Raw genomic sequence first — 115,107 nt, 5'->3', positions numbered from 1 at the left:
ACGGAGAACAAATTCGTTAAGTTAAGATAACAATCCTAATAGTTACTTTCACATGGAAAAATATTGTTGTTTGAAAGAAACCTATAGTTATTCCAACATTAATTTGACCGTCAACTCAATCATATCTACCTAATAGATTCAACTGTTCATCTTATACCTCAATTCAACTTTAGCTTTGATCAATGATAACAACCGTCAAATGTAATTTATTTATATTATTTGGTTTCAAGTGATCATCATAAATCCACATACTTTTAACTTGTGATGCGTAGAGCAGGCGATAAGATAGCTGGCTCTCACGCAGATGAACACGGTTCAAACCTAAGTCTCGATCTAAGTTGAATGTCCTTGTTCACTTTTTTTTATGATTTTGCAGTTGTGTTTTTGGGATCGATAAAGAAGCAAACCAAACTTCCTTAATATGTCGATAATGAAGAGCAGTTCGTTTAATAAACATTGTAAAATTTTGTTTTCTAACAATAGTTTTCTTGAATCAACTGAAGCATAGTTGTATTTTGAAGTTTGACGTTTGTTCATCTATTAAAAAATATAGTTGAGCCAACCGATGAGCCAACTATGGACTATAGTTGTTGCCCTTTTGTATACTCAAATCAACTCTAGTTTCGGGTTATCTCTAAAACAATTGAACAATATAGTTATTTTGACCGGAAAAATAATTGCGTCTGCTATAATTTGTTCTCCGTGTGGTTAGCTGCGCACACGCTGAGTAGATAGAAAGAAGATTGATGACGATTCTGAAGATTTCCTGCAAAAAGATGCTGCACGATGCAAGTAGATGCGAGAAATCAAAAAATAATGTGTGAGATTTTTCGAGTATCTACAATTGAGATTAAGATGTGTCGCCCCCCTCGGACTTTGCTCTCTCTACGTTGATACAAGGCAGCCCTACCCATAACGAATAATAGGCCTTTTTAATGCACCACCTACGTAGAGTGCGCCATACGAGTTCAAGAGGAAATGTCAACCAAACATCAAAATAAGGTTTTTCACAACGCAAATTAATGCATTTTACGAGGAATTTTTCATTAAACATCTTGCCAGTTTCCATCAGTAATTGTCTTATTTTACGATTTTCCACAGATCTGAATTGATTTGTACCACAGAGAACAGACGTTGAGGCTCGCACAAAATTTCTCTAAAAACTTGTGTAAAGATTCGAGATAATAAATAAAGATAAAAACCCTCTTTGACAACATGATAGCGCTGGCGTTGCAAAACTTACACTAGACACTAAGTGCTGGTAGCGCCCAGTGGCAATTTTCAACAGATAATTTATCGATACTAGCGCCAAATTGGTCGAAAGTGATAAATTTATAGAGGAAATCAGGAGATGCTAGCGCTACGTAACGGCGACGTTTCCACTTAACTTTACACAAGTTTCTAACCGAACTTGGACGTCTGTTCTCTGTGTTTGTACCTCAACTATTCACGCACAAGAAATCCGGAAGATCATAACCACTAAGGCATTATTCTAATTTTCCATTTTTCTCAACAAAAATATTCCTGAAAACCAGCAGCATCCTTGCAAAAACGATACAGAATTAAATTTTTCAACTGTAGATCAAGTTTTGGCGAGAGTTTTGGAGCATCAGATGAATCAATTTATCAGGAATAGTGAAAAAGTGTTCCGCTTCCAATATCTCACATCTCACGGCAGAAATTTATGCCCACAACCTCGCTCACAACACTCTTTTTGAAGTTCTCTTATTCACCACCAGAGGTTGAATCGATCACTTAGTTTTTAATAAAAAGGCGTATAATACAAAGTTTCGTGGAATTGGGATCTTTAATTTTTTTTAAATGTATCGGTTTTTATACACTCAAAATAATCGACACGTTATAGTCAGCCCAGTGGCAGGCGCGTAGGCAACATGTCATACCGTGACAGCAGGCCCAGCAGAGCAAAATAAATGATTTGATGTCCGGGACATGCTGCCTACTGTCAAACGCTGCTGTTGGTATAGACCTTGTCACTGGCCTGGTTATAGTTACGTAAAAAATCACGTAGAGTATCTCTTTTTGGTTTGCCGTCAATTTTACATGACCCAAGTACCCAAGAATCTACATGACACCACTTATATATTAGGGGAAATTCCATTTGAAATCGTTACATTTTTTAATGAAGTTTACGTGATTTGCCCATACACAGATTCTATGTGCATTTCACGTAAACCCTAAGTGAATTTCACGTCTGAAAAAAATAAATGAGTGACACTCAATATGTCGCTAGTTCAGTGGGCACATTTTAGACGTTACTTTTTTGTGGGTAAATTTAATGTGGTAAGTTTAATTAATTAACCATTTACATAGAGAATAATTAAGCCTGTTTCTTTTTTAGTGTCGGTGTAAGATCAAGTGCAGGATAGGCATTTGTATGATGTAGATGTATGTTTTCCCGTTTCCGATCCTTGGCCCGATCGAATCTAATTTCAAAATGTTTTTGTTGCCGATGTATATATTTTATGACAAAATAAAGGCATATGCATAAAATAATACTAGATATTTGCCTAATGCGAAATCAAGAATAGATTTTATTCAAATCGTAGCAGAATTAACATCATTAGAAACCACCATGAGCTGTACTGAAAGAATCACGTAACTTCTATGTGATAATTCAGTGACGTTGAAGCTTACTGAAATGAGTGCTTCCATATGAGAATCACGTAACGTCTACGTGAAAAGTGATATGGAAAAAATCTATGTATGTTTTCACGTAGCATTATTGTGAAGATTATTTTAAGTGTACGTCATCTGAAAGAGCTTCGTTTTCTGAGCACAGCGATATTTTTTTTCGAAAACATACACTTTCATCTCGATTTTTAAATCAATAGGGGAAATGGATGTAATGTAGGCCTGAATGCCCCTAATTTGGGCTCATACATAAATTCAGCAATCAACAAAATTTTCAATAGTGACCAAAAATAGCCATTAATATCGTCTCAATGACGCGTTCATGTAGATAAAATGGATAAATAGCAGATTGTTAGCGATGGGCCCAATCTTAGATCCATAGGCCAACATTAGAGCCATTTCCCCTATTTAAAGCAAAATAATAACTTAACTTTTTGACACTAAACTAACAAACTGATAGCTCGCTCCCTTGCAAAGTGCCACCGAGAGGCCTAAGGTGGTGATTTTTGCAAATGTAATCGTTTAAATTAGTTCCAGTGTACCAAAGTTGATGAAATTTTGGATTTGGGTTCTATTTTTAAGGCAGATTACGAATATGCATTTTACCTCACGCAGAAAAATGGATTTTTGTTTCAGGGCCTAATGTATTTTGTTATTGATTCAAACATATTGTATCACTATTTCAACCAAACATATTCTTGAATCAACAAAATGGTTTTTAGAATCAACAAACAGATTATTTACTCTACAATAATGCGGTGCCCGCATAAGCGCGAACCATAAATTGACCTTACCTAAAATGGTTAAAATTGTTTATAATCCCTGCTAAACTTCAACTGAAATGGTTATGGAACTTTACATGAACGTTTAATGATAAAGTTTTAACCTTAAGTATTATAGTGTTTTGGAAGTGGACCTTACAAATAATGGGTTGTTAAGAACCATTACCATTCAAAATTCTTGTTTTCTCCATACATTTTCGGAAAGAAAACTATACTAAAACCTTTTAACTTATGGTTTGAGAACATTAATGGTAATGGTTATGGTAACCAGTAAGGTCCATGAATGGTTTTGTAACATCGATCAACTTTATGTGGAATATATCGCGAATTGGTTGCCTGTAAATTACTGATTACCAATTCACGATATATTTCACGTAAAGTTGAGCGATAATACAAAACCATAAATGGACCTTACTGACTACCATAACCATAACCATTAATGTTCTCAAACCATAAGTTAAAAGGTTTTAGTATAGTTTTCTTTCCGAAAATGTATGGAGAAACCAAGAATTTGGAATGGTAATGGTTCTTAACAACCCATTATTTGTAAGGTCCGCTTCCAAAAAACCATAATACATAAGGTTAAAACTTTATCACACAAACGTTCATGTAAACTTCCATAACCATTTCAGTTGAAGTTTAGCAGGGATTATAAACAATTTATAACCATTATCGGTAAGGTCATGTGATGGTTCGCGTTTATGCGGGTGTGTTGATTCAAAAATATTTTTCTTCGAATTAACCGAATAATATATTTGAATATATTAAAGCCCTGAGCCAAAAATATATCCATTTGAATTTAAACATCATTTCTCTGTGTGCTCAATACCCTTAAAGAACACAATTCTGTGAGGTAAAATCTAAAATATCAGTGCTAACATTTGAAAACGGCGCAAAAGCCATTTGTAAACAAATGGTTTGTGGGCCCTTTACTCGCTACCCGAAGAACGCCCACGCAAACCAACAGCATCGTCAGGAAGGGGAAAATTTCCCCTACCCGATGTTGCTGTTGTGTCGCGTGGGTGTACTTCAAGTAGTGAGTAAAGGGCCCACAAACCATTTGTTTACAAATGGCTTTTGTGCCGTTTTCAAATGTTAGCACTGATATGTTTATTTTTTCGCTCTTTGATTTGGAACTGCTCTGTTGCAAAGTTAATGTAATATACATCAGGCATAACATTTGATAACGGCACAAAAGCATTTGTAAACAAACTTTCCAAGGCCCTTTACACGAGAACCAAAGTACGTCCACGCAAACCAACAAGTGGGTTCTTTAGGGGTTTTAAGGTAATTGGATATTCGTAATCTACATCGCAAATGGAACCGAAATCCAAAATTTCATCAATTCTGGAGCACTGGAACTGTTTTAAATAAGTGTGATTACATAAGCAAAAATCACCATCTTAGCGCCCCTCGGTGGTACCAACAATCAATACGAAGCTAACGATTTTAAATTGGCTCACTACTTGACTAGCCCACAGACAAACAGACGTAACTCTTCATTGTGTATCTTCGTTCATGCATTTAACGGTTGATTTGAATATTATCAGTTCCGCGAACTACTCGCCGCAGCGCTGGCATCGGATCACTTTGACGTTTCTATATATTCTATAGAACTTTTATGCAATATTGTTTACGAGCTAGCGAGCAAGTTTGTTTTCCGCGAGAAGCCAGAGAGATGTCGCTACTGAGGTTATATGTTTTGAGATACTATGTTTTCAAGAACAAGTTTTTCAAAGAGTTACGTCTGTTTGTCTGTGACTAGCCTATTGGTCCCAAGCAAATAGATTAACGCATCCCATTCTAGTCAAAACTCTAGTACTACACAATGTTTGTTTTGATTCGCTATGAAGATTTGACAGATAAAATGAGGGGTTCGTAGATTTTCCTATGTTGAGAGGGGTGCATCGATTAGCTTGGGACCGAAGATAGTACCAGAGCTGAGCCAAAAAGTTGAGCTTGTTTCTTCGGGACCTTCTGGTCTTAGAGTTTCCTCTATGGTGGTACTTTGTATGGGAGTGAGCTGTCAAAATGTTAGTTTTGTGTCAAACAGTGAAGTGATTAGTTTGATTTAAATCTTGATTTAAAAATCAAGATAGAAGTAAATGGGATCGAAAAAAATATCGTTGTGCTCAGAAAACGAAGCCCTTTCAGATGATATATAGAAACCGATATATTTTTCAAAATTAAAGAACCCAATTGTTAACAATAATTGTTGACATTGTCGGATAGGGGCAACTGTCACCTTTTCGAATGTGGTATTGGTTTGCGTGGGCGTTCTTTTGTTCGCGTGTAAAGGGCCTTAGAAAGTTTGTTTACAAATGCTTTTGTGCCGTTATCAAATGTTATCCCAATAAACAAATACCATAAACGAACTGTATCCCGGATGCGTAAACTATCCCACCAAATGGTTTGGATGATACTCCGAACACGTCGTTAAGCTCTCTTTTATGGTTATTTTTATTTGGGATGCCTGATATTATATTTTAATAAAAAAAAAATAATGTCCGGATTAACGCACCATCCAATATTCGGTGCATTACTGTATACTTTTTCGATTTACATTACCGAGCCCACTGCTGACTTGCATGCAAATTGAATGTTTATGATGCGGCTGTCAAAAACAGCTGTTTACCACCTACCTCTGATGTGCGGTTGCGGTACGCAATTTATTCGTCTCGCAATTTCTAGAAAAGTTTCTGTTAACAGTTCAGTGACGAAAATTAAACCATTGCAAAGACCGGTGATTCTGAATCATTCAATAGTTGTGCAACAGCTTCAGGGAAGTATTTAGGTGCGCGATATGCTGTGAAAGGTAACTTTCTTTGGAAATCGATTCGGGACAAAGATCTAATCTACTCGTTGTTTACCAGATGGCCGACAATCACGTATGCTCTTCGCTGGTAGATCAAGACGAGGACTCGCCATCCGAGACCGAGGAGAAGGATCACGTCAAATCTAAGGCCATCGTGCGATTCCTGAACGTTCAGAGCACGGCTCCGTTCGCTCGGTTAAAATGTAACACAGACTTGAACTTGCCCCCCTCGAACTGGCTGAGCAACTCGGCCAATTCCTATGGACTGGGAAAGTTTTTGTCCCATCAGGGAGGGTTCAGTAGCTTCCGAATGGCTAACATGTTTCCGGACTGCGTCGGAGGGGTGGATGTCGTATCGGACGCTGAGAACATCAAGCGGCTATTGAAGTTGCCGTATTCGAGAAAGAGCGTCATTTCGATGATTGTGCACCGGATCGAAAATACCCTGCTGATAGACGAGTTCGATGTGGCCAAGTATTTGCTACGGCAGGACGAAACCGATTGGAGATGGTTGAGGTCGTTCATTTACGAAAACATTTTGAACAGTCTGAACGATAACGATAGGAAATTGTTGATCCACACCAAGTCCAGAGAAGCTTTAGCGCAAAAGTACTTGACCTCCAAGTTTTTGTACTATAGTTTGAAAGCGGAGGAAGAGGAAGGGGATGGCGAGGGGGAAGGATCTGCCCAGGGTGACGATGTAGGCTACCTAAAGTATAAACCTTTGCCGCTGGCTGGACCGGTGCTTCCGGAGCCGGATGAAGATGAAAATTGCCCAGATCCTCGTCAAAAGAAGCATGTGTTTAACAGGAACGTGGTGTGGACATTTGAGGATATTCGAATGCTTATCGGCACGGATATGCCGATCTTTGGGGGAGCAAATCGTCCGTGTATCAGCCTTCGGCTGAGGGATGAATCCAAGCCGATCAATGTGTTGACCGGAATCGACTACTGGTTGGACAACTTGATGTGCAACGTACCGGAAGTGGTGATGTGTTATCATCTGGATGGTATTGTGCAGAGGTATGTATTTTTTTAAGTTAAAAGATTGCGGGATTTAAAGAAGCTTCTTCGTAGGTACGAATTAATCAAGACGGAGGATCTGCCTCACCTGGAGGATTCCAAGTTTTCTCCGAAGATGATCCGTAACGTAGCGCAGAATATTTTGGCCTTCCTGAAGGCAAACGCGACCAAAGCTGGTCATACGTATTGGTTGTTCAAAGCGAAGAACGATGACGTTGTGAAGCTGTACGACTTAACTACACTATGCCAAAATAATGCTGCTTGTGAGCCGGAACCCGAGGAGGAAGAATCGGAAGACCCCGACCAAAACAACCAGAACCCGTTCACGATACCGGTAGCAATGTTGCTATATAATGTAGCTCGAAATATGAAAAACTCACCAGAAGGAATCTCCGCTACTAAAGCAGGTGCAATCAAAACCCTACTGGACAATTGCATAACGCTACTGCCAAAGGAAAAGTATCCCCAGATAGTAACGTCCTCGCATTACATTTTGTCCGATTTGTACATCCCAGCGGAGACGGACCCAGGATCACCCAAATTCAACACTGCCGTCGACGATGAGGACGACGAATGCTGTTCGCCGTTTGGAGATCAAACGGCCAGTGCTACTCCTCGGCAAGACGAATACGCGGATGATGATAGAACCAGAGATCACCTTGAAGCTGCTATCAAAAGCATTGAAGAGACGCTACAGGAATACAATGGAGGCGATGGTTGGAGGTACAACTCTAGGCCTCCCCCATTGGTGGTAGGAATCGAGGAACGATGCGAAATTGCCTTGCAGCACATAGCCGATGGCCTGAGTTGCCTGCAGTACTTCGATAGTAGCGAAGAGCAAAAGAACAGAGAGAAGGAGAAAGCAGAAGAGAAGCGCAAAATCTATCACGAAGAAACCCATCCAAATATGGTCAAATCGGAGGACCCAATCCCGTTGCCCTACAGCCCACTGAACGCGCAACCGAAATTGGCAAATCCAAACGAGTCGATTCCGATGGGTTGGAAAGGCGATGGGGAAAACGGTGAAGCAGAACCAGAATCATCCAAGAAGGGTGCCAAGAAGAAGATCAAACGGAAGGTCGAGAAAAAACGGGTTGTGATCGATGGAACGACCTCCGAAGTCGATGCTAGATCACTACTGTTGAAAGGCGAGATAGGTGTGATAAAATCGTGGAACGTTCATTTGAAAATCCTACTGTTTGAGAAGGCATGTCTTACCTATGCAACGCTTGCCGAACGGTATTATGCAGAAGAACGCTACGGAACCTCTCTTCGATTCATCTACGCAGCCGTCCGGTGTCAGCAAGTCGTTACCAAGTATATTTCCTGTGTGTCGTCCCAGCGAAGCCTCCTGTTGGGTCGAATAGGCGATTGCTTTTTCCAGCTGGCCAAGAAGTGGGACGATATCGATCAGTATCTAAAAGAGTTTGAGGAGGAAAACCATGTAGATCAACTAATCATGGGCGAATTGGTGAAGGATATCGGAAGCGATGTGGAACAATCGCTACCTCTACCGACGGCCAACGTCGAACAGCTGATGATCACGAGCTGTGGATGTTACGAAACGGCTGTTGCATGTGCTTCGAAGGATGCCAAGGAGGAGCTCAATCGAAGGTTGGGCAGTGTGCGGAACGAACTGGGTGTGAAATATATGCACTGGGCTCAGGAGGAGTATCAGAAGTTTTGGGAATTGCCTGCTGAGGAAATCGAGGTGTATGAAAAGGCGACCAAAGAGAAGGACTGCAAGGTTGAACCACTGTATCAGGTGCTAGCGAAAAAGTCGTACGATTCGTTGCAGAAGGGAGTAATCCTGTTCGAAGCGGTGAATGATCCCACCAATTTGGCGTTCTTGCTATGCAATATGGGACGGTTTATGCGGTTTAGGGCACACATTCATCTGGTTGGTGAGAGGTATGTGCTGGGGTAATTATATTGAATTTACAACGACACCTAAAATTATTTCTCTCTCCAGTCGTGACAACGTTCATCTGCAGAAGAAGTTCTATCACGAGGCATTCGCATGCTATCAGCGTGCTCTGGGGGTGCTAGGATCGAAAAAGAAAAATCCCGATCTCTGGTCCCTGGTGACTTGGGAACTCTCGACGGCCACGTTCAACCTAGCGAAGCAGCTTCAGGACTACAGCGGAGCAGACGGCAACGATTCCCAAAGCCTCGAAGAGGTCGCGCAGGAAGTGGTGGACATGCTGCAGAAAGCCCTGAAGATCTGCGACCAGGAAGCCAATGGTCCACGGCAAGTACTGTACTCCTTCCGGGCGGCGCTAATTCATCACAGGTATTTTCGGTTGAAACAATACTTTTTTTAATACACTTCCTAATTTTATCTTTTGTTCGGAACAGAATCGCCTCCTACTACCACTTCTCCTTCCGATCGTCCGTGGAGGAACACCGTCGTAAAACCGTGCTACAGCTTTGCAAACTTCACTACGAGAAAGCGGTGAAAATATTCGAAAACCTTAACGAACCGCAGGAATATTTACAAATTCAAATGGAACGAATTGCGCTGCAAGAATATCAATGCGAACTGGCACAGGCTATCCCAATCAAGCTGCGACATCTGCAGCAAGCGCTGGACCTGTGCAAACAGTGTCGACCCACAATCGAGTATTTTTCAACGACGACGCACGCCATCAGTGCCACCACGAACAACAACTTCAACGGCGACGAAATTCAGAAACTGTTGGATCTGCTCGAGATACGACTTCAGGTTATACTGAAAACCTTGGCCAAACTGTGCATGCTTTTGAGCGGAGCGGGTGGCATCAAGAAAGTGGATAGCGATCGGATGGCTAATCACTATAAGGACCTGTTTCGAGTTACCCTTCAGAAGCGCCCGGACCTTACGGCCAAGGATGCGGCCAATGGTTCCAACAATGTGATTAAGGAGTATGCCTTACACCTAGCGAATCAGCTGCAGAAAATTTGTGATCTAGATACGACTGAAAGTTAGTCGTTTCTTCGTTGACACAGAGTCGCATTTGATTCGATTTAATCCATACGTATATTATAATAACTGATGTAAGTTAAAGAACACACGGCATTTGAAATAAACCTATCTTTAGATTTGTTTCCATCGTTTATGAACTATATGAGATTTATGTTCTTGTTTTCCTTAACCATGACTCGCGCATTGCCAGAAAACAACCTCGCAAGGCTAGAAATGAAAACAAAAGTCAAGGCAGAGCAAAACAACGGTAAAAAAATTTGTCTATCTACCGCTGGGATGTGTTTATGAACGATCAGCGAACACAACATGCTGATGCTGAAAAGCCAATGACCCGCATTTTCTCATAAGAAACCGCCTATTTCCTTTCTTTCTATTAAGGGTCATCCATAAATGATGTAGCATATATTTGACCAATTTTAGACCCCCCTCGTAGCGTGTTTTGCTATACCTAATATATCGCCGGTCACAACTTCGGAAACCCCCCTCCCCCTCAAATGCTACGTCATGTATGCATGTTCCCTAACGTACTCTTATGTCGTTGTTTTTGTTGTTGTTGCTGCTGCGTTGCGTCGTGACGCCGACCAAAATTAGAACGCGCCTCGCGTCGCGGTGGTTTATGAATGGTCAAGGTCGCGTGTCGCGATGTGATGCTTAGTGTTTATCACCTTGCACAGACCACTGGCTGTGAGGACTGATAGAAGTGCCTTGCTAACGGCTAATGTAAGCACATTAGTAATGCGAATGGATTATAATAGCTGTTTACAAAACTAGTTAGAGTTTTGATGAAAACGTCATCTTCTTGCCTATGTTTGCCCAATGGTAATGACACATTCTATCCACGTTTTCGCCTGATTGTTTTTTTTTTTTCAGTTTTTAACTGAAAAAAAGGAAAAAGAAAAGTGACCCTCAAATATTTAACCAGTTTTTCCAGGCCAGGAAAAAATAAAAAAATTGACTCGATCTTCTCCGATTTACATGAAACTTTGCGTGTTATGGGCATTCATTCACATTTTCACGATCTTGTAATATTTTTCAAAATGGCGTCAATAAATTGTAGCACGGAAACGTCACTTCTGATCGAAATGACGTTTAAGACAAGGTATTCACAAAAGAAGTGTTGAAACCGAAATATCTCAAAAAGTATATCTTGAATACTTATAAAGAGTAAGGGGTTGTACTCGGGGTACAACAGCACTACCGTATATTTGAAGTAGGATTACGTGCTTGGTACTTGGCTTGGTATCAATATTCGATGACTGTGTTAGGGAAACCACTTTTTTCCATCACGGAAACGCTTCGTGCACAAAACGCACGGAATGTTTGGTCTATTCAATAGATATTAAAAAAGCGAAAATTGTTTGGAGGAATTTCTCGCAAAAATTTTCCAATTGCGTCATATTCGCGATCAATCTTATAAATTCGAGAGTTTTTTTTTTGCTTTCTTCAAGCGTCCTTAACTTTATTCGACCTGCTTCTGGTTAATTGACAAGGTCATGTGGTATTCGGTCATTCCGGGAATTTGTATGTACCACTTCAATACCGTCACGAATTAGACCACAAACGCAGCGTTCAATTAAAATAAACTCTTAAGCAACAATAATTTATGGTGGTCCTGAAAAGAACCGTTTTGTCGTGATCGTTGAGTATTGTTGAGCTATTAGGGTGTTCAACACGTATGAGGCTGGCGAGCTGTATGTTGTTTGGAACGAGGGTGTCGCGCTTGGCATAGATGGCCCACAGCGGCTCACGAAGAGATACTGAATCCGATCAGTAGCGGTGCGGCTTCTTCCTCCTGCTTCGGTGAATGGATGTTCATGTGGGCTGCAGCTCGCTGCTTGCGGGTAGCCTTTCGTTGCGTACTGGAGAACAATGTTCAACACCACGCGCCGAAAGCACTGCTGCTGCTGCTGCTGATGATGACGATGATGACGACCGCCCGGACACCAGCTTACACGGTGACTGAATAAGCACCATTCGGCGAGACCGGATGGAATTAGATTTTGAAATCTGTGTTAGGGAAAGCGCTTTTTGCAGGCAATCGGTGATAATTTTGATCACCATTGCAACAGTTGGACATTTGTGTAATTTTCAATAGTGACCTATTGAAAATTGATAAAGTGTTCATGTTAGCAGATTCGTAGACTTGTTCAGAATTAAAATCCAAATTGACAGAGTTATAAGTGGTCAAAACCTGACCACTTTTTGTAACGCTGTCGATTTTGGTTTTTTGAAATTGCACCCCCAATATGTTGCCGAAAAACGTAATCCTACGTCAAAAAAATAAAGCTCATGAAACATTCAAACTTTTGGAATATTTCAAACTATGGACACTTGAAAATTGACAAAAAACGTAGAAAATCAACTTTTGGTCATATTTTTAAACTTATTTATGTAATTTTTGCATAGATAACGATTTAAAATAAATTACATATTGTTTCCTGTTACAGTAAAAAGGACAGTTCCTTCCGGGGTTTTTCAGTGCAGCGAAAGAGTAAGAAACAGTCCGCCATTTTTCACGAACAGAATGACAGTTGTTTATGGCATTTTCCATAGGAGTAAAGAGCTACAGTAACGCCATAGAGGTAACTCTAAGACTAGTAGGTCCCGAAGAAACGTGCTCAACTTTTTGGCTCAGCTCTGGTACTATCTTCGATCCCAAGCGAATCGATTGACCCCTCGAAACATACGAAAATCCACTAACCCCTCATTTTATCTGTCAAACTTTCATAGCGAATCAAAACAAACATTGTGTAGTACTAGAATTTTGACTAGAATGTTGACTAGAATGGGGTACGTTAATCGTTTGCTTGTCAAGTAGTGAGCCAATTAAAAATCGTTAGTTTCGTATTGATTGTTGGTAACGCCGTCAATACCAATAACTTTAGAATGTGATAGCTTTCAATGATTTGAGATGAAACAGTCAATTGCAAACTGTCTGTAAGGTTCTTGCAATTCGCGTTTCGGCAAAAAATTGCAAGAAATTGACAGATGAATATATGCAAGACAAATACGCCAATGTCATCACAACTACATCAGGCTTGTTTTGTTGATCATTGTCATGACAACTACATAATAATTTTGTTTCATCGTTTGGACAACTACAACCAAAGTAACGTCGTTTTCGTTTTTGCGGTGTAGCACCGGTGTAGTGTAAGTAGTGTTACCATATGGTATCCTAAAGGAGGACATGTCCTCCTTTTTCAATAATTTTTCTACATCCTCCTTTTTCCCGAAAATGTCCTCCTTTTTAATCCTTGCATTTTTGTGTTAAAATTGTTTTCAAGAGCGTTGTTTGTTTAGCCTCATCTTATCTAGCAAATGCCATTCGATGGTGGGACTAGGAGTATACTACAGCTGTCAACCCCCCTACATTTAGGCTGCGATCCTTTTGGTGAATTTTCAATTAAATTTGACAGATGGAAAATTTTCAAATAAACTTGCTTATTTCAGACAGACCAGGAATCAATTTTGACAAATAATTTCTCGAAAGTCGGACGATTAGCATCAGAGTGATCTTCAAACATTATAATTTATTTTTGAAGTATCAGTGAAAATTTATCAAATGTAACACAGAATCAGGCTGCGTTCAATTTTTCTGAATTTTTACTTAAATTTGACACTTCGAAATTAAATTACTATGTTCGGATATCTCTCTGTTGTTGATCGTGTGATTTTCAAGAAAGTGTTTGTCAAAATTAATTCCTGGTCTGCCAGAAATCAGTTTGGTACAATAGCATGTTTATCTGAAAGTTTTCTATCAGTCAAATTTAACTTAAAATTCACCAAATGGAACACAACTACATAGATTGAATCCTTGGATTTTAAGTATTTCAAGCATAACTATTCAAATCGACGTATCTGATTTTGCAAACAATCACTTCAATCGACGATTTGTGGCTAACAACACCAGCTAGTAGGGGAAAGATTCCCCTACCTGATGATGGTGTTTGTTTGCGTGGGTGAGTTAGTAGTTAAGACAAATCGCCGCTTGAAGAGATTGCTTACAAAAGCAGATACGTTGCTTGATTTGTTTAGGCCGCTGCCATACTGAGAGCTAAGAGGCACGCGTAGCGTGAAATCGAATGTAAGAAATAATATCATTAATAAGAATTCTTTTGTTTTTTTTTTTTATTATAGTCACTTTAACGCTCTTGGGTCATTCGTGACTTGTCCGGGGGTGAGATTTGAACTCGTGACTTTGGCGTGAGAGGTATGGATGCTAACCACTACGCCAGGGTCACCCCCAGAATTCTTTTGTATAAAACGCTTAGCGCGCCTCTTCGCTTCCACGGCCTTAGAGTCCTATGCTGAATCAATGGTAAAATTAACAGGTTGCTTAGATGTTCCATGTTGGTTTCAATCAGTGATGACATGATTGTTGTACATGATAAAAGTTGGGATTGGTTTAAAGAAATTGGTGCAAATCAGCTAGACTAGATCATTTCCTAGTATCACAAATTAATTATGAAGGCTAGTTTGATGCATTTTTCAGAAGTATAACGAGAAGATGAATTGAATTGGTAACGACTACAAATTATGAGCAATCTCAATTGATCCTATGCAAATCATCTGAATTTTGTGATAGCGCACATATTATTAAACGGTTGATAAAAAAAACTCACTGTCCTCCTCTAATGTTATGAAAGGGAATCATTGTCCTCCTTAATCAACAAACCTTAAATGAAATGTCCTCCTTTTCAAGTTTTTGATATGGTAACCCTAAGTGTAAGCAGCTCGGTAAAGGCCTGTATAGAGATTGAAACGAAGCGAAAACCTCATACAAAATAATAAATTTTTCACCTGCGTGAAAAACGCTAGTGGCAAATTTTTCACTTCGCTTTGAACTGTAAAGGCCTGTATAGAGATCGAAGCGAAGCGAAAATCTCATACAAAATACTGCATTTTTCACCTGCGTGAAAAACGCAATTGGCAAATATTTCGCTTCGCTTTGAACTGTAAACAGATACGATCCAGCGAAATCTAATGTTGTGGATCGCATCTTTTTCGCTTACGTTTATTTTTTTTCGCGCATGCAGCGCTCGCGAAAAGAACAGCAGCCAAGCGAAAAGTTGACGTTTCGGGAGAGCGTATCTGTCAGATTTTCACTTCACCGGAGGTGTAAACTGATCGATTTCGTTTCACATGAACTGTAAACTGCGAAAAAAGGAAACTGGAAAATGTTCCACAAACATTTTTTCACAACCTTTTTCGCTAGCGAAATTTATGATTTTTCGCGTGCTTCAATTTTCGTTTCGCTTCGATCTGTATACTAGGCTTAAACTGATACGATTCAGCGAAATCTAATTTTGTGGATCGTATATTTTTCGCTTTAGTTTATTTTTTTCTCGCATGCAGCGCTAACGAAAAGAGCAGCAGCTAAGCGAATAGTTGACGTTTCGAGAAAGAGCGTATCTGTCAGATTTTCACTTCACCGGAGGTGTAAACTGATCGATTTCGTTTCACATGAACTGTAAACTGCGAAAAAAGGAAACTGGAAAATGTTCCACAAACATTTTTTCACAACCTTTTTCGCTAGCGAAATTTCATGATTTTTCGCGTGCTTCAAATTTCGTTTCGCCTCGATCTGTATACTAGGCTTATAGTACGTTCATACTGCAGAGTTATAACATATTGTTATAGCGCTATCTTGATGGTGGTTTCTGTGTTGCAATTAAACGCTGTCCAGACTGGAGAGTTATAACATGTTATAACGGTTGTCAAATAATTGCAACACAGAAACCACCATCAAGATAGCGCTAAAACATGTTATAACTCTGTAGTCTGAACGTACTATTAGTTGACAACCGTTATAACATGTTATAACTCTCCAGTCTGGACAGCGTTTGCCTTGTTCAGACTACAGAGCTATAACATGTTATAGCGCTATCTTGATGGTGGTTTCTGTGTTACAATTATTTGACAACCCTTATAACATGTTATAACTCCTCAGTCTGGCCAGCGTTTTAAGCAGGAATAAGCGCGAGTCTTTGACAGCTCAACATCATTTGTTTGTAAACAAAGGTGCATCCTTTATCTACACCCTTAATTATTTCGGTGTACGGCAGTGTAGCACTGGTGTACCTACGCCAGTGCTACACTGCCGTACACCGCAAAAACGAAAACGACATAAAACGCTGTCCAGACTGGAGAGTTATAACATGTTATAACGGTTGTCAAATAATTGCAACACAGACACCACCAGCAAGATAGCGCTATAACATGTTATAACTCTGTAGTCTGAACGTACTATAAGTGAAAATTAATAATGTACCATACTAATTCACCGAAATCTCGATACAAATTACAAATCATTTGCGTGACCTCTAAACCTTCATACGTCTTTACCATTTTTTGCACAGGCACATATTTTGGGGTTATGAATTGAGCTGAAGGGTGACCTATCAGAAATTCATCACTTTTTTCGAAATGAAGCACTCTGAAGATTTTCCCTGACTGTGGAATTCTGTAAAGTTTCCAAAACATGTTTGAAGTTTTCTAAATTCCTCAGTAGCTCTCTGGACTTTCCTGAAATTCCAAGAACTTCTTAAAGTCTATCTAAATTGGGCTTGAATTCATAGAGCTGTCCTGAATTTATCGAAACTAACATTTTCAGAACCTTTAAACTTTCCCAATAGTCTGAAGTTTCCTGCAGTTATGTTGACTGCTCATAAGATCTCTGAGCTTGTCTGAAGATATCTAGACCTAGCATGTCTGAGGCTCTTGGGATTTCTATAAACTATCCACAGTTTTTCTCAAGAACTTTGGACTTATCTGAAGTTTTCTTGAATTCCCTGTTCTTAGTTCTTAGAATTTCTTAAAAGTTCCTGCACTTTCATTGAAGCAGATGGAACCGCCTTGAAGTTCTGGAAGTTTCCATAATGTGGCCGAAGTTTTAAAAAAGATCTCAGATCTTACCTTATTATTCCGCAGTCTGTTCATGAAACTTCCCCGAAATCCTTTCATTCTTTGAAGTTCCTAAAACAAATGTGTGAACCACCCTGATGTTCTTTTATCTGTTCTAAAGTTCGTTGAACTTCCCTGATGTTCTCGTTATTCTTCTGAGAATGTTTCTAATGGGATTCCGGGATATTATCAAGAGAAAACGCGATAATTATTCGAATTGAAAAACACGTTGTAATATATATGTATATGTATTCCTCTGCTTTACACGGTTAGAATTGGAATGAAAAAGGTTGACACGAGGGTTGACATAAGCGCTACCGCCCACGGATTAGAGATACGCAGGATGGCACTGAGGGTTATTGCAAAGTACACACTGATAGAAAATTGTTCTGGTCGGTGGAGATTGAGTTTCTCCCGTAGACGATGAAACTGTCCAGCTGACAACGCCTTCGTCATTATATCAGCTGCCTGTAACTTCACACAAATACGCCGCTACTGAACCAGGTCTCTAACGGATTGCAGCTTCACATCGACGTGCTACAGTCGACCACGATCCTTTGGCTCTTCCCCCACCCTGCACTGGACTTGTTGACTGGTAACCCACTCGGGAACCCACGTATTCTAGTAACCTAACTAACCAAACTCCTTCGCAAACCGCTGTACAGAGAGCCACCAGTTCCGCTTCGGTTGATGACAACGATACCGTTTGTTGCTTCCTTGTCAGCCAAGTCGTTGTACACCCAAAAATCTTGAAAACGTATCCTGTTATTGAGCGCCTATCGACCACGTCGTTCGCCCAATCCGCATCGCAAAATGCACAAGATGAAAGTGTGTGAAGCTCTTTATATATATATATATATATATATACATAGAAACCGATACATTTTTTAAAATTAAAGAATTATTATTATTATTTAGCTTTATTAAGGAGGCTTTCAGCCTTGGGCTGGTTCGCCGAAAAAAAAAAAAAAAAAAAAAAAAAAATTTAAGAACCAAATTGTCCATATACACTTTTTAAAATTTTTATGGGCCGTGGATAATTTGATAATTCAAGCATAACTTTTCAAAAGGACGTATGTAACATAGGATAGGAAATTAGAAACATTGGATAGCACTGTCTATATGAGATTATTTAATGCTATTTAAAAGTTAATGCTATTTTTGTAAATCTGTTTGTGCTATTAGTTGGATAAAGGGATAGCGTTTAAGAGAATTGTGAAAAATGTCGAGTTTCGCAAACACGGACAATACTGTTGATAAAACAAAATCATACACCTTTTACTTGTGTACTACTCACATACACCCTGATTGATTCGTCGGTATCACACCTTGATTGTTACATACACCCTGCATAATTCGTCTATTTGACAGAAGGGTTTTCACATACGTCAAATCAGATACACCGGTTTTTGTTTTGCAGTGAAGATACGTCGGCAGCTCGAAAAGCATTGAGGAATTGTCGGTTGGTTGGTTTATTTACATAACTACCCAGAGTTGTGAAATAATCGATGTTAAAAGCGGAGATGAGAGGGTCACCGCATTATCTGCTGTCAGATGTTATACGTTTTGTGTTTTTCGTATTAAGAAAGCGCTGGTCAGATTGGTATGTGAAGTTCAATATATTCAAAGTCAAGATTAAAGTGCAATTTTATTAGAATACTTTTGAAATAATAAACATGTTGCTCCGGGAAATACAAAAACAAACATACAAACTTGACGCATTTGCTGATTGATAGTGGTTGCTTTGTTTTTTCCCATACGACGCTTCACTGTGAGCGTCTCTGCAGTTTTTGTGTTATCATCAAATTTTAACAGTTAAGTCATGTTGACAATATAATGTTGATATAAGGGTGTATCAACACCATTTTAAAAACAATGAAAGAAGGTCACATAGGGCGTCCATTAAATATATTTTCCATTATGCATTACAATTTCAAACCTTGTTTTTCATTAACTCGTAGGAAAAGCATGTATTTTATATTCGGTTAGATGCAAAATATCAAATTGTTTATTTTTGCGACTTACGTCCTTTTGAAAAGTTATGCTTGAATTGACAGATAATTGGATCACCTATGTGATGGACTTCTACCACCGGAGCAGGCGGTCTGGAGTGCTATTCATAGTAGGTCTTAACAACCACTACCAACACTACACGACTTCTCTACACGGTAAGCAAAGAGTACCCAACGGAAAGTTCGCATTTACCTACTTTTGACTAGTTTGTCTCCTAATGTTCTAATGTTGTCAAAAACGGAGGAGCAAAACCACCCAACAGGGGTAGTAAAGTGTGGGAACCCAATGTTGAGTATAATGATATTTACCTATTTTTGGGTACAACTAACTTACTTTTGGGTAGAAGGCTTGTGGAAAATTCCATACGAAATGCACACAAGTAAATGACAACTACTTTGACCAACAGTACACAACCAGTAATTAGTTGTGTAGTATATCCCGTGTCTTTAGTTTAGTGCATGTTGTATTACTCCATCACTATTGAGAAATGATGAAGTATTCGGTTTTGATACAGTTGTCATTCTTGCCTTCATCGCAAAGAATCGATTCTAATTGAAAGGTCCCGCTATTTATACCCTTCGGAGTTGGAACACCCTCCAAAGGCGCCCCCCTTTGTCAGTCAATTGGGTTCCTTAACAACAAAAACAAGCTATGACACCGATAATGAACTTGCATCAGAACCCTAGTCTTAACCACTTCAAACTAGGGAACAACAATTAGAAGATTAGGAATCACATAGGTGAAGACTAACTAACTCATTTTTTCCTTTTTTCAAGATCATCCTCGGTCCAGGCAACCCGAGGACTTATCACTATCAACAATGCATAAAAAGTAACAAGGACTAAGATGTGTTCCTTTGATTACTGAAAAATCCTGTTCCCCTAGTTTGAAGAAGTCAGAAATAGGAATCGGTGGTAGATCTTACATCCCGTTACGTACCACGAAAAGGTGATCTACCCACGTTACGGGGGAAACTTTTGGCTTCCTGCACTATAGTGCCGAGATGAGTGCAAATAACTTACTTTTGGGTACTTTTTTATTACCGTGTAGGCTTTTCGGTTATAAAAAATCTGACCATTCAGCCGATAAAAAAGAGTCTAATTTTACAATTTAGGAGACACTCCATGAAAGCCTCCTTAGGCGATTACTTCACGACATGGAGGAGCACAGTTTTCCATGAATATGTATTGCGCATTGAGTCGGAGGCAAAGCGGGATCCATCGTCTTTTTGGACCTACGTGAAGAAACTTAGGCGGAATGGCGGTATACCACTCGATGTGTCCTATAAAGAAGCTCGTGCTGACTCCGCGGAAGAAGCTTCTGATCTCTTCGCAAAATTCTTCAAGGATGTTTTTTCGACACCCCTCCCGCTCATTCTCCGGATGATCCTCGTGACTGGATGAGCAGCATAGCTCATTACAACTTGCATTTGCCGCAGTTGGATGTATCTGTTGAAGAGGTGATGAAAGTTCTTTCATCTGTAGATCCTTCTAAAGGCCCTGGTCTAGACTGTTTGCCGCCATCGTTCATTAAGAAATTTTCTGCATGCCTCGCTTCACCTGTGTCGATTATCTACAATCGTTCGCTAGTTAGTGGTGTTTTCCCCACAATGTGGAAGGTTGCGTCCATCACACCTATTCACAAAGCTGGAAACATCCACAACGTTGAAAATTATCGCGGAATTTCGATTCTAAGCTGCCTCCCAAAAGCTCTGGAGAAGATCGTATATGAGGTCGTATATCAAGCGGTTAGGCCAATAATTACCGAACATCAGCACGGCTTCGTGAGGAAACGCTCTACAACAACCAACTTAATGGCTGTTTGTCAACTCGCTGATCAACTCCATTGAAAAACGACGACAAGTTGATGCGATCTACGTGGACTTCAGTAAGGCGTTCGATAGGGTTCCACATGTGCTTGCAGTGGACAAAATGAGGTGTATGGGATTACCTAATTGGGCCACGAAGTGGCTACAGTCTTACTTAACTGACCACTCAGCCTATGTGAGCATTAACGTTGTTAATTCGCCTAGTTTCGAGATACCCTCTGGTGTTCCCCAAGGTAGCCATTTGGGGCCTTTAATTTTCATCCAGTTCGTGAACGATCTGTGTAGTCGAATGTGTTCTTCGAAACCTATGTTCGCCGCTGACTTAAAGATCTTTCGTACAATTAAGTCAAGACTTGACTGTTGCGCACTCCAGAAAGATATTGATTCCCTTTTGCGCTGGTGTACATTGAACGGTATGCAGGTTAATGTCACAAAATGCTGCGCAATATCTTTTAGCCGTTCACGCGAGCCCTTACGACATGACTATAGGATAGGACTCAGCAGTTTGCTCTTCGTTTCTTCAGTTAAGGGTTTGGGTGTTATCATCGACTCTAAAGTCAGATTCAATGAGCACATCTCCATGATAACTGCTAAAGCATTCGCCACATTAGGTTTCTTGAAACGAAACACAAACGCATTCCAGGACATCTACGCGCTGAAATCACTATACTGTGTTCTCGTCCGCAGCCTTCTAGAGTATGCTGTTGTTGTGTGGGCACCCTTTCACGCTACTCAAGCTAACAGAATCGAAGCCATTCAGCGAAACTTCGTAAGATACGCTTTACGTGTTCTGCCCTGGAACGATTCGGTAAATTTACCGCCTTACGAAGAACGAGGCTGATTGACCTGGACACGTTGGCAGCAAGGAGGAAACTACTTCAGCGACTCTTCGTGTTTGGATTGCTTGACGGTGACGTGGATTGCAACTCTCTTGTGAACCAAATCTACGTCAATGCTCTTCAAAGAGTTCTACGTAGTTACACGCTTCTGTGGCAACCTACCCATCGGACCAACTATGGATTCAACGAACCGTGGACTTTGTGCTGTCGTGTGTTTAATGAAACGTTTGATGTATATGATTTTAACATTAGTAAGTCTACTTACAGACATAGAATTCGACACCTAACCTAGAAAATATCTGTACAACATTATGTTGAAGATTTAATTAAATAAATAAAGACATAGGGTAGGTCTACCAGTTATAGTTATACGTTCCTATTATGGTGTGTTTCAATTATGGCCTATGGAATTCCCATAGGTCATAATTAGAACACACCATAATAGGAACGTATAGCCATAACTGATTCATCTACCCTACATACATAAGATCTACAATTTCGAAAAATGTGGCACAACGACTCTCGCATGATTTCTATGGCGACTTTAAGCGATTGGCTCAGGATTCTGCTGCCCAACATTAGTAACAAGTAAGTAACAGTATACATTCGTTATTCTAAACGGAAAGAAGGAGGTTCAGGATTTGTGGCAATTTACTTAGGGTAAATGGGCAAGACGAGTCATATGATTGATTTAGTTTAATGTCAGCATCAACAGCCTCAATGCTGGTTTGAAAAAGTAAACCATCGTTGAGTTTAGGTTGCGGTGAACCTGTTGATTTTGACAAACAAATAAATAAATAAATAAATGGACTAGCTTGCTACATGACCCATGCTGCTCCACCTTACTCTATAAATGTATGAGAAATTCAAAAATGCATTACGACACATTCTTAGATAACATAGTATATGTTTGCCTAATTGCGGACCCCTCCTTCCTCCTTGTAGAGTATTTACCTTTTAAACGCCCAAGAACTTCTACGAACTTTATTATGTGGTTGTCCTTAGGCGGAACCTTAGGCAACCATTCCTCCTAAGAGCTTTTCAAAATCAGTTTTATATTAATGAATAGTAGCTTTGTTTAAATAACCTGAATTACAATGCAAAATTTTCATCCTACGTTAAAAACAAATATCAGGAAGTATCGTGCACTTTCTAGCACTTGCAACCGAGGACATGCAGCATATTCCGTCGTTCTAGCATTCATTTGCGTTTTTGGCACCCACCCTAGACGTTTGTTCATTCTTGGCGCGCCCGGGACAAACCGTTCAAGTTCAAGGACACGCAGTTGAAAAGCGAGATGCCAAGCATTTTCTCGTCAATCAATGCAGCAAGCACGTGACGATCAATGGATGGATGGATGGATCCGACAGTTCTACAAATTTGTGGAAATTTCGAGTTGTACTCAATGTGCACTTTGCAGCAGGTTAAACACCGCGTTGTCATATCACTCACCACGAGCGCCGTCTTGCGACGATGGACAGCATCGACGAACGGATAATGACTGGTAGTTATCCGTACTCTTTTGTAGGTAAGTACACAACGTTTATATTTAAATCTGTATCAACCGGTACGCGCGCGCGCCATCAGCGGTAAATAACACCATTGTAGTGGGTCGGCAATAATTTGTTGAAAGCATACGATTATGGTAAATTGTCTGATGACTTCTTGATTTGTACAAGACCTATTGGCTATTTTTAAATGTCACTTTGCTCTTGCTTTGGTGTTCAATTTTTTTTTAAATACCTACATGCTTCTTTGTATAAGTAGATTAGCGGTTTTATTGTTTGCTTTCCAATTTGAATATTTCTACTACCATTACTACACATATATCTAGGTACATGCCAACTTATCTGGGACGATGAGGTCGTGTGGTGAAATAGTTTCGGATATATGGTTTTGGTCACTAAAGAAAAATGCGCAGTTCAGTCCAAGATCTCAGTTCGAACGGACAGCGGAGAAATTCTTAAGAGTTTAGAAGAATAAATTTTATTTAAGTGACCAATATGGGCAAAGGCAAAGGCGGTGGCGGAGGCGGTGCTGGTGGCAACCCAGGAGGCAATGTAATTATCATAGTTGTATGAAAGGAATCAAACGCCCACCCGCTGAGAGGGAAGGGGTTTGGTTCCACCCGTCGGATTTCGGAATATACTTTATTTGGACTTGGTTTCAGCAAAAAGGTGGAGGAGGCAAATCGAAAGGTGGAAATGAAAATAAAAGTGCTGCTGGAGGTAAGGGACCAGAAAAAGGAGGAAAAAAGGGTGGCAATAAAAAATAGCAGCGGAGATCTGGTGAGCTTCAACCCCTTTCCCGGAGAGCATCCTCAACAGATGGCCTTTCGGAAGAGATAAATTGGACTGTGAAATTTTTTGGCTACGGTTTTGAGTCGGACCAAATTCTTACTTTATAAGTATTCCTTTTTCTGTGTTTAAATATTGTGTGTATTATTTTTAAGACGCATTAAAATTAGGCGAAGTTGAAGAAAGTTGAAGACGAAAAAGTATTAAACGCAACAATTGATGAATAACACAAGTGCCTTATTGCTATTTTAGTAGGTATGTCTATCTGAACCAATCCTTATCGAGCCCGAAGAAAGCTGCTGCACCTTTGGCGTAGTTTTGCGCCGTTACCGTTGAAGAGGAAACCGTCTCTCGCGTTCTGCTAGCGGAAGGTTCTTTGGATGGTGGCTTTGAAGGCTGCAAATGGATGATGAAAAAGGGTAAGAATCTGAACTGTTTCACTTATAAATAGACTCGAATTAGTCAATGCTGCACACAGCACCACTTATAATGGGATTTGTTGAATGATCTCATCGAAATGATGTTTTAAAGTATCGTGCAATAATATTGGCTCATTCACTTGTTTATACACATTAAAAATTAGAACAATTTAAAAAATTTTAGTAGTTGAGACTCTCTTCAGTGTGTTAAATACTACATTTAACAGAGATTTACCGTATAATTGCTGAAACTCCATTAATAGCACATTTTTTTTAATTGCAACCACCAAGAACCAAGAACTTACTACCACTTGTTTACATCCATGTGAGCGGTAAATGAAGGCCCAATCTCGATTTAGGGTTTCATTCTCCGTTTAGTCTACAAATAATCTTAAAATAGGCATTACGACCACTGTTGCCAGTATTCCTGATTTATCTGGATTTTCCAGATTTTCAGTCGTCTAGCCAGATCACGTTTATATCCAGATTTTTAAATATGTTCCAGATTTTCCCAGATTTTTAAAATGTGTTGCTTTATAAATATCACTGCAATTAACGGACCCTCTAAACAAAAAATATAAAGTCAAACTTACTACTTTAATTACTAAAGGCCATCAACGTTGGACATTATTGGAATTGTTACAACATGTTTGCAATGGGTTGCAGAATCATGAAAATTGAGACATTTTCTAAACATTATTGGCTGTAAAATATCTTTAATTTTTTAAAAATATCGAGTCAGGTTTTTTTTTTTTAGATTTTGGCTAAATTTTTTTTTCAATCCTGGATTTCCTAATTTTGGAATTTAGAGAAATCGAAAACTGTTCAGGATTGAAAACAATAAATTGAGCTTTGGAAAATAAGCAAGGCTTTTGAATCTAGACAACCCTCGAGCCAACCACCAGGACTTTGAAGTATGTCGTGATATTTTTTAGGATAATTAATTAGATTTTTAAATAGAGTTCTAAAGTACCTGTGAATATTGAGTTACCTTAGCAGGCTGCAATACTTTAGAATTCCGAATTGCTCTAGATTTTAGAATTGTAAGGTAATTCTGAAAATAGTTTACAGTGAAGTGTAAGTATGCAGTCTGTGCAACCTTTGATTGAAGTGAAGACGGTATAAATTGTCTTTTGCAAACTCTGATGACAATTGAATGGAGATTTTGTGAAAAAAGGAAATAGTTAGAATTCGGAAGAGACATCATAGAAAATTCTTAAGATTAAACTTAAAAGGAGAATGCTGATACGAATCGTGACAATAATTTCAATGGAATTCTGTCCAATGTTTCTATGGAGATTAATTTTTATCAAATTTTAAGAAATCTGGCAATTAATGGGAGACTTTCAAGGCCTTTTTGGCAAAGTACTTGAGTACTTAGGAAATACTGAAGAGGATTTCAAAACAATTCTGATCTTACCTACAAAGCAGTTCAAAGGATAAGTCTGAGAAGAATGTGACAGTCATTCTGAAGAGCGTACCAAGGAAATTATTAAGAATATTCTAAGGGAATTTCATAGAGAAATATTGAGACAAAATTATGCCAATTCTTGGACATTATTACCAGTTTGAGGGAATTGTGGAATCCAGAGAGCGATTTATAAGAGATTACAAGAAATGATGCTAAGCACTCTTAGAATGTTATAAGTTTGGATATTATCAAGATTAGATAAGGGGAATCCAGAATAGAAGTATGATGAAATTCTAGTATGATTAAAATTGAACTCTGTAAATGAAGTAAATTCAGATTAACAAAAAATTTCATGATGGGGACCAGGACCCAGGAAAAATATAAATTCCATAATTTAGAATCATTTCATGATCCTGAGACTTCAAAAATGACGCTTTCAGACTTTCATTTTAGTTATATAATAATATTATTCTTTGGCATAACATTATTTGCAATGGTCATGTGGAGTTATCCGTAGTTTAGGTAAACTGTGTGTGAGTACCACGATGTTAGGCTTTGATTCTCACTTCAGCCAGAAAAATTTTAGTTTAAAATAAAATTGCCTACTGGTCTACCGAGTGTTGTGAGTTGTATGATGTCAAGAATGAAATATATAAAAATATTTTTTGCAGTATTTTACCAAAAATTTAAATCAATTTTGAAATGCTGCGTAATGAAAAATTAAATTTTTGGGAACACTGTGTCAATACTTTTCTTAAATTTTGGATGATTTTAGCAATGTTAACAAGTTGGCTTTATATGTTTTTTTAAACACGGATTTCATAAACATTCTGGTAGACTTTGAATAAATTCCAGATGATCATACTGACCGATTTTTACCTGGGACGTGACTTGACAATCGGGTAGCGATTTCGAGCCAATTTCTGATTGGTCGATTTGACAGTAGCAATCGTGGAATAAAAAGGACAGAGGGATCGCATCAACCTGGATGGCAGTGATGCCGGAATCAATGTTGACGTCAATGGCGTTGTTAATTAGTTATATTTGCGAAAGGAAAGTTGAAAAATCGAGTGCACTGCGTGTTTTAATCGATGGATATTGTGGTTTGTTTATAATTGATTTTATTGTGTTGAGCAAAAATTATGTACAAGCGCTAGACTACGGTAGAAACTACGAATAAAATCCAAATTAAAATAGAAAAAAAAATTACATTCCTGGCATCATTGGTCAACTCTGTTAAACACCACGCACAACTTTCTGAAGGGCATTCTTCAAGAAGAGTGAGAAGCTCGATTGTCAAGTCCCGTCCCAGATTTTTACGGGAGATTGACACATCACTTTGATTTCAATAGCATTATGTTAAGATCCAGATTTTTCCAGATTTTATATTTTGACTGGTCCAGATTTTTTTGAAAATGACCTGGCAACGCTGATTACGACCAATATGTCATAGGAAAGGCGAGTGTGAATTTAAAATCTTATTTCTCAACAACTTGCCGTCCATTGCATGTTAGATAACTGAAAAAAGTAGAAATTTTCAAAATTCAACTACGACATGAGCAAAGTCCATCCCGAGATCCATCCCGAACAAAATTCAGGATCAAAATGACAGCAAGTCGGAATCAAATTTTGATATCAACATCAAACTGAAATCAAAATGTGATAACAAATTTTGTTTTAATTTTGCTATACATTTTCTTTTCAAAAATATGTTGTTGTAGTTTTGTTTTCATTGCCTTAGCAGAGCATCAAATTGAATACTCGTTTTGTCGGTAACAGGAAAAATGTACATCAAATTGAGTATTCAATCTGCTCTCACTGATAGCAGAATTAGTTTTCAATGCGATGTCACAGGATGATTTTTTGCTCTCAATTTTTTTTTTTTTCCTTTATTAGAGAGATTTTTAGCCTAAGGCTAGTTCATCTCTTTTAAAAATAACTGTCTCAATTTTTATATTTAATCGTTAAAACAACCAACAAGACACCAACCTGACTATGCATATTATCAGCTACATCAACTTCAAATTTAGTTTTCTATTTGATCTCAGACTTTGCTCGGGATATCAGTCACATGTGCGTTTCCGTCAGTTTTGAGTTAACCAATTGAGGTTTACTGTCACATTGTATGATATTATCATTAGTTATTAGTGACAAAAATAAAACATGTTAGAGTGTCCCATCATGCAAAATAACAGTAATACTATCAGAGATTAATTCACAATACTACCCATAAAAGCACAACTGTCCCATGCCATATGAATAGGAAAACACACCGAGATGGGACAGCTATGCCTTTATGGACAGTATTAGGGGTGTTGCGGATAAAATGGACGGACGGAGTAAAACGGGCAGGTACTTGTTTATCACTGTTCTGAAAAATAAACAAAACATGTGACGCTTTCATTAAAATGCGTTCTGAGCAGTGATGCAACATATTATGACACTCACGCGAGAGTCGTCAACACATCCCATCTTATTCTGCGCCGCGAGTGAGGTGAGGTGACTCGCTGTCACTAGTGAGGTGACAATAGATTTTTTTTTTTTTCTCCCTTTTTATGGCACAGACCTGTTGGTCCATATTAGCCAGGCGTATCAAGTGATAGTTGGTTGTCAATTGACGTATACGGTATTTATGTTATGTTTTGGTTAACTTCTGCCAGAAATTTTCAAGCAAAGATGAACAGTATGTCTTGGAAAGGAGTGCAAAATAAAAGATTTAAATTTAAGGAAATGTTAAAGTCAAAACAATTAAAAATTCGCGATCGGTTTACTCAAACATTGGTTCCAACCTCTTTTATAAAATCGGCTATTTGAAGGTATTCATCGATATTTTTATTTTTTAGGATGCTGATGAATTTGGATTTGTCTGCTAATACAGGATAGTTATTTCTGATCAAGTTTCGATTTGGACATTCATAAGGGATATGCAGCAAATTTTCCTGGACTGCACAGATTTCACAATTTTCAGTTCTTATTAAATTCCACTTATATAGCCTGTCTTTAGTTGCTGTGTGAAATGTTCTTATTCTTCCCATTGTAATTGTTTGTGTCGTAGTCATTTCCATTTTATGGTACCATGGTTTCATTGTTATGTTATCCATTATTTGATAATGTTCTTTTCCCTTTTCATTTGATAGTTCTTTGTATTCCTCGTTCCATTCTGACAGTAATTCATTTTTAAAACTGATTAGTGAGTCCCCTATACTTAGAGGATAGTCTTCAATTCTAGCTTTGGTAATTCCTAGTTTCGCTGCTTTATCAGCTCTGTCATTTCCTGTTATATTTGTATGACCCGGAATCCATTGGATAACCACCTTTTGAAAGTTATTGTAGTGAACGAGAGTATAAAATTTCTGTACTAGGTAATTTTCAAAACTATTATTTATTAGGGCTATACAGCCGCTTTGTGAGTCAGTTAGAATAACTACTTTAAATTGTTCAATAGTGATAGCATATTCTAGTCCTTCAATAATACCTACTAGTTCTGCATTCATTATTGTAAAATTAGAATTTAGTTTATTACTGAAGGATATTTTATTTTCATGATCATAAATTCCATAGCCCACACCGACATTTGTTTTTGAGCCATCAGTAAAAATTTTAAAATATGAATTGTAATCTTCTTGGATTAATTTTTGAATGGTTAACTTCTGTAACGCTAATGGTGTATTTTTCTTATGTAAAGATGCTATTATAGGTACTATTTCAATAACATTAGTATTAATTGATTGATGTATTTGTATCTGTTGGGTTTTACATTGTAGTGTATGGAAGTTGTTAACTGATGCAATCTTTTCTAGAAAGCTATGGTGTTTAGGTAGTTCATCTGAATTAATTAAATCTTTTAAGTGATCATTGGACTTGTTTCATAGTAGAGTGTTTTTAGCAATTTTTTTATAAGTAAGATATTGAGATCTGTATTTTAATGGAAGTTCTCCCAATTCTGCATAAAGTATGTGATTTGGTGTAGATTGTAAATAACGACAAGAAGTTCGAATTGAAGCATTTTGCACTCTTTCGATCCTAGATAAATCTGTCTTACTTGCTTTTGAATATACCGATAATCCATAATCTAATTGAGATCTAACGATGGAGTTATTTACTTTTTGAAGGACATTCGGGTGACACCCGCCTTTTTTCCTGCTTAACATTTTTAAAATATTAATTTTTTTCTTAGCTTTATTAACCGTTTCTGTAATGTGTACCTTAAAGTTTAATTTGTAATCAATCCAAATTCCTAAATATTTATGTGCATGTTTTATTTCTACTGTTGTTTGTTGTTGATTTTGATAACTATATCATCTGGAATATTGTTGTTCATGAAAACTAATGTTGCCGACTTATCTGGGTTGATTTGCATTCCTAAATCTTCTAAATTTGAACAAATTGTGTTGAGCGTTCTGTTCATTTTGTTATTAGTATCTATTGCATCTATACCTTCTATGACAACAGCAAAATCATCTGCGAATTGAATGAGTGTTCCTTCTTCTATTGTTTCATGTAATTTAGTTGTGTAGATATTAAACAAAATAGGTGATATCGGGCAGCCTTGAGGTAGTCCCTTATTTGTAATCCTTTCTATTGTAGTGCCATTATTTAATGTTAATACTGCTATTCTTTTTTTTAAATAGAAATATATCCAATCTATTAAATGTTCCGGAAATTTCTTTTCTTTTAAAATTCCCAGTAATATAGAAATATCGACGTTATCAAACGCCTTCGATAGGTCCAAAAAAGTGACCATGATACATTGTTTCCTGTTTTTAGCGCCCTCTATTTTAGAAACTAAGTAATTAACACAATTTATTGAGGATGTTTTGCTTTTAAAACCAAAGGAGTATTTCGGTATAGTATTATTGGTTTGTATGAAATGGACTATTTCTGATTTAATTTTAATATTGATTATTTTTAAGAATGTAGGTATTAAGCAAATAGGTCTATATGATGTGTGGCAAATTTCATTTTTCCCTGGTTTAAGAATTGCAACTACTTTTACGGTTAACCAGCTGACTGGGATGTTACGGCTATTTAAAACTTCATTACACATGTTGACTATTACATTAAGAAGATGAATGTTTGTATTTTTTAAAATATGATATGAAATGTTATCAGGACCTGGAGCAGAACTGTCTTTTTTAGTTTTTAGAGTGTTGATAATGTCATTTATAGATAGTTTAAGTTGATTTGAATTATTATTTACATTGTATTCTATATCATTAGTTATTGTGGGAAAGTTTAGATTCATGAATTTGTTAGCTAGGACAATAGATTTGCACGGAGAGTCACCTCACCCGCGGTGACTTTTGTCTCCTTACTAGTGACAGCGAGACACCGCACCTCACTTGCGGCGCAGAATAGGCCTCATTAGCTATGTAGCTATCGCTGTCTGAACGTTTTTGGCAAACAGTGATATGTAGAGTCATGGAAAGTCTTTTCTCACAGGCACAACGTAACCCTCGCTGTTGATTATAAACAGCACAACGAAAAGAGTGAAGATTTTCACAGTACGACGATGAGAAAAAGCGGAACGACAATATAAACAATAGGGGAGAGAACTACTTCGGCCTAAGCGCCCATTATGGGCCTATCAAGCAGAAAATCTTCTATATTCTATCTTCTATATATATAAAAATGAATTTCTGTCTGTCTGTCTGCCTGTCTGACCCTTATAGACTCGGAAACTACTGAACCGATTGGCGTGAAAATTTGTATACAGGGGTTTTTGGGGCCGTGGAAGGTTCTTATGATGGTTCGAGACCCCTCCCCTTTCTGTAAGGGGGGGGCTCCCATACAAATGAAACAGAAATTTCTGCATAACTCGAGAACTAATCAAGCAAATGGAACCAAATTAGGCATGTGGGGGCGAGTGTGGGGGTATAAGGAGATAATCATAGGGGGTAGCCCCTTAGATAATAGGGGGGGGGGGTCTACGTACAATATAGCATGCTTTTTTTTTAAATCGGCGCATAAACTCAAGCTAATATTGAATCCCGAGCAAGACCGGGCGCACTCAGCTAGTATCAAATAAATCCATGATTTCGGCGTTAACAGGTAAATTATGCGTTTGGTAAATGCTCCCGAACGAAGTCAATAAGCACGCGTGATATGAATGTTTGCACCCAATATTCTCAAAAACAAATGAAGCGCTCCGACCGAATCAATCTTTATCTTCATCCGATAGGCCGAAGTTAATTCATTGGCGCTTCAATGGCCTTTCAATGCGTTAGGCCGAGCTTAGAATCCGTAGGCCGAGTTTGACGTCAAGAAACAGTGTTAGACTTTTAACGCCCGGCGCAAGGCACGTGTAAAGTGGCTCCCCATCGGACACCACGACAGAGAGGAGGCCCTTTGTCACTACCGTGAACTACACAACCAATGCCGAGAAGAAATCTGTGATGCCAAGCGATCCAGCTGGATGGAGTTCCTGGAAGGGATGAACGCATCGCAATCCTCGGCCGATCTCTGGCAGCGAATCAACGCCCTTAGAGGGAAAGGACGCACGACACCACTTCACGTCCAGGTTTTTGGTTTTTTTATCCTCTGTTCGGGATCTAACACCACTGCGACCAGTAATTTTATCTATTGTAATATATCCCGTGTCCTTAGTTTAGTGCATGTCGTATTACCCCATCACTATTGAGAAATGAAGAAGTATTCGATTTTTTTTACAGAGTCATTCTCGCATTTATCGAAAGGATCCGACTCTAATTGAAAGGTTCCGCTATTTATACACTTCGGAGTGTTGAAACACCCTCCAAAGGCGCGCCCCTTTGTCAGTCAAAACTGGATTCCTTAGCAACAAAATTATGGAATGACACCGATAATGACCATGCATCAGAACCCTAGTCTTAACCACTTCAAACTAGGGAATAATGAATAGAAGATTAGGAGTTACATAGATGAAGACTAACTAACTCATTTTTCCTTGTTTCAAGATCATCCTCGGTGGACAAAGCCGAGTCTTGTCACTATCAACAAGGCATAAAAAGTAATAAGGACTAAGATGTGTTCCTTGATTTACTGAAAAATCCTGTTCCCCTAGTTTGAAGTAGTCAGGACTATGAATCGGTGGTAGATCTTACATTCCGTAACGTACCACGAAAAGGTGATCTACCCACGTTACGGGGCCACACCCAGATTAATGGTTCCACGGTTTCCGATCCGGAAACGGTAGCTGATGAACTCGGTACCTACTTCACCGAGCTCGCAACTATTGACAAGAATGACAACAAGTTCGAGCAGAAAACCAAGCCATCGACCGAATCCATCGCAGACTTCATAGTACCCCTCGACACCGCCAATACCGGTATAAACCAAGCTTTCTCTTGGCAGGAACTGCAGCATGCCTTTCGCTGCAGCAACGGGAAGTCGGCGGGACCCGACGTAATCGGATATCCTCTACTCAAGAGGCTACGGTTGCTAGACCTCTTCAACAAGCTCTGGCTCACTAACGGGTACCCAGCAGTATGGAAGGAAAGCTTATTAGTTCCCATTCCGAAAGCCGGGGTAGCCACCTGTGAAGTCAGCAAGTTCCGTCCAATAGCGCTAACATGTTGTATGGCCAAAGTCCTAGAGCGTATGGTTAATCGAAGACTGAAGCAACACCTCGAAGCTGGAAATTTCCTTAATCACCGACAGCACGCTTTCCGACAAGGTTTCGGAACGTCCACCTATTTCGCAACCCTAGGGGAAGTTCTCAAGAACGCCTACGACAGTGGTCTGCTCACCGAGATAGTAGCGCTCGACATATCGAAGGCCTTCAACAGAATGTTGACGCCCCTCGTGCTTAAGCAACTAATCGAGTGGGGTCTTAACGGACCCATCGTTCACTTCATTGAGAACTTCTTGTCCAACCGCTCATTCCGAGTCGCAGTCGACAACACGAAATCCCGGCTTTTCCCCGAGGAAACGGGTGTCCACAAGGATCGGTTATCGCCGTTACCCTGTTCCTCGTGGCGATGAACGGAGTCTTCCGTCAACTACCGAAAAACATATATGTGTTCGTTTACGCCGACGACATCCTCATCGTCACCACCGGACCCACGCCAGTACATACAAGGATGATAGCCCAAGACCACCGATCAAAATCGATGACCAGTCCATACCGCTGAAGAAGATCGTCAGAGCTCTGGGAGTTCTCGTTGACCGATTCCTCAACTTTGAACAGCATTTCAGTGCAGTCGAGAAAAATTGCCGCAGCCGGACCATTTCCCGACAGAATAGAACGAACAACCGCCGCATCCGTTTTCACGTGGCGGCAATTATCGACAGTCGCCTTCTATACGGGTTGGAGATGACCTGCTTCGTAACGGATAAGCTTTTAGCTACGTTAGCACCAGTCTACAACACCTACGTCCGGATTGTCTCTGGCCTGCTGCCATCCACGCCCACTGACGCTGCATGCTTCGACGCAGGTATCCTGCCTTTCCGCTTTCGTATAACCGCAGCTATCGCAACCAAAGCCGCTGCTTTCATCTCGAAGACATCCGGAAATCAAGGGATCTTCTTCCTCGACGAGGCGAACAGACTCCTCCGCACGGCTGCCAACGAAGATCTCCCCCTAGTGGCAAGGGTCCACTGGCATGAAGACAAATGCTGGCAAACACCATTACCGAAAATCGAAAGCCAGATTAAGGATAGGTTAAAAGCCGGAGACAATTCCGTGGCCATGAAAAGGACTGTAGCTGAAATGTTAGGAGAAAAATACCTCACGCACACTCACCGATACACGGACGGATCTCGCTCTCGGGCCGGGGTCAGTATCAGTCTAGCCGGAAACATCACACCAACCAGCTGCAGCTTACCGCCGCAATGTTCTGTTTTCTCTGCTAAAGCTGCTACCATCTTCATCGCTGCTACAACGCTCTTCGACCGACCGATCCTGGTCCTCACGGATTCGCACAGCGTCATACACGCCCTGACATCCGAGGCCTCGACTCATCCCTGGGTACAGGCGACGATGAAGTCCGCGCCACCAAACACGGTATTCTGCTGAAGCTGACTTTCTGGCTGGGGCAGGACCATCTGCCCCTCGCTTTACCAACGACGTACCGTTACACGATGTCAAGCGCTGGATCGTGAGCAAAGTACGGGAAGCTTGGGATGCAGAGTGGGCCCAAAACCGCTCCCTCTTCATAATGGGGCCGAGATAATTAACAGAACAGTTGAACCAGCGGGATCAGAAGATAGCGTCGCGTCGCGGTCGCGTTTGAGGACCGGTCACACCAAGATCTCGCACAATTTCGGTGGAACGCCGTTCCACAGGACTTGCGTCAGTTGTAGAACTCCAGCCTCAATCGAGCACATTCTATGCGTATGCCCTCAGTATCAGAACCTGCGGGAATTCCACGGGAAATCTCGAACAGAGACGGTTTTCTTATTGACGAAAGCTTGGTGATCTTCTGGTCCAGCTTGCGGACCACCGGTCCCGGTTTACGGCCACATTTCGATGTGTCCTGCTGGACTGCTCCGATACTTACTTCTTCCATTTTCGCCAAATTCTTTACTGATAGGTTGGGAATAATGCACCGACGCGCGATCTGTTTGCGCTTTTCCGGGGAAATGCCTCGCATTTTGATGATTTTGTAAAAAAAATGCACGTTGCGTTTACAAACTTGTTGAGCAATAAGTAAACAACAACACACATCGATGATCAGGTGACAAACTTCATCGGGATAGAAATGGCGGCGAGTTGAAAGTGTACTTATACTTTCGGGGACACCCTATATGCGACTAGACGTGACTAGACTACCATGCGTTTCCATTGATTTTTTAGCGACTGTAACATGGTCACGAGCCCGACGCATGATAGTAGGAATGGGCGATCTTCAGGGAAATATCGATCTTGACGGATCGATTTTATTTACGGCACTAGAATCGATCCATGATTGCATGATCCATAATTTTTGGAGCCTTCCATAGCTCTGTCGGTAAAGGCGTAGCTACAAAGCAAGACCATGCTGGAGGTGACTGGGCTCGATTCCCGGTCCGGTCTAGGAATTTTTCGGTTTTGAAAATTTCTCGACTTCCCTGGGCATAGGGTATGATTTTACTTGCCACACAATAATAACAACCGGTGGAAACTAACGATTTTAAATTGGATCACTACTTGACTAGCCTATTGGTCCCAATCAAATCGATTAACGTATTCCATTCTAGTCGAAATTCTAGTACTACGCAATGTTTTTTTTGATTCGCTATGAAAGTTTGGCAGATAAAATGAGGGGTTCGTGGATTTTCCCATGTTTCGAGGGGTGCATCGATTAGCTTGGGACCGAAGAGAGTACTAGAGCTGAGCTAAAAAGTTGAGCACCTTTCTTCAGGACCTTCTGGTCTTAGAGTTAACTGTATGATAATACTAATGCAAAAATGGTACAGGCATCGAAAGCTCTCAATTAATAACTGTGCAAGTGCATATAGAACACCAAGTTGAGAGCACGCAATAGGCCAATATTCGACAAGCAATAAGCTTGAAATGCGAAAAAGAAGAAGATGAACAAAAATAAGAAGAAAAAGAAGTGGTGGCTCACCATCCCTCTCCAACGGGGGAGTTTGGTAAAGAGAGATGATCAAACCGATTTGTACCTTCCTTAAAAGTTGTCCTTGCTCGCTTTCTACTCTCTATATACAATTTTCACACTGCCGTACTCTAAACGGAACTATCAATTCTATACTTTCATCTCCTCATCTATCGTATACAAATTACCACTTTAGTCTGTTATTTGAAATTATCATCTTCAACTATGAGAAATCGATTTCAGAATCTTTAAAAATGTCAAAATCGGACAACCCAAATATTTTTATGAATTCAATGGGTATAGAAAATCCTCAAAATTCTAGAAAATTGATAATATTTCCCAGAAATTTATAAGATCTCAAAAATTCATCAAAGTACCAGAATACAGAACTTCTAAAATCCTGAATCTCAAATATTTCTCCCAGTTCCAGAATCGTGAAAACTTGTTGGTATTGTTATGTGTATAAAACAACAGTATTTTGAAGTAAACTATTTAGCATACACACTTAGAATGTTTTACAGATTTCTGTAAAATTTTACCGAAATCTCAACAGCTGAACGTTCGGTTAACAATTTTACAGTTTTCCTGTAATTTTTCACAAATATCTGTGAATTTTTCACAGATATATGTAAATAATTACAGGAAAACTGTAAAATTGATTACCGAACGTTCAGCTGTTGAGATTTCGGTAAAATTTTACAGAAATCTGTAAAATAATCTTAGTGTGTAGGTATGGGGTTAGAAGCAGCAAAGCAACATAACAATAATTCTCAATCAAACACGTTAAGAATATCATAAAATATCGAGAGGTGACCGCAAAAACCGTACATTAGCAAGATATTTGCGACAGGAATGAAAACCACAATTAGTTACCAAACAAATACACACTACACACACACGCGCAATTCCCAAGTCTTACTATTACGATATTCGAAACTTATCCTGTGAAATGCAAATCAAATTCAAATCAAAGGTTGATTTCCTCATAAAAGCAGAAATGTAATCATCAACTCACCTTCATCTCTTCAGCAGGCTTCGTCGCTTTGACTGGCTCCAGTGGCGCAGCTCCAGCACTGGCGGTCAGTGAATCCTTGGTAACGATGGGCAACAGCGGGAACCACGTTTCGCTGGCACTGTTCGAACTAAGTGCCAGTATGTTGGGATTCTTATCCTGTCCTGCTAGTTTGATCGGAACGGCTGCTCCACTGCCAGCGGTTCCGAGGATTGAATTCAGCTGATCACCATTCGCCACCAGAATACCGAAGAAATGATGCATCCGCTGGACGGCACGCTTCACATTGGTGTTAACGTGCGGGTAGAACACATCGAAATCGAACGGATCGATGTAGGTTTTGAATTCGTTAATCAGATCATTGTAGGGATCCGCCAGTTGCTTGCGTTCGCGTCCGGAGAAGAGCAGTTGGACAAATTTAAGATCGAAATAATACTGCAAGGCACTGTTTTGGTTTTTCCGAACGAATTCATTCTGCGATAGGAACTGATAATGGTCGTGCAAGTAGGAAATAATTCGTTCGACCACCTGAACTATGATGGTTTTTGGGATCGTTTGTGGAACTAACGCGTTTAGAAGAGTGGCAATGACATGCAGAAGCTTTTGCAGGGGGAAACTCGGTAGGGCAGGTACGTGTATGGTCGATTGCACCGGTTGGTTTTGCTCGTCGTTTTCCTCGATGGTGACTGTGTCCCAGAGCTGTGTGATAGAAATTTGCAATAGATAAACGAGAAAAAAATACCGCAGGTAAATGTCACATACCGGAAATTCCGTCAGCAGTGTCTGGTAACTGATTTGCCTTTCCAGCTGGGGCCATTTTGTAACGAATTGCTCCAACCACAGCTTCCAGAATCTCAAACTTTCCTCTTCCAGCAAACCGGAAACGTTGCTCCACCGTTCGCCATCGGTAAGTTTGTCCTCGCTTTGCCAGGGAACCGTGACTTCGGCTTGAGTCATCAAGGACGGCGTGAGGCATTGCTTCAGCGAAGGGCATAGTTCTCTGTAAGCAATTAGAAGACGAGCCAACAGAATGAATTTTTCCGGCGATTGCTTATAGTCCCTGGTCTTGATGGCTGTTAGCAGCTCATTTATGTTTTCCACGCTGCAATCGCTGTAAAACTCGATGAGTTGACTCGTTTCATTCGTCGCTGATGTTTCCAGGAAAGACGCTACGTCCTTCGTTAGCGACTGGATTCGTTCATCGAGTGATGATGCAAGATTTACCAAAACTGGTGGAAAGGCTTTCGATTTCATCAACAGATAGTGAGTCGCCAGATTTGAACGATCTAATGCAGCTTTCAAGTTCAGGGGAATATCCTCCGAGGATTCGGACCAAACGAAAGATTTCACATCTCTCAATGATTTGTCGACGGCCACAGAAGAAAGCAAGTTGAGAATGTCGCAACTGCTGCTTGTAACCATTTCGGACCAGCACTTTTTGATGATTGCCTTGATGCGAGAGTTAATCAATGGTTGGTAGAATAGAACGTAGAAATCTAAAGACTCAGGAAATGACAACTTTTTACAAATTATCGACCACTCGCCAGGTTTGCAAGCTGCTTCCAGCGAAAGTTTCTTTATGTCATGAAGAACTTTTATCGTCGTTACTAGGTCCATCAAATTGCTCAGCTGGCTGATTGCAATCTTCTCGACATTTTTCAGCCAAAGTTGAGAACTTTTTCGTACCAATTCAGGACTCAACGACTGCAAGACGATTCGTGGCCTGAATTTGCAGATTATATCAGGTAATGTTTGAATAATTTTAGGATCTTCAGATTTGATCAAATGTATGGTCGGTAGCGCAATTTCATCCGTGACCAGCATAAGTTCCTTTATCAATAAACCATGTTCTTGCTCGGAACCGATGAAACATTCATTCATCAAATTTACCGTATTCATCAGCAGCTTCAAACTAGCCAGAATCTTATCCTTCACCTTTCCGTGTCGTGAATTTTCCGACAGCACGCCCGCATATGCCTTGAGACGCATTTGCACAAACAAAGACAGAATATGATCTAGTTGACAATTTTCAAGCAGCAGTAAACTGGCCAAGCATTTGGCAGCCACTTCGGGTGTCAAATCTTCCCGCTCCAAACAGGAGGCGCAATTCTGTTTGATGGTGAAGAAGAACTGACTCAAGACGGCCCACTGCTTCTTGGCCACCGGAAACTTGGCCATCATTTCACTATTTGAATCTAGCTGCAAACCGGTGGAAATGTGTCTCGAGAAGATAAACAACTGCGTTGCTACAAAGTAATCCTCATCGTCGATGGCGCTCCATATCATCTCCGGCAGACTGGTCAGCAGTTTAATCTGTACGATAACACCATGAAACTTGTTGTTGGTGTTCTTTCGAAGCACTCGTTGCTGATCACTTCCCGAACGGAATCCGATTAGCTGATGATCGTTAAGCTTCCGGCAAGCGGAAGTAATATTCTCAACGTTCTGAATGATAGAACTGGCCGTCGTCCTCATGTCCCCGATGGTGTCGGCTGCTTTTAGCAGATCACGATAGCGTTCACTGAAAAACAAAACCAACGAATACAGAATCATGCAACATTACAAAACAAACAATCTTCTTACCCAACCATCGTTCGAAGCTCCTCCCGTTTCAGTTCGACTTCCGCTTGGAGCCGCTTGTGAACCTGATCGATTTCGGCGATGCTCTGCTGCTCGAACAGTTTGTCCACATTTATATTGAGTAAATTCGTTAAGTTGGCCATAGTGGCGTTGCTCACAAGCAGCAATTTCTACTGAATTTTACGATTTTTCCGGAAAATTTTCGTGAAAAAAGTGGATCAAATAAATCCGTGCAAATTTCTGCCAGCGCACCAAAGTGGAGAGCCAAAACAAAATCGATCAGCCGCGATGTTATTCGATGTTTTGGTCTTTGGCACGGAAAAATTGCATTCCGATATCTTTTTAAAAGTGATCCCGAGTAAAAAATAAAGGCTCAAACGCAATAAACGAGCCCTAATAAAAATTGTATGGTTAATTTGCTTAACGACGTGTTCTGGGTATCATCCAAACCATTTTTGGAATAGTTCAATGATTTGGGTTATCGTTCGTTTATGGTTATTTTTTATTAGGGAGTGCATCTGCGTTTTGCTATTACATCCGAGATTACATCATTATTTCAAGAGCAAATTTTCATTACGTCGAATGTAACAAAGGTAAACAAAGTCGAGCTATCAGTGTCAATCGATTCTCCTGCTATTACACTATATACTGTCCGAATATAGGATCAAATCCTATTTTTAAATTTATTTGCCAGTCAAATTGCTTTTTGACGTAATCACCTTCCGATCAAAATAGTTTTCGATGTTACTTAAGTCACCCAATTTCTATGGAGATGCCGCTTGACTTAAGTAACAGCGCTGAGAAACCCGTGAAAAGTGTACGTTCGTCGTTTCGCTTTCTCATTATTAAAGTGAATAAATCGAACTGTTTGTTGCTAAGATGATTTCGGTAGTCCTAAAATGATGAATGGGCTGCACGTAAGGAGATGTAATTGATAATTCTCCCGAATATCCTGGTAAATACACTTTGACTTAAGTAACAATAGGGGCCTCCAAACGACGTATAATAACTTTTGACTCAAAAACCAGTATTTTTTAGCATGAAAGCTAGCGATTTGCATTTGTATGATTAAAACCCTGCTAAATATGTTAAACATTGCTATCACTATGAGATTATATGTGTTTACTTGGAAATAGAAATAACTTTTCGGTCATCAAAACAAAACTTTATTTTTCTCGGATTGGTGCGAATGTTACTTACGACATAATGAAAATTTGCTCTTGATTTCATACATCAGCGATCAACGTAATGATCGAAATTACATTTTTTTTGCTGTGTTTTCTTTCCGAAAATGTATGGAGAAAACAAGAATAATTTCAAATTATTTGGAATGGTAATGGTTCTTAACAACTTATTATTCACGGAACCAAATTTTGTTCATTTAAATCAAACAAATATATGTTCATTATATAAAAATATAAATAGTTCAAAGTAAATTGAAAACACGTTTGATTTAAATTCAAAAACATGTTTATTTCAACAATACATATTCTGGGTAAACAATTTTCAGCGTGTCCTTTTTCCTTGTTGTTTACATTCGGAAAACTCAACCGAAAACTGGTTGCAAGCGGCGAAACCGAAGTATACACGCTCATTCTGGTTAACTCAAAATTGAGTCGAATGTACTCATCTCAGCGGCAAGTAGGGCTACTCAAAATTGAGTAGCCTTATGTTGACTCACTTTTGAGTAAACGACGTTCTCACGTAGACTGAGTAAAATCCACTCGGCGGAATTTTCAGTTGCGGGAAGGGTTTTTGTTTTGATTTTTTTTCAAGGACATGGAAATTGCCTGCTCCGGATTCATTCTAACGGAGCAGAAACTGGTTCAACACCGTTACCCTAAGCAATTCGTACTTACCTGAAGGCATTTCAGTCGGTTTTAAGTAACATTTCCTATGAGGTTTCCTCCGACATGACTGGCATTTTTTCCAACTCCAGAATTTTGCTGACATAGTGGCTTTTACTCAGTTTGACATTTCTCGTTTACTCAATTTTTGACAACTCGGACGAAAGTGAGTACGATCGACTCACCTGGTGAGTAAGCAGAAGTTAGCGTGTAGATGTTCCGGATATCCACGCAAGTAAGTGTTCCAAGCTCGATAAAACCGGTGGAACCCCACAATATCAACGTCACTCTGGCGTTTCTGCTGCCGATCCCCATATCATCCTCACCCAAACGCGACATCGAAAGAAAAACAGATAATCCCCCAACACCAAACGTAGAAAGAGGCCGGTAAGAGGACCAGCGTCAGAAACGACAAAACGACGCTAATATCACAAAGTTTCACCGATTTTATTGTACTTGGAACCTCCGGACACCCACTCCGATGGCCCCCCGGATCTTGGACCTGGATCCCAACACCCATAGACCACCCTTAATCGCACCGAAAAATAGCAAGAATATAGATGCTCTGTCTGCCGATTTTCATTTATTAATTTGATTTTTTTTTTATTTTAAACATGAAAAGCATTTTTAAAATAAACATATTTATTTTTGATCACATATAGTTGTCAAATCAACCAAAAATATTCAAGTTTATTTTTAAAATGAATATTTTGGAAATAAACGTAACAATATTTTTGTTTTAGACATTATTAACAATGGCTTCAAACATGGAATACGTTTGAAATCAACCTAGTTTATGTTTGTGGCCAGAACGTTTAAATTTACCTCAAATATGTTTGTTTCGACGGTAAATTTTTCTGTGTGTATGTTTCGAGGGGTGAATCGATTAGCTTGGGACCGAAGGGGACGACTCTATCTACGATGCAGGAAATATTGTGTTTTGCTGTGGCTAGCTTCGCGTAGAAAGTGTGGATAGAAAGAAGATTTAAAGGGTGTCCACGATGAAATTGCCACACTATGAAATTGCTCTAACTTTTTAACCGTTGGGTAGAATTTAATGAAAATTTGGGTGGATTTAGTTCATAGTGCATTATTTACATCCTGCAAGTTTTAAAGTCCTGTGATCAAAACTCGCGGAAATGGAGTCGAAAGAACAGCTCGTGCGTGATAAAATCTTGCGCATTCATCACGAGAACAAGGATCTCTCGCATCGTTCCATCGTTAAAACGTTGGGAATCGCGAATTCCACGGTGTCGCGAGTGATTAAGCGGTTCGAGGAACGGTTGACCACCGATCGGAAGCCCAGAAGTGAAGGAAAAAGTATTCCGTACAACACCAAAAATCACAACCGCGTAGTTGGGGCCTTCAACCGAAATCCGAACGCCTCCGTTAGGGATGTGGCTAAGAAGCTGCACCTAAGCCGAAGTTTTGTCCAGAAGGCCAAATCTAAGGCTGGGCTTCGAACGTTCAAGGTACAAAAGGCCCCTAATCGCGACGAGAAGCAGAACAAGTCCGCCAAAACCCGTGCCAGGAAGTTGTACCTCAACATGCTGACGAAAGTTGAATGCTGCATCATGGACGACGAAACATATGTGAAGGCCGACTTCAAACAGATCCCCGGCAACCTGTTTTTCACGGCCAAGGATAAGTTCAGCGTTCCGGAGCATATCCGCACTCAGAAGATGTCCAAATTTGCGAAGAAATTCCTGGTTTGGCAAGCCATCTGCACGTGCGGGAAGCGGAGTGCACCTTTCGTGACCCAGGACACGATGAACGGACAGGTGTACATAAAAGAGTGCTTCCAGAAGCGGCTGCTTCCTCTCATGAAGGCCCACAACGTCCCAACAATCTTCTGGCCGGATTTGGCCTCATGCCACTACTCCAAGGACGTGCTGAAGTGGTATGCGGACAATAAGGTCAATTTCGTGCCGAAAATGTTCAACCCTCCCAACACTCCGGAGCTCCGCCCCATCGAGAAGTACTGGGCGATTATGAAGCAGCACCTTCTTAAACGACCTAAGGTAGTGAAGACAGTCGAGGAACTGAAGAAAGTATGGGTTTACATGCAAAAAACGGTTGATTCACAGGTTGTGCAGAATCTTATGGCCGGGGTTAAGGCCAAGGTGCGGGCATTTGCGTATGGACTGTAAATAAAATACGAGTAAAATGGTAAAATGAAGTTTAATAGTTATTTCTCAATCCCTGAAAATTTGATGGCAATCGGATGAAAACTCGAATTTTGCGAATCAATTTTGTGTGTGGCAATTTCATAGTGGACACCCTTTATCACGATTTTGAAGCTTTCCTGCAAAAAGATGGTGCACGATGCAAGTAGATACGAGAAATGAAAGAAGATTTTTCGTAGATTTATTATAGCTAGTGTGAGATTTTTTGAGCTTCTAGAATTGAGATTTATATGTGTCGCCCCCCTCGCTTGGGACCGAAGATAGTACCAGAGCTGAGCCAAAAAAGTTGAGCACGTTTCTTCGGGACCTACTAGTCTTAGAGTTACCTCTATACTAATACCCAGCATATAGCGAGGAATTGGAATAGGTAAAATTTGCCGATAAAATTTAATAAATTTAATAACGTAACATTTTACTAATATTATGTGTAAAGTGCGTTTTCAAATATTTACTTTATTTTTTACCTAAAATTTTGTCGACGGCTTGCGGAAACCAGTGACCTTCATGACCGAATGACAGTCAATCAGTAGGATGAGTAAAATGAATTGAAGGTTAAAGATTGAAAAGACCTTATAAGCTTTTGCAAACAAAACATCTCGTGGATCGGAGCTCATAATAGAGCTAATATACTATAGAGGAAGAATAGCGCTGGTGTTCCCTTTGTCCCGATATTGAATAATACTGGGTACAAAACTGTCAAACTGTATAGTTTTTGTCTCGCTTTGATAGTTGTGTCCCTATAGGACTCGGGCCAAATTTACTCTGGTAATTTTAACAATGTTTTTAACTACTTTAATAATAAAGTATACCTGAGGACAACTAAAATCATTAAATTAACATATAATCATAAAGGATATGATAATTCCAGAGTACAAAAATTTATGGAATTACTCAAATTATGGTTTTTTCTCGTGTTTTTTATCTTTAAAATTATCAAATTATTTTCCAAGCAGTAGGAATTACTGAAATCACCCATACATTATCAACAATTATTTTTATTACATTGAAATTACTGAGTAATTCAAAATTCACTAATTATTTTATTAATTTGTGGTAATTTTTGATTACCAATCACCTACAAGCTTGGTAGGAACCCCTCAAAGAATAAATTCTAACGTGCATACTCTGATAAATTAAACTATTCCCATTTTGCTTGAAATTTAATCAATTTGACATTAAATCATCATATCATCAGTTTAATCATATTGAAAGATTAAAAATTAATACTCTCTTTCAAAAAACAAAGCACCTGATATTAATCCCAGTTTAATCATGGTTGATTAGATTGAAGATAATCTCTTTTTTTTCTAATAAATGTTAATCATTTTTGATCCTATATTAAAATTTTGAATTTTAATCTGTTTTGATTCAGGATTGGAAAAGAATAATATTTAATATTGATGATTGCATCTGAAACTGGAGTGTCCCAAAAATGCAAAAAGTGTGATAAAAGTTCACGTTTCCGTCAAATCGTTTTGATGTCTTCGGAGCACTTATTGCTTGCATCATAAGGAATAAGTGCACCGAAGACACCAAAACGATTAGACGTAAACTTGCTGTTTTATCACACTTTTTAATAAGTGAAAACGCACTTATTAGTTCAATTTGGTGTGAAACGAGCAATACTGGAAAGATTATTTCGAAATTAATCATGCATGACTACTGTCGAAGTAATCATGGCTCGGACCGAGGCTCGGACTCAATAAGGTGAAGCGGGAATCTGCATGCTTTTAAGCTTTGTTGATTTAATTTATCTTTGAGTGTATAAATTTCTACACTGAGGAAATAATTCGTTGGAATTGCATACGAAATGTTTATGGAATTTAACCAAATGAATTTCAGAGTTGGTTGAAAATGCTAACATGAAGCTTTAGTGTGATGATTTATTAGCTAGAGAATGATCTTTAGAAGAGGGTAGGTGGATAGTTCCGTTAGAGTACGGCAGTATGAAAATTGAATAGAAGTTGAACATGAGCGAAGGGCCATTAAAGCGACAGTTTACAAGATAGACGCACATTTTTGCCTAGCCCGTACGATGTACGCGGGGACTTGAAGTATGTCTCCAAGTCCACAGGCAAAAATGTGCGTCCCTCTTGTTGCTCATAAACTGACTGCGGCTGTGGAATAGTTCTAGCGACGTTTTCATCACTACCTAAAGCCCCACGTTTGCGAGAGCATTTCCAGTCGATGGTGTGTTATAATGCAGTTCTTCTTTACCCAACTATTGTGTTGCTCCTCTCGTCATGACCAACGTGATCATCTCAGAGAGAAAGCAGTAGGGTGGTTGTTGCGTGCTGTACCATCATCAGCATTGTTGACGGCTACTCCCGCCTTGAGTTGTTACATTCAAAGTGTTTTTTATGTTACTTCATACGCGAAGTTAACGATTTTCAGAGTTGGTTGAAAATGCTAACATGAAGCTTTAGTGTGATGATTTATTAGCTAGAGAATGATCTTTAGAAGAGGGTAGGTGGATAGTTCCGTTAGAGTACGGCAGTATGAAAATTGAATAGAAGTTGAAAATGAGCGAAGGGCCATTAAAGCGACAGTTTACAAGATAGACGCACATTTTTGCCTAGCCCGTACGATGTACGCGGGGACTTGAAGTATGTCTCCAAGTCCACAGGCAAAAATGTGCGTCCCTCTTGTTGCTCATAAACTGACTGCGGCTGTGGAATAGTTCTAGCGACGTTTTCATCACTACCTAAAGCCCCACGTTTGCGAGAGCATTTCCAGTCGATGGTGTGTTATAATGCAGTTCTTATTTACCCAACTATTGTGTTGCTCCTCTCGTCATGACCAACGTGATCATCTCAGAGAGAAAGCAGTAGGGTGGTTGTTGCGTGCTGTACCATCATCAGAATTTATTTATGAATTTATTTTGAATTTCATACGATAGAAATATGAACGTTATCATTTATGTTTTTTGCAGTAGACACATATGGATTTCATAAATGTGTCGTATGAAAATGATACGTTATGAGTATGAAATTTACGTTTCATTCGTATGAATTAGAAACGAGAGGAATACGAAAAGCAATCGAATCAACTATGAAATTCATTGTAGCTATTTGTAGTTTTTTTTTTCTTGCACATTAATTATATACCTACATGTAATCATAAATTCATATTTATTTTATAAACAAAGAAAAATTAAACGATGAAGCGTTGCATTTGAGTTTTTGTATTATAAAGGACATCACTCTAAAATTAACTTTAAAATTTAAAGTGCCGGGCTATTACAATCTGCCTGGCTATTGACGCCACTGGTTCCAACTTTAACTCTGTTACATCCCTTGTCGCAACAGGATTGCAGTAATCGCGGTATTTTGATATTAGCCAGATTCTGTGGACAAATTGATAGTAAATATTTGAAATAATCTTTACATTACCTTCTTACGTTTTGTTCTAGCCATTATGCAATTCACGTCCAAATCAAATCGCTCTCCTGGATCTACCAGTACGCGATAATGGTTATTATTAAAGCCATAAACTCTTCAATTCAGCGTTTTTATATCTCAATACAGCCCAACTTTAACATACGCTAGTAATTTCGGCTCGTACGTCATATTGTTTTGTTTTCAACAGCGTTTCATACGAACGACGTATGATTTTTTTTTTCACACAAGATCAACTCATAAAGTTCATTGCAGCCTCGTATGAAATTTAGACTCATTTCGTATAGGAATCATTTTTAAGTCATGTAATTTTCATACGCATGCTATGAATAACATACGTGTCGTTTGAAACTATTTGCAGAGCTCAAAATGCTTGTTCATACGAAACATATTATGAAAATCGTAATTCTAGTTTCCTCAGTGTAGAGAAAATTCTTTTCGACTCAATATGCCGTACCCGTATTGACTTGTGTGCAAGTAGAATGAATCGACCAACAGCATGAGACCCTGTTTCGATGTTTTTACGCTGTTTTGTTTTGATCATATTGACAGCTGATAAGTTTTTTACTGATACCAGAAAAAAAAAAATTATAAAATTGTCGAACACCTCGAATTCTAGAAGACCTTATCCGGTTTTTGCATAACAAACGATGTCCGTAACTTCCAAGGTCTTCCTACTGGGAGCTTGCATTGGTACCGGCGGAATAATTGGATACGTTCATTACAAGCAGACCTCCGACAGGCATGTTACCTGATTGTGTAGTATCTATCATTTCGAAAACATATTGCATAAACTGCCTTTCATTTTGCAGAGCCAAGTTACACGAGGGAGTGATACGGGACATCCAGCGTCAGCAGCAACGGAAGATCGAAAACACCTACAACCTTCAGCAGCAGATTGAGCTGACCAAACAGCTAAAGCAAGAACTGCATCAACGAGAGACAGAAGCGAATGCGATGGAACACAAAACGTAATCGTGAGCTTGCCTAGGATATTAGAACGTTAGCCTTATTTTTTTTGTAAATTCATTCTTAACTAAATATAGAGACTTGTACCTAAGTGTGTTCAAGTTCACTGAGTATGAAAACGGATGATTTCTTTCCAATGAATGTGACTGCCTTGTAACTGTAGTAATCAGGTTTATTTTCTTCAAGGGGACCTACAAAAGTAACACTTATTGGATTTAATTTTTTGCAAACGCCCGACCACGAATTTTCGATATCAAAATCGTTTTTGTTTTTGTGATGAGACGTTCTTTGAATAACAAGAAGAAACTGTTCCAAGCAAAAGCTTCCGTATGTCCTCAGTAGGTATCGAATTTGAATACAGGATATTTTCATACTCCTGTTTAAGCATACATTTTAAAGTATTTCTCCAATAGTTTTATTTTAACGATAAATTTAGTTCTTAGTAATTGATCCGCTTAGATATATTGTATTGGGGTGTGTCTTATTAAAGACGGGAGATTTAACGATTTTTATTGGTGCAGCAGTGTTCTGGATCACATGCAGATATTGTTTCTTCAATTGGATTGTGCTCTAACACGGTGCATTGGTATGACACATTCAAACGACGCTTTTTGGCGATAAATTTTATCCTTTGTATGTGATCCGTCCAGGAGGCTTTAGACCTTGATCTTGTCTGCCAACGAGCAAGACAGACCGGTACCATCGGGTTCAACATTCAGTGTCTTGATGACGCCATCTTCCAGCACCATCGAATAGCGCTTGGAACGTAGCCCACCCAGTGGTGGTAAATCAGCGCCCAGTTCCAGCTGTTTGGTGAAAACGGCAGCCGGGTCGGCTAGCATACGTACCTTGCCGGCAGTGCTGTGCTGCTTGCCCCAGGCGGACATAACGAACGGGTCGTTTACCGAGATGCACACTATTTCGTTTACTCCGGACGATTTAATGGCATCGGCCCTGTCGACGTAGCCTGGCAGATGAGTCTTGGAGCAGCCGGGTGTGAAGGCTCCGGGAACGGCAAACAGAACCACCTTCTTTCCGGCGCACAGATCGGCAATGTTGACCTTGTTGGCCGGGGAATCCTCGAACAGATCGATCGATGGGACTTTGTCGCCTTCCTGTTGGGAGAACAAAATAGAAGGGTCAGGATATAAGTTATTTATCGTTCGTTTCAGCAGGTGTGTAGGATATTAATTATTCAACGCTGGAAAGGGGGAGACATTTCATGGCTAACTCATATTGAATGGTTCGGTAATGGAACGTTAGTCATATATGCAACTATCTAGCAAAGTGTGCAAGTCATGCTGATGATACCGGCAGTTTAGCCGTGAAGGTTAGTTAATACGTCATAGAATATGTAGCATGTTCAACAATGTCATTCACAAACTTTATCCTGGTTTGGCTAATATTATCTTGTGTCTTGTTCAGATTACATAGTTATAACATTGTAATATGTTTATTTTTTCGAGAGTTCACCAACATTACTTTTAATATGCTATTATTACCACGTTTGGGCTCTCTATATAATACACAGTACTAATGGGCTGGCACTAATGAACAAAAGGATGAATGGACAAACGGTCATTAGAACAAAATATCGACAGATAAAAGGATGAAATTAGAAAAGGTCGACAGATAAAAAGTCGAAAGACAAAAGGTCTAAAGGGAAAACAATTTGAACAAAATGTCGAAAGGATGTAGCCAAAAGCAGATGTAGGTATGGGGATTTTTGTTTTTATTATAATAGAATAATGTATTGCCGAAGCCGTCATTTACCTTATATATTCTGAAACTGATTTTTTATACTATTAATCTATTTTCAACAATTAAATGGAATTTTATACTGTTTCCCTTCTTTGACCTCTATTCGTTCTTTAACATTTGGTTTTTAGATGACTTGTCAGAACATTAATTTTGAATGAAGTAATACGAGCTCGAGCTACTTCTATTCAATATTTCATTCATAGGAAGACGTACATTCTAACTAAAGGTTTTGGATTTTTGTCCATTCGATCTTTAGTCCTTTAGTCCCTATTGACCATCTTTCCGTTCCACATTCTTTGCCTTTTGACCATCTTTCGACTTTTTTTTATCGATTCTATATAAGTAAACTTGAAAAAAATGTGGTAAACTGGAAAATTTGTAGCCCTAATTTACACGGCGAATGAGAACGACTCAAATTTGAGTTTAGTTCACTCATAATCGCCAAAAGTGCAGGAACTCAGCGATGAGTAAAATTTGTCCCATGGTTTTCTGTGGAAAACCTAAAAAATCTGCCGGAAAATGAGGAAATTGACGAAAATTTTATTCTGTCTCGGAGTAGTACCAATAGACTGAGTGAATCCAATCTTTACTTTTCTCAAATTCGGGAATTTTTCCCTGGAAAATCCTGGAAAAACCTGGGAAAACATGAGGCAAATTAACTCATCGCTGAGTTCCTGCACTTTTGGCGATTATGAGTGAACTAAACTCAAATTTGAGTCGTTCTCATTCGCCGTGAATATTTTATGTGATCCTGATAAATGAAAAATCAGTGCCAACATTTCAAAGGGGCGTAATTGCATTTGTAAACAATGGCTTTAGCCGTCGATTTTTCGCGAATAAAAGCTCACTCATGAAAAATAATGACACCAGCAGGTAGAGGAATGTTTCCTCTACCAGCTAGCATTGTTATTTTGGAGAGGTAAGATTTCATTCGCGAGAAATTGACGGTTAAAGTCATTGTTTACAAAAGCAATTACGCCCCTTTGAAATGTTGGCACTGAAATCATCGAACTTATAAAAATTTATTGCAGCATTGTAGACGACACGCCCGGCGTCGCTGCCAATACACACGCTTACTTCAGCTTACTCACAAGATGAGTCTATCATACTCACTTTCGTCTGATGTATCGAGTTTAAAAATGCTATGGTTAATTTGCTTAACGACGTGTTCTGGGTATCATCCAAACCATTTGTGGAATAGTTCATTCTTTTGGGTTATCATACGTTTATGGTAATTTTTTTATAAGGATTGTCAAAAAGTGAGTAAACGAGAAATTTCAAACTGAGTAAAAGCCATGCAGTAAGCAAAATGCGACCCGTGTCGGTACGGCGGAATTACAGCACAAAAAGGGGTGGAAATGAATTCAAATATATATGAATAGCTTCCAGAAACGATTTTCTAGGAATCCGGAGTACGAAATTTAATTTTTTGTTTAAAAACAAACAAAAACAAAAAATTAAACAGCTGAAAATATTGCAGGGTGGGATTAACGCAGTCTGCGCGAGAACACCGTTTACTCAAAAGATAAATGAGCATGTTCGGCACAATTTTGAGTTGTTGTGAGATACCGTGCAGGTCGCTTTTCTGGTTTCTTTAGACAGTGTAAACAAACGTTCTTGGCTTGACCGGATTTCTTTCCGGCGTTTACTGTTCCAGAAGACGTGTTCGTAGTGAATCCGTCCAACCACCCTGAAGATATTCGGAAGCGTAATTCAGTGTTTATATGCAAAAAACGGCGCCTCGACGATTATAAAACCAATCTTGTTCCACGTGTAGTGAATACAAACCACTAGCCGGAACCTATTCCGCCTCCTGCTTCGGCGTTCATTGGTTAGTAATTTATAATTAATTAGCCTCACGAAATCGGCAATTGCAGCACAGTTAATCGTTCTATTTCGTTCCGAAAATCTATTTAGTGAACAATGGCGTCGGTTGAAGTTCCCGGAAAAAATGGCAGCAACAACAACATTCCTGGCAAAACAAAGCTGGTGGTGCTAAGGTTGGAACATGCTGAAAACGTATCGCTGCCAAAGAACCCCTTTCTGATCCGTAAATCAGTCGAGCAAATTGCGGGGAAAATTGAGGGTGGTTTTCCCGACAACGGGGGAGCTCGCTATACTTTAAAGGTGAGCAACCCCGAGCAGGTCAAAGCATTGCTGCAGATGGACAAACTAACCGATGGCACCCCAGTCATAGTTACGGAACATCTGGACAATAATGTGACCCGTTGCGTAGTAAAGTGCCGTGAGCTGATGGATCTAACGGAGGAGGTTCTTTTGGAAGAAGTGGCTGCCCAAGGTGTTATCGGCGTTCGGAAAATAACCAGAAAATCCGAAGATGGCTTACAGGAGGAAACACCGAGTATCGTTCTGTCCTGCTCCGGACAAACTGCTCCAGAATATGTATTTTTCGCTTATTTGCGAGTTAAAACCAGTCCTTACTACCCAGAGCTCATCCAGTGCTACAAATGCTGGCAATTCTGGCATATAAAGCCAAATTGTTCCTGCGACCCAATGTGCGGTACATGCTCCGGCCCTCATGACACGGTGATAGGGAAGATCTGTCCGACCAAACCCTACTGCAAGAAGTGCGAGTCTGACGAACACCCTATCTCAAGCCGGAAGTGTCCGAAATACGTCGTCGAAAACACAATCGCCAGGATTAAGATTGATAGAAACATTTCCTACGACGCTGCCAAGAAGGCATACGAGGAAGCAAAGGTCAAATCCGTTGATGTTTTGATGCAGAAGCTTGCCGATTTGGAAATGATGATGAAAAACAACGACAAAACTGTAGTAAACTCTAAATCCGTGGAAGGTCTGCTGCAAAAGTTCACCGACTTGGAACTGATCATCAAGGAAAAGGACCGCGAGATTCAGGTGCTGAGAGGAATTTTCAACACCATGCAGCAAGCTCGGAAGCCGACAGGTGATGACCAGCCAACAGTACAGCCGAAGTCCAAATCCAAACAGGAAGTGCCATCAAAGACTGTCGTCAACCCATCGAAGGCAGAAACGAAGCAGAAGCAGAACCAAACATTGGTCGAAGATCAGCAGTTTGGTTCGACCGTGGGAGACTCCAAAACCACTGGGAAACCAGCTGGACGATCCGGTAAGAAAAAACGAGGCAAGGCTAAGAAGTAACCGATTCGCCTCGACTGGATTCATCATTTTGATCGTATTGCAACCACAACATTCCTACCGAAACTTATGATTAAGACAGCAAAATAATCTTCATTATCCTAAATATTCTTGAAATACATTTTGCGTTTATTGATTTTGATTTTAAATTATGCAGAGCCGAAATCCTTTCATCAAAGTCAGAAATCTTTTGCCAGAACGTTTGACACGTTGCTGTTGAGCATTTGTATTTTTGTATGTAGGTACTAGGCCACTGAATTTAGGGAAACTAATTCCCGGTGGTCCAACATATTTTTCCCGGTTTTACTGAAAAATGGTTATTTTAAATGCAGAAACTCTCCTCCCTCTAGTGAGAATCAAAGTTGATTTCCAGAATATTGATAATTTCTTGTTTCATAAATGACAACAATTTAGATAATTTTATGAAGTCCGAAATTGAGGCTAGGTAATTTTTTTCACATTCTTGCACCCATATTCTTGTTTTCGTTCGAACCGTATTTTCCGTACAAAAAAAAGTTTTTTTGTATGGAAAATACGGTTCGAAAGAAAACAGGAATATGGGCGTTGATCTTTGTGAGATGTTAGACTGGCGCATTTTAAAGATTTCAGATTTTAGGATTCTGACACTCCGAAGCATTGGATAGATAATTATGATGAGAATGCCAAATGAGTTTTGAGTGGAATTGTAGGGATGATTATAAAGGAATTCTGGGGAGACTTTCAATGGAATTTGATTAATAGAAATTTCAGGTAATTTTGAGAAGTATTTCAAGAAAATTATAAGGTGAACGACTGCGAACCACTATAGATGAATTCTAAGGTAGATCTGAATAGAGTATGGGGATTATGAGAAGTATTCAAGGTAACTCAAAAGCAATTCAGAAGGGAATTCAAGGAGCATTCCAAGGGGATTCAAAATGAATTCAACCACGATGCAAACTTAACTTATATGGCTACACTCCTGAAACTACAAAATTCTGCGGGGAGCTGCAACGAACTATTCTTCTCTTAAATAAAGAATAAAAAAAAAAAAAAAATGCAACGAACTATGGATAATAATTCCAAGAGAATCTAAATCATAATATAGCTAAAAAAGAAGAAGTTTAAGCTAGTTTGAAGAAGTTTCAATTCCGATAGGAATTAATAAGTATTTTGAAGAACAAAAAAATCCAAAATCCGCACAAAACAAAAAAGCAGAAGAACCGAGTTTAAACAACTCCGCCTAGCACGGATATACGCCAAAAACAGGATATCATCATATACTACCAAAACATCATAGGCGGAATGAATTTTGAACGTTCACGGGTACCTGTTAGCTGTATCGAACCGTTGCTACACTATAAAATTGTATTAATCGAGACATGGCTAGACTAGAGTCTCGAACGCTTTCCAGCCAGTGAGTACGAGGTATTTCGCTGTATTGAGTGGCATTTTAATGCTAACAGACACTACTATGCTTACTCTTCCTAGAGGCAAAATTTGGGTTCGCTACCTCATTTCTGTTTCATTTTATCGTCAAAAAACTATGTGTGTGCCAACTGACCAAACATAGCTCAATGTTACATACGACACCTGACTTCTATGGGGGTGTCAATCGTCGTATGCAACAAATTTGACAGAAGCGTAAGCACTGTTACATAAGACCTGTTGTTTTTTTCCAAATTTTGTAAATATTCAATGTAAAACGGTTGTGGGTGGTCTATAAAATGGTAACTACGCTTTTCGTGAGTCATTACTCCTAATAATACATTTTTAAACCGCTAAAAAGTGCACGGTCGAATATAAAAAGTACGGCATGTAAAAGGTCGTATAATATTGATTGGTCAAAAAAACGTTTGTTTTTCAACAGGAACACAATCAATACCTTACTCAGCTGATAGCAACACTCCTGAGATGTTGGTTAAGGCCTGTATAGAGATCGAAGCGAAGCGAAAATCTCATACAAAATACTACATTTTTCACCTGCGTGAAAAACGCAATTGGCAAATATTTCGCTTCGCTTTGAACTGTAAACAGATACGAACCAGCGAAATCTAATTTTGTGGATCGTATCTTTTTCGCTTACGTTTATTTTTTTTTCGCGCATGCAGCGCACGCAAAAAGAGCAGCAGCTAAGCGAAAAGTTGACGTTTCGGGAGAGCGTATCTGTCAGATTTTCACTTCACCGGAGGTGTAAACTGATCGATTTCGTTTCACATGAACTGTAAACTGCGAAAAAAGGAAACTGAAAATGTTCCACACACATTTTTTCAAAACCTTTTTCGCTAGCAAAATTTCATGATTTTTCGCGTGCTTCAAATTTCGTTTCGCTTCGATCTGTATACTTGGCTTTAATGGGAATTTTGAAAGAATTATTAATCTCATTGAAAATAAAAACAATTTTTTGATCACCAAAACAAAACACCCCGTCTCTCTCGAGGGGGGCGACACATCTAAATCTAAATACTTGCATCGCGCATCATCTTTTTGCAGGAAATCTTCAGAACCGTCAATCTTCTTTTTATCTACTCAGCTGTGCGAGCAGCTAGTCACAGCACAACACAATCTTTCCTGCAGCGTAGATAGAGTCGTCCCCCTCGGTCTCTCTAATTGGCAAAAATGTTACATACGACCAAATCAAAAAGGACTCCAGAATTCTGCTTTGGTCACTCATTTGAGCTAGCAGTCATCGTCAACACGATGAAAAACTACCCAAAATTCTGGATCAGCAATAGAAAAGGGACCCATCAGCATTTGTAAACAAACCGTTCCAAAGCCCCGTTACTCACAAAGCGAAGGCCACCCACGCAAACCAACACCATCATAGGATAGGGGAAACTTCCACCAACACGATGATGGTGTTGCTTTGTGTGGGCGGTCTTCGATTTGTGAGGAATGGGCTTTGGAACGGTTTGTTTACAAATGCTGATGAGCACTTTTCTATTGTTGATCCAGAATTAAGTTCAATTCCGGGATTCAGCCCAATAACCCAAATTTGAGTAAATCGCACATAGTTTCCATTTAATAACAGCAAAAATAGTTACTCTTACGTATATTCTAGTCAAAATTAAGTTTAATTCACGTAAATTTGAGAACATGTAATTTACTCAAAAGTTACCATATCGACGGGTCGAATCTCCATGTTCATTTTTTGACAAAAATAAAGAGTGCAAGTGAGAGGCTGAACTCAATATTATGTAAAAAGAACTCAAATTTTGGGTAGAAAGGCAAACCATGTCAATTGTCAGTGACAATGCTGTCTGAGACGAACATGTCAAGAGCAAATTTTCATTATGTCGAAAGTTTTGATGAGCATGAGCATGATTGACCGCCCACGGTGGCTGCTCTGTTATTTTCAGATCAGCTGCAATTACCAACAGAATGATGTTTGGGCAAGGGGTAATCAACTCTGCACACTGTGCCGAAACACAGCATGGCACACTATCCGGCTCTTTAGAACACACGTTGAGAAATAGGATACAAATAATATAATATCTAGTATAATATAAAACGGTATCGCTGTCGATTGTTGACGTTTTGCCACTTGAATATCTTTTCTTTTCAGAACCAACAAAGTTTATCTCATCCAATTCGTAGCGAAAATCCCAGCGGCTCGAGGTTTCGCCCAGAATAGCTTCTATTCGGGCCTCACTCCAACAGAGTTCTTCCATACCATGGTCAGTAAAAAGGGTCGATACGACAGTCAAGACGGTCAAAATGGGTTTCCTCTAGCAACGGTTGATTAAATGCCTGTAAGACCGTCCAATACGACGATACGGTGCGGAATGCGATCGGCTAACTGAATGGACAAAAATTCTCTGAACGACGACAATATTCTGCTAGCAGCGGAGTGTTTTTGTTTTCTTTTACATTTTTTTCACGACCAACAACAGAAATGAGCACATCAGCTATTGCGAACAAAACTTCGGAAACACTTTTCTCGTGACTCAAGGCTCGCCTACGCAAACTAACACCATCTTCAGGTTGGAGAAAGTTTCCCCTATCCGATGGTGCCGGTAATTGGCGAGGAAAGAATAATCAACATTTTGTTTATAAAAGTTGATAGTACCTTATCAATTGTTGGTCTAAAATATATTGAATTGGTTCCGCTTTATGATAGATCGAAATTCTATCCGCCAGACTATGAATATAGCGACTATAGGTGCAATGGGTTTTCTGCCAATCAGTCAATTATAAGGCCGTGCTCAACTCGAAATTTTGATCCACGGCAAAGGAGGTTTCGGTGGGGTCAGTAGATCCCGCATGACGACACTAATGTCGTTTTCGTTTTTGCGGTGTAGCACCGGTGTAGCTACACCGCAAAAACGAAAACGACATAAGTAATTTGTTGTTCGGCAAGATCCCATGGGCGTACAGATGAACAACAACAACCACAGGGTACTGCCTGCAGTTAAACGGTTGAACTGCACATGCGAAGCTTTTTTTGGATCGCCCACCATTTCCAGAGTATGACAGATATGAAGTGGGGGGACATTTGATGGGTTTCACTGGCTTTTGATTGGTGGCTATTGGTTTTGATTGGTGTTACATTGTGGAAGGTTGCACCGTTTCACTACTGCAAAGGATCGTGAACTTTGTAGGCTTAAGGTTCAATTTACTTTGATGCTTTTTCGAAAAATTCAAGAGCAGTTTTTTTCGACGCATTAGTCCAGATTGCAAAATGCTCGCACTATTCGATTCCTTTTGCTATTCTACACAAAATGACGCGAGCTTTTAGCAATCTGAAAGAATGCGTCGAAAAAAACTGCTTTTGAATTTTTCGAAAATGCATCAAAGTAAATTGAACCTTAAACGTGGTAATTGGGTGGTCGTATGAGACATCAGCGATACGATAGGTTTGAATGATGTCTTCGATGTCACGTACTTTTAAGTCGATCAGAACTGTTTCTAGGATGTTGTTTCTAGGGCGGGATTGAACCATAGAGGTAACTCTAAGACCAGAAGGTCCCGAAGAAACGAGCTCAACTTTTTGGCTCAGCTCTGGTACTCTTTTCGGTCCCAAGCTAATCGATTCACCCCTCGAAACATACGAAAATCTACTAACCCCTCATTTTATCTGTCAAACTTTCATACCGAATCAAAACAAACATAGTGTAGTACTGGAATTTATACTAGCATGGGGTACGTTAGTCGATTTGCTTGGGACCAATAGGCTAGTCAAGTAGTGAGCCAATTTAAAATCGTTAGTTTCGTATTGATTGTTGCTTGTAGGTCCCGAAAAAAAGAGCTCAACTTTTTGGCTCAGCTCTGGTACTATCTTCGGTCCCAAGCTATTCGATGCATCCTTCGAAACATAGGAAAATCCACGAGCCCCTCATTTTATCTGTCAAACTTCCATGGCAAATCAAAACAAAAATCGTGTAGTACTAGAATTTCGACTAGAATGGGGTACGTTAATCGATTTGCTTGGGACCAATAGGCCAGTCAAGTAGTGAGCCAATTTAAAATCGATAGTTTCGTATTGATTGTTGATTCTACTGGCGAGCTGGTGAAAATTTCGTCCACCACCAATCAGGCTACACCTTCGCTTCTGCACAGGTTTCTTGTGGACGGGTTGTATAGGCTAAATTGCTTCCAATTCCTCTTTAACTGCCCAATCCGCTCTCTTTCTAATGAGAAAGAAACTTAATATTTGCCATGAACCAGGGCCATGAATTAGAGAAATTGAACATGTTAACACAAACACAAAATTCGAGGGGGGGCGACCCATCTAAATCTCAATTCTAGATGCTCAACAAATCTCACACTAGCGAATAAATCTTCAAAAAAACTTCTTTCATTTCTCGAATCTACTTGCATCGCGCATCATATTTGTGCAGGAAATCTTCAGAATTGTCATCAATCTTCTTTCTATCTACTCAGCGTGCGTGCAGCTAACCACGGCAAAACACATGTTTTCTTGCATCGTAGATAGAGTCGCCCCCCTCGACAAAAGTCTATCTTTAGGGTTGTCAAACTCATGGGACATTGAACGATCGGCACAACGCTTGGAACAGCTTTCGGCACTGCTAAATCTTTTGGCATAGATTAAGGTGTGCAGAGTTGAATACCCCTTTTGTTTGGGACTAACATTCATCCTCAATGTGTAAACACTGGAGATCTAATATTTATTTATTTTTTCCCTCGAAAAGAACTAAACTTATTTTTGTTCGCATCTTCCGTCATGTTACGGCGCCCTTCGTCTGAGGCATAAAATCTCCAATTCAATGTTTATAGTGATCATATATGATGTGTAGGTTTTGTTAATTGCATCCGCTCTTTGTCCATCGTGGGGTTGCTGGGATACAATTCCTTTTCACTACTCGTTGTTGTATGATAGTGTGATGAAGTTCGTCTCTTTCGCAGTTCCCTGTAATCCTGGAGCGGTATAGAACCATCGCGATCGACATCCATTCGGTGATATCTATGTGCCTAACCGATTCCTCCACCTTCTCATACTGAGACTTGATGATGGCACTCTTCAGCAACGTGTTATTTCGGCGTAGAGTTCGTTAGGGGAAATCTTCAAAGGCTGTTCTCCCACTTCTAAAGATCTTTTTTTTCAAAATCTACTCTACATGCGATAACGGATGCCAATAAAATTGATCCAATCACCCTTAACCAATTTAGAGTAAACGATTATAAAAACTCCATTTGTGAATGAAGCTTGATGCTGAACTTGATTAATAAAGTCTGGTAAATTCGCGAAATATGTCTAATTTTCTTTAAAATTGACGCAGCGGATGAAAATTGCTTCCATCACCCAATAAAGTTTTGTTTTGATGACCGAAAAGTTATTCCTACTTCCAATTAAACACATATAATCTCATAGTGATAGCAATGTTTATCATATTAAGCATGGTTTTAATCATAAAAAGCAGATCGCTAGCTTTCATGCTAAAAAATACTGGTTTTTTAGTCAAAAGTTTGCTTTGCTTAATTTCCTATCCATATGGGGCTGATATGCGATTATGGGCAGTATAGCGCTGCGACGTTATCTCAAATCAATTCTGTCGGTAACGAGAACAATCGTAGCTTAGACCTCTGTTTCGTAAGCACTCAGAATACGGTTCCGTTCATCTCTTCAGCTCCTTCTCCATTCGTAAAGAAAGATACTCTCCTCCATTAGTTATTACTGTTGACGATTCCGGGTTTCGAAAACATCCTCGGTGTCTTACAATTTCCGAAAAGCCGATCATCGTAGCCCTGCCGACCAAGAGAGCCACGTTGAAGAAATTCACTACGTTAAGCTCAATTACACTAGTTTACAAAACAACATAAAAAGTGTGAACTTTAGTGGTTGACCAACGTTTCTAATGCAAAATCCTACGCTGAATTCAATGCCGTGGTCAGAAAAAATTAAAGTAGAGCCATTTTTGAGATATACAAAATATTTGATTTTTTGAATTTTGGACAAAAGTACGATTACTAAAATGTCAATATCTTTGGAATTAGTGCACCAATTTTTTTTATGAAAATGAAGCTAAATAAATTTGCTATCGTTCACTAGAATATTATGTCTTAATTAAAAATTTTGGAGTCATTTAAAAATTTACAGCATTTTTTTTTATTTTTCCTGCGAATTTTTAATAAAAATCTTGTTTTAATCAACATTTTTAATGGGATAAAAAGATTCAAAAAATCATTTCATAACTTATTCTTAAAGTCCATTAAAAACTGGAGAAAATGAGCCTTTAATGGATGAAATCGGTTGGAAATTGTCGAAGTTATGAAATTTTTTGTAAAATAATGGAAATCGAATGTTCCTAGATTGGCCGTTGTCCCGCTCCTAGGTTCATGCACCACTTCCAGTTAGCCTTTCTGCGGACGTGTACGCATACGGTGCATTTCACTAACACTACCAGCTGTCACGCAAAATTAAATGGGATATTTTCAACAATATAATTTACGCTAGTGTTTGTGAGACCGCTCGGCGAGAACTTAACGCAACCAACTCAATTTGACAGCTTTCTTTCTTTAACATTGCTTAACGATGTATACGACAAAACGTGAATTCAAGTGTAAAAATGATCCTCAAAAGTTTTGTTACGCGTGTGGCAACTATATATTTACAAAATCGGTCAATTTCACTGCTTCGTTGCAAACTGCATACAGGCTTTATTTTAAAATTGATCCTGGAGACTTTGACGAACCGTGGATTCCAAAAGTATTATGTAGTTCGTGCAAAACGTGCTTGGCTAGGTGGATGTCAGGCGCAAGGTAAATTGATTTTTTGAATAACTTTCATATTTGTTCTTTCCTGATCGACATTATCTTACTTCATCTATTTTTGATAAGTGTTAATGTCTTACTTACTAACTCACTTATTTGTTATCTGTCAGTCGCTATTTGTCCTTTGACATGCCCACCATATGGCGTCGACCGTTTTGTCATGCAAAGGATTGTTATTTCTGCTTGACAAAAGTTAAGCAACAAGGACGTCACAAAACAGTTGAGTATCCACAAGTGGCTTCTATGACAAAACCTGTTCCACATTTAAGTTCGGTCCCGTATCCTGTTTATCCAAAGCGGAAACGAGCGCCCTCTGTTGAATCGACCGTTACAAAAAGTGAGGAGAAATTCAAGGAGGAATGCGAGGAAGACTTCGAGGTGGAATTGGAAAGAAACCCAACACTGTTTACACAATCCGAATTTAATGATTTGGTGCGAGATCTCGACTTATCGAAGGAGAAATCCGAATTGCTGGCATCACGCTTGAAAGAACACAACATGCTGAGCAAGGAGGTCAAAATTTCTTATCACAGGAATCGTCACAAGAAATTTGACAAATATTATTCTACAAAGGACAAGGCATGTTTTTGCCGTGACGACTTCAATTTGGTGAGCGATATGATCCAGCTGAATGGCGTTTATTCATCGATAGCAGCAAGTTGAGCTTGAAAGCCGTTTTACTGCATCAAGGGAATGAGAAACCTTCTATTCCATTAGCTCATGCCGTTAATATGAAGGAAACGTATGAATCAATGGCTCTATTGCTCAATTTGATAAATTACAATCAACACAATTGGAAAATTTGTTCCGATCTTAAAGTGGTTGCCATGTTGACTGGATTGCAACAGGGATACACAAAATATATGTGTTTTTTGTGTAAATGGGACAGTCGAGCTCGTAAGGAACACTACGTCCGAAAAGATTGGCCAAAACGGGATAATTTCACAATTGGTAAAGACAACGTTAAAAATGATCCTCTTGTGGTAAAAGAACGCATAATACTTCCACCACTGCATATAAAACTTGGGCTATTCAAAAATTTCGTCAAAGCGTCTCAAAAAGAAGGGCCGGCATTCCAGTACTTGAAATCAGTATTTCCAAATTTATCTGACGCAAAGATAAAGGAAGGTGTATTTGTTGGCCCACAGATCAAAAAACTGCTCAATGATTCCGCATTCAATACAGTTTTGACACCAGATGAGGAAGAAGCGTGGAAATCGTTCCAGCGTGTTGTCACAACTTTTTTAGGAAATTTCAGAAGCCCAGATTATGAGGAAGCCGTCGATGAATTGCTCAAAAATTATGAGAAAATATTGTGTTTGTTACATATAATTAATTTCAAATCCTTTTATTTCACTGAACACAGGTGTGAATATGTCTTTGAAGATACATTTCCTACATTCTCACATGGATTTTTTCCCGGAAAATCTTGGTGACGAGAGTGATGAGCACGGCGAACGTTTTCACCAACAAATGAAGATGATGGAACGTCGTTACCAAGGGTTTTGGGATGAAGCAATGATGGGTGACTATTGTTGGTTTCTGATTCGAGAAACAAGTTCAAAAGATCGAAGACAAAGTCATTCGATTCTCAATCATTTTTAATAAAACCTAAATAAATTTCTTTTGTATCAACTCGGTTTTAAATCCTGATATGCCTTAATCAAATTGATATGTAGAGAAAAGAATCTCCCATGAAAACTTTACATGCGATTTGGATGCTTACAACGACACCTAGAAAAGGAACTCTAAAGCTGTTGTATTTCAGCAACATTTTTAAGTGTTTTACAAAAATGCTCATAACTTCGACAATTTCCAACCGATTTCATCCATTAAAGGCTCATTTTCTCCAGTTTTGAATGGACTTTAAGAATAAATTATGGAATGATTTTTTGAATCTTTTTATCCCATTAAAAATGTTGATTAAAACAAGATTTTATGGAAAATTCGCAGGAAAAATAAAAAAAAATGCTGTAAATTTTTAAATGACTTCAAAATTGAATTTTTAATTAAGACATAATATTCTAGTGAACGATAGCATTTTTATTTAGCTTCATTTTCATAAAAAAAAAGATTTAAAATTTGTGCACTAGTTTCAAAGATATTGACATTTTAGTAATCGTACTTTTGTCCAAAATTCAAAAAATCAAAATTTTTGTATATCTCAAAAATGGCTCTACTTTAATTTTTTCTGACCACGGCATTGAATTCAGCGTAGGATTTTGCATTGGAAATGATCATCACCTTACCGAGTTCAAAAATGCTGTAAACTAGTGTTATCAGTTCAAGTGAGTCAGCCTACGTCGATGCTACTTGCATCATCTGCGAGGAATTCAAAGGAAATTCAAGTCGCACCCGAAATCTTTCTGGAAGTACGTGAAGGAGCAGCGCTAGAGTCCGGTCTACCTTCATCCATGATATTGAACGGCGAAGTCGCTTCCACTCCACAGGATGTCTGCCGCTTGTTCTCCAGCAAGCTTGCAAGTGTCTTGTTTGATGAGAGCTTAAACAACGAATACGTGACCCTAGCAGCAAGCAACGTTCCATTTTCCGGTCAAGCTCTGGGTTGTCAACGCCGAAGTGATAGCGACTGCCGCACTAAAACTAAAGCCTGCTTCCAAACCTGAACCTGATGGTGTTCCTTCAGTCTTTCTGAAGAAGCATATCGCTAACTTACTGTCACCGCTACAACATCTGTTCCGATTGTCCATCCCGTGTGGTATTTTTTCCATCAAAATGGAAATTTTCGCATATCAAGAGCCACATGTGAAAACGGCATACAAGCTTTTTGTAAACAAACCTTTGTAGGCCTAAACGAGGATTGCCCACGCAAACCAACAACATCATCGGGAAGGGGAAAGTTTGCTATACCGGATGATGTTGATGGTTTGCGTGGGTGTCATATGGGTAGCGATAAAAGGGCATAATAAGGTTTGTTTACAAAAAGCTTGTATGCCCTTTTCACATGTTGTTCTTGATATGTTCCCTGTATATAAAAAGGGTAGTAATCGGGACGTGGATAATAATCGTGAAATTACATCGTTGCTTAGTAACAATGTTATGCTGGTAATGCCACTACGTCGGACAAACTATGCAATCAATGGTGCAATAGGCGGACTGCAGCGAGTATTCAACCGGATTTCATCAGTTCATTCGATTTTCACCTGCCACGACAAACACTTCGGAGACGTTTCTCTTCATTCTTTTCTAGAAATGTAAATCGTCAATGTTTATGTTTTAACGTTCTGTAGTTTTAACTTATGACTTGAATTTTCATTTTAAATTAAACCATCATTGGGACCATATCGAGCCTGTTGATGTTGACAAATAAAAAAATATGTGTGTTTGTCAATAATCAACATTTTCAATGCCACCACACTGATGTTTTGCTTTTTCAAACCAGAATTGGCGCTGCTTTAAGCCTGTTGATGAAAAATATAAATTAAACTTTTTATGCCTTGTTGATAGTGATAAGACTCGGCTTTGTCCACCGAGGATGATCTTGAAACAAGGACAAAATGAGCTAGGTAGTTATTTTTCAGCTGTGATTCCTAACCTTTTATTCGCTGTTCTCTAGTTTGAAGTGGCTAAGACTAAAGAGCCTGAATTTATAAAGAGACGACACGTCAAAATTGAAACAATCGATTATCTGTCAAAGTCATAGGAAAACTTATTCCAATCGAGCAGGAGACCTGTCAAATGGATAAGGTGTCGCCTCTTTACCCAATTCAGTCTCTTTAGCTAAGACTAGGATTCTGATGCATGGGCATTATCGATGTTATTATATTATTGCTTGATTTTGTTTGGATGAAATCCGTTTTTGACTGACGGTGTTCCAACACTCCGAAGGGTATAAAAGGCGGGACCCTACAATTAGGGTCAGATCCTTGCGATAAATGCAAGAATGACAACTGTATCAACTGTATTCAACCAAAAACATGTTTAAATTTTCCATGGTGTGAATATCCGACCTGAGCATTTGATCCGAAAGCGCCGTAAATAAACTCGACAGGATGAGCTTTTTTGGAATCGAATAAACCAGACTTGATGAAACGCATAATTATTATAGCTCCCTTGAGGCGAGGATAATATAATGTAAATATCAAAAAAAAAAGGATAGGTTTGCACAGGTACAGGCACACCCGCACTCCCTCCAAGAGGACACCACTTTAATCCACTTCCTCATATGACGGCACAAAAAAAAGCACTGGGAAGGGTGGTTTTACAACTTTAACAATCCCACAAACATCACCCAATATTCCACGTATTAGCCAGTGTATTAACAAAAGCATGTCAGGGAACTGACGGCGAGGGCAGGAAAATTTGCATAATTAATGGATGCATACATAGCGGCACAAAACAAAATGATGGGATCGGAAACCTACTCATCCTCAGCGGCGGATGGAATACTGTCCTCTTGAAAAACGTTTGTTTGGTAATGATTTCTGTTTCTCAAGTACTTTTTGTTGTTTGTTATTACACAACGCACATCCAGAACTGTGTCGGTTTGTATTATTAGTTTCCCGGTGTCCATTGGGCATTTTTTTTTTCAAGTTCGTCGCCGCTACCATGTTCGGACGTCATTGCGCTGAATAAACCTTGTAGGTAGGTATTTTTATCACCGCAAAACAAACACATCTCCTCGCACACATCAAGGATTATGTAATGGTCGGAAGTATAGAATGATTTGAATATTGCTGATAAGACTAATGGAAAATGGCACTTACCTTAATCTGAACCATTTTAGACGTGTGGAATGAGAACCTTTGAACTGCTGCTGTTGATCGTCCGAGGTGCTTCAGTACACTGAACTTACTGGCGAAATTCTGCACTAGAAGCGGATGCATTGAGTTGTCGGAAGAACCGAAGAATATGGGGAGTAGGTAATAAAAGCACAGAAGACAAAACACACGCACGCGAACCGATCGAAGAACAAACTGGTGTTGTTCCTGTGTAGTATATATGGGCGGCTAAGGGGCGAATAATCAATGTGACTGAACGACTGCGGGGGAAATTACGTTCCTTTCTAGAGTGTAGCACGACAGGATCTCTTGACTCTTGCACTGGCTGACCGGATTTGCCTTTGTTTGTGTGCGGGAGTGGGGCGAAACGTCAAAACAATGCGATTTTACAAACATCTTCAAAGGTTTCGGAACGAGGGGCTAGTCAACAATCAATACGAAACTAACGATTTTAAATTGGCTCACCACTTTAGTAGCCTATTGGTCCCAAGCAAACGATTAACGTACCCTATTCTAGTTGAAATTCTATTACTACACTATGTTTGTTTTGATTCGCTATGAAAGTTTGACAGATAACATCAGGGGTGTGTGGATTCATGCAGAACATGCAGGGGTGAGCGAAATAGCTTGGGACTGCTTGGGACCGTTGTTCTGGTACTGAGTGAGCCAAAAATAATAATGATTTTCTTCGGGACCCAGTGGTCTTAGAGTTACCTCTATGGGCTAGTCCAGTGAACTGAGTTCTTTAATTTATATTGAAATAAAAAAATAAAAAATATAAATATTAATAATATCTTGAATAAATGTATCCTTCATTGTGGATTTTGACACTAACTGGAGGGCGTATTTTTTCTACACTCAAAAAATAAATCACATTTCCGATGGAAAATATCCATTAGAATTTCACATAACTTTCATGTGATCTCATAATTGGGTTCTTTAATTCTTAAAAATATATCGGTTTTTATATATCATCTGAAAGAGCTTCGTTTTCTGAGCACAGTGATATTTTTTTCGAACCCTCACACTTTCATCTTGATTTTTAAATCAAGATTTAAAGCAAAATAATAACTTCACTATTTGACACTAAACAGACAAACTGACAGCTCGCTCCCATACAAAGTGACACGTAGGGGCGCATTTTACAACAGAAATCGATACTTTGATCTGGCAACACAATCGATATTTTAACATTGGTAACGATTGGTAGCAATATTTTAAGAAAGATCTCTATAAACGATTCACGATTAGACTTTTAGCATCTTCACAATTATTCATGAAATGGTGACGATCGCTTTCGATTTTCTTATGAATGGCTTTGAAGATCGATGTATGGAAAATTAAAGAAAATTAACGAAATGGTTGGTCGGGTTCATGTCGGTTTGTCGGTGCCTACATATCGACCCATCAACTCATGAACCGGGACCAATGGCTTCCCTAATAAAAAATAACCATAAACGAACGATAACCCAAATCATTGAACTATTCCATAAATGGTTTGGATGATACCCAGAACACGTCGTTAAGCAAATTAACCATACAATTTTTATTAGGGATTCACTTCCCTTCCGAAAGAAGGCGTGATCCTCGGCACGATCAGAGATGTTATGCCTCAGAACATCCCGGCAGCGTCGACTGGGATTGAATCCAGGCCTGCGGGGGTGAGAGGTAATCACGCTTACCACTACACCACTGGTGCTGCTACTTATTTTTGTTGATGGCATTTTTTTTTAATAAAATATTATTGTATTCGAGCAATCTTTATTTTATCATTGACACAAATAAGAAAATTCCAAAGTTAATAAAAAAAACCATGCGCACACATTATATTTAAGTTCTAGAAATGATTACTTTTTACACATTTTGCTGTAAAAACCGTTCTTGAAAAATGTGTAAAAAATACACTTCTATTGACGTTTGCTGGGTTTACACATAAATGTGTAAACGAAGTTAACACATTTTATGAGTAGCCCCCTTTTTTCACGAAATGTGTGAAATTTTACACATTAATGTGTTAACGCTGGTTACCGTGTATAACGTGGTAGCAATAACCTCGGCAATAGCGATGTGCGGTATAAGAGGTGAGGAGAAAGGAAACTAGTGGACTCTTTCATTCTGACGGTGTTCTTATGCAACAGCAGACGTGACGTCACGTCTGTTGCTGCATAAGAAGACGCGAGAACGAAAGAATCCACTAGTTTCCTTTCTCCTCACCTCTTCTACCGCACATCGCGGCAATAGAGCTTTTTGACGTTTAATCGGCGCACACTACTGTACCATTTAAAGCGAACGAGTGCGAGCAAGAGGGAAACAGATTAGTGGGAAAACAAACCGTCCATTCATCCATGCGTGCTAGATGATTAAACGTCAAAAAGGTCTATAACTCAGTTTGTTTACGTTTGTGACATTGGCTCTTATGAACGCTCATTGTCGATTTTAATGTCCCATCCCATCGCTACCAGCGAAAATCGTGTGATGGCAACCCTATGCCGAGGCTGTCACTGGGTGCTACCAAACTTACGTAATAACAAAGATCTGTCAAATTCATCCGGATTTTTTGCGAAAAGATTGCTGGTGGTGCAGAACAGCAGAAAAAGTCGATTTTTCCATATTTTCCGTCTGCATAATCCGATCTGAATATGTCGGCCGTGAAGATTTTCTCCCTGGCCAAGCAGAGTAAGTAGTTTGGTTGTTGTTTTCGGAACCGTACGCTAAATTGTAAATAACCCCACAGCCAACCGCATCATCCGTCCGGCGATGACGATGGCCGGCCGTTCGTACACCAGTGCTGCGAAGGCAACCAGCATCAAACCCCAGGAGTTCTATTATGTAAATAATGCTGAACAGAGCATGGAGATGACCGACATAACGGACCGTGCCGCGCAGACCATTTTCTGGACGGAACTGTTTCGTGGTGCCGCCGTCACGTTGGCGCACATTTTCAAGGAGCCGGCCACCATCAACTATCCGTTCGAGAAGGGACCGTTGAGCCCGCGGTTCCGCGGTGAGCATGCCCTGCGTCGTTATCCCAGTGGCGAGGAACGGTGCATTGCCTGCAAATTGTGCGAGGCAATCTGCCCGGCGCAAGCCATCACCATCGAGGCGGAAGAGCGAGCCGATGGAAGCAGAAGGACGACCCGGTACGATATTGATATGACCAAGTGCATCTACTGTGGATTTTGTCAGGTAAGCTGGTGGTTTTTCTGTGCTCCGAAAACAGTGTTTAACATCATTATTTCACTTGTAGGAAGCCTGTCCGGTCGATGCCATCGTCGAGGGGCCTAACTTTGAGTTCTCGACCGAAACGCACGAGGAGCTGCTGTACAACAAGGAAAAGCTGCTGTGCAACGGCGACAAGTGGGAATCGGAAATTGCGTCGAACATTAATGCCGACTATCTGTACCGTTAATGCGCCCAGGCGATTATTGTACATTTCTGTGCAGCTGAGAGCTGCTCATAGCAAACTAAATGAAAACGAAACGTTGAATTAAAAGAGTTAAACGATAATCTGCGCAGTTGAATTAATTTTGATCACGTTTGCTAAGCTATGGATTCTGTACGTGTTTTTTTTTTAGTTGGAATCGGGGACTATTTATAAACTTCATAGGCAGAAAGATTAGTAATTTCCATTTAAATCAACCAATTGCTGCTGCAGCGGTAAAGTATTGAGCTACGTCAATGCCAAAGATAAGCAATTCGACAGTGAGCATTCATAAGGGCGAATACGCGATGATCGATTCTCTTCATCGATTTTCTCTTTGCATTGCTACAGCTAGGCGAAACAATTTTCTAGAATTTGTTCAATGCAGAGTAGTAACAGGTTGTATTGGCTATCAAAAGCAACAGCAAACGCATCGAGAAACGTTAAATCTAGCGAGTTATTAACAAAAAGAGAAAATCGACGAAGAGAATCGATCATCGCGTATAGGCCCTTATGCATGCTCACTGTCGAATTAAGGTTGAGTTGAAAGCAAATTTACTAATCTTTATTTCTCTATACGTATTCGAACATCAACTTTCATCAGGATTCAGAGACAGTTTTTAGAACCTTCCTCATAGGCGCAAAGAAGATGTTGGGCTGGATCTAGCTGAGAAGACAAACTATAGGTATATATGGTAATATCTTCACATGTCACACTTCTACATTTAAAATTTGCGTGTGGGGAAAGGTGTACACTAGACTGATGCAAAATTTGAAATTTTCGCTCCACAGTGCTCAAACGGTGCCAAATTGGGTCCTGATTAGCCTCCAAAAGTGTAAACTCATTTTATAAGAAACTGACCTGGCACAAACCATTTGAAGTTTACATGGAAATTACTATGGGAAAACAAAACTTTTTGTTCATTGTCTTCTAGCCTTTTTAAATATTGTACTGTTAACAAATTTTCTTGCTATTCTTATGGGAATTTTTATCAGCTACAACTTTGCAGAAGATCATTTTTCAGCCAAACGTCAAATTAAATAGTTATTAATTTTTTAAGAGATTGATAATCTTATGGCAAGATTAAGCAACTGTATTGTGGGCAACACTATATTCTGCAGTGTGACATAGTAGCCATGATTTTTGTCCTCTATTCTACGCGCCATAAACACCAATGTTGCCTGTTGAACAGTTGATTGAGCATAATCATAAGACATCAGTGACTTGAATCATTAATAATTTTTGTTCCTTACATTTGATCGAAAAGTGGTTTTCAACAAAGTTGTAGCTGAAAAAATTTTCAACAAGCTCAGCTATCATTTTCTAAAGTAGAGTGAACTGGTGAATTTTGAGATAGATATGAACTGAAATTATGGTTTCTCCATAGTAATTCCCATATAAACTTGAAATGGTTTGTGCCTAGTCAATTTTAAACTAAATGAGTTCAAATTTTGGGATGCTAATCAGGGACCAATTTGGAAACATTTGAGCACTGTGGAGCGAAAATTTCAAATTTTGCATCAGTCTAGTGTACACTATTTCCGATTTATAAAGCTGAGTACAGGGACCTTCTTAGAAGTCAATGGCAGTGCGTAGAAGGTAAGAGCTAAGAGAACGTCATTTTACTTCAGGAAACTCTCTAGAATGTTGGGAAACTACGTAAAAGTTTAGGAAATGTTATAGAATATCATGGAACTTCATACGTCTTCAGAAACTTTATGGAAGTTTAGAAAAATTCTTAGAACTTCACTTGTACAAACAAGTTGTACAAAATCTACTACTTCAAGTTGTGCATCGGACATTGTGCATTGGACGATTTTTCTCAACGACAAAATTAATGAGTGTTACATTGGACGTTTTGTTCTACATGATGCTAGATTCCCTTTCACAGATTTCAGGGCAAAGTACCTAACTTTAGATTGGCCCGCCTTTAAAAAAGGTGCACCAATCATGCTAGGCACTCCGAATGACCGAAGTAACAATCATGTACCCATCATTTCAAACTGTACGTTGGTTAATTTTTGACCTATGATTATCTTAAATAGATTAAAGTAAATGTGGATGGGTGTTTTTGTATCACATACAATGATAGAAGAGCAATAGTTTTGTATTACTTAACTCGATTTGTTTACATTTGTTACTAAGGACCTTTTGAAGAGTGACGCGAGAAATGACGTTTGAGCACTTTTTAGTTTGCACGGCGTGCAGATTAGTAGGATTCAAACTGTTCAGAATAACGGGGGTCCACGGTATCGTCAACTGTGGCACGCATAGTCAAGTGCCTTGGCGTTTGAAGTTTATACACTACCGCCATCTGTTGAGTGTGCTACTCATGATAGTGTACTCAACAGATCTTCTTCTTCTTCTTCGCATTTCAAGCTTATTGCATATCGCATATTAGCTTATTGCGTTCTCTCAACTTTTAGTGTTCTAGATGCACTTCCACAGTTATTAATTGAGAGCTTTCGATGCCTGTACCATTTTTGTATTGGTATAATTGTGTGGCAAGCCCAATCATACTTCTATGCCCAGGGAAGTCGAGGAATTTTCCAAACCGAAAAATTCCTAGACCGGACCGGGAATCGAACCCAGCCACCTCCAGCATGGTCTTGCTTTGTAGCTACGCCTTTACCGACTGAGCGAAGGGAGGCCCTCAACAGATGGCGATAGTGATTTAGAGACGGTGTTTTTCAGTGATAAATATTTCAGGTGTTATTTCTGTTTGTCTGTGGTAAATATGTACAAGTTCAGCAATCTTGGTAGAAATTCAGTTTGTGTAAGCAATGGAAATATCGTATAAGTTCATTAAACTTCTTAGAAGTGGAAAAATATTTCCAGTATTTTCCATTTAATTCCACTGAAGAAAAACATCGCATTTACCGAATATATATATTCGGTAAATGCGATGTTTTCTACAGTCGAGTATTAGTACAAGACACTGAAGAAGTCTGCACATTGTAGACGAAATACGCGTATCTGTCAAGGATAAGCAAATAAAGTAGTGGAATTAAATGGAAAATACTAATCCTTCTCTCTCTCAGCATCCACCCTACATACAGGTATTCCACTAAGACGCCCACATTCATCAGGATTCACATTTCCAGGTTTTCGCAGAACTTCACAAATTCAAGAACGTCAGGCTAAGAGAGCTTCGGATAAGTTTAATGAATTGGGAAGAAGTTCAGGGAGTTTTGTTGGAGTTCATGGAAATAAGTTTAAGTTCAAGAAACTTTGTGGAAGTACACATTATGGATACTCCCTGATTTTCAATAAGATATCAATAAGTTCATTTATACATTTTTCAAAGTCTTGGTAAATGATACGGTTTATCAAGTGTTATTCTGAATATGTATCAGAAACTATTCAAAATTTACAATTTCTCGGATATTTCGACAGTGAGCATGCTTAAGGGCATATACGCGATGATCGATTTTCTTCGTCGATTTTCTCTTTTGTTAATAACTCGCCAGATTTACCGTTTCACGGTGCGTTTGCTGTTGCTTTTGATAGCCAATACAACCTGTTACAACTCTGAATTGAACCAATTCTCGATGAACATTTCAAATGGTCCTATCTGCTTTGATCGATTCTCTTCATCGACTTTCTCTTTCGTCAATTACTCAGCTGCAAAACCTTTCCCTGTTGTATTTGACGTTTTGGACGCTAGATAAGAACCTACTTTATCAAATTATGTGGTAGAATTAGCGCGAAATCTGTTTGCATAGCAGTGGTTATGAAAAAAGAAAGTCGGTGAAGAGAATCGATCAAAGCAGATAGGACCATTTGAAATGTTCATCGAGAATTCTAGAAAATAATTTCGCTTAGCTGTAGCAATGCAAAGAGAATCGCGTATACGCCCTTAAGCATGCTCACTGTCGATTTTTTTTTCAATATCAGGAAGTATTTGAAAGATTTCCAGTTAACCGAAGATTTCTATAAAGTTCTCTAGATTAAATTTCAAGATTACAAGTTGATCAAGTCTGAAGATTATCGTTAGAGTACTGGTTTATCAGATATTATCATGGGAATGTTGTGAAAGATCCGGACCTGATAATAAATTTCAGTATAGTCCTTTGGTTCTTTTTTCAAGACTTCAGGGTGATAAAGTGCATTCTGGAGTTCTTAACCTTTTCAATAGTTCAAATTGTGCACGCTGATATTATCCCAAGATGACAGGTTGATCAAGAAGTATCTCCAGCTGACCGAGGATTTTGATTAATTGGCTTGTTTAACTTCGAAAAATATACCGCTTTTCATACATCACCTGATAGAGCTTCGTTTTCTGAGCACAATGATTATTTTTATCCCGTAGACATTCATCTCGATTTTTAAATCAAAATTTAAATTTTTGATCGTTGACACTACATGCTATTTCAAAACTACCCAAATTTGGGTATAGTTGTCACTCCCAACACAGTTTACCCATTTTTGGGTAGGTTCAGTTTTGACAGATCTGGGTGGATTCTACCCAAATTTGGGTAGTTTTGGAATAGCTATCCATCGTATGGAACCATAAAAAAAAATCTTCAACTACAGTAAATAAATATTTTTGATAAAAAGTACTGACTTATTCATCAAAATACTGAAATAAATATACTGAAAAACTCAGCAAAAAATAAAGGTAAATAAATAAATTACTGATGATGCATACAGCAATTTCTTTACGGTAATTTAAGACAGTTCAGAGATTCTGCGATTTATAGAGTTTTGAGTTAAAGTAAAAACCGAGGTAAAAACTACGGGGTTGATTACTGAAAACTCAGCTGTTTAAAAACCCAGTAAAATTTTGCCGACTTCAGTAATCTAGTCTCTGTGTGTTCATGTATGGTATTTTATTTTATTATGGTGGTAGAATAACATTATTATTAAAAAAAATCAGTATCGATGAAACACTCACCAAACAAAAGCTTAGGAGCTCTACCTTCATTTGCATTCATACTTTTACTTAAAACTCTAATGCTAGTTTGAAAATTTTTAATTGCCATTTTTCCAAACATTTTTTTGTTTTTTGGACACTGGAAAATTTGGAAAAATATTGCTCTAGATGGGCTAACAGAACGTTTCGAAACTAGCCTCATATGAAAGGGGCGAACCTTATTAGGTTAGTGTTCTTTTGGTGGGTGTTTCAGCGATACTGTTTTTTCAAATGCGGTTTTCTTTCAGAGACACCGTCACTCAATCTCATCATCGAATCTGTGAATCCAGCATCAAAATCCTACTTCTTGTTTACATCAAACACCCATCCATTTGGGTCACCCTATTTGTCCTGACGGCTACCCAGCTTCTGTCAAAAAATTTTGCTGACTGCCAAATCTCACACGCACACAATCACACCGGTCGTGGCAAAAAATCGAAGTGCGTCAAGATTTCCCATCAGCATTTTTCAACTCGGTGTATTTTTTCTCGAAAAGCGATGAAAAAGTGTCCATCGTCGGCGGAAAATAGTGCAAAAGTGTGCGGTCAGGTGCAGTGGACCTAAAGATACTAAAATTTTCCTGTTTGCTTCGGGTTTCGTAGGCGAAAAATTGTTTACAAAAGTGTTCAAATTTAACATCTCGGGATTCTTTTCTTCCTTCTGCCTCCCGTTTGGGGACGGCTGCTAGTGTCGGTGTGTTGGTAGTTTTTCCGAGTTCCGTAGTTTGTATACACAACACACGCTTGCGTATTTTTTTTTCTTCCTCCTGTTCTACGACTACGGACGGCCACCGCAAGAGCTACGGAGCATTGGTTTCGTGATTTGTTGTGTTTGTGCTCGGTCGCTCGGGGACAGAGTGATGAAAGTGTTTACCGACAATGGTCGCGGTGGATTATTTTCCGTGAAAATAGTTATAATCTCGCCCAGATTGTCATTGTTGTCCTACGTGTGCCATAACAGTAGCAGCACTGCCCAAGACGATGAGTGTGAACGATGAAAGTGGACCGGCGAACGATTCTGTGGCTAGCACTTCCTCGGGAGTAACCTCCGCGACGGCAGCAGCATCAGCAACAGCCACAGCCACCAGCGCTCTGGAGAATCTGAAGATACGGGACGATCTGTTCAGGAGTGTCAAGTGCTTCATCACCGGAACGCTAGATCCTAAGGTAAGGTGTTCGCAATGTAAAACCGGTGATGTTTGTTAATGAAGTTTATGTACTCCTACATCTAAGTTGAAAAGTTAGTTCCTTACAATTTTCTTTTCAACTGCTCGCGGGCTACCTAGCAGATTTTTTTTACAACCCGCAGAAGCGAACCAGCCAAAGGCTGAGAGCCTCTTTAAGAATGGAAACTGACTCATTGCTTACACCCTCTAAAAAGACTCTGCTTAAATTGTTCATATAACTCATTTTGAACTCATAATCTACCTCATAGTTTAACAGTACAAGGATTCTATTCATCATGAAATTCCTCATAAATGTGGTTCTTAAGGGATGAACACTTCCTTCCTTCCTCCTCGCATTGCAAGCTTATTGCGTTTGGCACATTAGCTTATTGCGTGCTCTCAACTTAGTGTTCTAGATGCACTTCCACAGTTATTGATTGAGAGCTTTCGATGCCTGCTACCATTTTTGCATTAGTATAATTGTGTGGCAAGTACAATCATACTCTATGCCCAGGGAAGTCGAGAAATTTTCCAACCCGAAAAATGCCTAGACCGGACCGGGAATCGAACCCAGCCACCTCCAGCATGGTCTTGCTTTGTAGCTGTGCCTTTACCGACTGAGCTAAGGGAGGTTCCACAAGGGATGAACACTCCAGGTGTATTCAGAAAATACATACTTTAAAAGTGGAGCCCACATCCAAAAACTTCATATTTGGTACACAGGAATTGCGACTTTTAATATAGACAAGATATCATATAAGGATTATGTGTTATTAAGCGGAATACATTGATATGAAAATCGTTGAGATCGATTAAAACATCGTTCTTGATGGTTAATTAACTTGAAAGTAATACGAAATGTATCTAAAATCATTATGATGGAGCAACACAAAAACGATGAGAACAAAAAGTTCATTTTTCCATAGTAATTTCCATATCAACTTCAAAGGGTTAGTGCAGTATGAAATCGCAACCAAATGAGTTCAATTTTTTGTTGAGAATGCTTGATAGAGCTGGAATTAGGGCTGTAAACTCTGTAACAAACACTATGTAATTTATTTATTTTCTCTATCCGGGACCCCCTCAGGAGCCCCAATCCTTCAAAGAGACGAACCAGCTACAGGCTGAAAGTCTATAATAAAGCAAAAAAAAAAAAAAACTTTTGTAAACAATGGCTTCTATCGATGATTTCTAGAAATTCAAGGCTCGCCCACGCAAACCAACTTCCTCATCGGGTAGGGAAAGACTTCCACTATCCGATGGTTATGTTGGTCTGCGTGGGCGTGCCTTAAGTTCCCAGAAATCATCGATAGAAGTCATTGTTTACAAAAGCTGTTTCGCCCTAATTCCAGCTCTATCTAGAATGATCAGGACCTGATCATTGAATTGATTGAGCAGGGTTGAGCAATATCGATATTTTGAACCACCCTACTGCCATATACTAAGCTTGCGGTGTTGAAAGATCGACCGTTGACTGCAGGGCTGTTACATCAGTCGAGAATATCGCTGAAATATTTAATGATGCCGCGAAAATCGTGAAGGGACTGATGTGTTAACACAAAAAATGCGGAATTCATTTTAACCTTTGCGTCCCGGATTATTTTGCTGTCATACATTTTGTTGTTCATTTGGCTCTAGTTTGCTCAATTTTTTACCGGTTCAAACCAAACACCCTGTAAAATCGAAAAATTATCATTTTCAATTCTTGGGGTCTGTCGAATGGTCTTGATGGTTAGAAAGAACCGGAACAGCAAAGTTTAAAAGTAGAATGGATTTTATTTAACGACTAGCTTGAGTGGAGTCTTGAACAGGAATGAAAAGTTTTTCACCGTTGTTTATTTAAGAAAACTTAGGTTGCTAGGGGTGACGTTCGGTCTCCAAGGAGGTGATCAGCACACTGCGTTACCGATTTACTCCAACACCCCCCCTGAATCGGTCAGTCCTAGGAGGGTCCTCAGTTCGCGGAAACGTCCAGGTTCCAGGGGCTTGGTGAACGTGTCCGCTATTTGGTTTGCTGTATCAATTGCTTCGATTTGAAGTCTTCCTTGTGCCACATGGTCGCGCAAAAAATGGTGCTTTACATCGATGTGCTTGACACGCTTGCTTTCGGTGTTTGTGGCCATTGCAATGCACCCACGGTTGTCTTCGTACACCTTGAATGCCGTGTCCGGTCGAACTTGCTTCAGGTCTTCAAGGATTCCGTGCAGCCAAAGCCCTTCGGAGGCCGCGGCACTTAAAGCTGCATACTCGGCTTCACACGACGACAGTGCAACGGTTTGTTGCTTGCGGCTTGCCCAAGACACGGTGTTCCCAAAGACCTTAAAGACGAAGCCACTAACGGATTTCCTATCCTCAGCATCCGATGCCCAGTCAGCGTCTGCGTACCCGACAAGTGCCTCGGCGTCGTCGTTTTGCTTGTACTGGAGCTTCAAGTTCTTCGTTCCCTTCACGTAACGGACCACTCTCTTCAGGGCTTGCCAGTGGGCCTCATCAGGTTGAACTTGGAAGCGCCCTAGGTATCCAACAGCGTAGCATATGTCCGGTCGAACACACAGCATCGTATACATCAGGCTGCCCAGCAATTGACGGTATGGATGCGACACAGGATTCGCAGCTTGTGGTGGCAGGAAACAGCCTTTCTCCATTGGGGTTTTGACATGGTTACAGTCTTGCATGCCGAACTTCGTCAGCACACGGTCCACAGCAGCTTCTTGCGCCAGGTACATGCATCCGGTGGCGCGGTCGTATCGGATCTTCATTCCAAGGAAATGATTAACCACGCCGCAATCCGTCATCTGGAGCTTCTTGGAAAGAGCACGCTTGATCTCCTTCACCAGGTCCAGTCGAGCAAATCGTCCACGTAGATGATTATGTATACCCCCCCCCTAAGAGATGAACTAGCCTCAGGCTAAAAATCTCTAAAATAAAGACAAAAAAAAAAAAAAAAAAAAGTATACCCCCCCTCGATCGTCGATCCTGGTATATAGACAGTAATCATGCCGGGAACGGGTAAAGCCGAAATCCAGTAGAAGGTCGTTTAGCTTGTTGTTCCAACAGCGGGGGCTTTGCTTGAGTCTGTACAGCGATCGATCCAGCTTGCAAACGAAGTTCGGCGGTGCAGCAACTCCTTCGGGTATGGCCATGTAGACGTCTTCTTCAAGCTCACCGTAGAGGAATGCGGTCTTCACATCGAGTTGGTGAACGTGCATCCTTCGGTGGGTTGCTACAGCAAGAACGGTTCGTATCGTGGCTAACTTTGCTACGGGGGAATATGTTTCGTTGTAGTCGACTCCGGGCTTCTGTTGGAATCCCTTCGCCACCAAGCGCGCCTTGTAACGGATCGGTTCGCCATGCTCGTCCGGCTTGATTCGGAAGACCCATTTCGATTTGAGCGGAACCACACCAGCAGGGCATCTCACCAATCGCCAAGCATGGTTGTCCGCTAGCGACTGCAGTTCCTCACGGACCGCTTGCTGCCAAAGAGCTTCGTCGGCTCGTCCAGCGATCTCCTTGTACGCCTCCGGGACATCGAAGATCGAACGCTCGGCCTCATCTCGTCCAACGGAACCGTCAAATAGTACATCGGAAACGTTATGGGGAACATCTGCAGAATAGGATTGCGCGGCAGTGAAAATTTTTCCAACCAGAAATTCTTTCAACTTACCGGGGAGTCTGCGCTCCCGTTCGCTGCGCCTCGGGGTTTCCATTTCGAGGTTTGAACCACGGTCTAGTTGCGAAGGGAGCGCTCCGGTTTCTTCAACACCGTCGTCTTCAACCTCGCCTTCTTCATCATCAGTCAGGATGTCGTCATGTTGAGCCACCAGCGGCTCATCGGGTTGAACGGACTGTTCAGGGGTTTGCACGTCTTCCTCATCTTGATCCTCGAACTCGTACGGAGCAACAACCAAAGGAGTTTCGTCACGGATCTGGGTGGCAAACGGAAAACTGTTTTCATCGAACTTGACATCTCTGGCTAGGAATAACTGCTTCTTCTCTTTGTTCCAGAGGCGGTAGGCGTTCGGCGCATAGCCGATCATCACAGCAGGCTTGCTTTTCGGATCCAGTTTCTTACTCTGTGCCGTGGACACCCAAGCAAATGCTTTACAGCCGAACACACGTAGTTTACTAACGTCCGGCTTGTGACCAGTCCACATTTCCGCAGGAGTCTTCCAATCAGATACCGCGGTGGTTGGACTTCTGTTCGTCAGGTATACCGCCGCTAGAACCGCTTCATTCCACAGATTCTTCGGAGTTTGGGCTTCAATCAGCATCGCACGCACCTTTTCGACGATTGTCCGATTGAACCGTTCGGACACTCCATTCTGTTGTGGTGTGTACGCTGCGGTTGGCTCGACTTGGATCCCCTTGGAAACGTACCAATCACGCTGGTCATTGGAGCAATACTCGCGCCCTTGGTCGACAGTCAGCTTCGAAATCGAATGTCCCAGAGCGGCACTCGCCATGGCCTCGTACTCTCGAAACTTCTGGAACACCTCGGACTTCTTCTTGATGGGATATACTACTGCAAAGTGCGTGTAATCATCAATAAAGGAGACGAAGTACCGAGAATCATCCCAAGCCGCTGGTGTAATTGGACCGCACACATCGGAGTGCACTCGTTCTAGAGGTCTTGTAGCACGGACTCTAGTACCCGTGAATGGTTCTCGGCACTGCTTTCCGAGAACACAAACATCACAAAAATCCAATTTATCTGGTTTCTCGGGAATACCTGTTACCATGCCATGCTTCGCGAGTGTCTGCAAACTCTTGCTCCCCAAATGAGCCAGTCGACGATGCCACAGGTTACCAGTCACAGCTCCACACATGTTGGCCGCCACCGTATCGACACGGAGATCGAGCTCGTAAAAATCGCCCCGCATGGGACATCTCGCAATCAGGTCACGACCTTGCTTCATGATCGCTTCCTTTTTCGTGAATGTGACATCAAGATTCGCTTTTGCCATCTTCTTCACAGATAGCAAGTTCGCTCGAAGATCTGGTACGAAGAGGACGTTCTTCAAGCTGATATAGTTACCTTCCTTGTTGACGCCGTTGATCGTGCCACTGTGCCGGGAAATCAGGGATTGATCATCCTTCGCCACGTTTATGACGACAGGGTGCTTCAGCTTCGTGAGGTCGGCGAAACAGTGCTTCACATTCACAAGGTGGTCCGAGGCTCCGGAATCCAGCTTAAAGGAAACTGCTCCCTCGTCCTTTGTTTGAAAGGAACTCCCGGTCATAAAAGCCACCGCCTTACCTCCAGCAGCAGCGTTAGCTTCAGCGCGCCCATCTGTCTTCAACTTCACACGACAGTCCTTGGCCTTGTGCCCCTTCTTCTGGCAACGGTTACACTTTCCGGTGAACTTACCAGGCTTCTGCTTCGATCCTTGGAATGCTGCAGGTTTCTCTTGGCAGGAATCCGCTGCCCGGTCGGTTTTCTTGAGCTCCTCGGCAAGAAGGCGCTCGCGAACAACATCCAGTTTTAGGTTTTCCTCACCTAGATTTTCCAGTGCCGTAACCAACGGATCGAACGACTCGGGAAGGGTAGCAAACAGCTGGGACACAATATCGTTCTCTTCAAGCTTCGCTCCGGCCAGCTTCAGTTGTCGGATCAGCTCTTCGAAGGTTTTCAGGTGATCTTTCACAGACGAACCTTCCATCATTCGTAGCTTCGCAAGTTGCTTCCTGACGAATGTCTGCGACGAGACGGACTTCTTGGCGTAGGCGGATTCAAGGCTCATCCACATCTCCTTGGACGTCTCCTTGTCCCGCACCAAATGCAGCAAATCGTCATGAACAAATGACGTCAGCAGGAACGCCGCCTTACCGTCATCTTCCTGGAACTTCGTGAGCTCGGCCGCTTCCATCGGAGGATCCTTCTTGATGATATCCAACAGCTTCACGGACTTCAGATACTTCTCCACTCGAAATTGCCAATTGTCGAAACCGGTGCCCGAGAACTGCGGGATCCCGTGGACCAAATCCTTGCGTGAGTCGCCCATAACCTCTTGATGGTTAGAAAGAACCGGAACAGCAAAGTTTAAAAGTAGAATGGATTTTATTTAACGACTAGCTTGAGTGGAGTCTTGAACAGGAATGAAAAGTTTTTCACCGTTGTTTATTTAAGAAAACTTAGGTTGCTAGGGGTGACGTTCGGTCTCCAAGGAGGTGATCAGCACACTGCGTTACCGATTTACTCCAACAAATGGTCATGTGAGACATTTTCATTATATTTTTTAATTCTTATATGGACATGCCTACTGTGTTACCTGACTTATAACGAATATACGTTGTATATGAGTACCCCAAATACAACGTATAGTTCGTCTAATTTTACATTGCAAATGCTATGCAAAATTAGACGAGTCATACGTTGTATTCGGGGTACTCGTATACAACGTATATTCGTTATAAGTCGTAGCATTTTAGGTTGTCGAATCATAAACGAATCGTATAATGCGACTAATTGCCAGGTATACCGGATATTCTTGGTTCTTCGAATCGTCCTGGAGTTCAGTTGATTTGTTCTACTAGATCAACCAAGACTGGAATAATGTCTGTAGTATCGAAATATGTCCAAGCAGATTCATAGTGTCTAAGTGGATCATACCCGACATATTACTATGTATACAAGATGTTAAAGGGCCTCCCTTAGCTCAGTCGGTAAAGGCGCAGCTACAAAGCAAGACCATGCTGGAGGTGGCTGGGTTCAATTCCCGGTCCGGTAAGGGAATTTTTCGGTTTGGAAAATTTCTCGACTTCCCTGGGCATAAAAAGTATGATTGGACTTGCCTTGCCACACAATTATACCAATGCAAAAATGGTACAGGCATCGAAAGCTCTCAATTAATAACTGTGGAAGTGCATCTAGAACACTAAGTTGAGAGCACGCAATAAGCTAATATGCGATATGCAATAAGCTTGAAAAATGCGAAGAAGAAGAAGAAAGGTTCTGAAATCATTCTGAAGATCAGTTCAGTTCAGATCACCCAAGACTAATTCAATATCAGTAGACTCGACATATGTCCAAAAAGATATGCAGTGTCTATGGGGATCATGCCAACCTATTTCCGTGTATGCCAGATGTTCTAGGATTTCCAAATCGATATTTCGATACTACAGATATTATCTCAGACTTTGTTGATCTAGTAGAACATATCAGCTGAGCTTCAGGACGATTTGGGAACATCTGGTATACATAGAAATAGGTCGTTCATTATCCACGAAGACACAGATTCATAGTGTTGGGCATATTTCGATACTACTGACATTATCCTAGTAATGGTTGAACTAGTAGAATAATCATCTGAACTCCAGGACGATTTGGAGAACCTAGAGCTTCTGGTATACGTGGCAATAGTTCGTGCATAATCCACATAGACACTATGAATCTGTTTTGATGTACTTTGATACTATAAACATCGTCCCAGTCATGGTTGAACTAGTAGAACTAATCAACTGATCTCCAGGAGGATTTGGAGAACCTATAACATCTAGTATACATGGCAATAGACCATGCTTAATCCACAAAATCACTGTGAATCTGTTTGGAAATATTTCGATACTACAGACATTGTCCGACGCTATTTGGTTGCCAAGTTATTGAAAACTTTCGACCTTCTCCACTGCTTGCCCCGCTACCGTAAAGTTGGAAGGGTTGCCCGTGTTGATATTCAACGATATGGTCTTGTAGACGTTGAGCCGCAGAGGAGCGTTCGGCTAGGTCATTGAGCTTACTCTGCATATCAGAGCGCCGTTGTGCTAGTAGAGCAACATCATCAGCCAAATCGAAGTCGTTGAGATGCTCCATGGTGATAGGCTGCCAAAGCAGGCCACGGTTCGGTACACGGTCAATTGCACCTACCATGATCTCGTCGATTACGATGAGAAACAGTAGCGGTGATAGTATACATCCTTGTTTCACACCAGCGACTACCCGAATATTGTCGGACAAGCCTCCGTTATGCAGAACTCTGCACGTGAAAGTCTCATACTGCGCTTCGATGAAGTTGACGATTTTATCCGGGACTCCCTTGCGTCTCAGGGCGCCCCACAGATTCTCGTGATTGAGATGGTCGAAAGCTTTTTCGTAGTCAATAAATACCAAATAAAGGGACTCTTGGAATTCATTGACCTTCTCCAGGATGATGTGGAGCGTGACAATATGGTCCACACAAGATCTTCCGGCACGGAATCCTGCCTGCTGCCGTCGGAGAGTCGCGTCGATCTTCTCCTGTATCCGATTCAGGATAACTTTGCACAGAACTTTGAGAACAATACCCATCGGATAGGAGAAGTCTCTCCCTACTTGATGAGGATGTTAGTTTGCGTGGGCGAGCCTTGAATTTCTAGAAATCATCGATAGAAGTCATTGTTTTCAAAAGTTGTTAGGCCCTAAGTCCAGCTCTATTTAGAACTGTTCTGTCTATATGTGGCAAAATATGGTTTGTTTACATTTTGGAGCTACGTCCTTTTCAAATGTTGGTCTAGATTTTAAAGTAAAAGTTCCAAACAAGGTAGATATTTACTACCTATATGCACTTGGCCACGTGAATTCTTGATTACTGCTTGTAATTAATGAAAATAATTAGTTTTCTCTCTTCTCCCATACTGCATTTCAACGATGTATACCAAGGAAACAGCACCATCTCAAAAATAGTTTAACGTGTGATTACATTTAAGGACTTCAAAAGTTAAAAATCCAATTATTTTGCGCTCTCGCTTGCGTCGTTTCAACGAGTGTTCCAACATTTTAGACCTTAGGAATCTTACATGGAACATAACATCATTTGTTCGGACCACTTCTCGGAGGTAAACAATTTTTGAGTTGAGTTCAGGTCCGCTTTGAAGACACTTCATGCACTAGAAGCATTCATAAAATAATGAAATTTGACATTATATTCCTAGCCCTTAAAAAACCTTTATTTGTTTGCAACCTATTTTTAACAGATCGCCAAGTTGCTCGAAGATGGCGGAGCATCAATCTCCTCCTACATGGACTTTATTACCCACGTCGTGTGCGGTGCCAATTACGACGAAAACGACATAGCCCAAGCGGCGGAACTGTACGACGTTCCTTCCGTCACGGAAGCTTGGGTACTGGCATCGGTCCGTCTAGGTCGATTGGCGTCCACAAAGGCGTACTTCCCGCTCAAGTCGGCCTTGTTTAGTAATCTCACATTTGCCGCTACCCAGCTGGACAATAGAGATCTGAAGAAATTGTACACAGTTATCACCTTCAACGGTGGCAAGGTTAGGAATCTATTCGATAGACAGACCACACATTTGGTTAGTGGAAATACCAAGGGTTCGATTTACGCCAAGGCAGCCAGCGTAGGCGGCGTAACTGTAGTCACTCCCGACTGGGTTATTGAGAGTTTGAAAGCAAAGAGCCTCATAGCTAGCGCACCCTATCATCCACGATTAGTCATTACACCTAGAATATTCAAGCAAGCACCGCGCCCGGCAACTCCGGCACAAAAAACGGAACCAGAAAAGCCTCTATCAAGCATAATTGGTTTTGATTTCGAGGAAAATCTTGCCAAGACAGAAGTTCCGACTAGCGGTAGCAATAAGAAGGAAGAAGAAGTCCCAGTGTCACAAGGTCAACCAACGATCCAAGAGGCTCCGAAAACTGTAGCCCCAGTTCAGACGGTACCAGTGCAGCAACAGCCGCAACAGCAGCAAGTTCATCAAAACTACCAAAGCCAGCAACAAACCGCCGGTCCTAGGTTGGTCAGACCACCAGGGCCACAACAAGCACAACTACAGCAGCAGCAGCAGCATCAGCAACAACCCCAAGTACAGCAGCAACCATCGCAGAACCTGAACAGGCCTATTGGACCGATCAACCAAGTTGTGCAACAACAACAAACACACATTCAAAATCAACAGTCGACTCAGCATCAGCAGCAACAAATACAATTGCAACAGCAACAACAGTTGCAAATACAGCAACAGTTTCAGAAAGTGAGTTTATTTTTTTTATTTATTAACGACACTTTATCATGATCGTGGCATTCGTGCCGGATTTACTGAATTTGAATTAAATTGGCAAAGTGAAAATACTTTGTTTCCTGTTCCACAGATCACAATGCAACAATCTCAAAATACTCAACAGCAGCAACAACAACAACAACAACAACAACAGCCAATGCAGCAGCTGCAACTACAACCGTCATCACATCAGACACCACAGCAACAGCAACAGTCACAGCAGATGGTAAGCCAAGTTCAACAAACGCAGCAACAACAACATTCACAGCAGCTTCAACAGCAGCAACAACCAATTCAAGGACAGAGGTATGTAGGTTTAATTCGTCTTAGGCGATCAGCCTAAGAAGCCCACCCCGCCTATAGGTACATAATAGGGAATGTTCCACAGATAAGATTTTGCCACCTCATTAACAGACTGAAAATATCAATTGAAAAAGGGGATACTGCACACATAGATTTTTTACCGAGATGGGCACCACCGAGCAGCTCGGCATTTTATTTTGCTGGATCTCAGTAAAAAACCTGCCGAGATTCAATTAACAAATGGGAATTTTGCCGAGATCTCAGCAAACAAACAAAAATGTTGCTAAATCTCGGCAAGTTTTTCTTCTTCTTCTTTTCATTCCTTTATTTAACGTCGGTCTCTGTTCCGCAATCTAGTGCCAATCACCGACGTACATCGATTGCCATCCATTGACGGCAATCGAATATGCCAGGATTAACGGCTTTACTCCCCTTCCGAAGTAAGACGTGACCAGAGATTTTTATGCCTCAGAAAAATCCCATCGACCTCGGCTGGGATTGAACCCAGACCCATTGGGGTGAGGAAGCAGTCACGCTTACCCGAGGGGCAGGCACTAGTCTTTCATTACTACGCAGCCTGTTGACCAAATATTTAAAATCTTGTCATTACTGTTTTCATTACTTTAAATACACTCTAAATTTCATTAAATACTTTAAATATTGATACTTATATTATTTTAATTACATTTAAATTATTTACCATTACATTAATTATCGTTAATTATATGTTGTTTACTTTCAATACCCTTAAAAGTATTCAAAATAAAATTATTACTGTCCTCAAAGTATTTAAAATACTACGATATATTTTAAATATCACGCAATCATACCTGGTAGTGCGCGCTCCTCGTGCTTACCACTACACCACCGGCACCGGCTGTGCTCAAATGAGTGACCACTGTGAGTTTTTCACTCATCCAGCAAAATAAAATGTCGAGCTGCTCAGTGGTGCCCTTCTCGGCAAAAAGTTTAAGTGTGTGGGAAAAATTTATTAGGGAAGGTCCATTAATTATGTCACGCAAATTTGGCCCATTTTCAACCCCCTCCCCCTTTGTCACATTTTTAATATGGACCTTAATTGTTTTTTGTAAGGCTCGTCACAGTTTCCAAAACCCCCCTCCCCCCTAAAAGTGTGACATAATTAATGGACGATCCCTTATTGATCTCTCAATAATGAGGTCCGTCATTCGTGAATTGTACTGGTGGAATTTGATCTCTAGTTCTCAGCACGAAAGAACATTTGATGGGCACAACATCTGCGGATGTTGCTGATTTATAATTTAATCAGTAGACTTCGAACGAAATTGTTCAAATGATTATCTCAACATTTTGTGGGATCTTATGTTGTTTACCAAATTCAAACAGTTTTATTAAAATTTACTCAGTTTTCAATGTTGATGTCTGTGCTAGGGAAAAGTCTTACATCGAAGCGTCATTTCTTGAAGTATTGTTTTTGAATTTTTGTCCCTGTCACTGTCATAATTAGACCATTTGCGTTAACTTTTACTAATAAAACATCTTTCCAAAGCATTGTTTTGCAACAACCGCTACATCAGCAACAACAATCACTACAACAGCAGCAACAGCAATCACTACAACAGCAGCAACAGCAAACACTACAACAACAACAGCATCAACAAACACTACAACAGCAACAACAACAACAACCACAACAACCACATCAGCAGCTACAGCAACAGCTCCAATCACCTCTGCAACAGATGCAGTTGCAACAGCAACATTTGCAACAACAACAGCAACAACAGCAGCAACAGCAACAACAACAACAGCAGCAGCAACAGCAACAGCAACAACAACAGCAACAGCAACAACAACAGCAGCAACAGCAATTACAGATCCAGCAGCAGCATCAGCAAAATGCTCAACTCCAACAACAGCAGCAGCAACAGCAACAGCAACAGATTCAACAGATTCAGCAACAAGCTTTGCAGCAACCCAACCAGGTTCAGTTGCAGCAGAATATTCAACAGCAAACGTTGCAACAGCAAGTTCAGCACAACGTTAATCAAATACAGCAGAAAATGGCCCAGCAACAGCTACTACAGCAGCAGCAAAAGCAATTGCAGCAGCAACAACAACAACAGCATCAACATCAACAGCAACAACAGCAAATCTTGCAGTCCCAACAACAACAACAACAACAGCAGCAACAAGTGCTACAACAACACCACCAGCAGCAGCAGTCTGCACAATCCCAACAGCAGCAGCAGCAGCTCATTCAGCAGAATCAAGGTCCCATGCAACAGGGGCAACCCAACCAGCAAATCATACAGCAGGTTATTCAGCAACAGCAACCACCCGGCCAACCCAAGCAAAATATACAGGTTGTTTTCAAAGGAGGGCAGAATCTTCAACAGCAACAACAAACGCAACAGCAGCAGCAAATTCAACAAATCATGTCGAACCTTACCGCGGGCGTTGAAGGGCCCAATGGGCAGCAGCAACTTCAGCAGCAAAAGATCATTCGTCAGATAACGATAAACCAGGGCCCTCAGCAGCAGCAGCAGCAGCAGCAGCAACAGCAGCAACAGCAAATGCAACTTGGTCAGCAGCAGCAGATTCAGATTAGTCAACAGCAGATACAACAACTTCCAGGTCAGCAACCGGGACCACCTCAACAACAGCAGCAACCCGTTATGATACAGCGCACGCTTTCGCAACAACAAATTCCTGGTCAACCAGGACAACCGGTCCAGGGAGGACAGCTGATTCAGCAGCCGAACATTCAGCAATTGCAAGGTGGAATTGGTCAACAACCGAAGATAATCCAACAAACGATTATTCATCCTCCTTCTTCCAATTATCAAACCATCACAAAGCAACTGATAGTCGGTCAACCTCCCAATCAGCAGCAGCAGCAGCAGCAGCAGCAACAACAACAGCTACAGCAATCGCAACAACAGATTCTTCAGCAACAACAAATGCAGAAACCTGGCGGAGCTGGACTTCCGCCTGGTCAACAACCACCACAGCAGCAGATTGTGCAACGTATTGTGCAGCAGCAAGTTCTGCAGGGACCACCCAGCAGTGGACAATCCGGAGGGCAACCGCAGAATATTGTCATCATCAACCAAGGCGGCAATCAGCAGCAGATTATTACTTCGTCTGCTCCTGGACCTCTTCCCGGACAAATACAGGCCATGACTCCGCAACAACGAATTCAATACATGCAGAATTTACAGCAACAAAAGCAACACCAGCAGCAACAACAACAGCAGCAACAACAACAGCAGCAAGGTCAGCAGATCATCGTTAGTGGAGCCGGCCCGGGTCCTGGACAGCAGCAAGGTCAGCAAATTCTTCAGCAACCAGTTCAATCAGCGTCAGGCATGGGACAAAACATTGTCCAAATTCACCAACGACCGCTTCAACAACAGGGTATTCCCGGTCCGCAACAACAGCAGCAGATTATGACTTCTATTGGACCGGGAATGATGCCTGGTCCCGGGCAACAACAGCAACCACAGCAAACAATTGTTGTTCAACAACAACAAATGGCTCCCAACCAGCAGCAAACCATTATTCAGCAGCAGATGCTGTCTCAACAACAGCAACCGCAGCAACAGTTAATTATCCAGCAACCTGTTCAGGGTCCACAGCCTGGTCAACCCCAGCAACAAATCCTACAGCAAACGCTTTCAACCAGTGGTGGAACAGTTCATCAGTTGCTGCAGCAACCGGGTCAACAACCGGGTCAAGGTCCGGGCATACTACAGCAGCAGATCGTCGGCCAGGGACCTCCTCAGACTTCTCAACCTATGGATGGTAATCAAATTCTGCAGCAGACAGGTCCCAATGGCGAAATCATCCAGCAGCAGTTGCTTTCTGGTCAACAGTCGAGTCAAGTTCAGCAGCAACAACAATGGACACCACAAAGTCCTATCCAGCAGCCGAACCAACCGAATCAATCTCCGATTCAGCAATTTCCACAGCAACCTCAAGGAATCCCTGCTGGAGCTACCATCATTCAACAAACTATTGTTCCATCGGGTGCTGCAGTTCCTGGACAGCAACCTGGTGGTCCGCCACAGTTTATCAGATCTACAGTAAGACCCCAGGTTCAACGGCAGTACATTCAACTGGATCCGCAGACGCACGCTACATTGCAAAAGCTGGATCCTGCGAGTCGCCAGGAGTACATCGATCGTCTACAGGCAAAGCAGCGTGTTCTCATGCAAAGACAGCAGCAGGCGGCCGCTTTCCAAGCTCGTCCGGGACATCCTGGAGCGCAACCTGGTGTCCGTCAGCAGCAGATCATTTACAGAGGACCGATGCCCCCGGGACTAAATCAGCAGCAACAGATGCAATGGATTCAGCAGCAAAACGCTCGCCAGGGTGTCGTCCGTCCGGGAGCTCCGGGACTTAGCCCTATAACTCAGCAAAATATTGGTCCACCTGGAAGTCCCATGAGCCAGTTCCCTGTAGATCCGAATGTTTCACCACAACATCAACAGCGGATGCAACTCGAACGTCAGCAGCAACAGCAGCAGCAGCAGCAACAGCACCAGCATAGACTCATTCAAATGCAAATGCAGCGAGAGCAAGCACAGAAGGGAGTTCCCGGTCAACCTCAGCAAGGGCAAGCAATTTCTCCGCGAGGAGCTGGTGGTTTTCCACCTGATGTTGTTGGTGATGGAACAGCTACCATTCAGCAAACCATCGTGGGACCTCCCGTAGGACATCCTCAAGATCCAAATGTTCCTCCCGGTTCACAACAGATGAAGAATCAAACTAAAACTGCTCTTGCCAATATGCTTAGCAACCGCCTTGGGGCCAATGGAAGCGTTGTTCCTAATATCCCTGAAGTGGCTGCAGCAGCTGAACCATCAGCAGCTGGAACTCTTCGGATGATGACCGCACAACACAATGCAGCACTGCAGCAAACCATGACACCTCGCTCGCCTCAGGATTTACTAGCAATACAGCAACAGCAGCAACGTCGTACGCTTGGAAATATCACCAATTCCGGAGCCCCTGTTTGTGCAGTTGCCAACCAAATTGTTCAGCAAGTACCTCCGGGAACTCCAGGAATTCCTCAATCTCCATCCGCTATTAAGGGAGCCCCACCGTTCAGTCCAGGACGAGCTCCACTTCCTAGACCTCAGTACTACGGACATAATCCGAACCTCAAGCTACATCCGGAATTGTTCCTCCTTGGGTGCACCTTCTACATAATCGAGTACGACGAGACCCACAAGAATGACGTGGAGGACTGGAAAACCATCATCAAGAAGCACGGTGGCGACATAGAGCAGTGCTACAGTCCCAAAGTTACACACGTCCTCTGCCGAACGCAGCGTCATGGCGTCGTCATGCAGGCCATTCGCGACGCCAAGCGCTGCATCACTTCCTATTGGTTGAATGACATTGTCCTTAAGAAGCAACTTCTTCCACCCTGGCAAGCCTTGCACCTTCCAACGCCTTCCATCTTTGGCAATCAGAAACCGGCCACCAAGCACAACATGTCTATTACCGGCTTCGAAGGCGAAGAGCGAGTGCGCATCAAACAGATGATTGAGGAATCTGGCGCCAAAATGACACCGTACTTTAGCAAATCGAACACGGTGCTGGTCTGCAAAAGGATCGACAATCAGAAATACAAATACGCCAAAGAATGGAACATTCCGACGGTGAATACGGTGTGGCTGAGTGATATCCTTTTGGGCAATCTAAGTGCGATGCAGCAGTGCGACGGACCAAAGTATCAGCAGTTTAATCTGAACTGTCCGTTCCGGATCGATTACAACTTGGTTATACATTTGATGAGTGAGTATTTTCGATTCTATATTTTTCTTAAATTTAAAATTTGATTCCAACTTGTCCCATTCAAAGCTGCGTGGAAATCTCCTATTAACTTGACTCCGGAATCACACGAACGAGTCAAACGTAGTCTTTCTGAACCTCCTCAACCGGCTACAGCGACTAAGAAAATGCGTACGCTTCCACCGTTGGAGCCGATTCCGGCTGATATTATTTGTCAACGGCAACCGGATGCTGACAGTATACCAAATATTATGTTTTCTCAAATCGATAATACGGAGGGATTGACGAGGGCTGTTATGTAAGTTTGCCTTCGTCGAGTATATTTTTGGTTATAGTTTTATAAAATGGATCCTTAATATCAACAGGACACTCGGCGGTCGCATTGCTAGTGGTCCGGCGGATGCTACGCATCTGGTGATGACCCGGGTGGCACGGACGGTTAAACTAATCACCGCTATAACCACGGTCAGGTATCTGCTATCGAGCAAATGGATTACGGACAGTGCCATGGCCGGATGCTTCCTGGCGGTCGAATCTTACAAGCTGGACGTGAAGGAGCTGGACGATATGTTTAAGTGCGACCTGTACAAGGTGCTTGAATCGCCCAACCGATCGAAGCTCTTCGAAGGTAAGATATTCTTCATTACGCCTCAGGTGAAACCATCCAGCAAGGATGTAAAACAGATGATCGAACTGAGCGGTGGGGTGGTGGAGAAACATCCACGTTCGGTCAAGAAGATTCGGGAAACGAATTTGGAAAAGCCGGGCACTTATGTGATCATTGGCTGCCCGGAAGACCGAATCTTCATTCAACCGTTCATCCAAAAGGGCAAACATGGTGCGTGTCAGATCTGCACGACCGAATACGTGATGCAATCGATACTGCTGCAAAAGTTGACGATCGAGCCGCATATTATCAAATGGGAACTCGGCTCGTAAGGTAGAAGATAAGTGTTTTCTCTGTACGTGTAGCATTGGAAGCAATAACAAAAAAAAAATGTATTTATCATCGCGAAACGCTATTGAATAGTGAACAAAATGTCTTAGAGTGTACTATGATTGAGGTCAGTAGAACTCATATACTATATAAGGGGCTGTCGAAGTTATGTGGAAGATTATTTAAAGTTACTGTCTCATGAGGATATATTTTCGAAAAATGCTTATATATGTGTATAAATTTAAAAAGGAAAATAGACATGGAGGAAATGTAAAGCGGGTTTGAGATAGTTTGAAGAGTAACAGAGAAGGTTTGAGGTACATATATATATATATATTACATGTAACAGTAAAGTTCACGAGTGCATTTTATCACCCTTCTAGAGTACGTACAATACGAACGACACAGTATACATTATAGAAACATACCACGTAGTCAGATTATCGATTATCAATCTAAGGATTTTGAGTCAACAAACTGGTAGGACATTGATCGCAGAAATATGATGCTAATTTATGAAACCAGCCAAAGTAGTACGTTGATTGAAAGAAATTCCTGTTGGTTAATAGCTAAGACAACATATCAAGAAGACTGGCGACTTTGTCTGAATCTGAGCGACAAACACAGTAGCGCTGCGCTCGAGCGAAGGTGGAAGCAACGCATAGAAAAATGAGCAAATACACAAACCTTTCTTCTGAGGATGGAACCTTTGCTATCCAATTCGTTCGGAGCATTTACCTTTGAGCGGCAGATGACGTGATTGTGCCTGTCTCATACTGGTCGTTTGAGAAAGTGGAAGAGTTGTCAGTCTTCTTGATATGTTGTCTTCGTTAATAGCCTAAAGCGTAAGAACTGTCATTTGGAAGCTCCACCACCGACAAACCGACATGAATGACCATAGCAAAAACAATAAAATTTCTGACCAACGCACACTACTGACATCTGGCTCCATTTTCGCGGGAAATATTTAGTTAAGCCATGAACCCGCATGTAAAAGTTATGAATTGGGTCGTGTCTGATATATTCTGGATAAATTATTTTTATCTAGATCAAAAAATCCTATGGTTTTGACAGTTCGGATCACTGCACATTTAAATCGGCCGTTTACGATTTTCGGGGATAAGTCAGAATTAAGTGTCATGTCGGTTTGTCGGTGGCTCCACTTTTGCCTCGAGCACAGAACAGAAAGGGAACTTCAAATCCAAAAGAGGAAAATTTTTCATTCGAGAACACTAGCACACCTGGCGGAAGAAGGCAAGCTTTTGCCTGTAGTTAACATAGGCTGCATGCTTTGATGGTGTGAGTGCCCATATATTTCAATAGAAAGCCCGTGTGAAACGCATCGCTTGCTGAATATAAAATGTTGCCACTTTTTGCTTCGCTGATTGCTTTGCATTTTGATAATACTTTGTTTAGGAGATTTTTAGCGACGGGCTAGTTCATCTCCGTGATTCCTTTGCAGTTCCCATTCTGTCCTGATGGTGATGTGCATACCCACACTGCCGTGACAATGATAAATTTTTACTTTTCACCATATTCGTGTTCTGCATCCTTCAATGTCACCCAAAAACACTCCACACTTGTACAACATTTGATTTTGAAGCCTGCACAGAAAGTGTGTAAGCCATACATTTTTGCAGAAACAGTGAAAACTGTTTCCTGTTTCTACGCATAACTAACGTCCACAATAAGTAGGGGAAATGGATGTAATGTCGGCCTAAATGCCCCTAATTTGGGCCCATGTTGGGCCATTCAGCAATCGACTAAATTTTCAATAGTGACCAAAAATATCCATTAGTACCGTCCCAATGACGCGTTCATCTAGATAAAATTGATAAATAGCATATTTTTAGCGATGGGCCCAATCTTAGATCCATAGGCCAACATTAGAGCCATTTCCCCTACATAAAAATTAAAAGCTGTTTTTAACCTCAAGGATCATATTTTTAACTTTATTTAGATCATATTAAACAGATCCAAATATTCTTGCGAGTTTTTTTTTATATCAACCTCGCGTTAAACAAAAATATCAGATTTTTAAACAATTCACTTGATGGATTTACATTACATTGCCATCTCACGGCAGCACAGCTTCCGTCAAAGCGTAAGGGACCATCCATAAATAACGTAGGGTATTGTTGACCTATTTTGGACTCTTCACTCCTCGTAGCGTATTTTGTTATACAGTCAAAATAGTCCACCTAAATCGATGTCAAACGCCATTTCTGACAGAGTTTTTTCCTTTTCGAGGGACTCATGTATGAAAAATTTGGGTAGTTGCTAAAGGATAGTGATGATAATAAACAATCGGTGTATCCCTCAACAAATTTTCAGCTGACAGCGTGGAGCATAGTGAACAGGTGGGGCATAGTGAGCATCCCGCCCTGGATCTCTAGCTGCATGAAACAAATCAACTGGTAGTAGGTTCAATATCATTATGATCTTGATCCTACCACCAATAAATTTGTTCCGAACGGCCGGAAGTCGAAACTGGTGCACAGGATGCTCACTATGTCCCACCTGTTCACTATGCCCCTCTTACCCCTATATGCATTTAGGTCCCTTCTTTTTTACATACTCTGTACAAAAAAATACTTTCTGAGCCCCGCCCCTAACAGTAGGGTTTTTAATCTTATTTCCGTCCTACTAAGCACAACCCGTGCTTTACCTCTCTTTTCTGAACGAGTTTGAACGAAAAATGGAATATTTCTGTCAAAGATGACTTCTAAATTTATTCACCTTTCCATCGTTGGATTTGATAAAGAGCCACAAATTGTTGAGATATTGTTTAAAATCTAATACTGCTTCTTGATTCTAAATTCGTTCTACGAGTTTCAATTCCGTCCTAACGCATTGAAACGCCATTAGATTTCCTTCGTCCTACGGATAAACGTAGAAAAAGGGGATTCGCTAGGAGCGCTTCTTTTGTTTTGAAAACAATGAGCTTAAATATTCATACAATGCGCTCTAACAGGATTTATGTTGTAGATAATGAACTAACGTATCGGAAAAACCCTTTTATTGATTTGTGCATGGTAAAATCATTGATATTATTGATCTTTTCTGATCGATTGAACGGAAATGGGCGATTACGATGAAGTAGTGCTTTACCCTATTTTCCGCCGTTTTGATGAATGGGGAGCGACTTAAACAGTATCTTTTGTGCAGAATATGTAAAAAAGGAGGGACTTCGAATGTTTAATCGAGTCTAAAACTAAACGACAAAGTCCACGAATGATTTCTTTAGGTTGTCGTCAACTTTGTTTGGACCTTAATAGGCATTATTGTCACTTCCAAATTTCTATATGGTATTTTTATTACTTACTACCTGGGAGGAAGAAGCAGATAGCACACACGGAATTCATTGTATACTCGTTCTTCTTGCCATGAAAATTTGTGCCATTGAAATTAAGTCAAAACACGCGTAGCAAAATAGCGTGTTTTGCTTTGAGCGTGTAGTGATTGTTTGAGATTGTTCAGTGTGCAGTGAGAAGCTGTTCTTTTCTGTTTAGTATTTTATTATGTCTCTAGATGTTTTGAAAAAAACCTTGGTTAATGGTATCAATATTAATTTGTGTGTATTTTGAATGAATTAAAAAAAACGGTGTCCAAATAAATGGAAACGACAGTTTATCATAAATTACTTTATGCAAGATTTCAATACTGCCTTGTGTATTCTTGTTTAACTGTAAAGGGCCATCCACATTAGATCCGTTTATCCGTTTTATGCGTTTCGTTGACGTAAATTTGACAGTAAGACAATAGATTTAGCTGTCACTTTGCCGCAACGCGTCCGATCCGGATCTAATGTGCGTGGGCCTTAAGAAAAGCATCATAAAATTGTTTGGCTCCCAATGACAGTTCGTGACAGCAGCCGTCTGGCTGCATTTCAATTTTTCTCTCTTCGCAACTCTCCCTCAGTACCCTTGATTTACTGTTATAATAAATGACGTGTATCAAATAAAGCATTATCGTTTGGAACACCGAAGAGTGAAGATCTGTATCTGCCGGTTATCGCAAGTCAGTCCCATCTGCATTTTTATCAATTTTGAGTTAGCGTCATTATTCAGTTTATCTTTCTATGTTTTTTGAGATGTGCTATTGAAAAAAGATGGTTTGTTCAAGAAAAATGAAATTGTCCCACAGCGAAAAGTAACCGCAAATCAGTCCCATTACAAAAAATAGGCTTTCATTAAATAAACTATAAAACAACGTCACAGATATGTTTATAGGATTGCTTCTATAGAATTAAAAATGTTAGACAACAAATCGCATCATGAGATTTGTCTCAAGACAGATTTTGTCCACTTCCCCTAGGGTAGCTGAAACATGTCCAGATGTGGCCAATATAGTTCTTACGATACTCAGTTTGACCGCTAATGGATATGGCTTTGACTTCTCATGTGATTTGATGCATCGCTTGATGGATTTTGATTTAAAAAGGATTTACCCTAGGATTTACCACTTCCCCGGGGATATCCGGAACATGTCCTGGTGTGGCCAACATTGTGCTGGTCACTCATCATGACTCTTATTGACTTTAATTTTGAATTCTCATGTGAATTGATTTACCCTCCCCTTGGCTAGTTTTTGCACCTTGCTGTTGGTGGGCGGGCTTAATTTCATGCTTTATAGTGGAGTGTTGGAGACGGTAGGTTTATGGTCGGTGTTGCTGGCTCATGCCGCGATAGAATGGCGACATGGGCAGGCGATGGGGATTACTAAGCTTCCCCTCTCTGATAAACCGCTGCATGAGAGAACCAAAGATCTAGTCTAGCAGTGATAGTATCACACTTGTTACTCCTTTTATTGAGAGCCGCGTAAGCGAGAGTACGCTTACGTATAGGCACTGACGTTGGGTGTGATACTGGCGGGTTTTGCCGCAAATCACTCTTATTTTATTTATTTTTTACGCAGATAGATTTATTTGGGTTTGCAAGGGAATTATACTATTGAAATATTTCAGAAAGTGCCCAACAGTGCTCCTTCTATTTGCGTGACAAGCTTTCATTGTTGTTTTCATTGAGGTATTACTCAGAAAACAATGTTAAACATCATTTTTGTACATGGTATTTTAACTAATCTTATATGTGCTTCATTTTGATTTGGGATAAGTGTTTGAACTATGGCTCGGGATTTCCACTGTGGTGTGCTTCTATTGTGACATGCCCATATGTATTTTTGTGGTGCCACATAGTGGAAATGTGAGAGCGTAGTTGGAACATTTACCCTATACAATATACAATTTAAAATTAGCTTGGAAACTAACTTCAAAGTGAAGCATTTTAGTCACTTGAAGGTGTCATCTGGGACGAACAAAGATATAAGATAAGATATGTAAAAGCCAGAAGTACTTGAAACACGTTAAATTGTAGTTTAAAAGCATGGATTATGTAGGTAGATTAGAGATTTCAGTTATTTATTAAATAAACTTCAATTATAGAATTCAGAAAGCTAATTAACATAAGAGATAGGACGCGGGGGGTCCGCTTAGGGAGGCGACTAGCCTATGAAGTTGTATAATAAATCTTCCTATTTAGTGTATTTGTTAATTACAGACAATGTCAATAGCGAAAGTCATATCTTCAACCAGGCGCTTACGAACAAGTGAAATTTTAGGAAAGATGTGTTAAATATGTTGATAGGTTTGAAATAAGAATTAGGATTATTGTGCTTTAGTTTTCGGTAAGGTATGATGTGTCAACAAAGCCCTTTTGAGCAAATTTTCAAACATCAAATTGATTGAGTGATTTATTGAAAGACATTGCGTTGCGAAAATTGACAAGTCATACATCTAACATAGTAGGAGTAGCAGTGTCGCATAATCTTATCACAATTGCTGCAAATAGTGCTTGAGGGGCCAGCAGGGCTGAATACGGATCAAAACTAACATAACTACTAACACTAAAATGATCCCGGAACTAACACTTATCCATTGCACTTTTAGTTATTTATTAGTTTTATTTTTCTACTAAGTCATCTATGCTTCTTTCTATTGTTTGGATCAAGTACAACTAATACTAATATACCTTTATGTATGTTTTACTCCCTTTTAACCCATTATCTTTGTGAATGGCGAATCATATGACGTGAGACACGTACAAGCTGGAACTCAAAGAATTACTTCGAACAGGATGTCAAACAAATTCAGGACCAATCCAAATGAGACCAGAAACTAACAAAGCATCGGGGAGTTATATATTCTGGGAGAGTTATTTGATAAATAATCAAAAAGTGGTAAGTTAAAATCAGAGCCAAGGATCATGAGAGGTAATTGTCAATAATTCATTAATTAGTAGAAATCTCGATAACTTTTTCAAGGATGCGTATCGGCTTTTGTAGGCGGTGCGTTTGGTCGTCGATTTGGCGTAACTGGTGGCTCGCCCGCGCGTGCTGGCACTATCATCAGATAGGGGAAATTTTCCTCTACCTGCTGGTGGTGTTGATAAGCGTGTGCGAGCTGCCGGTTGCGCCGGATCGACGATCGGATGCATTGTTTGCAGGAGCTGGTGCTTCCCTTTGAAAAAGTAATCGAGAAATAACCATATTATCCCGTAATTGATATTACTATTTTTATATATCAATGAAATTAGTCATGACAGAATAACAGATGGGGAAGGACAATAGACACAAGTTGACACAATAAACAAGACAAGTGGGGTTTAATACACAAGACAAAATGACAAAATAAGTGACGACAGAAGACAAGACTGGGACGAAAATCAACCTTTTAAAAAAACAAGAATGCGCAATTATATTATCAAAACTATTTGGATCAGCACAAAAACAACAGTGACCAAACGGGCACCATAGCCTAGGAACGTCTGTGTGTTGATTTAAAATAGAGGCTCATAGAAGTAAAATTTACCAATAAAAGGGGTCCAGTGTAGAGTTTTAGCAAGTTGCTGCCACTGGATCACTACAAAAAAAAAAAAAAATTCTCATGTGAATTGATTTATCGCATGGTGGGTTTGGCACGTTTATGAAAAGCTCTGGTCTGATGAAGACCCATACTCACCGGAACATGTTTCGGCCATTTCTCTGGAACCAGCGGAATCAATCCAGAAACATGCAATAACGTTCTATGGGACCATGGTATCTTTCTCCTGTTCAATACTGTGCTAAATTGTGTGCAGCATCATCGTGGAATTGTGAAAATCCGCCGATATTAATTATGGGCAAATCACCCACGACGCAGCTAATCAATGTCCAACTTACCCTTGCAGCAGCTTGAATCCAAATGACCTTTCACCAACTCTTAGGAAATGTGTATGAAAAGTCATGAACTACATAGTTATTATCCATCTCATATGACTGACGTGCGGTTATTTTTCTCATTGACGTTAAATGTAATCGCAAGTCAGTCCCACTCATATTTTGGCCATACAATAAAAATTTCGCGATATTTTACCCAATATTATTTGGTAAACAGAGATGCATTCTATCACATCGCACGTTTATTTTTAAATTTATCTCTCCAAAATAAGTGTAAAATCAGAAAACATGTAAAATCGTTGAACGCCGTTTTCTCATTTCCAGTTTTTTACAGATGACTTGCGATTATGTGCAGTGTTTTACTACCCTACATTTGGCGACGTTTGGAAAATTGGAAGGCTCGGAAGATAGGAAATTCGAATACGATGGCCTGACCAATGGTAAGATTCGGAAATATTCAATCAATGTGCCTCAAGGTAGTTCCTAGAGAGAAAATGTACGTGGTACTCGCCGGGCTGGTTGCTAGGTATTTGTTATCACAACGATGAAGATTCAGTGACCCACTCTTAGGGTTGAAGTACGCAATATAAATTTCTTATTGTGGAATCCGGAGTTGGCGGTTGATTCTGATAAGTCATGTCGTTTGATATACTGAAATACTAGAACCCGGAGTATAGGTGATGAGACCAATTCATCGAATGTCTCGGAGGAGATTATGGGACCTGCACGAGTCGGGATGAATCTCACCATGGTCGAATGATAAGGGTTGTGTTTACTGAAGTTGAAGAGGTATAGACCCCCGATACTCTTATTTGAGTAAAGCATTGATTAATCGATGGTAGCATACCAAGAGTTATAGAACCTAGCAGAAATGCAGGATGGATTCTGTAATGTAAGGTTGAGCGGAAGATTGTTAAATCTGAGACAGTAAGAAATCTGAGTTATAGAAACTGCCTGTAAAGCAGGATGATTCCTATAACGGAAGTTTTTTATACTCTGTTCGGGACCTAACACCACTGCGACCAGTAATTTGATCTATTGCAGTATATCCCGTGTCCTTAGTTTAGTGCATGTCGTATTACTCCATCACTATTGAGAAATGATGAAGTATTCGATTTATTTACAGTTGTCATTCTTGCATTTATCGTAAGGATCCGACTTCGGTGTGTTGAAGCACCCCCCAAAGGTGCGCCCCTTTGTTAGTCAAAATTGGATTCCTTAGCAACAAAATTAAGGTATGGCACCGATAATGACCATGCATCAGAACCCTAGTTTTAATCACTTCAAACTAGTGAACGACGAATTCAAGATTAGGAATCACATAGATGAAGCACAGAGAACAGACATGGAGGCTCGAACAAAATTTCTCTAAAAACTTGTTAAAGATTCCTATTCGACTTGAGCGCCACTAACGGTGACTTCCCCACTTAAAAACCCTCTTTGACAACATGATGGCGCTGGCGTTGCACAAATTACACTAGACACTAAGTGCTAGTAGCGCCAAGTGGCAATTTTCAACAGAAAATTTATCGATACTAGCGCCAAATTGGTCGAAAGTGGAAAATTTATAGAGAAAATCAGGAGATGCTAACACCACGTAACGGCGACGTTCCCACTTATTTTACACAAGTTTCTGATCGAACTTGAACGTCTGTTCTCTGTGGATGAAGACTACTAAGTCATTTTTTCCTTGTTTCAAGATCATCCTTGGTGGAAAAAGCCGAGCCTTGTCACTATCAACAAGGCATAAAGGACTGAAATGTGTTCCTTGGATTACTGAAAAATCCTGTTCCCATAACGTACCACGAAAAGGTGATCTACCCACGTTACGGGGCATTACGGAAGGTTAAACGAAAGATGGAAGAGCGCCATCTGTGTAAAAAATAGCCTTGACTAAATGGTTCATTTCTGAAACACCCCCTTCCCCCTCAAATGCTACTTCATTTATACATGTTCCCTAAAACGAATGTTAATAATGGAAATAAATCTAAATACACTTTTCAAAAGGTCCTATCTGCATTGATCGATTTTCTTCACCGACTTTCTCTTTCAGCTGCAAAACCTTTCGCTGTTGTATTTGACGTCTTGAACGCTAGATAATAACCCCCTGCATCAAACTTTGTGAGAGAGGCAGTCGATGAAGAGAATCGATCAAAGCAGATAGGACCTTTTGAAATATTAATCGAGAAATGGTTAAATCAGTGATGCTTTACTGTCGGTGGGTGCTGTTGCATGACTCACAAGGTGGCACCAGTGTGTAAATAATGTTCTTGTATAGCAAGCAAGTTTCTGTCTTCGGCAAAGTTGTTCAGTAAGGTGAACCCTCTGTAACAGGGACCACTGAAGCTTGGAAATAGCTCACTAGATGGCGCTACTGTACACAGTCCTCCCTATTCTGCGAGTCGTGACGTCACTCTCGATTTGATTAGCACGGAGAGCCACGTCACTGCAGCACGGATATGTTCAGCCCTGGGCTGGTTCGTCTCCGGCCTTGCAGTACTAGTTACAGAGAGACAAACAACTCGAAAAATTCGGGATGTTATATTCATATTATTATATTCTTCAGCTACACATGATCCATTTGTCAGTGGGCAGTTAGAAAGTGGCACATGAGCGTAAAAAATGTTTTATGATAACGGTCATCTTGATGACCACAAAAACATTGTTCATTCCAATTAAACTTCATCTTCATGCACTTTTTTTTCCTGAAATTCGCCCTTCTGGACCACTGCGCAATCTCTTCAAACGATCAAGAGTCAAGTGGCAGTGAACAGTATTGTTTGGAATCGATTTACTAATTAGACTAAATAATTGGCGCTAGAGTGCAAAACGTGTTCTTCTTATAACAAGTTATGTCTTTGACCAAATAGACATTTACTTTCTTCGATACAGTTGTTAAACTATACAAGGCCCTTCAGGCAGTGGTCAATTTATTTCGCAATCGTTTCAATAAAATACTCTGCATTCTGGCGCCACTTAGTGAGTGAATTACAAAATAAAATGCCTACAGCCAGACGAGTCTTGTCCAGCTGAACAACTTCGCCGAAGGCCTAAACACTCTTGCTCTGGAACTTAAATTATACTCAGTTCACGAAGCGACTTTTCGTGTAGCTTTTTTGACTTGACTGCTGCTGGAAGGTTAAGCACTGTGTGCGTATTGAAACCGCTTTGGAAGTTGATGGCCTAATTTATGGGATACTCTTCATTCGAGAGTAAGTAATGTGGAAAGCATCTAATGACAACTTATTATTTGTTTTTTATTGTATCATTTATCAGTTATGGACACTGGTTAAGAAACTTGTATGCACTGCTATCCTTCATTAAATATTCAGAAACCTGACCACTCTTACACCTGCTCCCGGGTGGTTGTATTCACAAAATAATGAGACGTCTTCTCAACCAACGGTGCCGATACGTATTCTTTATACGTAACCACCTTCGTGACATACTTGTATGATGTACTGTTTCCGGTGGGACTTATCGCCTGCTCCGTTTCTTCCACAGTGTGATTCTGTTCCCGCTGACCGACTAATTTGAAGTTGTTCGGTACGTTCTGGGGAGCGCTGACGGCCGTTCGATCATTGTTGCTTTTATTACAATTGTTACAGTTGTTGTTGATGTTGTTGTTATTATTATTATTATGGCCTTTATGTTGGTTGAACTGTTGCCAATTGGAATCCGAACGCAGGAAGTGACGCAGATTGGTTTCGGTTACGAATCCGCCCTTCTCTGATGGTCCCGTGCACAATACCTTTCCGTTGAGACTTAGTTTGGTTAGACGCGGTAGGGGATCCTGGATCGGAAGGTTAACTCGATAGCTCACGCCGCGCCCTTTGGAGATCTGGTCGATCAGCTGCCGATTATCGCCGATGGCTTCGATGGATCCGACATAGCTCTGAAATGAACAGATTTTAAAAAATGAAACTAGTCATAAATTACCGGTTCTGATGACGGGGTATTTTGCCGATATACGCATAAGTGTCCCACGGCCCATCAGAATTATATATAACATGGTGTCTATTAGCTGCAAAAACCTAGAAAACCGGTAGTCCTCGGGGAATTTTATTTTTCCACGAAAAAACTGGAATTCTCAGGGAATTACTCAGGAAAGAAAAATTTATTTCATTATGCAATCATTATATTTTCCGCGGTATTTTCTTAATAGACCCGGAGCAGATTTATCTTCAGCAATAACATATGTTTTAAAAATTCAGTGGCCTGGATATTGTTTAGTGGTTCTGGAGCTGGATATTTTTCACAGATTTTAAACTAGTTTTTTTTTAATTCTAGACTTTAAAATAATCGTACTTGCAAAAGTTTCCAAGAATCTAGGACGAAGATAAATTCGTGATGGCGGACGTTGATCATTTTCCAAATTTTTAATGATGTGAACTTAAGCGAATTTTAAAGTTGTGAATAGAATTCCAAGGGATGGTGCAAAATGCATAGACAGGGTGTCGACTACCTGGATAAACCTGGAAAATCAAGGAATACAGGGAATTTCATTCAAATTCCGGAAAATGTTTCTTAAACACAGAAACGGTGTAGTATGAGGATGGTTGTTCATTCAAAATTTTAAATAGGGTTGCTCCATGCTTGATGTTGTATTTTTTGCGAATTAAGCAAAAATAACTGAAATAAAATTTTGGGTCTAACATAAATTCAGCTCCCACTGGGAATTGGCACATTCCTGAGTTCAGCTGAGATCCTGAGGGTTGATAAAAATCCATTTCCGTAGCCGTTAGACACTGTTAGTTGTAGCAAAATGTAATCTCGAAATGAGTATGTGGGTCTCTTAATAGATGTTGCACTTAGTTGCGTCTGACAAAGTTTAACCTTTGAGTAGATTGGTGCGTCTGCTCAATCTAGCTGTGTTCAACAAAAATCAATTGGAGCGCCTTTGAGTAAATGCACGATGGAAGTAAAGACAAGTGTTTCATATGTAAAAATCAGTGATCCGGAAAATCGAGAAAACCAGACTGAAGCCGGGAATTTGAAGTCACCGGTAGAATTCCGTGAATTTCGATGATAAATCAAGAAAAACATATTTTGTCATCTCTTGGAAAAAAAAAAAAATAGATTTTAAGACCCTTGAACTGTACTTGATTTTCAGGATACAGTCACTCTGAAACAAATTTGAACAAATTTAAGGATGAATTCTAAAGATAACACCAAGGTATTTCGCATAACGATTTTAGGGAGTTTTAGCAAAATCTCTACGAGAGTTCCGACTAGAACTTCCAAGTCAATTGAGTTTTCAGAGTAAAAATTTAAGCACCTCTCTGGAAAATTCCAAGACGATTGTGAAGAGGATTGCAGGATTCGTAAAAAATACCAAAGGAATCGAATGTTGAGGGTACAATTCCAAAGAAAATTCTGTGGATAATTCCATACGCATTTCTAAAAGATTTTCTAGATAATTTTAAAGAGAGCTCTAAGCAATTTGCAGAAGAATATAGAGGAGAGCTCCAAGTTAATTCTGAGCAACATTTGAAGACAATTCTCGATGGGAGAATTTCTCCTGACCGATGGTGTTAGTAGGGAAAGGGGATTTCAAGTTTTGTTCTTTCAAAAGCTAATAGGCCCTTTTTAAATGCTGGATGAGAATTCTGAGGGAAATTTCATGGATTAAAATAAAATGTAAGCTTCAGTGAATTCAGTGAAAGAGTTTAAAATTTGATGAGAATCTATGGACGAATTTCAAGAATTTGATTGAGTGTTCTACTGAAATTTTCTCCCTGACTCCCAGAATGAATTTCAAATTGATTTTAGAAGAATTCTGAAAAGAACTGTTTGAAAGAAAATGATTCAAAAGGAAATGTTTAAGAACAATCAAATGCAATCCTGTTAAGTTTTGAGTGAATTTCCATAGATAAATTGTGAATACTTCGTCCGTGCCGTAGAACCAAATTCAAGATCCAGGATATGGTCGATATACAGGCCGATTTGGAAAGTTCAATTAAAATATTTTACACCTAAACAGATTCAAATATCAATGCCAATTAAATTGTAAGGTCAGGGAAGTCGTGATTAAGATCATCAAAAATGAAATTTTTTGGAATTAGACTATTTTGTGAATAAAGTTTAGAGAGAATTTTGTGGGTGACTTATGATAATTTTTCCAAAATCGAATAATTAAAATTTTCTATAAGTTCGATATTTTGAAAAATTATTAATGTTCTAGAATACAAACATTTTTACACGACATAATCGTGAAAAAAAAAATGTCTGAGCTCCGAATCAAGGGTTTTAAGTCGGGCATTATAATCTATCATAGATTTTTTCCATGTCTCAGAAGTTCAATAAATTATTTGTCACAATATCATTATTGTTTCAACAAGTTTTAGTTTTCTCAAAAAATGTTCCAGATTTTTATTTTCAAATTAAGAATCAGGCATTTTATTCTCTTAACTAAAAAGTCTTCGAAGCTCATGATCTTAAAAGTTTGTGCAATACTGAGATTTCATAAATTTCTCAAAGTGTAAATCTTATGTTATGTCCACGTCCGTAATCTTGAAAATTCGTTTAAAACCAGTATTTTGTTTTGAAAGTCTAACAATCTTTCAAAATTTTTCAAATCCAAAAAAATTATATGTTTTTTATTAATCGTGGATTTTTGAATAGTTATCTGAATTGATTGTTTGTCAATGCTCATGCTCATGCTACGTCGCAGGGACGTAGACAATCCTTAGAGAGATAGAACGATTGAAACGGCGAAAAAAATGTTTGCTCGGTAAAATTTGACATAGGGGAATTTACGTATTCTCGTCAATCTAAGCAGCGTCTGCACTTCTAGTAGCATTTTCTCAGCGTCACGCACTTATATGATGTGTCTGTTTGTTTACATTCATCTGCTGCTTGCTTCTCTATCCATTCCAATCGACAGAATTTTTCAAAACGTTTTGAAAGCGTTTTTACAACGCTCCAAACTTCACAGGTGAGTGTGACTATTGTCGGCAGTCTCTTTTTCTTCGGCAACCTTCCCATTAGAACTGCGTGTTAACCAGCTGTTCTATTATCGGCAACTCGAAATCAACCTCATTTTGTAGTGCGTATGCTTTATTTGAAGAAAAATGCAGCATTACTGGATTGCTCGATCGTTCAAATATAATCAGATTGAAGCTGAAAGGCTAAACAATCATTTGGACACATTCAGGGAAGTGCGTTGATGGTGACATAGTGAAATTAACGTTTAAATTTTGGTTGCCGAAAACAGTCAATGGGTGCCGAAGCCAACATTTACCCTATGCTTGATGCGGGACATCATTTCAATCGAATAGCTTTATGCCGCCGGTCTTATTCGCGTCAATTTCAGAAATCAATACATTATATCAAAAGTACGATCGCATCACTTATCAAGGTGAATCCTGATCCAATGACCACCAACCTACTAACAAAGTATCCTTCCTGTATATAGAATAATGAACCTTCGAAACGTGTACGTAGAGAATGGTTAGGTCATCCCTCGTTTGTATCTATGTGCAATTTTGCTGGTTCTTGTCAATCACGGAGAACTACTGAAATGTACGGTAATCCAAGTTCAAGCTCGAATCTTGGATTTTAACCTAGTTGTTATTGATAATAAGGCATTATTATCGATTTTTTGAATGTCTAAGGACGTTCGCAATGCTGAGTTTCAAAATTGTTTCAATCTACTCGACAGTTCTAAAATTTGAAACTATCAAAAATGAAACTAACCCGATCAGCGCAACGCACAGTTTTAAACGGTGTTTGGTATACATCCCTACATACATATGTGTGCGTGTGCAAAGTTTGTTTGCTTCGGTAAATTTAGCCCGAACGGAGAAGGTGATTCTGATTCAAGAATGTTTCCTGGAATCTGAAGGTCTTTGCAATATTTTCTGAGACAGCTGATATCACGAGAGAATCTCTGAGAGACGGTATTTGAATTGATGTACAGTTCAATATCTTTAGAATAAAACTTAATTATCCTGAAGTATTGACGAAATATCATGAGAAGTTATTGGAGCCCTACGAGCACCTGATTGTTCTCTGTGCATTGTTCTCAATGTTCCGTGCAAAATTATCCTGAATCGGATACAGGAGAAGATCGACGCGACTCTCCGGCAGCAGCAGGCAGGATTCCGTGCCGGAAGATCTTGTGTGGACCATATTGTCACGCTCCGCATTATCCTGGTGCAGGTCAACGAATTCCAAGAGTCCCTTTATTTGGTATTCATTGACTACGAAAAAGCTTTCGACCGACTCAATCACGAGCATCTGTGGGGCGCCCTGAGACGCAAGGGAGTCCCGGATAAAATCGTCAACCTCATCAAAGCGCAGTATCAGGCTTTCACGTGCAGAGTTCTGCAAAACGGAGCCTATCTGGGTAGTCACTGGTGTGAGGCAAGGATGTATACTATCACCGCTACTGCTTTGGCAGCCTATCACCATGGAGCATCTCAACGACTTCGATTTGGCTGATGATGTTGCTCTACTAGCACAACGGCACTCTGATATGCAGAGTAAGCTCAATGACCTAGCCGAACGCTCCTCTGCGGCGGGTCTCACCATCAACGTCAACAAAACCAAATCGTTGGATATCAACACGGGCAACCCTTCCAACTTTACGGTAGCGGGGCAAGCAGTGGAGAAGGTCGAAAGTTTCCAATATCTTGGCAGCCAAATAGCGTCGGACGGCGGGACTAAGAGCGACATAGGTGCACGAATCAAGAAGGCTAGGGCTGCCTTTGCGAGTTTACGAAACGTATGGAGATCGAACCAGATAAGTGAACGCACCAAAATCTGAATTTTCAACTCGAACGTGAAATATGTGTTGTTATACTCCAGCGTGATGTGGTGTATATCAGCGGAGAACACTCAGAAGCTGGAGGTCTTCATCAACCGATGCCTGCGGTATATAATTCGTGCCTGGTGGCTTCACAACTGGATCTCGAATGCTGAGCTCCATCGTCGATGTCATCAGAAGCCGATCGCAACAGATCAAGAGCGAAAGTGGAGGTGGGTTGATCACACACTTCGATGGGGTAGAAACGAAGTCTGCAAGCAAGCGCTGGATTGGAATCCGGCAGGACATCCCAGCAGAGACAGACCCAGGGGTTCATGGCGGCGGAGCCTCAACAAGGAAACAAGGCAAAAGCGAGCAGCCGCCCAGGATGGAAGTCTTTCACGTTGGCCCTTTGCACCTCCGGTGGTGTACAGGACCCTTAAGTAAGTAAGTATTAGCATCTGAAGGTTTTGTAATAGTTTCTGAGACATCTAGATAATATCTGATATTAGATCATCCTGAAGTATTGAGAAAATATCCTGAGAAGTTTTTGAAAACCTATGAGCACCTGAAGGCCTTTGGAATAATTTCTGAGACACCCCAATGAGAGAATCTCTGAGAGACGTTATTTGAATGTTGCACAGTTGAAGATCTTTAAAATAATAGCTGATCATCCAGAAGTGTTGAAAAAAATATCAAAAGATTTTTTTGGAGAGCTGATCTAAGTCACGTGGTATCATAAGAGAATATCTGAGAGACGCAACCTCACCTCGTTTTCCCCTGACCGTCTGCCATCTGTCAGATTAGAAGCTCTAAAAATACATCCATAGAAATTTGGAACAGAGCTCCAGTCGTGTTTCAAACGCGCTCATAAATAAAACAGAACAGTCGAGCAGTTGCAAATATGGTGCAAACTAGTGCTCGAATAATGCAACTGCAACTCGGCATTGCGAGGGGTGCGTTTCTGTTCTGGTTTCAAATTAACCACTTCATTCAAACAGTTAAAATGACGTTTACTACCACTCGAACTTTGATATAAAACATTATTTTGATTTTTTTCTTCTAGAAACACGAGAAAAGTAGCCATCATTTGGCGTTTCATAAAAAAATAGAAGTTAGTTGGTCCAGTTTTGTGGAATCGCTGGTAGAAAGTTACGCCAAAACTGCTTGACAAAGTGGTCAATTGAAACAGTCCATATACAAATGTGCAATTTATAAAAAAACCAAAATCGACTGCGTTACAAAAAGCGTTTAGGTTTTGACCACTTATAACTCTGTGTGGATGCATGGATGGATTTTAATACTAAAAAGCCAATCGATTCGAAATTTTTCTACGAATCTACTAAAATGAGCACTTTATTAATTTTCAATAGGTCACTATTGAAAATTGTACAAATGTTCAGCTGTTGCAATGGTGATCAAAATTATCACCGATTGCCAGCAAAAAGCGCTTTCCCTAGCACATATTTCAAAATAGGATTCCATCCTATCTCGTCGAACGGCACTTATTCAATCACCGGTTTTAATCGTGTTCGGTCGGTCGTCATCAATAGCAGCAGCATCAGTGCTTTCGGCGCGTAGCGTTGAACATTGTTCTCCAGTACACAACGAAAGGCTGCCCACATGAGTGTCCATTCACCGAATAAGGAGGAAGCCGCTGTGGGCCATCTATGCCAAGCGCGACTTAGCGACGTAGCCACCTGGATCTTTTGACGAAATGACCTAGTCCACGACGTATGGAAAGCTTACATCAGTGGAACTCGGCGGGCCCGGCAACAGCTAGCTCAGTGATATGGATGCGGATAGCAACGACGGAAACCAGGTGCTGACATGACAGCACCGATCGGTGTATCGGTTAGAAGTAGGGTACAAATATATTATGAATAAATTAGTCTTAGTTTGATGACTAAAACTAGTGATAGCTTTTTTTTTTAAAGAACCTCCCGCTCGTAAAAATTTAACTCGCGTCACCCTCGTTCCAAACAACATACAGCTCGCCAGCCTTATCCGTGTTGAATACCCTAATAGCTCAGTATTACTCAACCATCACGACAAAACGGTTCTTTTCAGGACCACCATAAATTATCGTTGTTCAAGAGTTAATTTTCATTGAACCGTTCGCCAGCCAAAGGTCTTTGATAATTTGGAAAATATTAGCAAGAAATTCCTCCAATCAATTTTCGCTTTTTTTTATTATCTATTGAATAAACCAAAAATTCCTTGCGTTTTGTACACGAAAATGTGTAATTTTTTAATCAAAAAAGGAGCGTTGCCATGATGGGAAAAAGTGTTTTCCCTAACACAGTCGCCGAATATTGATACCGAGCACGTAATTCTACGCTAAATCTACGGTTGTGTCTTGGAAACAACCTCAAACTTTTTTTCCTTGATTTGTTTTCCGTTCTGAGCACCAATGCTACCGACGCCAGGGAGGCAGCTTCCAACACCTGGAGCCTACCTATCGATTCATCAACTCATGAACCGGGGACCAGCGGCTTTACTTCCCTTCGTGATTAGAGATGTTATGCCTCAGAACATCCCGGCGGCGCCGACTGGGATTGAACCCAGGCCTGCTGGGGTGAGAGGTAATCACGCTTACCACTACACCACCGGCGCCGCTAGACTTATTCCTTATGAAACAAGAAATCTGTGCTTCGAAGACAACAAAACGATTTGACGTAATCGGGCACTTTTATCAGCAGTTCAGCTTTTTGGAGCATTCCAGTTTTAGATGCAGCCAACAAAATTAAAATGGAAATCCCAGATGTGCTCCGTTATCATCATTGGGTAATCCTTATTGCCCTATTCAGCAACGCATTTGCTTGAATCAAGCAATATAAATGGTGTTTGCATATAATTTGCAAAAAACCGGGTTGTTGAAATTCATGAGATTATAGACGGTGATTGCTAGAGAACCAGTTCTATATCTACTGGTGCGATGATTTCATTACTCTCCAGTTTACAAAGGCAGGGTTCTTAATTAGGATATCATTGCTGTGGTTGTTTCCTTTCTTGTCGTTTCTAATGGAATAAAATCATTAGTTAGCTATGGGTACGTACCGATGGCAGCTGGGCGGTTATTGTGAAAGACATCTCCACTTCCGCTGAATTCTTGACTGTTTGCGTCTGCAAGTCCGCCTGTCCGTAGTACTCCGATCGATTGGTATCGTACTGATATGTGAATAGTCCGGGACAGGGTGAAGCTGGCGGTGCTGGGTTATTTGCCGGTACGGAGTTAGTGAAATCCCACAATAGAACGATTACAGGAAGCCAAAGGTAGCAATTAGAATACATCACTCGCGACATTCTTTCTCTAGAAATGGTGAATCGCGTGGGTTTCGGGAATTTGTTCTCGCTTCTGTTTAGACTAGTAAACCACGTCTTGCTTGATTGGCTGTTCGATTGCAACTGAGAATAGATGGTGCCCTGTGCTCACAAGAAAAGGCTTCAGATCCTGCTGTGAGTCGATCGTTTTCGTTTACCGCCAGAGAGTTAAAGAGTGTGAGAGAGAAGGGGCGTTATCAGAAGAGCATGAAGATTCGCTGACATGTAGATTGGAAGAAAGGAAGGCGTTCATAACGGCGACATTAAAAGCCATAAGTAATATTTCATCAAATCGTCGATCGCGGATCAATTGGCTGACATCTTCTCCATTAGTAATGACGACGGCGACGAATATTTGAATCCGGTAGTGCTCGTAGTGGCTGACAGATTGCGTGGATTAGCATATCGCAAGGTGCGAGATCTCCGGGGCGTAACGAGGAAGCATGGGCAACGAAACGCAACAGACGATTATTGCGGCGATAAAAATCGATGTTAATGTTCAAAAGGACATTTGATCGCTTGATGGAACACGTCGCATGAAGAAAAAAAAGTGTGGCCTTTTCCAGAAAGAGGAGAAGAAACGATGGGAGATCCTTCGTCCACTGCCGTGACTCACTTAAGAGAACCTAATCAGCTTGTTTATTAGGTGGCGCCAGTGGTTAGCAGTGGCCAAGAGGCGCGTGTTGACTTGGGAATTGATAGGCCATTTGATTAATTTTTAATTTATGCATTCTCCTTTGGGTGACATATTGAATATCATTCGTTTGGACAGATAATGAATGAAACGACTTAACATGAGAAAACAGTTTGCCATGCGAGGAATGCTTGATATATGGCTGGTTTTATTGTTATGTTAGCGTCTATTTTTTGACGTAGGACTACGTCTGCGATTTCTATATGGGGGTACACTTTGTGAAAACCGAAAATGGAACATGAAACAAAATTGTGAAAGATTTTGAACGTTAATAACTCAGCTGCCCCTAGTCCAATTTCAATAATTTTATCACCAATCGATCAGAAATATAGCTACGCATCGATAACAATGCTTTAGAATGTTGATTTGCAACAAGAAACTATTGAAAAACTGGAAAATGTCCAGCATTGTCCAAAAGCGTCGAATTAACTAACAAATCCACCAATTACCTACATGCATATGCTGCTTCCCCAGCACAGTCGTCAGAGAGTAGTAAGTAGACGAAACTAGAGTCGGTGTGTAATGAGTCACGCCAAGAGTGAAGCCAAGTCTACCTATTGAACTGTCAAACCGGCTACCTATCGTGCAAAGTAAACAAACATTTTGATGCTATGAAAGGTCCACGAAAGGTATTGCAATAAAATATAAAATATAATTGAAGAAATAATCATAAACGGGATACGTTTGATAATGATCAGTAATGAGAATTTCTACTATTTTTTGATTATATAATTCGACAAAATCACTGATCTAATGATTCACTACAGCCCTAGGGGCAGATCACTTGAGTTGCATTTATTATAACAACAAAATTAAATGCATTTTCTCAGAGCATTTTTGGCTGAGTGTAGTTGTAAGTGACACCTCCCACTAATACATGCATGTATTTATGAAAAGTTTTGTCCTGTTTTGTTGTTCGCTTCGGTTCGCTCAAATCCACACTCTTGACTTGAGAAAACTATTCCGCAGAAAAAATCCGTTGAAATTTCCGGTGGCAGCATTAAAAATCTCCACCGGAATCGTGCAGACCCGCCTCCACAGAAAACTCCGTCGAAGCTCACTGGAACCTCCTTTGGTAGCACCGAAAATCTTCACCGAAATCTCTCGGAACCCTCTTCGCCTTGAATATCTGAAAACTCCATCGAAACTCCCCTGAAAAATTCAGATGCTGCCAACGGAGGTTCCCACAGACTTTCGACGAAGTTTCCACGCATTGTCGGCGAAAGAGGTTCTGCACGATACCAGTAAAGAGATTGGATGCTGCAGACGGAAGCTCGAGGCATTTTCCCCCCTTTATCGGTGGACGAAGTTCCGCGTGATTTCGGTGATTTTGGATGCTACCAGCGGGAGTTCCTAGAAGTTACAACGGATTTTTTTTGCTTTGGCGAATTAAATTCTGCATGATTTCGAAGACGATTCTAGCAGCTGCCAACGAAGGTTCTAGGAACTTTGTCTTGTTCTGATAATGGGTTCATCCACCAGGATTATGTTTGACTTGGTTTGACTAAATAAAATACATTGGGGCTACATTGAGTCTGTTGATGTTGACAAATAAATATATTACAACTGCATAAAAAATGCGAAATTTCGATGGGGTTTTCTTGCGATCAAGGCGGACGAGGTTCCATACGGTTTCGGTGGCGATTTATGATGCTGCCAGCGGAGGTTCCAGGGAATTTTAACGGAGTTTTCTCACGTTCTCAACGAAAGAGGTTCTGCACATGGTAGAGGTTTTTGATTCTGCCAGCGGAGATTCCAGTTTCGACGGATTTTTCTCGCATTCACGGTGGTGATTTTCGGTGCTGCCAACGGAAGTTTCAGGAAATCTGTACGGTATTTTCTCGTGTTTCAGGTGAAGGAGCTTCCGCATGATTCCGGTGGAGATTTCCGATGCTGCCAATGGAGGTTCTACGCAATTTCGATGGAGTTGTCTCGCATTCTCGGCGGAGCAGGTTTTGCGTGATTTTGATGTTGGCAGGGGAAATTCCGGAGGGAGCTTTTGCACGATTCCGTTGGAGAGTTTCTTTGCTGCCAGAGAAGACTGCAGGGAGATTTTCGTGAGTTCTCTACTCCGAGTTTTCTTTTCCTTTTATGTTGTGTTTGTTTATCTTCGCCTCGATGTATGTGTGTACCTATTTATAAGTGTCACCGAAAAAGCGCACATCCCACTGAATGGTTGATGCAAAAGATGGAAATTAAATGCAATTGATTTAAATTAAATGCTTATTCAATGGTCATTCTAAAAGTGAGACTCCCCTAGCTACAGCCGCTATTTTTTTCCCCGCTAGAAGT

The 115,107-nt window shown here is 40.3% G+C and overlaps 8 protein-coding genes and 1 long non-coding RNA gene across 9 annotated transcripts; 6 read left to right on the top strand and 3 right to left on the bottom strand.

The window, feature by feature from the left end:
• Window positions 1–6,122: 6,122 nt before the first annotated feature.
• LOC135700191 (erythroid differentiation-related factor 1) lies at window positions 6,123–10,567 on the top strand. The gene is made up of 5 exons (XM_065220609.1): window positions 6,123–6,249; window positions 6,308–7,272; window positions 7,327–9,183; window positions 9,245–9,565; window positions 9,631–10,567. Exons 2-5 carry the CDS (start codon window positions 6,308–6,310, stop codon window positions 10,238–10,240), a joined length of 3,753 nt encoding a protein of 1,250 aa, XP_065076681.1. The 5' UTR covers window positions 6,123–6,249; the 3' UTR covers window positions 10,241–10,567.
• A 13,113-nt stretch (window positions 10,568–23,680) lies between these two features.
• LOC135700233 (uncharacterized) lies at window positions 23,681–24,341 on the top strand. The gene is made up of 2 exons (XR_010517570.1): window positions 23,681–23,880; window positions 23,991–24,341. It is a non-coding gene; the product is annotated as an uncharacterized LOC135700233 (long non-coding RNA).
• Window positions 24,129–40,293, bottom strand: Cog1 (conserved oligomeric Golgi complex subunit 1). The gene is made up of 4 exons (XM_065220632.1): window positions 40,060–40,293; window positions 38,239–39,997; window positions 37,480–38,175; window positions 24,129–24,513 (listed from the first exon to the last, which is right to left on the bottom strand). The coding sequence occupies exons 1-4, from the start codon at window positions 40,197–40,199 to the stop codon at window positions 24,379–24,381; spliced, it is 2,730 nt and encodes a 909-aa protein (XP_065076704.1). The 5' UTR covers window positions 40,200–40,293; the 3' UTR covers window positions 24,129–24,378.
• A 7,800-nt stretch (window positions 40,294–48,093) lies between these two features.
• LOC135700169 (protein PET117 homolog, mitochondrial) lies at window positions 48,094–48,501 on the top strand. Its single transcript, XM_065220589.1, has 2 exons — window positions 48,094–48,229; window positions 48,300–48,501. The coding sequence occupies exons 1-2, from the start codon at window positions 48,138–48,140 to the stop codon at window positions 48,460–48,462; spliced, it is 255 nt and encodes an 84-aa protein (XP_065076661.1). The 5' UTR covers window positions 48,094–48,137; the 3' UTR covers window positions 48,463–48,501.
• Window positions 48,502–49,074: 573 nt separating this feature from the next.
• On the bottom strand, window positions 49,075–66,573 carry Prx5 (Peroxiredoxin 5). The gene is made up of 2 exons (XM_065220669.1): window positions 66,297–66,573; window positions 49,075–49,571 (listed from the first exon to the last, which is right to left on the bottom strand). Exons 1-2 carry the CDS (start codon window positions 66,414–66,416, stop codon window positions 49,113–49,115), a joined length of 579 nt encoding a protein of 192 aa, XP_065076741.1. The 5' UTR covers window positions 66,417–66,573; the 3' UTR covers window positions 49,075–49,112.
• On the top strand, window positions 51,811–53,531 carry LOC135700168 (uncharacterized). The gene is made up of 2 exons (XM_065220588.1): window positions 51,811–52,048; window positions 52,135–53,531. The coding sequence occupies exon 2, from the start codon at window positions 52,141–52,143 to the stop codon at window positions 53,359–53,361; it is 1,221 nt and encodes a 406-aa protein (XP_065076660.1). The 5' UTR covers window positions 51,811–52,048; window positions 52,135–52,140; the 3' UTR covers window positions 53,362–53,531.
• A 2,275-nt stretch (window positions 66,574–68,848) lies between the features above and the next one.
• On the top strand, window positions 68,849–69,818 carry ND-23 (NADH dehydrogenase (ubiquinone) 23 kDa subunit). The gene is made up of 3 exons (XM_065220667.1): window positions 68,849–68,987; window positions 69,046–69,497; window positions 69,559–69,818. The coding sequence occupies exons 1-3, from the start codon at window positions 68,951–68,953 to the stop codon at window positions 69,718–69,720; spliced, it is 651 nt and encodes a 216-aa protein (XP_065076739.1). The 5' UTR covers window positions 68,849–68,950; the 3' UTR covers window positions 69,721–69,818.
• Window positions 69,819–75,073: 5,255 nt separating this feature from the next.
• Ptip (PAX transcription activation domain interacting protein) lies at window positions 75,074–93,354 on the top strand. Its single transcript, XM_065220618.1, has 6 exons — window positions 75,074–75,814; window positions 84,763–85,782; window positions 85,901–86,115; window positions 87,641–91,899; window positions 91,966–92,194; window positions 92,262–93,354. The coding sequence occupies exons 1-6, from the start codon at window positions 75,629–75,631 to the stop codon at window positions 92,833–92,835; spliced, it is 6,483 nt and encodes a 2,160-aa protein (XP_065076690.1). The 5' UTR covers window positions 75,074–75,628; the 3' UTR covers window positions 92,836–93,354.
• A 9,966-nt stretch (window positions 93,355–103,320) lies between these two features.
• LOC135700220 (putative uncharacterized protein DDB_G0279653) lies at window positions 103,321–112,134 on the bottom strand. Its single transcript, XM_065220664.1, has 2 exons — window positions 111,858–112,134; window positions 103,321–103,943 (listed from the first exon to the last, which is right to left on the bottom strand). The coding sequence occupies exons 1-2, from the start codon at window positions 112,101–112,103 to the stop codon at window positions 103,395–103,397; spliced, it is 795 nt and encodes a 264-aa protein (XP_065076736.1). The 5' UTR covers window positions 112,104–112,134; the 3' UTR covers window positions 103,321–103,394.
• Window positions 112,135–115,107: the final 2,973 nt, after the last annotated feature.

Source organism: Ochlerotatus camptorhynchus, unplaced genomic scaffold, assembly GCF_037179485.1.
Source record: "Ochlerotatus camptorhynchus isolate MF236.1 unplaced genomic scaffold, CSIRO-AGI_Acam_v1.1 ptg000130l, whole genome shotgun sequence".
NCBI classification, from domain to species: Eukaryota; Metazoa; Arthropoda; class Insecta; order Diptera; family Culicidae; genus Ochlerotatus; species Ochlerotatus camptorhynchus.
Note: the sequence above shows the minus strand (reverse complement) of the source record. Positions and strands in the feature narration are given on the sequence as shown.

Coding starts and splice junctions, on each gene's coding strand:
- LOC135700191 (XM_065220609.1), top strand. CDS start 6,308: ATGGCCGACAATCACGTATGCTCTTCGCTGGTAGATCAAGACGAGGAC. Junction 7,273..7,326: donor CTGGATGGTATTGTGCAGAG/GTATGTATTTTT, acceptor GCTTCTTCGTAG/GTACGAATTAATCAAGACGG. Junction 9,566..9,630: donor GCGGCGCTAATTCATCACAG/GTATTTTCGGTT, acceptor TGTTCGGAACAG/AATCGCCTCCTACTACCACT.
- Cog1 (XM_065220632.1), bottom strand. CDS start 40,199: ATGGCCAACTTAACGAATTTACTCAATATAAATGTGGACAAACTGTTC. Junction 39,998..40,059: donor GAGCTTCGAACGATGGTTGG/GTAAGAAGATTG, acceptor TTTGTTTTTCAG/TGAACGCTATCGTGATCTGC. Junction 38,176..38,238: donor CACTGCTGACGGAATTTCCG/GTATGTGACATT, acceptor TCTATCACACAG/CTCTGGGACACAGTCACCAT.
- LOC135700169 (XM_065220589.1), top strand. CDS start 48,138: ATGTCCGTAACTTCCAAGGTCTTCCTACTGGGAGCTTGCATTGGTACC. Junction 48,230..48,299: donor TACAAGCAGACCTCCGACAG/GCATGTTACCTG, acceptor TTCATTTTGCAG/AGCCAAGTTACACGAGGGAG.
- LOC135700168 (XM_065220588.1), top strand. CDS start 52,141: ATGGCGTCGGTTGAAGTTCCCGGAAAAAATGGCAGCAACAACAACATT.
- Prx5 (XM_065220669.1), bottom strand. CDS start 66,416: ATGCATCCGCTTCTAGTGCAGAATTTCGCCAGTAAGTTCAGTGTACTG. Junction 49,572..66,296: donor CTAAAATGGTTCAGATTAAG/GTAAGTGCCATT, acceptor TTCTCCCAACAG/GAAGGCGACAAAGTCCCATC.
- ND-23 (XM_065220667.1), top strand. CDS start 68,951: ATGTCGGCCGTGAAGATTTTCTCCCTGGCCAAGCAGA. Junction 68,988..69,045: donor TTTCTCCCTGGCCAAGCAGA/GTAAGTAGTTTG, acceptor ATAACCCCACAG/CCAACCGCATCATCCGTCCG. Junction 69,498..69,558: donor TCTACTGTGGATTTTGTCAG/GTAAGCTGGTGG, acceptor TTTCACTTGTAG/GAAGCCTGTCCGGTCGATGC.
- Ptip (XM_065220618.1), top strand. CDS start 75,629: ATGAGTGTGAACGATGAAAGTGGACCGGCGAACGATTCTGTGGCTAGC. Junction 86,116..87,640: donor CAACCAATTCAAGGACAGAG/GTATGTAGGTTT, acceptor ATCTTTCCAAAG/CATTGTTTTGCAACAACCGC. Junction 91,900..91,965: donor CTTGGTTATACATTTGATGA/GTGAGTATTTTC, acceptor TCCCATTCAAAG/CTGCGTGGAAATCTCCTATT.
- LOC135700220 (XM_065220664.1), bottom strand. CDS start 112,103: ATGTCGCGAGTGATGTATTCTAATTGCTACCTTTGGCTTCCTGTAATC. Junction 103,944..111,857: donor TAACCGCCCAGCTGCCATCG/GTACGTACCCAT, acceptor TGTTCATTTCAG/AGCTATGTCGGATCCATCGA.